Source organism: Megalopta genalis, chromosome 5, assembly GCF_051020955.1.
Source record: "Megalopta genalis isolate 19385.01 chromosome 5, iyMegGena1_principal, whole genome shotgun sequence".
Taxonomy (NCBI): Eukaryota; Metazoa; Arthropoda; class Insecta; order Hymenoptera; family Halictidae; genus Megalopta; species Megalopta genalis.
The window spans coordinates 227,008-354,194 of record NC_135017.1 but is presented as its reverse complement, the minus strand read 5'-3'; the positions used below and the strand labels follow the sequence as shown (position 1 = coordinate 354,194).

Below are 127,187 nucleotides of genomic sequence, written 5' to 3'. Positions count from 1 at the left end.
CGCGTTTGCAGATAATCGTTTATACGACACGTTCGCGGATAATCGTTTATTCGACGCGTTCGTTCGGCAGTCGACGTTTCACTGCCAAAAAATCGAGGCCTCGACCGTGGGCCCTTGTCGTTCGTCTTTCGGCCGTCCGAGGAAATAACACCCGATACCATTTTCTTCGAAGCGCAGGGTACCGTCAAATGAAATAAACAAGATATGCCGAGACGTAAACTGTGTCCGACCCGCTGTCACCGACAGTACCCGGCGCTCTTAGAACGTAATTAATGGCCGTGCGAAGAAAATGGTATCGAGTGTCATTTCCTCGGACGGCCGAACGACGAACAACAAGGGCCCACAGTCAAGGCCTGAATTTTTCGGCAGTGAAACGTCGACTTCCGAACGAACGTGTCGAATAAACGATTATTCGCGAACAAGTCTCAGTGATCTTTCGTAATATCCACAAGTGATTCGGATTATCAGTGATTAATTAACTGATCAGTGTTTGGTGACAGTGCAGTGTAAGTGAACTTCGCAAATAACCATATCAGAGGTTCCACCGACAGTATCCCTCGAATGTTGCGGTCATCGACCTGGGATCAGCTGTTCGTTGTACGAGGTCAGTACGTACGAGTCAGCAAATGCATCCTCAACTAAATGGGTGAGTTTCTTATCGATAATATTTTTCATATTTCTCTAAAAAACAAATCCTTTACGTACCTTAACGCGATTATTTATTATTAAAGCAGCTTTGCGAATCATTCGTTGAATTCTGTTCGTACACGGAATTATTTAAATTAAAATATCATTTACGAACTTTGTTAATCTTCACTGTACACCTTGCATAAAAATTTCATATGGTACACATAAGGTGCCATGCACACCAGAAAATTAAAACGGCTGTCACGGTTAAACTACATATTATTTCGAGTCCGAAAAATTAGTGAATATTCTTCAGACGTTCTAAAGTAAAGGTGAACAGCGTTTTTCTTAAAAAAATCACTGTTATGTAGTAAAAAAAATCCGTAAAGTTCTCGCTTCGTGACTTGTTCAATACTTCGAACGCGGCTCGAGTCCGTCCCGACCTTCTGTCAAAGCCTCGTGCTGCGGACTCTCTCGCGGACCCTCTCTCTCGCACCGTCACCTCTCATTGGCCAGTGTTTTTCGTTTATAACTCGTAAACAAAGCCGCGGATTGCATTTTCGCAAAGGAAAAAGTTACTTCAAATGACCTCAGCTACCCCTCATTTTCGGCTGTTAAAATAATTGTGGAACACCCTGTATATATACGTATTTATTTCACAGGTATATAATTCGTCATAAAATTTAATTAATTAATTTGAGATACAATCTTAAATTTAATGTATCTTATAGAAAAAAATATTTAATAACATTATGTATAAATATAATGATTAAATTAGTAAATTAATTATAAATAAAATATAATAATAAATAAATAATATGAAGTAATTCGGCAAAATAATTATATTCACCTGGTTAACAAAAACATGTGCTTTAGTTTAAAATTTAATGTGAGTCCTACTCAATGATGAGTAAATAGCTTCCAGTATTTTAACTATACGAAGATAGGATAATCATTTGTCTTTTAATTAAAGGCGGGAATAAAGGGGTTTATGAAATATAAACTGCCTTACATGAAAAAAATAAATTAAATTTTAAGTTAAAATACTTAAGTAGAATTTTACGAGAAGACTATGTAGAATTTTTTAATTTAATTAAAATTTATGACAGTAACATCTGTTGATAACAGTAATCAATGTTTGTAACTAAGGAAATATTTTTTTTTTAATAATATGGATAAATAGATAAATTAGCTGATGGATAACAGCATCATATCTTGAGAGGTCATATTAATAATGATGTTTGTGACCTCGATTATGAATTAAGAATTATTTTAAATGCAGAATTTTAAATATTAAGTCTGTCCGACTTTTAATATCTTACATGATTTGAGTACAGATTTGTGTAAGTCAAATCGGTCTCTATCTTTAATCTGATTTCTATATTTTTGTACGAAAGGTCTAATTATATATATTAAACTATTATTATTATATGTAATAATTTATCTTGGCAGAAAAAGTGCATTAAATTTAGAATTTGATTACATATAATAATATTTAGACAATAATTTTAAAAAAGATAGTATTTTATAATTGTTTGCTTTTTTTATTATTGTTAATAATAATAATAATAAGACTAGCATTTTTAACTTTATTTTAACGGAAAGTTTTAGGATATATCCAAAATCGTTAGGGACGTAATAAGGATATGGGGATTTTAGGAATTTTACAACCTTTTAGTTATGTAATTGAATGATTAAATAAGGAGATTTTTTTACTTGAAAATATTAATTTTAATTATTATTTATTAATTCCTATTTAATATCAATTTTATCTTTAAGAATATTTTTATTATAATGCAAGAAATATGTAGATATATGTATATGTATGTACTTCTTACAGTTTAATACAATTAACTTTGAAATCAATTGAAAAAATTATAACAACTTTCTATCGATTTCTCAAATTTATTTAATTTTCTATGAGTGTCCTAATACTTTTGGAGGGGAGTACATATCGCTTATAACCACATCACATACTGCGAAAGCAGTAAAACAGTACTTTCATTGAAAATTGTTGTGGAAACCTTTAACCTAGCTGTAGGTTCATGCAAGGATATAGGACAATTTCAAATCATTACCGAATAAAATAAAATCTATTCAACATGAGTAGGAGAAATTAGAACAAAATACTGCTAAAAAACTGTATAAGGAGGAGCCACAAAATATGAAGCATTAATATCATTTGTTGACTTATTGCTACACATAATTTTTAATTAAATGTGCTATTATGTTGATTCACTGTACTTACATAAAAATTATTTTCCTTCAAGTAAAATTGTTTAGACTGGCGAAATTCAATTCTATTTCATTTGTGTATGTCTATAGTGGTATTTTTCCTGTATAGAAACAAAACCTTGATCCTTGGTCGTAGTGTAAAATAAATAAAAAATTACGTTAACTTTACATTAATTTTGTCCCGTATAGTAAGTGCACGAACAATTTTTCAGTATCTAAACGATAATTTTGAAATTCTTTGTACTTAATATTTATTTCACAGGAAATCACTGTTAAAATCACTGTTATGGATTTTCAACTTTTTCAACTATGAAAAAAGTTTAGTATAGTTACTTTACCAAACATTCCCATTTTCAGTGACGAGTAAAAGCGTAAGCACACGCCGTTACATTATTGATTAATTAGGCAATACTATTATATTTCACAGGAAATAATTGGATAAAGGCAATCAAAATTATTAGTTGATTATTTTAAATGAAAAATGATCAACCTCTTTTATGAATAACAATATTTTTTTTTATATAGGAGTACTAAAATAATATTGTGTCCTTTTTTCTTTATCAAATCATGGATAATTTCTGGCTCAATATTGTACCACACTTGTTATATACTTGTTCGGTTATATCTAACTGAGGTTCTTCGTACTGTGTCAGTTTCATTTTCACGATCGATCATAAATTCTCATTCGTAATTGATATTGAGATTGTGAGTAGGTCATTCCAATGCAGAATATTTTGGTTTGCGATCCAATTTTGTTTCTAATTTCGTCGTGTGTTTTGGATCTCTGCCATGATGGTATACAATTTGTTTCTGATTAGATTTTATAAATATAGGTAGATGACTTTCTAGAAAGCTTATGTATTGTTGCTCTTTACGCATCATACACCCTATTTTAACTAAACACCTCTAACACATGATCGAAACACCTCCGTGCTTTTAATCTAATTTTTTTTAAAGCACGACAAACTATTCACTTTGTGCCAATTATATCGAGTTTTCGAGTAACGATTTCTGAAAATCTAAGTGAATAATGTATGCAATTTCACGAGCACCTCAATCAGGAACAAGTTGCGGATTTCTATGTTTACTTGTTGACGGAGCACACATTTAACTTTTTCTTATTTTCTCAACAACTGCATGAGATACTTGACATGCTTGAGTGATTTGTCGTAAAGAATATCTTTTATTACATAACGAAATAATAGAATTTTTTTTATTTTCACTTAACGGTTTCATATTGCCTTATTATTTCAAAACAAATTACTGAACCGAATTAACGTTTCCTGGATGTCACAGTTTATAGCAACATTCAGGTATAAGTATGTTTGTTTACAATTCGGATCGACCTCTGTTATTATAACTTCCTTTAGATCTTAGGCAGCGTGCAAAACTATAAACATGGCATCGCATATCTATTTACCTTAAATTTATTGTATATTATTGTTACTAATTATTGTTACTTAATTTTTCATTTGAAATGAAAATTTTGATTCCATTTATCGAATTATTTAATGTAAAATATATTAGTATTATTCGATTAATCAGTAATGTAACGTTGTGTGCTTACGTTTTTGCTCGCCACTGTATACAATAAAGAGATTCAGCAATTTTACCGTTGCAAATGAGAACCTTACTAGAAAAATTAACAATAACTAAATCATTGGTATTTATAGTATCGTATATTTTTCAAATACATAAGAAATAGTTTACTCAAATAAAATTAATAAAAGTACAATAATTGGTTATGTATACCATACTAGCATATGTTATTTTTTCTGCAAACATGCGCAAGATACTCGAATAAGGAATTTCAAACACACGGGGCAGCGTTGATTTGAAAGATCAAATGTTTCATAGCTATATGATCGAAAGGAAAAGTTTGCACAAAATGATATTAAAAATTATTTCGCTGCCTGTTGAATGCAACAGTAGTAAATTGTATAATTATATATAGAAGAAATAGTCAAATTACAAAAGTTATATCATTTACGATTCCGTAGAATATGTTGATCGAAAGTTTACTAGTGACATATAGCAGCAAAAAAAAAGAAATAAATCAAGTACAACACCGGATAGTACAGTTTCAAGACTTGCGGGCAGACACTTCATTTCGAAAGTTCCTCCCTCGGATAATAAAGCAAGACCACAAAGAAGATGTGTGATATGCTCAAAACACGGAAGAAAAAAGATACTGTACATTTTTACTTTGTTTGTCACGTAGGACTTTGTTTAGAAAAGTGTTTCAAAATTTATAACACGATATTAAATTATTATGGTGAAAAACTATTATTTTTTAAAATTAGGATTTACGTAATTTCATTAATTAAATGTAGCTATGACAGATATGTAAAAAGTTACAATAATCAATAAATGGTATGGAAACATTCAGAATAGCTCACGCAAGTATTCGAACACCTTTTAAAACGCAATAACTTTTTTAAAACTGGACTAAGGGATTTGAATTTTTTCAGATGATAGCGGGATTAGTTTACCAGATGATGACCAAAATGCTTTTTTTAAATTTTGTTATTAGTATCTGAGCCTATAACGAAAATTTAAAAAATGCCTCTCGTGGATCTCGGTAACTTACACATATGCGTGCTGAAAATTTTTATCGAAATCGGTTCACGATTTTGACCAAAAACTGGAAAAAATCTGCAGTTTCTTAGATCTTTCAACGCTTGTAGCTCGACTCTGGATTAACCGATTTCGATAAAATTTTCAACACGTATATAAGTTATCGAGATCTACAAAGGCATTTTATAAATTTTTGTTACAGGCTCAGATAATGAAGGTAAAATTTTTTTGTCATTCCAAGTAATAGCAAAATTAAAAAGAGGCAGTTTAGTCGTCGTCTAGTCTTCCATCTATCATCTACAAAAATTCAAGACACTTAGTCCAGTTTTAAATAAGTTATTGCGTTTTAAAAGGTGTACTTTCAATTTTGTGAGTAACTGTACATGTATACTGTTATGGTTCACGATAGGTATATTTACGAGCTCTTCGAGGTGTTCAGTTTTTCTCCAACTGCTCGCTTCTCTATTCCAGCAATGCCGTTTCTTTCGATTATTCGAATCCGTCCGAACAACTTGGTTTCATTTGAGTTTTATTCGAATCAGTTCGAAAACCGATAGGTATCTTTCAAACTGTTTCGTTAACTTTTCGATGGATGTCGCAGTTGGATAACCCATTGACAGAATGATGGTATATTAACGAACAATCATGACCAGAATCTAATATAAACGATACCGTCTTATCCGACTTGAAGTTGACATGGCTCGTATATCAATCCACTGCATTTCTTAGACATTAAGTTGTAATATGTTCACTTTCGTTACAAGCGCAGCGTTTGATGTTAGTCAGTTTATCAAATCGGCTCCTTGACATCAGTAGTCGACCAGTAGTTTGATTTGTTGCATTTTGGATCCTGCATTTCTCTCGACGGTCTTTTCGATTTTTAATTTTACCCCGTGCCTCCGTGACGAGTGACCATTGCAACAATGGCCTCCATAAGCGAAACACTCATTATCTGGTCAATATACTCCATGGAGTGTTGCAAAGTTTCGTTCATAAATGGTTCAATTGCTTTGTAGTCGTCAATGTTGGTGATATATTAATTTTGAACACAGCGATACAATAGGGTGATTGCCAAAAGTGTCAGTACCAAAGTACTCTACCCAAGCAGCCTGTAAAGCTGGCTATTTGTTTACTATTACTCGCAGGCGTCAAATTTTAATATACTACACCGCAAGCTTTCCTGTAAATAAGCGATCATACATATAAAAAAGCTCTCGGTTCGCAATAAAATTAAATTTTATCCATCGATCTCTATTGTATGCACCAAATATTTAGAGGCAAGTTTTTTGTGTCTTTTTGGTTGAATGATTTTGGCAACATCTTCAGACGATTTTCGAAATAGCACTTTCGTGGCGATATTGGTGTTACATTAGAAGTTCTATTATAACAACCCAAACAGTTTCGAAAATGAAACATTTTGATTGCTCAAGTTACCGCATTCCTTCCATGTTTATTCCTACGTTTCTATGTTTTTGAAAAAATATCGCGTAGATCAAGATGATAATAATATTTATTCATGCCCACAGGTGCCGACGAGCAGGATACTACATCATATTATATGCCGATAAAGTTGCAAGAGTGGTAACTAGAAGCTCGGAAATACACATTCCTTGTGAAATAATCCAGTAAATCCTTAATGAGAAAATCAGGAACAACAATAAGAAGATTTAGCACAACATATACTACTATATAAAAATATCGAGATTCTTAAAATGTATCCCGATAGTATAAGTAGTAACGATGAAGATGAACAGAGGTTGAGGAATTATGAGTTATTTTCTATTATACGCAAAAAACTGCCACAAGAACGAATTATGAAAGACATTGGAAACTGTCTAAAGAATGGTGCAGAAATAAATGCTCTAAATGCACGAGGAAAAACAGTTTTAGATGTTGCATGTGATAAAAATTATGAGAATTTAGTTGAATTTCTTTCTGCACTAGGTGGTAAAACAGCATTGGATTTAGCAGATGGTAGCGATACTGATTCATATAAAACTCAACAGCATAGTGATATAAATAGAACTAAGTCACAGCAGCAAATTTGGCAACCAATAAATATGGATGCTGCTGACAATCAGAAAGTAAATTTACCATTACCGGTTGCCGCGGCATATGGAAATGTAAAAGATATAGCATCTGTAATTAATCTCCAATTACCTTCAAGAGAAACTACTCTTACAGAAGAACAACTCAAATTGTTAAAACAAATTAACGAAGAAGGTAATACACTATTATCAATAGTGATTGATATCAATTGTCATAATAAATTAAAAAAGAGTGCTGTAGATTTAGCTTGGGAAAATTATTAAAAGCTGATTCAGATTTTCTTAATCACTTTGATCTAACTGTGTTAAATGAAGGAAATGTTCAGAAGGAATTTAAAGAATTTATTGGAAAGAGAAATTCTTTACATGAATAAATTAAAGAAAACCATTTAGAGGATATTAAAGTTTATACGGATACTATTAGCGAATCGAAGCTTTGCTTAAATAGTGAAAGTCAATCGGCAATGTTTACAGCTATTGAAAAAAAAAGATTCGAAATTTTTGCGTTTCTTAAGTCCGCTGGATCCATGTTTAAAAATGGAGATGAAAAAGAATGCATAAATAAACTCTCTCAAGGAGAAAAAGATACTCTAAACACAGAAATGATTTCTAAATTTCCTCAAATTGATCAAGGACATATTCTTTACCTAAGATCAAAATCAAGATCAGAGAAACCCGTCGACAAAGAGCTAATCGAGAAACTTTATAGGTCTTTGGATGCTATTCCTGAAGTTTCAATAATTCTAAAAGTGATACAATATATAGATTGTCTTGACATAATTTTTGATTTTGATAATACTGCTTCAGAAAGTACAAAAGGAACTACTGATTATAAAGACGGTAGAATTTACTTAGCAGCTAAGATAGAAGAAAATAATATTAACGCATCTTGCAATCTATATCCTATATAAAAATGATTGTAATCCATGTGACAATAATTTAGAAAATTGTGAAAAGCGAGCTTTTGAAACAATAACGGCGAATATTAAAGATTATTCAAAAGATTTAGTTAAGGAGATACACAGTAATACTGAAGATAGCTCGCTCATAACTCTAGCAAGAGCATTTACATATCCGGAGGATGAGCAGCAATCTGAACTAATTGTAAGTATTCCGCATATACTTGCACAATATCATGATGAAGGAAGAAGATGGTTGCTTAATGCAAATAAAGAAATCAAGTCGCTTTTTGAGTACTACACCGATCAAGCAAAAGGAGGAATAGAGCATATCGATGTAAGGAATTCATTGAAAACAGTTTTTTAATTAAGCCAAGGAATAGTGTACAAGTTCTTAATGAATATTTAGGAGAAATGAACAATATAATAAAATATGAGATACATTTTGAAAATCCTATTGATCTTGACAACTTTCTAAGGTCAAACGAACAAGTTTTTCTTCTAAAAACAGAGAACACGTTGTTAAGCATTTTAAGTATTTATGAAAGCTTAACAATTGAGAATAGAAATTATCCCATACGAGATTGTCTTTTTTTAAAATGACAACCACCTATACTATTCTGCAGCAGGAAAAATGCTATGCATAAGATATCCCTACGATTCAGATAAGTCCATTAGGCACAATTGGCTTAGAAGGAGCATATTCTAACTTAGTTGACGAAGTCAATATGAAAACTTTGGTTGATAAATTATTATCAGAAGAATCAAATGATATTTACATTATTAGTGGGATACCTAGCACAGTCAAAGAGAACAAGTTAATTGAATACCTAGTAAATGCAGATATAGATAATAGCAAAATACCAAAAGTGAATGATCTCAAAAGTCGAATAGCAATATTGAATCAAGATATTGACACAGCTATTGACAATAGAATACAAGTAGCTGGTGATCAATTTAAAAAAGAAGATTTTAAACAAATATGTCAGAACAATCGGGAAAGAAAGATTTATTGGATTAATGTAAAACATGAAGGTAGTGCATCTAAATTCATGCTAGAACAAATTTATAACCCTGACTTTTACTTAAAAAGTAACAGATTTAATAATGAAGTAATTATTGAGAAGAATGTAAAAGAACAGTTAGCGAGTCCTACACTTTCTGAAATATTTATTATCGGTGGCCGAAGCAAAAAGGAGGTCACAAGATGGCTTCAATTTAGTGATAATAAAGAACAAATAGAATTTGAAAGAAATTATAAGGATCATAGGATTAAGTTCCTAAATTCTCAACATAATATGCTAACTATTTTTGAAGAACTAGTTGTACAAAATTACGCCAAAACAGTTCATTTGCTTAAGTTTGAACAAGAACAGCTTATTTGGTGTAAACTTATGGTTCATTAAAGAATTTGAGTAAATATAGAGGTAAAGACCATAGAAATTCTAAACCTTTAATAGGTGAAGATGCTTTAATTATTGAAATTAAAGACGATAAGGTGGTAATTATCGCTGGTGATCCAGGAATTGGCAAAACTACTACTTTGGTTAAGTTATACGAGTTACAGTATGTATTACAATCTGGCGCAAGAGAGTCAATAATTAAATCGCATTGGTTGATTACAATCAATCTAAAAGATCACTTAGATGCAATAAGGGATATTGATTTTAATGTTCCAACAGAAATAGTACAAAAAATAACAGATTTTTTATTACAAGTTGATAAAAGTATAAGCAATGATTTTGCCAGAAGATTATTAGGTATGGCGCTGGTAAAGCAGGATTTTGGAATACCTTTATTAATAAAATTTGATGGATTTGATGAAGTTTTAGATGAAGTGAATAGAGATAAAGTTATCACATTATTACAACGTTTGAAAGATAAAGCTAAAGCTAAATTATGGATTACTACTCGTCTCCATTGTGAGCATATTTTAGAGAGTTCAGTTTCAACATTTGCTATAAAGCTTGAACCAACTGGTGATGAAACAACGAGCGAATTCATTAAAAATTACTTAAAGAATCATCTAAATCACATTTTAAGTCATCTTTGGCGATAGCGACGAAAAAATAGAAAATACCCTCCTACAACACGGCATCCTATAACACGGTTTCGCTCTAACACGATAAGAAAATTGCAAAAACCTTTGTACAGCACTGTACTTTTACAGCTGTGGCGAGGCTTGCCGTCTTAAAGATACAGTGTTGCCACTGAGATGTATACATTTCTATCTCAGTGAGTGTTGCGGAAATTATTTATTTTCATCTCCGTGGCCTGAAAACAAAAGTGTCTCACACTGCTCGTCGGCAGTCTGCTTCGAGTCACGATGTGTTAAAGAATAACATTTTCGTCTTTAAGACACTAAGCTTCAGTCCCAAGCCATGTCCGATAAAGATAAAAAAACAACATTCTAGAGGAAATTTATTTCTTTAGTAGTAAAGATACAAATCTTGGATCGTCTTTCGAAAGGAGAAAAAGCATCTCACATTAGAAAAAGCCATAATTTGGATGAAACAACAGTCCGGACTATCAAGAAAAATGAAAAAGAAAAAAGAAGTGCAGTTGCTGCAGGATCTTTCACATACGCAAAACGTGCAGCTCGCTCCCGGGCGCCAATAATTGAGAAAATGGAAAAGGCACTCAGCATTTGGATTGATGATTGCTGTCAAAAAAGAATTCCATTAGATGGCAATATCATCAAACAAAAAGCACTAAAAATTTACAAACATCTTAAAGAACAAAGAAAATCCTCTGTCAACCCAGATTTTGTGGCAAGTAAAGGTTGTTCGAAAAATTCAAAAAGCGTTTTGCAATTCATAGATCATGAAGCCGCTAGGACGTATCCAGAAAAAGTTCAAAACATTATAGAAGAGCAAGGATACACAGCAGATAAAGGGGCTTTGGTGGAATAAAATGCCGAGTAGAACCTTTGTGTCGAAAAAAGAAAACACAGCACCCAAATTTAAGGTGTCTAAAGATCGTCTAACGCTCCTTTCGTGCAGTAATGCATCGGGGGTCTTTATGTCAAAACCCTTGTTAGTTTATAGATCTTTAAATCCTCGTGCACTTCAAGGCGTAAATAGAAACACCTTACCGGTATATTGGAAAGCAAATCCAAGAGCTTGGGTAACTAGAAATTTATTTAAAGATTGGTTCTTAAATTGTTTTGTGCCAAACGTTGAACGTTATTTAAGACAGAAAATTTGAGCTTCAAGGCGCTATTACTATTAGATAATGCTCCATGTCACCCACAACATTTGAATCATCCCAACGTCAAAATACTGTTCCTACCACCTAACACTACTTAGTTGCTCCAACCATTGGTTCAAGGTATTATTTATACCTTTAAAACGTATTACATAAGAAGAGCATTACAGTGGATTTTAGACGTAACAGATTCAAAATCAATTAATGTAATGGAAGCTTGGAAGAAATTTTCAATCAAGCACTGTATCGACATCATATCTTTGTCGCTGAAAGAACTGAAAACATCAGCGTTAAATGCGTGTTGGAAGAAGATATGGCCCTCTTCAGTTGAAATAGACAACGTGCGTGAATCGTCAGAAAATGAAATTGGTGGTATATTAGAACTTTCTAAATCAATCGGAGGCGAAGGTTTTGTGGACACTAGCACTGATGAAGATTGTGCAGTTAATAATTTAACATTAAAAAAATTACAAGAAGGCCTAAGCTTAGCTGAAAATCTCGAGACATTATTCTCGAATGCAGACCCTTCCACTGACAGAAGCCGAAAATTCAAAAGGGAGCTGCAAAACTGTCTAGCTTCATACCGAGAAATTTACAATGACCTGGTAAGAACCAGCAACCAAAGTATAATTACAGACTTTTTTAAGAGGGAAGAAGATGCAAGAACTTTAAATGAAGAAAAAAGTTCTGAAAGTGAAGGCGATATCATTCCACCGAAAAAACATTCTCGATTGATTATACTGAGCAGTGACGACGAAGAAATTTATTAAATTAGAGTTGCGTGAAATTAAAATAATATTTTTTGTTTTTTTGTTTGTTTTGTGTTGTACATACATTTATATTTTTAATAAAAATTAAGTTGTTTATGTAGAATTAAAAAAAATTTGTTTTTAACAAGTTTTCGGAACGTAACCCCCCTTTTTGTACTGGCTCTGGATCTCATACAACACGATTTCACACAACACAGCATTTTCTAGGAACCTATCTACCGTATTATAGGAAGGTTACCTGTATTTAAAGGCGATGTATCTAAACTCATTGGAAGACCATTACAGCTTTATTTAATGTTAGAAGGTGCTACGAGATATTTTAAAGAATGGACGCGAGATATTAATAATGGTCAAGGCCCTGGCTTTAGTTATCTGCGAATTGACATATGGAAATTATATGAAACTTTGTTGATAGAAAGTATAGTATTTATTTTAAAAAAGCAAAAGATAAAGAACAACTAAGACAGGAGCAAGATAAAATAACTTTTGATAATTATCATAAATCTCTAACTAAATCTTTCATCCTTGAATCTGCACCAAAACAATCTTTAAAAACATTTAGAGATACATTACTATTAGCTGGGATTATCAGATCTGATGGTAGCAATATTGAGTTTATACACTCAACTGTTAGAGACTACTTTGCTGCTAAAGTATTCGTACATTAGATAGCAAAATAGAAAGCAGGGAATGAGTATATACTAACAAAATCAAAAAAACACGAGTATTGATTAAAAGAGATTTTAGTAAAGTCAGATTATCAAGTTATATTAATAATATATTTAAACAGTATAAGAATATTTTTAAACAGTAAACTTCTAAAAGAGAAAATGACAAATATACATCTACAAGAGGAATATTGTGATAAGGATATGTTTTATTTTTAGCAATTAAGGAAAGTAATATAGAAATCGCCCGTTTCTTGTTAGATAATTTGGATAATTCACGTCGCATTATTAACGCTATAAACAATGATAGCTTGACTGTTTTTCACATGGCTTTTGTAACTGGTAACTTGGACATCGTTAAATTTCTGATAAATGAAGTGTAACGTATGGAGAATCTTTCCGCGAATTTTTATATTCCTTCCTGAAGGCATATCGCGAGTGAAGTACCTCCAAGGGGGTACGACGACGAACATTTCTGGAATCGGATCACATTAGGAACACCCCCACTACCATTTTTCCAGAGAAAATCTGGCCCAAACGCGACCAGAAATCGGGCTAGTTTCGAGTCATTTGTCGACGTGGAAATTCTAGCGAGATCGAGTCTTAATTCTCCTTCGAGCAAACAATCTAGTAGGTAGTAGATACCAGATTAGAAGCCCCCGCCGATTCAATGCGATAAGCTGTGTGCGCGATAGAGTCCGCGAACACTTAGATACATTTATAGAAAACCAAAACTCGTAATAAACTAGTTTTTACCAGTTTCTTTGGTTACAAATTCAATTATTTCCATTTCCTATTTCGAACCAGTAGTTGGTACAACCTAAAAAGATATGTCTTTATCGCTCGAAGTATATCTTTAATTCTCTTTCCTTGCAAAAAGTCACGATGCAGCCCAATACCAATTTCCCCAAATACTATTCTAACCTTAAAGATAGCCACCCGTGCCGAAATAAGCATCGGCTGGTCTACGAATCTCCTTTAGAAAAATCCCAATCGCATGCAACCACCGGCCACGTAAAATTGCCTGGCCCTCGGCTGTTAGCTCTCGTAATTTGAGCATGGTTAAATTTCTGATAAATGAAATAAAAACCGATGTTAATGCTAAAAACTCTGATCGCAACACAATTTTGCACGTGGCTGTTAGATCTGGTAACTTGGACATGGTTTAATTTCTGATAAATGAAATAAAAGCCAATATTAATGCTAAAGACTATTATGGCAACACATTTTTGCACACTGCTGGTAGCTCTGGTAACTTGGACATGGTTAAATTTCTGATAAATGAAGCAAAGGCCGATGTTATAATGCTAGAAATATTGATGGCAACAGAATGTTGCGAAGCTTATCGATATTGTCACCTGGATGTGGCTCTTTTTTTACATAATAGTCTTTGAGAGAAAGTTTTTAACATTATTAGCTAGTTCAGCAAGTACTTCTATGCTGAGTGATTTTTGAAAAATTTATTTCACGCTTTCGTTAAGGGCGAGCCATATGTTGTTAACTAACTTTATGTATATCATATAAGACATATTAATTTTTATTATTGAAAAATGTACAATGAAAAAAATAAAAGAATTTAATATGTCTTATACGATAAACCTAAAGTTAATTATGCCCGAAAACAAATATCTCTTAGTGCTAAAATAAGAAGTAATCGTTCGATTCTTCCGAGATTAATGCTATGTACAAACTCCTTAGCCAATTTCGAAAGTCTTATAAAATGTATACCTCCCCACGTTTCACGTATCACATCGCTTTGGTATTATCAATTCTTAAGAAAACATTACAATTCCTTCAATGTTCTGCATAATGCTTTATCTCGAAAAATGCTGCGTGTAGGGTAGAATGGTATCACACATACTTGTAACGTATCCTAACATCTCCCCCCCCCCCCCCTCCTGAAGTTGGTGAACTACTGTGAAATACACGTCTATTTTGTTTTCACACGTCGCTTGTGTAATATTTTGTTAGCGCAGCGTAAGATTTATGTTTTAACTAACAGACTGTTCCTGCAGTGTGGCTGTATTGAACTATAGTTCTTTTAATCAATAACGCACATGCGAATATTTAATGAACAAAGAACAAAAAAAATTAAATAAAGAACTAAAAAGAAAGACAAGGCAAGAAAATTAAAACGAACATTAAAAAGAATATAAAACTAGATGAAAGGACCAAAATATCTTCTCGTAATATCAACGATGATGATGTAAAATGTAAGCGAAGCCGATAATATATGCCTCATCTGCAATCAATTTGGACGAGACAATGAAATGTGTTATAGATTCTCCCGAAAAATATGAGTGCGATGAGTGTACAATACGCTGACCACGATTACTAGCAACGTGACTAAAGTTGCTGTAGGCAACGATAATTTTTTATAACTTTAATTTGATTTTTTACTTTTTACTTACAATTTATCGCCTAAAGTTTATGAAACGTTACTTTAAATAAATATATTACCTCATATGTTGATTCTGTTGTAATTTTTGCTTAAATGACTACGATTGCTCCACTCTCCCTTAACTCCAAAACCCATAAGCAGTGTAATTACTGTAAAATGCCCCTCATGTATATATGTATTGGTATATTTTTTGCAGTGTATTTTTTTTATATCTTTCCGAAGTTTAATATTTCATCGTGTTTCCTTGTGGAATAATATTTCATTTTTTATATTCGGAAGCATTTTTTTACGGGGAAAGGGTTAACATTTCTTCGAGGTTTTTTGAACGGTTTATATTAATAACTTTTAAACGCTTCTTTGGTGCAAGCTTGGAGCTAGGACGATGCTAGGATGATCGGCGGGCATTAGGCGCTGGTCGAACGAAACGACCAAATTCGAAAGAAGCGACGAACGTCGACACGCAATTTACGATCACGATTACAGTTTACGATACGGAATTATAATATGACGAATACGGTTTACGACTTTGGCGTGCAATTACTAGGATTATTGTATATTGCTTTACTGTATTTTTGTATTGTCTTTTGCGTGTGTCACCCTATTTAGTAATAAATAGGATAGTTTTCAAAACCTCTAAATTAGTGTAACTCTTGTTGGGACAGACATGTAAGGACTGGATTAAAAATCTTCTTATTTGCAGTCTGTCCACTTGAATTTTCATATGAGATCGCTTGAGTTTTCCGTCTTTTACTATAATTACGTTATTAAGTATCCTCATGATGAAGTGTTCTTCGATCAGGGTTTGTAGATCTTCGTGGAGTTGTTTCACTGTCGTAGTCTGAACTAGAATATTCTATTTCTCCGATTTTTAGCCAAAATTTTCGTTCATCAATGCACAAAAAGATACCATAAGATACTTACTTGACCAAACAGTTACCAAGTTTATCAGACGCAGCGGTACGAAATATGACGATCGAACTTTTTCTTGAATGTCGTATGTCGATACAATATTTTCCGTAGTTTCGCTAATTTTAGAAATATCGCAATTAAATTTTCAGGACATATTCAGAATGGAATTAAAAATCGATTTCTGCAATTTACGCAAGAACTGCTTGACTGCCCTCAGGCCGTTCTTGTATCCGAGGTTTCAATTGCGTAAAGATGTAATGGAAAATTGAGTAAAACAAGTTGGGCTCGTGAAAAAAGTCGGGGCGATCATGTGAATAATATTGTGTACCACGATTGATGTAACGCAATGGGCTTCATATTAAAATAAAGAAATCTGGAATGTCTCGAATAGTTCGCGTTTTATTTCAATTTAAAGATGTAACACTCAATTTGGACAACCCTACAGATCCCCTTCTTATTTATTGATCATAAGGTATGCGTGGATACATATTATGCTTTTGGTATTCCACTAATTGCTGTACTGGCGTTTCTAATATTACGTTTTGTGGTACAATTGTAAGCTCAAAAACCCGAAAAGGACGATCGAGTGTTTCAGATGGAGCGTCAGACAGACGGATCCGCGAACAGAGTGAGAAGTAGGGGTAGTTGAATAGGAGAAATCAATTGACCCCAAAGATTATGCGATTTAACGCCGTTAGATTTTTTTCTACGTGTTCTTTTTTTAAGTTTATGTCAATAAACCACGAGCAATTGATGAAATAAAAAAGAATATCAAAACCGCCACTAATGAAATAGAATCCAATTTATGTAATAATGTAATGAAAAATTAAATAAAACGAGTCGGGCTTGTGAGAAGAAATCGGGGCAGTCATATGAACGATATTGTGTTCCACGATTAATGTTATGCAATATACTTTATATTAAAATAAAGAAACATGAAATATCTCACATAGTTTGCGTTTTATTTCAATATAAAGATGTGACACTTAATTCCAATAATCTTATAGATTCCCATTTTATTTGTTGATCATATTACGATTTTGGTATTCCGTTAATTGTGGTACTGGCGACCCTAATACTACGTTTTGTGGTATAATTGTAAGCTCGAAAACCTGAAAAGGGTGTTCGTTCTATGTAAATGGACGTCTGAGAATATTAACTTTCATAACAAAACAATTCTACTGAATCTTACCTCTGCACCTGGAGGTGATCCTAATGCGTAAATCACTGTGTCAGCAATATTTTTGCCGCTTAATATTGGCACCTCTTTTGAAAGTTCGTCGATACAGGGCAACCAATCTCTGATCATGTTCGTCTTTACAGCTCCAGGATTGATAGTCTATAAACGATATCCAGACTTCAATACAGAAAAGTCGCGCACCTTTTGATGATCATTATGGGAGGATTAAATAAATTATTCTCCTATGTTTTGCGACCTGATAAATCGCGATAGATACAAATTTTAGTTGAGTACAGCATTCACTAGATAACTTCGGATTCCATTACATAAATAAATAAATAAATAACTTAATAAAATAATACCAAAATTTTACCGTCACTCTAATGTCAAGGTTGCATGCCATGATTTCGTGGCGAAGTTCCACCCCCAAAGTATACAGGCCAGACTTGGTAACACAGTATATTCCAATTGGATCGCGAAAAGTCTCCGGATATCGTCCAGCTATGCTATGAGTTATACGCAATGTTAATATGTTAATAAATAAATCAAATCGCCGTAATGTAAAACAGCCCTGCGGTGGACAAACCCTATGAAATGATAGAAGATAGGGATTGTCACGAAATTATTGTGCCGTCGAACAGTCAGCAGTCGATATCTAGCAGTCGAGTGAACAAGATCTAATATCTAATTGTTCATCGCTTATTGTATGCCGTGTCGCGAGGAGTAAAAGGAATTCGCAACAATATTCTTGTTAAAGGTTCGCAAGATCTTGATATTGTTTCGTTGCAGATTTAAAAATTTTTGATATGAATTAAACAACTTTTGCAACATATACAACCCTAAGGTAATACTCACCTGCTGATATTTAATATATGACCGGACACATTCCGTTTCCTAATAGCGTTTATGAATTCCCTCGCAAATATCATGGGCGCCAGTAAGTTAATGTTTATTATCTTTCTGTAGTCTTCGGTAGACGAATCTGTAACAATAATATTATTGGCTAAGTGCTAAAGCAATCTTAATATTATGTAATTTTCTATAAATTTATAATAAAAATTGAATTTGTATATAATTTTATATAAATTGTAATAGGGATTGCAATTTCTCGTAATTTTACATAAATTTATAATAGATATTAAAATTTTATTTGATTTTTAAAAATTTTGCAGAATTTTTGGGATAGATCTGGAAAATTCTGCTACAAATGCAACTTCAGCATCGGAATCCTAAGTCGGGAAGCCGAATTCAGTTATGCAGAACACGTATCAGCGTTAAACCGCCCCTCTCGAAGGTCACGAGTGACAAGGATACGAGTCAACCGCAGTGAGCGCGTTTATGAATAAGCCGCGATTTTTATGCAATTGCTGCAAAAATGAGCATATGAAATTTAAGAGAGTCAAAGAATTAAAAGACATTGATACATGTCAGCTTATTGAAATAGTTAATGGAAAAGAAAATGAATAGTCCAATGAGAAAATAATCCTACCGATCATCATCGATTCACTCCTTATTGCAGCATTGTTCACCAATATGTCAACATCCCCCAGTTTCTCTTCGGCCCATTTGAACGCTTTCAAAATGTCATCCTCCTTTGCAACGTCGCATTGCACAGGGTAGAATTTGTTTCTGCCCAATATTTCGGCCAATTCTTGCAGTTTATCGAGTCGTCTCGCGAGACCAACCACTTGAACACCGTGTTCGACGAGGGATTTCGCGATATCCCAACCGATTCCACCGCTAGAGCCAGTAACAAGTGCCACTTTTCCAGCCCACCTGTCCATTGTACGTGTAAATAATTCGCAAGACTGACCAGGCAATGCTTCCAGCTGTCATTATATACTACGTTGATGTAGATGTAGAAGTAGATGTACATAGGTGTAGAATTACAGGCAGACTTAGAATGTGTATATTAGAACCTTGTTTATCGGAAAGAATTCATGGTCAGCGTCGATTTGCCGAACTCACATTCGTCTGAATTTTCTAATGCTAACTTTAAAAAACGGTCTCGCGATAACTTACATGCATTTTATCGAAGGTTAGACATCGTTGATTAGATTCAATATGTTTGCAATACAATGATACATGTTATATGCAATATACAGGGTGGAGCAATAACTTAGATCACCTTGTATACCTGAGTTATTTTTTGAGATATAAACAAACTTTATTAACAAAAGTTGTATGGTTTGAAGGGGTTGGTAATGTGACAGTAATAATTTTTTTACAGGTGGAGAAATTTTGATGATTTTAGAATTACGTTCATTTTTTTTTTAAATGATAATTAAAAAATAAGATTTTTTCTATATATAATGAAGTAGCGGGTATTTATACAATTCCACCAACCTACAGTACAAAGTCATTCGATAACAGATGACAGGCTTAAGCAGTAAGACTTAAATCATAAAAGATGCTCGAAATGATATCCGTTTGCAATGATATTTTTACTAAAAATATTTAAAAAATAATAGTAATAATAATAATAATAATTCTGCTTATCTGTACCATAGTATAAACATACGAGGTGCCCGTAACCAAAACCTAACCTAAATTGCCTTACGAACTGGATGCCGAGAGGCTCTCGCCCTTCGCAGAATTTCATTCATAGCCGCGTTGCCGTGCACCGAGACTTGAACATCATAGTCCCAGTGACTGGCGAACGGCACATAATGTAAGCAAATGGGGATGGGAATTTTAGGATATAAAATTTTCGAAACTTATTGTGTGATTATTTTGTTCTATTTTGATTCTCTTATCTGCTTTATTTCTACTCCAGTGGTATATTAAAAGAATATTGTTTTCATTTTGTGTATTATACCAATTTGTATAAAAACACTTATGGAGTTAAATAATGTGTTGGCAGGATTTTTTATTATTTTGTTTTCAATGAGAGATAGTTTACTATAGTAATCTCCGGAGGTGTTTTGATGATAAAATTATAAATCCTGTTAATGCACTATTCTATAATGTTCTATTATTATGGTAATGGTTGTATTCAGTATTCGCAATTCGATGAAGGTTTAGCCATGTTCTTAGACCTTTACGCTCTAGTACCCTATACATATAGTAAATTCTCCCTAATTGACGTTCAGATTGTGCACAAAAATGATCAATTTGGGAAGAGGAGGTACGATTATTCGAGCCAAGCAGTTCGTTTTTATAGTTGCTGACAATCCCTCCGTTTTATTGTACAGGGTGTCTAAAAAATGTCTCGCAATCTGTGATTGGTGGATTCCTGAGGTCATTTGAAGTAACCTTTTCCTTAGCGAAAATGCAATCCGCAGCTTCGTTTACGAGTTATTAACGAAAAACACTGATCAATGAGAAGCAAGCTCGGCCGGCGTACGGAGGCACAGGTAACGAGCACACGAAGCCCAGTTCCATTCATTGGCTTGTCCGTCTCGCATTAGCTGATCTCGTCTCTCATTGGTCAATGTTCTTCGTTAATAACTCGTAAACAAAGTCGCGGATTGCATTTGCGCTAAGAAAAAAGTGACTTCAAATGATCCCATTTCCCGATTTTATGTAACTTTTGGGACCTCGAGGTACTTGTTTTAACCTCAAAATACTTGCATCTGAAAGTTGACTACGAAATATTTCGAGGCGAAATATCTCAAGGTTAAATGATCGAAAGTATATGTTCATTATATTTGGAGTTGTCTTTCGATGCTCTTCAAGAATATTAATAACAGTATAAAAATGTGTCGGAAACACAAGTAGTCTACCTTTCAGATACAAATATCGATACGAATAACAATCGTAAAAATAGATCGTGGTATCCAAGGTCATAATTCAAAATAGTAAACAATAAATGCAAATATCACAGTAAACGCTATCAAAATAGATAAAACAGTAAACAGTTGAACGAGAATACGCTTTAAAATATTCGTAATGTACATGCGTAATTTATCTAACATCGTATATTTACTTCCTTCTATCAAAGTTTGTCGAGCGTAACGGTCGAAGCCAAGTCTCCTCAGTTCGATATACATAGTATTTAAAATTCGAAGTATTCCAAAGTATATGCACATACATAATAATTTTGTTAAAGCAGATAGTATTGTCAGTTCAAGAAAAAGGTGAAATAATTAAGAAACTGAAAAATGTTGAGTGTGTTAAAAAGTTTGCAGAAGAGCATGGTGTCGGTAAATTGACGATATTACTGGTATAAAAGACAACAAACGTCAATACAAAATTATTTGTAGAATGTTGCCTCATTAAATGTAACCTAGTACATCACGTAAAAGTCTAAATCGTCAAAAAACAATGGTCTGGTTATTATCCTTTGTCAATGATTTCAACAATACAGAGTCAAAGAAATAGGGTAAATGTCCAAATTATTGTGCTTTTAATCCAATTTTTGCTTTGCGCTGCAGCTGTCATTAAATACATTTCGATTTTTTAGACATTTTTTATTTTAAATATATTAGTAATTTAGTGATGGTTTTAATTAAATAAAGAAAGGTGTTGCCGACCATAATTCTGTGCCCTTCCAGGAGCTCCGCACATAATTCCCTGCCCCGTATTTCTGTGTCTGTCCATACTTCTATGCCCCTTGTTTCAACCTTATAGATATCTCCCGCAGTTATTGTGCTTCTTGTAATAACATTTCTGATCTGTTTCTCTTTTCTCATAATACTGTTTTTACAACGTGATGTTAGGTTTGATTGCGCGGTCTAATACAAGAGAGCACTGAAATATGGACATGTTCTGAAATCTGACCCTATTTCTGGATTTATAATTAGAGTTTTATTATCGTTGTTAGTACCAAGTGAAACCTTCTTATGTCATAATAATTCATTTATACGAAAATCTTCGACAAACATTTCTTACAATTTTTAACAAGATTCAGAACTGCTGTAGCAACAATCGAAAAATGTTTATTATATTTTAACACATGAAAGATGTAATAACCCTTCTTGAATTTTACGTGTAAATAGGTAAGAATAAGAAAAACACTTTTATTTTTCTATACGTTTTTAATCTGGGGACATGGAGATTGGAACAGGCACGGAAACTGGGACATCTACCTTATCTATACGGTATGAGAGAAAGCTCTAGATCTTACTGAGAAAATGCTAGATTTTAATGAGGAAATTCTAATTTTCAAGCTAGCATTGGCTGGTTATGAGATTGTTTTGAATCAAACCGGTTATCAGGCTGGAATACATCATTTGTATTATTTGGAACATGGCACAAAAATGTAGATCAACAACAAAACGTATATCAAATTTAGTACAAAAAGAGCAAAATTCTATTATCGGAACACATTTGTCTCCCTATTACTAATTCCGATAATCAAGGTTCTATTGTAAAAGTAGAGTTCGGGAAGTAGGGAATTCTAGGAAGAGTAACGGGAATTCTAGGATTCTCTATAAAAATCCAAAATAAAAACCCAACCTATATGAGTTGCATTACAACAATTGGATAACGCAAATATTAAAAGTTGAAAATTTCGTCGAGAATGTAAAATATGTATAAAATGTAAAATTTTTTGAAATTTAAGGGATTGTCACAATAAGTAAGTAAATAAATAAATGTAAATTGCAAAAATTAGGAATGTAAAGGAAAGATCTCGACAACCATATATGTCAAGATAGTTTATCGTTATTAATACTCATATCGTTAAGATCTTAAATTTTGTATGTGAATATGTGAACGCCCCGAGTACGAATACGTCTGCGTTAGTACTATTCAATATTTTTCAATTAATCGACCCTTGCCTGGACGATGCAAATAACTTTTAAGCATTCAAGAAAGTATGTATTACATAATTTTAATAAATAATTTCATCCATTCTCACAACATACTATTAATTCTTACGTTGAAACATTTTAGAAATTTTTTGATATATATTCAAAGATTTTTCAATATTATCACATGTATAAGCATGTTGTATAAAGCATTGCTATAGTATAAATGTTACTGTTACAACTATATCTAACTACCTGTTTGATAATATACGTTGTTTATAAAGTTGTAAACTAGCATATTTTTTTCTAAATTGATATTCTCGATAACTATTCGTAAGAATTACAAAGAATTGTGCACATTGGTTCGATAAAAATCGTTTATCCAATGTTTCAAATCGAAATGTGAATTGAATAGTACAATTGGCAATGTTACAACCTAACGCGGGCATGGAATAAAATTGAAAACCATCGAAGTACCAAAAACGTACATTTTATTCACAACATGATAAATATAAAGGCGTTTCCGAAAATCACGCTTAGATTCTTTGTTTTCGAATATTGTATACACATATAAATAATAATAAATTTTATATACGTAATTTACAATATTTTTAGATACAACAGACGTTTATTAAATAATATAAGTAGCGAATATTGCTTTGGATTTAATACTCGGCTACGAGCGTTCTCGTAAAAAAATATATTTTGTATCGTTGTAAAATTACAAAACCCTAAATGTAAACTTTGATCGTTTGTTTTCTGAGTGATTCTAAATTGTGCGTTTTTAATTAACCAAATACTTCCATTATTCGAGACACCGGAGTTTCACAAACGAATCTATTCTCCGTTTGATTTGTTTTCCTTCAAATATAATTGCTTCACGTAATTAACAGTTCGTGTGAAAATAAATCTTTTCAAATGTATAGCCCTTATAAGTCGCAGCATAGGAAACTGTTTCATAATAATTCATGAAATTCTAATTAGTATTTAGATAATAAAAAAACCTACTTCAAAATAATTCAACTTTTAAATATACGTAGGCGTAAAGTTGTAGTTAATCACAAAATATTACTTAATTGAACAATATTTTCTACTTATGCATACTTAAAAGTTGCTGTGACTGACACATTAGTCTATTCCATCGATACAACAATTTTTTCATAAAAATTTGCCGGCGTATCTTATCTTAATATTTCCACTATATTCAACAGGTTCTACAATTCTCTATCAACTAATTACTCTGTTAGTGGCAGCATATAATTGAAAAGTTTGTATGCAATTTCAACGGAAATACATTAAATGCAATAACTTCTCGCGGATAATTGTGTAAGTCACAGTTCAAACATCTTGTAAACATCTGCTTTATAGCCGTAATTCAATGAATGTGTAGTGCTATGTAAATTAAATTTTCGATTTCCAACTCTATTGTCGATTATGGCCAGAGTTGGGCATCATTTAACTAAATGTTCATTGAAATAAAAAAATATTTGTTATTTGAAAGTTTAAATAGAAGACAAAATTAATTACTTATTACTCATATAGATCTAAATAAATTGTTTAAGATAATAAAATGTATTTCTTACTTATAAATATAATCTCAATTGTTAATTATTAATTATCATTTAATTGCTTATTATTTATTACATATTTGGTAGAACGCGCCGAGCACACATCATAGTCAGGAAATACATAATGGTCTTTAATCGCTCTAAGCGATATCATTGAAGAAATTAATATTTATTTCATAATAAACGAAAAATGAACAAGAATTACTTGTTATTTGCTTTTCACCTAAATTCGAATAAAAAAATAACATTTTATTTGCAAAAGCAATGTACGAAATGTCCATTGCATAATATACAACAGACGAGATAGAAGCAAAAATTATTTATTATTTGTCTTTCTCTAAAATCTATAATAAAGAATAACTATTTACTTGCAAATGAAAAATAATAAATGAATTATTCGTGGAATTGTTTAAATGATTTCTTGATTCAATAAAAATTTAATCAATATTTAACAATTGGAATATTAATTTAATTCATGATTTGTCATTTATTATTTAAAATAAAATTATTTGCCAAAAATCTGGTTTATGTGCTTACGTAAGTTCGGATATAAATTCGATGTTGGTAGTCCTTCTGGAGCTGTCCAGCCGATTTCTGGTTTGCTTGGGTCCGCTGGCGGTGCACTGGGAGTTTGATAATTTACCAACGGTATGGTACCCACGAACACCAAAGAATTCTTAGACAAGTTTCTGTGATACCTGAAACCAAACCATGCATGTGAAACCAAACAGTGTAAGAAGCACTGGTTTTGGATGTTTTATGACAATTACATAAATACTTTATCAGTTACAATTAGAAAGTGACGATATTTTCATCTGTGATTTCTAGAGAACTTGTTTGCTGTAAAAAGTTATAAAAAAGTTTGAAAAGTAAAGTGAGCTTAGTATAGTGTAATAAATAAAGAAAATTTTATTTCACGCAATGTTTGTGTTCCTAATAAAACGTTTGTATTCTATGCCAAGATCCCTTTGCTTTTTCATTGTTTCCAACAACAAAAGGTAATATTTAATAACAATGAAACGAACATATTTTCAATCAATTTTATAATTTCATATTTGACCGAGAAGGTTTAACCAGGGGGGTCTTACACAACGAATAATTATTATAAATTATAATATACCAACCATCCTGATACACACGCCATGACCTTCAGATTGTACTCCAGATCAATGATCCCGCAATTTGCGAGGTTCGACGGCGGCAGCGGAGGTATGTCGAGGTTTTGTTCGTACTCAGCTGTTCCACTTCCTTCGACGGGGCCTTTGCCAACTTCTGCTACCACGATCTCTTCCGTTCTCGTATCGGTGCTTGGCATGGTTGCGCGGAAAGTTACGATCTAGACTTCAGGATTCATCGTTATCGTCGAACACCTTGCGTAAAGTATCTGTCTTGGTCTGTTTTTCGAAAGAGTTGCTTTGAGATACACTGATTACCTAGAATGGTTTAGGCCAGGGCACGGAATTGACCAGCACGCAACATAAGAATCGCGAAGGCCTACTAAATTTTGCCCAAATCTGCGTCAAATAAATATCGTAAAAATGACAATGTCTCTCTTGATTGTAACGTAGTGCGATGCTTAGACCAGGGCACGAAATTAACCAACACGCGGCTCCTGATTATCGTCGCGCGTCTTGCCCCCCGGTAATCGTCTAAATGTCGCACATATAAAGCGACAGGCACACGCGCCTGAGGTGCTTCGAGTCGAAAATGGCTACCACGGGGAGTGAGACGCGCGATAGGAGACTGGAGGTGTAGCCCTCGCGATCTGAATGTCGCGTGCTTGTAAATTCCGTACCCTGCTCTAGGCATTGCACTACGTTATAATCAGGAGGCACACTGCCATTTTTATATCTATTTGACGCAGAGTTGGTTTCGAAGAATTTATTCAGGAAATAATCAATTTAGATCAAAATAATAGAGTACCAAATGTTTTTTGTTTATCGTTTCATTTCTTCGATATTAATTTTTACGGTAATTATGTGTAAAAAGTTACACCTCATCAATTTTGATAAAATTTAATAGTTCAAAAAGCAATTCGCAGATGTTAGTTTCTAAAAGTTTTCCTTTGACCGTTATTTTCTTCAAAATTTCTACTTTTACGTACTTGTGAAATAATTTCGAATATTCGTCAACGTATTGCCCGTCGCATTTGCTTGCAGATGGTCATCGTGTGTCGTCACCACACGTCACGCACAGTGTAGCCGAGAAAATAAGTTACGCAAGGAGTGGCATAGGTAACGCATATGCCGAGAGTCCTGTACAGCGGCGTGGTGTGTCTACTGGGTAAACATTATAATTCTAAGCTACGATCGCGACGCGACGTAAGGCCTATCTCTGATCGTAGTTCGGAATTGTAACGTTCACGCGGTGAACGCCCCCACTCCTTGCGTAACTTATTTTCACGTATACACTAGTCACGCGAATACTTGCTTGCATTTTTAGACTGCTTGACCAGATTGTTTGAATTTCTTTTAGACGATAGGTGGGCTAATTTACTAGACAATGTCTAAACAAATTTGTACAAAAAATCAAAACACAAATTATAAAATGACTGATCAACGTAGAGGCTAGCTACAACCATTAAAAAATCTAACAATGTCCAGATTTCTCACAGTTATTGATCAAAAGTTATACAAATTTGTGATTGTCACTAATTGTAGTTCATAAACAGACTGCGGATTTTATGCATTTATAAAAAAAAATGAATAGATAAAATATACAACTGTAAAGGGCATTGGAATAATTCAAGAATGCTACTGCAGTATTTTTAACTTTTTACAATCCTTAACTCTTTGCACTCGAAGCTACATTGAATTGAAAACTAAGATATTTCTTTCAACGTATACTATTTTGATTTTATATCGCATTTTAAGCATTTTCGTATTTTTAAATATAAACCGATTTAATAATATAAAAATTACTTTAAAAAATGATGTCGCAATTTTTAGCCGTGCCTCAGAGACGCTATTCGTGTGCAAAGGGTTGAACTGATGTTTCTTACAATTAATATAGACAATTTTTCTTTTGCAAAAAAATCGGCAGTTCATTCGTAATAACATTCTTCGATTTCGATAAAATTTTCAATACGTATATGCTACCCAGATCTACAAAAATCATTGTTTAGATTCTTGTTCCAGACCCAGATAAAAAATATTAAGGAACATCATTTTTTAATAATTATTATATTTATTTTGCTATTGAAATCAGCTGTAATTTTTGCAAAAAAATGTTTAAATAATGTGTCTGATAAACTAGTCTTCCTAACACTTCAACAAAATTCATGTCATTTGGTCTAATTTTAAAGAAATTATTTAGTTTGAAAAGGTGACCCAATATTTTAATAAATCACTGTACTTCATGTTTTACCTTTCGAAAAACAGTGTTACACGTGGAACGGGGTGATCCTTCGCGTGATTTGAGGTAATTTTTTCCTTAGCGAGGATGTTCTCCGAGGCTTTGTTAACGGGTTATTAACGAAAAACACGGACCAATCAGAGAACGAGTACACCTGACGCCCCGCCCTCGCGATCAATGCCGCGTCGAGCTTGTTACTGCGCCGAAACGCGTCAGCTGTACGCTGTTCTCTAATTGGTCCGCGTTTTTCGTTAATAACTCTTTAAAGAATCTCTTATGTAACGGAAATTCGGAAACACACTGTAGAAACAAAGTACTGCATACCTTACAAAGAATGAGCTTCACAGTGTCCACCGTTACACCCGATGCGTTTTCCACATTGATCTTTACTGGCATCGATTGTCCTGGTGCGTATCCCGCAGCAGAACGTTTTACTCATCTCTTCTTGAATTCTTTCCTGATAATTATCAATTTCCATTTAGATCACGTACATGTGTAATGACATCACAAATATGTGCACCATCCAACCAGTAGTTCAACAATTTTATAATTTAACATAAAATAATAATGAGTGATTTTGAATGAGTTATAATAATAAGGACTAATTTTAGACTCATGCACAGTGAATCAACGCATCAAATAACTTGTAAATTATGCGTTTTATGAACAATGATTAAATAGAAAAGTTTCCTCCTTTGAACTTTTGTATTTAGTCATTTTTCATAAAATGTAATACCTGAAAGTCATTTGATGTGTGCAAGTTGTGTGGTTCACTTGTTATTTTGATTGTGAAATGGTTTAATTACTTGTCGTATATTCAGTTTTATTGTCCCGAAGTAACACGTCCATTGAGGACCTACTACAGTTTGAACAATTTGAGAAGAGAAGATACGATTATTTGAGCCTTACGTCTCGTTTTTATAGTTGTTGATAATCGGTAATTACCAAATTGTCCATTTTTGTGCGCGAATTAAAGAGAAATTACTATATATACGTTTGATTATCTTTAACTTAACTTTTCTCCAAATAGATAAAACATGTTCTGGGATTTCAACGAAAAACTATTCTCTATGAACCGTCCTCGATATTGTTATACAAAATTTTCTTGCAGTGGCCTGCACTTGTAATTGTAATCCTAGTTTTTAGTAGCGAGTCCGAGAACAGATCGGGACATTCTTGAGTGTATTTCGTTTCATTCAGAACACATTCCATTTAAACGATTGCACAGAAGAAATTTACAAAGGTTTAGACAAATTTTGCAACCTTCTATGTGTAGGTATTAACAATATATTAAAGCACATTCGGAAAGTTTCAAAATTGAATACTTATAAATATATATATTTTCGTACATCATTTCTTATTATTTATTAACCTGTTATATTAAAATATTTGTTATTTGTTTATATATTATTTTGGTATATGTATTACATATTTGTATATAATTTATTTATATTATATTATTATTTACTATCCTGCTACATTGAAATATTTGTTACTTGTTTATGTATTATGTTCAAATATATGTACCTGTATATATATGTATTATGTTAGAATGTGTGTTACCCGACACCTAGTAATTCTTAATAAAAAAAAAACGTTTCGAATAAAAATTAGTCTGGTACACAGTTTCTAAAGAATTACGATACTAAATGTTGATAAAAGATTTCTTTATTCAACAAAAAGGCAAAATCGTTACAATTTTTTAACGTAACTGTATATTATTTATGTACAAATCGATTTATCTTTATATTCCCTATAAAATTAATTAGTTTGAAAGTTAAGATTATTATCCTAAACTTCACTTCGCTTCACAGTGCGACGCGTCATGATGCCACAAGCGACGCTATGTGGCCATGGTTGGCATCAAAGAATTCAAATCGGCCGACCGCTCGCCCTACCTCTCCCCTAGATGCCAGCGAACTGTGCTCCACTACTCTTTCAGGAGACAGAGTGTGCGGTCGGTCGGTGGAACCGTTTGAAAAACGGTTCAGAATGTGTTTCTCTTACGATAAACTGTATATATTAAATTGTTGTTTAACCCGTGAATTTTGAAGTTTCACCATATTCAAGTTTAAATTCCGATATGGATGCAGGTAAATATATTTAATACTTTTTCTATTTCTTGTGTTATCGTTATTTTCAATCTGTCGATTAGACTGTACTTGGAAGAGGTAGGATCACAAATATAAGATATTAACTTCGAACATTTAGTCATTTTCAAAATATTCACAAAACTTTGAATGTTATGCACTCAAAGCAGTCGTTAACACATTCAATGACGCAGTTTAGCAATCGATAAAGTAGAAGCGCCACTGATTTTAATATCTATAGGGTGTCATTTTTAAATTTGCTAGTAAGTGCAATCGATCTGGGTTAATTTATTTTTCGAGTGTGCGAAGCGATCGACTCACTCTAACAATTCTCACGTTCAACAACATTAAATATCTCTAAAATGCCTGAAATCAAGTTCTCTATTTTGTATAAAGAAGATACCTTTTTCAGAGGTTCAACTGTTATAAAGGGTGTCCATTTCTGAGTGTTACTTTACAATCTCGCGCCGTTTAAATTTTTCGTATTAGATTGCCATGTATTATTTGACATTTGACAAGTAGAAACATTGCGGCAAAGAAAAATGAGGAGATATTCGATTCAACAACACCTGTCTATTAATCAAAACTATTACAAATCTGGTGAAAATTATGCAGAAGTTGGAAGAAAATTTCGTACAGAATATGGAATAGAAAACTGTCCATCAAACATGCAAATCGAAAGAATAATTCAAAAATTTGAAGAATGTGGTTTATTTGCAGATAAAGTTAGTAAAAGAACTACTGAAGAACAAGAACTTCACCAAACTAGTAATCATTTTTAATAATAAACAGGCACACATTGAATCGAATATCTGTCCATTTTTGTTGTTGCAATGTTTTCACTTGTCAAATATTAAATAATATATGTCAATCTAGTATAAAATATTTTTACATTTGAAATTAAATAATTTTAAATTTTAATTGAAATAAATTTTTTATTTTTTAATATAAAAGCAACACTCAGTGGTCGTTGGAAACGTGGCAGACCCCTGCTAAACTACAATAGATGCCATTGAAGTGTTTAGAAGTGGAGGGGACAGCTTCCCTACACAAGTTCTTCTTTTTTACTTCCACTCCCCTCTCTACTGCTTCTCCATCGCTTCTGAGCACTTCTATGCAGAAATTGAAAACGTTCTGAAAATAATCGTTTCCAACTGTTATGTATATCGATTTTGACTTATATTGTTTTCGATTTTGCTTCTTCAAAATTGATTTCATATCGATTCTATTACTGCTATCTTTCGGTTTTGGGTTTCAGTCATGCATTTCGGTTACAGCTCGCGACTGTTGAACGAATTTCGAATTCTCTAGTTAGGAAGATATCGGGAATTCTTGCAATGTTGACGAGTGTGTATCGACCTTCCCTCGACTGTTACCATGCTCTTGTGTGTTTTGCAATACCGCGTGCGAGCACACCGTATTATGTTTCGTACCGCTAACGAATTTGACCGTTAAATTGTAATCCTGTCGTACCATTACCGTAAAAAAATCACAACACTTCGCCTTCGGATAGGTCATCGACTGCGTTCTAGGATTTGCGAAATAGGGGCGACGTCAAATAACCAAAACAAATGAAGTAGAATTGAATTTTACCGGTCTAAACAATTTTACTTAAAAAAAAACTTTTTATGGAAATATAATGGGACAAAATGATATTTAATGCTTCATATTCTGTGGCTTCTCCTTTACGTCGAACACCTAGCGTTAATCGGTAGAATCTTCCCCGGCGCCACAAAGCAAAAAAAGACTTACCCCAATTATGTTTAAAATGTTTTAACGAATTCCATCGCAACTAATAAAATGTTATAATATTCTAAAAATAAATTTAAACATAAGTATAATGTTATGTTAAATTATAATTATCTAAAAAAAGCAAGTGTAGGTTTTATTTTTCTATTTACCATGGGAGGTTTAACAGGAATCACATCAAATTCTTCTATTTATATCATTCTTCATGACACATATTATGTTATTGGTCACTTTCATTATGTACTTTCAATAGATGCCTTCCCATGCAGAGGTGCGTCAATGTTCCCCCAACTAAAGCCCACCCCGAGGCCCGCGATTCTCTAAAGGAAAAACAAACTGATCTGTGGAAAACCACGCGACAGTTTTCGGCCACTTACCCGGCAATATATATATTTTGTCTGCGATCCAGGAAACCAAACACTATTGGGGCCTCGAGTGCCTGGTCGCGTGGATATCGTCAGTCGAAGGCGCGACACAATCGCCGCTCGCACTCAACATAATTTACGACAAACGCACAACTGTTTCTTTCTCTTAGTACGACATTGACAGTATACATCGATAGCCCGTCGACCGGATTTATGGCCATAGAAAACGAATTACGGTTTTTCCCCAATTCATGCGACTAGCCACCGTGGGTCCTATCGGCAGACCAGACCACCCGCGGGCCACGTGAAAATAATGGAAATTCGGTCTAATTATTATAAAACAAAATATTTAATTTTATTGATTAAAACTACTGAAAATTTAAGGTTTTAAATATTCTAATTTTTAAAGTCCAATTTTAAATTAGTTTTAAAATAAATTTATCCAGTAAAGTTAAATTATATTACAACAAAGTAATAAAATTGTTATGAAATACAAATCATTTAATTTTACTGATTAATATTAATAAAAATTTAAATCTTCAATTATCATAAATCTAAACTTAATTCTTTACACGACTTTAATACTTTATATAACAATGAACCATTAAAATAAATCCATTTATTTCAATTATTATTGAATACCCTAAACTCACCAATTCAATTTGATTTAGGATAAATCAATAAATATATTTAAAAATTTGAAATAATAATGTCCGTAATTCCAATAAAAAATGTAATAACTAACAATGCCAAAGTTAAGATTTTCATTCAACATAAACTCATCAATTCAATATTAATAATTATTATGATACATAACAAAAATATTAAATTAACTCTTTTACTTTCGAGGTAATTAAAAACACTAACTTTATTTTAATTAACCCTGATACAAAAAGTACAAAAATCACTTTTACTTATATTAATAATACTTTCTTCTTCTAAAACACACACACACACATTTTAAAATCATTAAATTTATTCTTAAATAAATACTATAACTTATAATCAGGTAATTCCTTTTTTCAAATATATTAAATTAAGAAATCAATAATATTTATAATTTGTATAAATAATAAAATTTTCCTTATTCAGAATCCTTTCAATGTAAATGAAACACTTATTGTTAAACTAAAATTTTAATAAAATCATTTTCCCATACCTTTACGTTACGACTTATTCCATTTATAATGAAAGTGACGGGCAATTTGTACACTTTACATAAATTTATTCAACTTAAATAATTATTTAAATTTACTATCCAGATAATTACAGCCCACAAAAATTACTTAATACCTAATCATTCTTTAAAAATTTTAAAATTCTTAAAATTAACGAATAACAGTAATTTAACCGTTGGTGCTGGCACTAAATTTACCATTACTTAATTTAAATTTCTTATTCAAACTTTCATTTAATATTAAAAATTAATCTCTACTTTTCACTCGTATAAAAACTATTTAAATTTTTAGATGAATTCATAAATTGTATGTATAAAAAAAATTTTGTAGCCAATTTTTTATCCGTAATTAAAATTATATATACATATATATATTCTCACTCTAACAAATTAAATTAATTCATAATTAACAGTTTAATATAATTTAATCAAATAAACCTAAATAAAATAAATTATATTATTATAATCATAGTACTAATTAACTATAACTCAATTATTTATTTCTAAGAAAATTACCCCATAACTTTATATTAGAAATCAAATTCAATTATTTAATTAGATAATTTCATATCTCTCGAACCGAAATCAAAATAAAAATTAAATTTTACTCTATTATAAATTAATCCCACATTATTAATCACCATAAAATTCATCTTAAATAAGTCTAAACTCTAATATATAATATTATATTTTTTAAATAATAGATACGTACAATAAATTTTGATTGAGCTTAGATTTGTGCTATATCATTACTGAACTCCAATGGCGCATTAATATTATTTTACTTCGTGATAGTCAGAGATAACCACAGCTTGCAACCGGGTTGAAATTTTGCGCAGATGGGTTTTTGATGGCCGGTGGGCCGTATTGCGATGCAACAAATCGTTGCTACTTTTATTGTCATCGTTATCATTTGCAAGTGTTTAATTAAAATGGAAAGATTGAACGTCTTACTCCAGGTTACGATTCGAAATGGTTGCAACGGCACAGTGACTGGCTCACATTATTTAATTAATAATATTAATTTATTTAGATCGAACGGTATAGTACTCATTGAAAAACCTTTATTTTTTATTAAACACGTTTGTATATTTTGCATTTATAGAAGTCAACAAGCTGCAGCGGCAAGGAAGATGCGCACCGAGAAGATCGAAGCAGCGGAAGTCAGTCAAGAAATGCGCCATTTCATCATTGAGGCAGGAACGCAAGAGCAATCACGTGCACAGCCAAGCATCGAGGAAGGATTAACCATTACGGACTTCCGGTTCGTGGTAGAGCAGGTACTACTGATAGGGTACCACTCGGCAACGTTCGAATGCACCACGCAACATTTGCAAGTGATCGGGACGAAGCGCTCGGGATTCATAGCAACGATAACTCTGAAGTGCAACATGTGCCAATATGAAGCGGAAGTGCACAGTCAAACGGCAGACAACAAAACAATGGACTTGCATTATACTGCGGCCCTCGCTACAATCACTTCTGGAGGTGGTTACGCAAAGATGGAAGAAATGTTTGCAACAATGAACACTCCATACATATCAAGGATGGAATATCGAAGACGTCATGACGACATTGTTGAAGATTTGTTAAGTCTTACTGAAGCAGAGATGCTAGCAGCGGCAGAAGAGGAGAAACAATTAGCCGTCCGAAGAGGCGACGTTTCAGTTTCCGGTATCCCTTTCATCCCCGTCGTGGCTGACGGCAGCTGGATGAAGAGATCGTACCATACTGGAAGGTATGACTCCTTGTCCGGTATTGGTGCAATAGCGGGATACCACACAAAAAAAGTGTTATTTGCAGGTGTGAAAAATAAAGTGTGTTTGATTTGCCACAACGCTTCGAAGAGAAAGGTGTGGCGGCTACCTCCAGACCTGCCAGCAGAGGGCTCCTCTTCCCGCTAGTAGCCGATCCGCCTCGATCCGTATATATACACCGAGACTTCATCCTACCCTTACGTCTAAGGCAAGGGCCCGCTAGGATAGCCTTACCGATGAGTCCTCTAGCGGGCCCCGGACGAAACGTCTCCCCTTTCGCAAGATGTGCCAATATGAAGCGGAAGTGCAGAATCAATCGGCAGACAACAAAACAATGGATTTGCATTCTACTACGGCCCTCGCCACAATCACTTGTGGTGGTGGTTACTCACAGATGGAAGATATACTAAATATTCTTAGCCACGTTTTCGGAGAGCACAAGGAGTGTCGAAGACTAGGATATTTCTGCGACCGCCCAGCAAACACGGGAGAAGACAACTTGGTACCGCATCTCAGGAAAATCGGCATATATAACCGGATGCATGAGATCTTCCGTCCATTGATGGCTCATGCTGAAAGTTTACTAGAAACAATTCAGTTGAGAACCTCAATGCAATCATTGCAAAATATACCGGTGGGGAAAGGATAAATTGGGGCCAGAGAGGGTCATATTCTGCGAGATGTGCAGCTGCTGTTGTACAGCACAACACGCAAAAACTAATATCAAAGGTAATAGAGGGCAAGGGTGCGAAGCCGCCGAAATTGATAGAAGAATTAGAAGAAAGAAGGAAAGGCAGTAATGAAAAAGGAAAGGAAAGGGAAAGAAAGTCTCCGAAGAAGGTGAGAAACCCGTTTTGTTCAACAACGGACCCGGATTATGGAGCTAGCGCAGAGAAACCGGATATGGAGCAACATCTATTTAACTTTGAAAAAGAAAGGCACATGGAGATGCTGCAGGATTGGCAGACGAATCGAAAGAAAATAGAGAGGGATACGGCAGAACAAAATAAAAGCCACGAGTGGCATACATACCGATCCAAATTACTGACAGCGTCGAACTTTGGCAAAGTGTGTCGGCGAAGGAAAACAACCAAGTGTGGAAATTTGGTAAAGTCACTGCTGTATCCAAACATATTGCAGCTGCCTGCCATTGAATATGGTCGGCAGTGTGAGAATATTGCCCGCGAACAACTTGCGAAGGAGGAAGACGTGGAAATCCGCAAATGCGGTCTCTTCATTGATGCAGAGATACCATTTTTGGGGGCAACTCCGGATGGCATAATTGACGACGACGGTATCGTGGAAATTAAATGCCCGAAAACGGCAGAAAAATTCTCGCCAGAAGAAGCGATAAAAAATATTCAACCACTACGAAGAATATTTGAAGATGATGCAGGTACTGCATTACGCAGAACCCATCACTATTTTTAACAAGTGCAGGGACAACTGCACATAACAGGTCGACAATATTGTCTGTTTTGTTTGTGGACACCAAAGGGTATGAAAACTATAAAAGTAACCAAAGACGACACATTTTGGCAGAATGAAATGAAATCGAAATTGTCGCGTTTCTACGTCCATTGCATATTGCCCGAAATATTGGACAGCCGCTACATTAGGAACATGAGTATCCGAGAGGCCACAGAAACGGAGTACAAAAAACCAATTGTGATTAGCACAAAACTAATTAAAAAACCTGAAGCGAACCCACGCACTGTCGGGTCGCACACTTAGTGTGCGCCTTCGCTGATTATTTCAGCGAAGGAAATTTCACAAAGATCTTAGCTCGCGAGTCATTCGATTCGCTCGAGCGTACCCACGCAATGTCGGGTCGCACACTTAGTGTGCGCCTTCGCTGATTATTTCAGCGAAGGAAAATTTAAAAAGATCTTAGCTCGCGAGTCATTAGATTCGCAGTGGCGAAATATATTAGGCCAGCTGGCTCGAGGGACAGCTAGGCCTAACCTGGCTAACTTGGTGGCTGCCAATGTAAGTAAATGAAAAATACTTTTATATATAATATAATATAGTAATATGTATAATAACAAATTATAATAATAATATATACTTATACGTTGCAGAGAGAGCTGAAAAAATTACTAAAGAAAAACATCTATGGCCCCCAGAAAAGGGGCAAGGAACGGAGAGGAGGAAGAGGAGGGAGAGGGGGAAGATCAAAATATATTTTAAATTTTTATTAATTTTAATTAATTTTTATTAATAAAACATCATTTTTATCATTCCTGTTATTTATTTTATTTCCGAATTGCTCCATCACCTTCAGTTTTTTAAATAAACGAACTATATTTAAATTATTTGTTTACTTCGCATTATCTACATACCACATCCTATCCCACTTGCACTGTCCGACAAAATCAAACTTTTTTTCTGATGTCCTATAATTATTCATTCTTACGTTTTTATTATTCTTAGTTTATTATACTATAATGAATCATTCTAATATGATAATTTAATTGTAAAACTAAAAATTATAAATACATGTCTTATTAAATTATTATTATTACAAAAAAATCTATTAAACCGAATAAATAAATATACCCCAGCTGTAACTAATGTTGATGAATGAACTAAAGATGAAATAGGAGTAGGTGCAGTTATTGCTGCAGGTAACCAAAAAGAAAATGGTAGTTGAGCTCTTTGAGTAATAATTACTAATAATAAAATAAATAAACATAAAAATCTTAACCTATACAATAATAAATGTCAAGAACCATAAATAGAAATAATACCAATCAATATTAAAATTCTTACATCACCTACCCGATTACTTAAAATTGTTAGAGTCCCAGAATTTAATCTATTTTTATTTTGATAATAAATTAATAAACAAGATGAAATAAACCCTAATCCACCCTAACTTCGTAACAACTGTTCATGTCAACTAAGATGGACGTGCCAATATTCGAGTGAGCAGTTCGGGAGTTGGATATTTCGATTCAGAAAAGTCTAAGCTGGGGGGCTTCGGTTGTAGAAATGACCATTTCTTTATTATTGTTGAGATATTTACAATATTCGACGAGCGTTCTTGCTGCAACTGCCGCGCCGCTCACGAATGCCCCGCACGCCACCTTCCCCTGGTCCAGAAACCTAGCGCGCGGCAGAACGGGCTCATGAAGCAGGAATCAGTTTCATGAAACTCAATTTGTGAAACGGTTTTGACGACATGGCAACATTGCGGCGAGGAATGAAATGTGGCAACCATGTTTAGTCGCTATCCTTCTCTTTCAGCTTTCTTTCTCTCTTCCGTCACATTTTTACCGATACCCGTGATCACAGAAACATATGCGTGTGCCACCTGACGGTCGAAAATATTTCTAATTTGGTTTGTCTAATGTCCGTTCGCACAACTGCAGCGCGACGATCAACTCCGGGTCCCGATACCGGGACCTTAATATATCCGTGTATTAACCCGTGAACTTTTTAATACACGGATACACGCACAACGAATATATCCGTGTTTTATATTATCTGTATATATATTATATAATATATTATCTGTTTTATAAAAACAGATTATTAATTCATTAAAAATATTTCCAAATATTTCCTCATCCATGTTTACTTTTTTATTTCAGCAATCAACAGCATTTATTTTTGTCATGTGTCTGTGCGAAATTAAGAAACTCTTATTGACATATTTTCTGAACGAATTAAAACGGATACATTCATTACACGTGTACCCGTGTATTAATAAGTACACAGGTTAATACATGGATATATTAACTACACATGTACACATGTTGTTGCAATACCCGTTCAAAAACGACATGCCTACGCGGAACGGTTCGACTCCGACCGAATGAGGAAGCGTACACACGGTGTGAATCGGTGCACGGCTCGAGTATCATCGGTCGGAGCCGAACCGTTCCCAGCATCGCGAGCGAAAGGGTACCATGCCAGACACAACTAGAAATATGTATTAGGGAGTGGGGAAAGATGGGCGGTTCAAATCCGGGCTGCCCCGCGGAACACCCCCCACTTCTTGTAGCACGGTGCCTCGCTGTGTAATCCAGTGCATCTTTATGACATTTTAATAACTTTAATATTAATTATTTCAGAAAGTATAAGCCGTCTGCCCCCAAAACCGAGCGCAGCTTTACAAGCTCTATCACTGCATTAAATCTCATCAAAAAGTGAACGTCAACCCTGGAAACCTTCCCATGTTAGTTACCCGAATGTTTAGATCACGATATGATATAATTTCTTTTTCATTTTTATTAATTAACGCGGCTATACGATGTTAAAGATGCCCATCCTAAAATTCATGAAATATAAAATTGTTATTTACTGTGCTGTTATTTCCTTAATTTAATTAAATCAGTGTGTTACTATCAGTCTGTTACTAGGTATTATTAGGGTAGTTAGGATGATTTTTATAATTATTTGACTCAAGCAATTTTCGATTCTTTTAGATCGATTTTGTCAAGCGATTGTCGATTCTTTTGAATTAATTTTTATAAATTTATTGCCTTTAAAATGATGATTAATGATGATTAACATACACTTAATTTATTGGTAATTCTTCGATTTTTAATTTCAAAGTTTATATCCAGTATTTTACCATCAGATACTAATCGTATCTCGATACTGTTCTAAATGTTATACGCCTAATATTGTGATACTTTTTTTATTGAAGAACTTGATTTTGTAAATCGGTTCTAAAGTTCCATTGGAATTAAAACATTACATTTTAGGTGCGATTTACAAAATCGGGTTCTGCGATAAAGAAATAAGCCAAATAGTATGAATATGATTTTTCAAGATTCGATTTTCTAGTGTATCGATCTTTCTCGCTGCAATTTAGAATCGTTTTTCTACGTCACCCCTTTCTCATCCCTAGTTTGAGCAGTTTTGACCTGTGTTTATTGTTTAGGCTCCTCAAAGTTCTGCGTAGCCGAAAAATAGAGCGTAAGTGATTGACACACACAGTAGAGAAGAGGGAGATGGAGATAGCAAAAGAATGAGTAAGAATGAGACAGCGAATGAGATAGAGTGCGACAATGAACTCGTACGTTCTTATTGCCGTTGTGATTGTTGTCATCGTTGCTGTTACCGTTGTCGAAGTCATTGTTATTATTGTTGACGTAGTTGTTGTCGTCGTCGAAATCGTTGTTGTTGTTATTCGTGAGAAACTGTTGCTTTGTGTAAACTGGTTGTTATTCTTGTGAATAAACTGTTGCTGTTATTGTCATTGTTATTTAAGTTGCAGGTGTGTGTGTGTATGTTGTTTATTTTACCACGGAGCCTCGTAGGATTTCCTAAAATAATCCCTGCACTCCCCTATTTTAAGTTAATTAGTTTTAGCTCAATGTTTCCTGTTAAATTAATTGTTTTTTTATTCGAGTCAAGTATTTGAAAAGAAAAATTATTTTCGGTTAATTCATTTAAACAGAGTAAAATATAAAGTTAATTTTTATAGGTTCTCTTTGTAAAATAAAAATAATGAAATGTTTAAAAAATGTTATGAAAAACTAGGGTCATCGCCATCTTTAATTTATTGTTTATCTCTCAGAACAACGTTAACCAATTTCAATGAAAATTTCAGCATTCATATAACATACTGAAATTCACAAGATTTATAAAATAGGTTTTACAATACGTAAAAAACCTGAAACGCGTGATTTATTTATTTATTTTTGTAATTCCAAAATTGCAATTTTTACAAACTTTGATTTACATATCATCTAGTAAACTAATGTTTCAAAGGAAATTAAAGTTTTTCAGTACGATTTGAAAATATTATTTCGTTTTAAAGGACGTTCAAAAACTTTTGTAAGTTAATAATAGCACTAATAAGAATTATAATTAGATAGTTTTAATAAACGTGTAGCATATCCAAGTATCCAATTCATGGTTAAAGTCACTAATGACGCGTAGACACGTCTTTGAATGAAATTATAAAATTTCGGGTAGCATACAGGGTTTTTCATAACTTTCGCACACATATTTTCGAACACTTCCATTAATCTAACAAAAAAGAATTCTCACGAAGAATTGTTATTTTTTCATTACAAAATCGAGATCGCCTTACATTTTTTTTTAAATGGCACTGTATTTTCTTTACTTACTATTATTGTAGCTCGTGTCAAGACGAATTCAATGAATTAATTAAGTTAATTATTTCATTCATTTATCTATTTTATAAACAATCTAACAATGGTGAATTTTATGAAAAAAAACTTACAGAAATTTTGTGTTGAAAAAAAAGTGAAGGAGCATTGAATTTTCTATAATATTTTTGTCTGCGTTAAATTATAATAATAAATAAAGTAAACGTTATGTTAATTACAAATTTGTTTAAAGGTTTATAATGTTTAAAAAACTATATCTTGCTGTTCGGTAGACCATGTAGAATCGTTCACTATGAACGTAAAAAATATTTTCATCGTTTTTACAGTGAACCCAAAACAAATACTTTTTAGAAATCTAAATTTTATAAGGCCTACGATAGTTGTAAAGATTATCATACTATATGTATAGTGATCAATTAGAATGTATATTTTGCTGCCATTAAAAACTTGATCAATAAAAAATTTGTTAAATTATAATAGCTAATCACTTGAATCATGACAGAAAAAGTGAATTAAAACCTTGAATTATTATAAACTGAATTTTCTTATAATAATCCCTATCTTAATTTATTTAATAATCTCTATTTAATCAAACTGCTGTAACAAATTACAAATATTTACAACAAATATTTACAAACACCAAGCCATCCTCGATTTCAATATTATTTGTTTAATGTTTTGTGAATGTTGGTTGAAAGATCTGCAAGTTCGCGTGCCTTGTAGTACAACGAGAAGTGAAATTGCTATGTCAAGATCAGACGCGCTACTTGATTCCTGTTCAATAGTATTATTTTTCCAACTTAATTTGTCTCGAAAACGGAGTCTTAAATCATTTTGATAATTTTGAATTTGTTTAAAAAATATAGAGCTCTCATATTTACGGGTTTCGACCATTTTTGCAAAAATGGGTTGTACTCAGGAATTTTTATCTCGGGAACTATTAGTCGTAACGAGATGTACTTTCTTTAATTTTACTTAGAAAGAATCCATCTTAAATTTTTATCTGATTGAAAAATTGTTTGTAGAACGTTGAAAATTATAAACAAATTCTTATTTTTTAAATAGGAGCTCGAAGTCGCGTTTTGAAAATTTGAAAAAAATTATCATGTTTCTTGGACTTTTTTCTACAAAAATGTGTTTTCCGTAGGATGGTGCGAGATATATTAAAAGTCACAATGAATTGTCGAATGTGGCAGTGCGTCCGAACCGCACGCTTCGCTATGACGGTCAGCGAATCGAACCACTATTAACCCATTCTATTACAATGAAGACTAAACACACAATTGGCAAGTTTCATAGCTATCAAGATAGTACCATTTATATCCGCAGAAGAATTTTACTAAAAACTTTTACAATAATCATATTCGTCAGTATTAACGTATTCGTTCATTTAGTATCCATGAAAAAGTGTCGTGAATTTCCACAATAATTCTAAAATTTCAAATATGATATCAGAAAATAAGGTCATGAGAAATAGACTAAACAATTCCACATTATCAATTCCACATTAATTAAAAATGCATAGCAAAATAGTTTAGTCAATAACGAGATAAAATATCTTTAGAATATGTGGTGTGTATGAAAACAATAAACACAGAAGTGAAAAAATTCCATGAAGCTAGAAATAAATAAGCGATAAACGAAGTATTTGTTTTGTCTGTTGATCGATTGAGATGTCTCTGACTCCGACTTCATCGATGCAATATCTCACCCATGGTTGCCATGGCAGCCAGAAGAATAAGCTAAATTTCAAATCGATGGAGTGGGGTACGTTACTTAAGGCGCCGGAACTCTCGTAAGCAGAATAGCGCACATTCAGCATAGGCTTCGCGTCCATAATTCAGAATAACAATGTCCACCCGGTAGACGCATAACGCCACTGTACGGGACTACCGGCGCATGCGTTACCTACCCCACTCCTTTGAAATGAAATCTGAAATCTGTCTTATTTGGCTGCGAACCTTGTATTATAACCTACCAATGTTTGGGCGATGTGGCCACGTGGCAAATACAGTTTAGAGTCGCTTATAGAGTACATTTTGTGAGTTTCATACTTGTTGGCATCTTATGTTATGTTGTTAACATATAATGTAGAATTACAGGTAAGGCATATTTCTAATACTAATACATTCAGATCAAGTGATTAATTTACAAGTTATATAAAAAATCGTTATACAAACAGGTGATATAATGACCGATGAACATGAACCAGCTTCCAATGCAATTAGTATTGTTTTTATTACAACTACTGGGAGTGAAGTAGGTAAATATATAAATATATTAGGTCCTTAACTACGAAATGAATTTAGCTTTGTGACCTAATATATAATATTAAAGATAATAAATACCTATACATCTACATATTTTGGTATGAGTTTGTGTTTAGAAAAGCAAAATGTTTCTTAGACTAATGTTAATTTCTTACAATATGGAACTATTATGTAAATATGTATAATAATCAAAATTTTATGAATAGACAATAGCAATATCAGTAGCAACATGACACATCAACCATCCAAGAAGATATACCCACAAAAATTCAGAGAAGCATGGATGAAAGAACCTATTTTTGCGCCATGGTTGGCCAGGTCACCATTAAACAAATTTGAAGCCAAGTGCCATGTATGCAATAGGGTGCTGCGTGCAAAACGAAGTGATCTTCTACAACATGAAAAAACTGTGACCCACCAAGAACAGATGGTTATTTCAGGAAGGGGAATAAATGCCAAAATCCAGCAATTATTACATCACAAAGGAAGCATTAAAAGAGCAGAGCTCAGGTATGTGTTAGACATAGTGGAGCATGGTAGGAGTTTCAACTCTTGCGATCACTATGTTGACACAATTCGAAATGGTCATGTGGAATGCAATTGCCCCACTATCCAAAATTTAAAGGTGAAACCCACAAAAATCAGAGCTATAATTAAAAATGTAATCAACAAAGCAATTATTGAAAGAGTAGCCAACATTTTGAGGCATACATTTTTTTCTGTATTCATTGATGAAAATACAGACTCAGGAAATAGCAAAAATTTTGCTATTTTAGCACGCTATATTCATGAGAATAAAATTCATAATTATGTTTTAGAGTACATTAGTATTAAAAGTGGAACAGCCGACATTTTATTTAAATGTTTTGAATATGCTCTAGCAAAACACAACATTCCAATAAAAAATGTTGTTGGAATTTCTAGCAGTAATGCTGATGTCATGGTGGGAAAGCATCAATCCTTCGTAACATTATTTAAGAAAAGAAATCCAGAGGTAGTTACAATTCCTTGCATTTGTCAGAAGCTAAATCTCATTGCAATTCAGGCGTGTCAATTCATTCCAGACAATGTAAATAAATTAATGCATCGTATTTTTAATTATACTGAACAAAGCGGGAAGAGAAAACTTGAATTGGTAGAATTACAAATGTTTGCGTCAACACATACAAGGCTTGAAGCATCAGAAACGCAGTGGTTGTCAATACGCGAATGTGTCGCGAAACTACTAGAACAATGGCCCATTTTGTTAATATATTTTGAAGGTCAAAATAATGCATACGCCACAGAAATTTTTGTGGATTTAAATTCACCATATACTAAAGCATACTTAGAATTTTTAAATTACAGTTTGAAAATAATAACACGGTACAATACAATTTTCCAAAGTAAGCAAGCCAATATAAGTACCATGGTAGAACAATGTCATGACCTACTAAAAGATTTAGGATGCAACTATTTGAAATTAAATATTGTACATAATGTAAATTTACATGAAGTAGATCCTTACAATGAAGGAAATTTGCTACCTCTGAATGAAATGAATATTGGTTGCAAGAGTAAATCCACTATTAGTGAGTGCGTGAAATCCGAGAAAGTTAAACAATTTTACACAAATTGTCAGAATTTTTATCAAGCAGCTTTTAAAAGCGCAGTTGATATGCTGCCATTTGATGATATGTTTTTAAGATCATTAAAATTTTTGCATCCGTCAGTTGCTCTAGATCTTCAAAAACATGAAAATCACATAGAAAATATATTGCAAAAGTTCAAATCAAAATTTGACGACGAAGTCGTATTGCAGGAGTGGTATTTTCTTGGATTTCTGGAAGAAGAGACGAAAAGTGCATTATTGTCATTAAGTGTATATGATTTTTGGATTAAGATGATTGAAATTTCAAATAATAGAGCACAGAAATTTAAAAATATTTGTAAGTTGGCGTTACTGTGTCTGACTTTACCGAACTCGAACACAGAAATTGAAAAATTATTTTCATTAGTAAATAATATTAAAAGTAGAAACCGCAATAGATTAGGACATCGTATGGTTGGAGCATTATGTCGTATTAGCATGGATTTAAATAGTATAGGCTCAAAATGCTGTAACTATCCAATTACGGAAGAAATTTTAAAGAATTTTAATAGTAGAATGTATGAAGAAGATATTGTGCCACATGAATTAAATGATATAATTGTACAAGATCAAATGTCAAGTGACGATGATATCGATGATGACATCGACGATGATGACGTGTAACAATATAATTTTGTAAATTATATAATTATAGTATATGTAAAATGCTATTAGAATTTGTAATACTAAATTGTAAATTGTAAACTAAAATTTGTAAAATACTGTAATAAATTAATACTAAATTTGTAACTTCCATTTGTAATGAAATATATTACAAGTTTCTTCACCTCATTTTATGATAAATTTCATAAGCCGAAAATAATTTATTTCATTTTAAAAAAAGCAAAGTCATCTGTGTCACGTCACTTTCGCAATTTAGAATTACAATGTACATCCGTTATGTCCCTAATCCCTCAATTTGAAATCTAACTCTAACTTAGACTTTTGGATGATATGAAACTCGTCTAATGATCACCCTTGCTATTATCAAGCGTCTTTATTTGTTGCATTATCGAAATCCGCCCATTATTTACGATAATATCATGCGTGGCAAGAGTGGCGTCTGTTCATCTTGCCACAATATGCGAAAACGTGGCTTTTCTGAATAAGCATGCTCGGAGGTATCACATCTTCGCCAGTGCACGACATGAATGTATAGAGCGGTTCACAAATGGCTGTTACCGCCCTAAAACAGTCATTCAACATATTAAGTGTCGAATAACGATTTTATCGAATCCTACCCTAAAAATTCTTTCAAAGTAATTTCATTAATGCAACCGAAACTAGGAAGTCAAAATGTATCATAGTGAATTATTTTATATTTAAAATTTATTATAACGAAGTATTTTATAAAATACATACATATATTAAATATCCAAGTGTTAAATCAATTAACATCTTATGAACAACAAATTAGCAACTAATTCATTGCAAATTATTAAAAAATTTTTAATTTAATAGTTTTTATAGAAACATTTTTTTCGTAGTTTCAAACTATTTCGAGATATTTCACTGCACTTGGACGAAACACCTTATATATTAAGCCGAAACAAATCGTTTGGTGCTATTAAAATGCTATACACTTTACGGTAGTCAGGAATTAAATGATACATGCGATTATCTCAAGAACTATTCGTAATTTGAAAAAGTATATGATATTACCTTACGAAGATTACCTTTATTATTTTTTACTGGAATCATATAATGCTTTGTGTACAATTCGATGCACTTCAAAATTCTGAATAAAAATCTATTAACCTATCTATGTCGAAAAACTATTACTTTGGGAGATATTTCAATTTTAATATTGCGAGATTTTTATGTGGTTATATGAAGGAAAAATTTTTTTTAACTGTCAGTCGACGAGTATTAAAAATATGAAGTGTGATCTGTTTTTTTAAATTATAGGCACGTTTTTTTAAATTATAGGTCTACCAATTTCGTATATATTAAGTGATCATAAGAAAAGTAGTAATTTAAGACCAAAAATAAGTTTAAATTTAAAATAAACATAGATAATATCAGACAGGCGGGCGACTAGGAATAGCTACAAGGTCGACGCTTTGGCCACCCCTGCTCTACGCTGTACATTCTAAAACCAAAATTCCACGCGCGCGCGCGCGCGTGTCATTGAATACTACAGTAGTGTACACTTGAAATTAAAATATCTCTAAATAATATATTTTTAGTCGATGAAGATCCCGAATCGGTCATTTATACTATGGCCGATGATAAACGATGAGGTGATAGAAATGCGACCTACTTATGTCGATGTGCGTGTATTAGGGATGGTACATAATTGTACTTAATATTTGGATGTCGAACTGTTTCCTGGTTATAAAAATCTAACTTACTAAAAATGCCGAAAAATTTAAATTATAATAATTTTAGAACGTAAAAGACTAAATTTCAGTTTTTTCGTATTTCACATTTTGGTATACATACCCGCACAACAAATGTTCAAAAAAATACATCAACATATACGTAGAAAAACAAACAAAAAATAATATTTTTTAATATATTATTTAAACAAATGTTGACATTTGAAATTTGTCTTCGCAAGTGTACTCCCCATAAAAAGACACACAACTTTGCCATTTATACCAATAGTTTCCACGATATTCGTAGAAATGGTTTTCTAGTTTCTCGAACAGTTGCCCGAAATTTCCATATAGCCATCTGAGGTTTTAGTGAAATCTTATAATTATTCCATAACAACGAAAAGGTAGTAATCGATAACATTTTAGGATTAATGAAAGAAGCCACATACACGATTAAATTCATAGATATAACGTTTATTTATAAAAAAACAAATTTATCTATTTTACCAAAAAGCAAGCAAAAAATTCCCATGTAGCCATGCGTGTTTTAAGTAAGTAACATCAAGATTAACAAAAATTTCTTCTCTACTTCGTAATGAATATTTAGTATAATTACCATTTATTCGAATAACGTTGAAAATTTGATTAGGCATCGATGAAATCAAATTATGAAAAGTTTCTGCTTCGATAGATGACCACACTCTGATCACAGCAGTCTATAACTCAGAAATAGAGTTATAATGTTTGCAATTGCCATAGACTTTTCTTGAAATTATTCCCCAAACGTTTTCAATTGAGTTTAACCCTTTGCATTCAACACACAGTACTTCCATTTGGTGTGATTGTTTTTGTTTGAAATTAAACGTGTATGCTTATAGAAGACTTCTATTATCTGACAATTTATCGAATACAGACAAATTTAATAACATAAGAATTCTTTTAAAAATAGCGTAGCAACTTTTTGCGTCACCTCAGAGTCATCACTCGAGTGCAAAGGGTTAAATCTGGTGAATAAGCTGGCCATGTAAAAATCCTGTTATCTTTGTCGCCTAACCACTGCTTTGGTTGTCTTGATGCATGAACTGCAGCGTTATCATGGTGAAAAATGAAGCCGCCACTCGCAATTTCTTCGCAAAATGATATCAAAACCATTTCTAACAATTTCGTATATTCTGTCGAATTTATTTTATGATTGATGCAACAAATTGATGTTTTTTATTGGCTCTGGATTTAGTTCAAATCATTTAGTTAGTTTCTTTTTACCAACCATTTTAAACGGAAAATATTTTTAAATTTCTGCGTGTCAAAAGAGAAACGTTATTGGCACATGTCAAATCTGTTTATCCAATACTACGAAAGAAATAAAAAGACAATTGACATTTTCGTCAAATTTCTGCTCACGCTTAAAACGAAAACATCCAAGAGAATTTGAAGAATATAGTACAGAATTACGAAGTAGAAGACAAAGTATAAAGATTCTACTACACATGTCCCAGAAGATGAGAGAAGTACCAACCGAAGTCAATTCGAAGTGGAGGTGACAAAATATATTATAATCCCGCAGAATATAAAATATGATGCATTAAATTATAAATGCATTCATTAATATATTATGAAATCGGAGAGAGATATTTACTTTCGCCGCATATTTGAAAACTTGGGAGTTCCTGAAAAACTAATGTATAACTATAATAACTAATATATAAAACTAATATAAGTCGGCGCACACAGTAGGGAAAGTGACGAACAAAATGTGTGACCAGTATGTGCACAATTAAAGAAGTATTGAAGACAGTGCCATTTGTTTGTACCACAGCAGATATCTGATCTGTACGGAGAAGTTTATTCGTTGTTACGGTGCACCAGGATATCCACAAATTATGAAAGGAAATCAGCAGCGCTTGGCTGTCTTCGTTTTGCGAGTATACATTCATTTGATGGGATTACGTAGAAGAAGAAGAAAGAGAAGAGAATGAAGTGGTCAACACACACACACACACACACACAGAGAGAGAGAGAGAGAGAGAGAGAGCATATCACGTTAGATGTGCTGCGCACACATTAAACTTGTGCGTAGCAACAGATATGATAATTGTAATCCTGGTTTTTAAGTAGCGCGTCCGAGAACAAATCGGGACGATCTTGAGAAATGGGTTTGTTCGTTACACAATGACAAGAAAATAGGTGTATTTCGTTTAATTCGGAACACATTCCATTTAAATGATCGCACAGAAAAAATTTACAAAGGTTAAGAAAAATTTTGCAACCTTCTATGTGTGGATATTAACAATAGATTAAAGCACATTCGAATACTTGTAAATATCTTACTTGAATACTTGTAAAGATCTTAGGAAAAATATGTTATTGATGTCTGATTTTTGTAAATATTTTCGTACATAATTTCTTATTATTTATTAATCTGTTACAATAAAATATTTGTTGCTTGTTTATGTATTATGTTCAAATATGTGTCAGTTATACAAATATGCATTATGTTAGAATGTGCGCTACCTGACACCTAGTAATTCTTAATAAAAAATGTTTTGAATAAAAATTAGTCAATACACAGTTTCTAAAAGATTACAATACAAAATGTTGATAAATGATCTTTCTATTCAACAAAAAACAAAATCGTTGCAATTTTTTTAACATAACTGTATATCCTTTATGTACAAATCGTTTCATCTTTGTGTTCCCTTTAAAAAATTCTTAACATACTTGGGTCGAAAATTAATTAGTTTAAAAGTTATAATTATTGTCTCGAACGCCCATAAGATCGCATCACTATACGACGGAATACTTACTCGGCAACGGCAACACGTTTATTCGTGCTGACAAAAGTTACTCGAAGAATGATTCGAACTCTTCAAATAAAAGATACAGATAAAAGATGAAAATTTTATTCGATGCCACGAATAAGTGCACTTCGAATAAAATAGGTATTTTTATCCGTTGGATAAATTTTCGTCGAATAAGAAAAGTATCTTTATTCGTCGAATAAACTATTGTCGAATAAAATTATTTATTCGATACTCGTCGCATAAAAATATTTTGTTTGATCGAACGTTCGAATATCGAATAAAGATAAAATATCTTTTATTAAATAAGCTTTTATGTAAATAGTACCAAACTCTGCCTTTCGGCTGTTTTTGCCCATTGTGCGCGTGGCCCACTTTGCGTAGGGAGCGTTCAAGAGCAATCCAGATGCAGAATGGCGTCATGGTATGACGTCGCGACAGATGCACTCTTACCGGATGCAGATAGGCAGCCATATTGAATTTTAGTTTGTACAAATTTGTCATTGACATAGGTGGCGGTTAAAACACTGCTTCGTAAGTTATCAATCTGAGAGCAATAAGTTACACACACAAAGAATGTGGACAGGCGCAATGTAGGCATGAAATTTAACTACGCAGGACGACGCATGCGCAGAGAGTCTACTGGGTGAACATTGTAAAATCATCTGTAGCTCTGCGTCACGTCGCCATCGTAGTTCAGAATTATAATGTTCACCTGGTAGACGCCCAGTGCCTGCGTCGTCGTACGTAGTTACATTGCATGCCTATAATAGGCAGGCGTTGCCAGTATTTTTATAAAAGTAAGTTACTACCGCGAGAAAATTAGAATTCTGAACTACAATCGCGACATGACATACAGCTTTTGTCTGATCGTAGTTCAGAATTGTAATGTTCATCCGATAGACGCTCCACGCCATTGTACGGGACATCCGGCGCATGCGTTACTTACCCCACTCCTTGCGTAACTTATTTCTCTGTTCATGCTGACTACGCTCGTCCGATGCAGTTTAGAGACGCTTAAAGCAAGCTTCAGTGTTTGGTTAGTTGCGTTTGGATCTTATATTGTGCTATTGTAGAATCACAGGTAAGCATATTTCTAATATTAATGTATCCCGTTGAAGTGAATATATTATAAGATATTTCAAATATCATTATATTAAAAATTATGATACAAATAGATGATACAATGACCGACGAAGCAAGTAGAGCTAGTATTGGCGTCAGAAAACCTTCTAACAGTGACCAAGGTAAATATAGTAAATATAACAACAACCTATATATACATGTATAACATATACATAATTTCTTGTTGTATATTGTATTATATAACTCAAGTAATAATCAAAATTTTACCAACAGGCAGTAGCAGTATCCACATCAAAACGATAGGTCCATCACCCAAAAAGGGAAGGATCCAAAAATTCAGAGAAGCATGGATGCAAGAACAAATTTTTGCACCATGGTTGGCCAAGTCACCATTAAACAACTTAGAAGCAATGTGCAGTGTCTGCAAAAAAGTGATTCGTGCAAGACGAGCTGATCTTCTGAAACATGAAAGTAGCGTGAAACACCAAGAACAAATGGTTATTTCAGGAAGAGGAATAAACACCAAAATCCTACAATTATTGCATCACAAAGGAACCATTAACAGGGCAGAACTCAGGTGTGTGTTACATATAGTGGAGCACGGTAGAAGTTTCAGCTCTTGCAAACACTATGTTGACACAATTCAAGAGAGTCATTCGGAATGCAATTGCCCCACTATACAAGACTTAAAATTGAAAATCACAAAAATCAGAGCTATAATTCAAAATGTAATCAACAAAGCAATTATTGAAAGGGTAGCCAACATTTTGAGGCATACATTCTTTTCTATATTAATTGATAAAGGTACAGATGCAGGGAATAGCAAAAATTTTGCTATTTTAGCACGCTATATTCATGAGAACAAAATTCACAGTTATGTTTTAGAGTATATTAGTATTAAAAGTGGTACTGCCGATATTTTATTTAAATGTTTTGAATATGCTCTCGCAAAACACAACATTCCAATAAAAAATGTTGTTGGAATTTCTAGCAATAATGCTAATGTCATGGTGGGAAAGCATCAATCCTTCGTAACATTATTTAAGAAAAGAAATTCAGAGGTAGTTATAATTCCCTGTATTTGTCAGAAGCTAAACCTCATTGCTTTTCATGCATGTAAATTCATCCCATATAATGTAAATAAATTAATGCGGCGTATTTTTAACTACACTGAACAAAGCGGAAAGAGGAAATTTGAATTGGAGGAATTACAAATGTTTGCGTCGAGACATAGACTGCTTGAACCATCAAAAACCAAATGGTTGTCAATGCGCGAATGTATTGCAAAACTATTAGAAGAATGGACTGTTCTGTTAATATATTTTGAAGGCCAAAATAATGAAGGCACCACAGAAATTCTTGAGGATTTAAATTGTACATGCACTAAAGCATATTTAGAATTTCTAAATTACAGTTTGAAAATAATAACACGATATAATACAATTTTCCAAAGTAAGCAAGCCGAGATAAGCACGATGGTAGAACAATGTTATGACCTACTAAAAGATTTAGGATGCCATTTTTTGAAATTAAATGTTGTACATAATGTAAATTTACATGAAGTAGATCCTTACAATGAAGGAAATTTGCTACCCTGGGATGAAATAAATATTGGTTCAAAGAGTAAATCCACTATTAGCAAATGCGTAGAATCCGAAGAAATTAAACAATTTTATACAAATTGTCAGAATTTTTACCAAGCTGCATTTAGAAGTGCAGTCGATACACTGCCGTTAAATGATATATTTTTAAGATCATTAAAATTTTTACAGCCGTCAGTTGCTCTAGATCTTCAAAAACATGAAAACCACATAGAAAATATATTACAAAAGTTCAAATCAAAATTTGACGACGAAGATGTATTACAGGAGTGGTTTTTTCTTGGATTTCTGGAAGAAGAGACGAAAAGTGCATTATTGTCATTAAATGTATATGACTTTTGGATTAAGATGATTGAAATTTCGGAAAGTAGAGCACAAAAATTTAAAAATATTTGTAAGTTGGCATTACTGTGTCTGACTTTACCGAACTCGAACATAGAAATTGACAGATTATTTTCATTAGTAAATAACATTAAAACTAAAAACCGGAAAGGATTAGGACATCGTATGGTTGGAGCATTATGCCGCATTAATGTGGATTTAAATAGTATGGGCTCAAAATGTTGCGACTATCCGATTACGGAGGAAATTTTAAAGAACTTTAATAGTAGAATGTATAAAGAAGACATTATGCCACATGAATTAAATGATAGAATTGTACAAGATCAAATGTCAAGTGACGATGATATCGACGAAAATGAAGTATAACAATATAATTTTGTAAATAATTAATATAATTATAGTAATTGTAAAAAATAATATTTTCCATTTGTAATAAAACATATTATTAAGTTTCTTCACCTTTTATGTTTCATTTCATAAGTAGAGAATAATGCATTTCATTACAAAAAGAGCAAAGCCATTTGCAGCTTTACGTCACATCGCGTCGACAGTTTAGAAAATATCAAAACTGGGAAGTTAAAATGTATCATACTGAAGTATTTTATATTTAATATCTTTTTCATAACGAAATATTTTATATTTTCAAGTTATAGTGAGTTGTATTTTAACTCTTGTATTCTAAGAATTCTAGTCAGATTCAGTTTGCATGAATATGTCACAATAATGTTCGAAACGTTAATGCTTAGTATAATTTAGAGCATCATTATTAAAATTTAACGTAATGTATGCAAAGTAATATAATTTGATGAAATATGATTCAAATTTAAGATGTTTGATAGTTTATCAAGTATTTAATTTCATCTTCGTCTTAAGTTTTAGATTTTTATAAATTTTTGAAAAATTTCACATTTAATTCAACAGAGTTAATATCCGGAATATTGGTTGATGTTTATATTTTATATTAAGATTTTATGTTTATATTTCATATTTGTTATTATATGGATTATTACATTATATTATTCATTTGTGTTATTATATGGAAATATTTGTGAATATATCCTATGTATTATACGGTAAACATATTTTTACAATTCCTACTACATGATGAGCTCCATTGTCTAGCTGAGAATGTAAACGATGTAATAATATGATATTTGTAACTAACCATGGAAACGCCATGCAAAAAAAATGAGACATATTTTTAGTAGTTATTTTAGAGTTTATTTTTCTTCAGACATAAAACGTACATCCAAACTTAAATATGTTGAATTCGCTTGTGTCGAAAATGACATTATTATAGCTGAACGTAAAGCTTAGCATAACCTACTTTGTTTAACAGATGTAATTTTTTCAGATTCTATCATGAAAATCATAAACTACTGCAAAAATTCAGAATGATCCTTATTAGCGTAATTTTTATTGATAAATATTCGTTCGAGGTTTGTAACCTAAGTATCTGCATGATTTTTTATTTCGTGGACAATAATTTCTTGACCAATTGATACTTTGATAGTCCTTTTTTAAATAATTAAGATGCACGGTAGCGTATTGACGCCAAGTATGTATGTACATGAAACATCGAACCCTTCCGTGTACATTTTTACCAGAGTTGGAGACCACTTTAATCTAATTTGAAGTATTCATCATAAACAAATCATCATAGAACACTATACCATATGCAGTAATGTGTACAAATTGTTGAAAATTATTATATACATTCTATATGGACGTCTGACTTTTCATGAAGAAATCATCAATTGGCTCCCAAGATTCATAGTGATGTAACTCTAGTAACACTAGATTGTTTTCTATGAAGTTTTTCAGAAAATAAAGTTTATATCAATACACCACAAACGATTGACAAGCTAATAATAATAATAATAATAATGTAATGGAAAGTTGAATAAAACGAGTCGGGCTTATAAAAAAAAACCGGGATGGTCATTTGAACAACAGTGTTCCACGATTAATGTTATGCAATGGACTTTATATTAAAATAAAGAAACTTGAAATATCTCTACATAAACCGCATATGAACTTTCGAATGATATCCAACTTTAATAACATTAGTTGTTGTGTGATAATATATTGTAATGATATATTATCGAGGGGTTCAAAATTTTAGATTCATCTCCTTTTTCTAATTCATATATAATATAATAATCCCTACGCACAAGAACCTTTTCCTCATCAATCTTCGTGCAGTTGCTTTAGAAAAAGAACGGGAGATGAACGAGAGGCATAGAATGAAACCAGTGGGCTCTATGCGCGAGTGTTCACATGAACGAGTAACCTAACCTGCTTTAGCATGCTTGGGATCTCAGTCTTTTCGCGCATCCGTTCGCCTGGTGCCCCATCTGAAATACGCGCCGCGATATTTGACTTGTATTTACATATATCGCCTCGTAAAATTCTCGACCACATTTGCCAGCGAATTTGCGAACAAATGTTATGTTTCGAATGTATGTATTTATAGGAAATGTTTCAAAAAGTTGAGCAAGATCAGGCCCAGCTAATTATTACATTGCCCTGAATATTAGTGCAAGAGAACGAAAGAATGTTGCAACTGAATAGTATAAACTTCATGCCTTCTTTTGAAAGATGTTTATTTGCTCGAAATATGACCCGCTTGCTTCGATACACTTTTCCCAACGAGCTTTTAATATATAAATGCCATTTTTAAGGAAGTTCTGGTCTTTTGCATGAATAAATTCGGCAACGTGAAAAGAGTCATATAGGTGCTTAAAAAAATTAAAATCTATTGGCGATAGATCGAGCGAATAGGGTGAATGTTGCAAAATTTCATACTTTTTGATTCATTTAATTCTGAAACTGTTTCTTGCGACGTAATACAGGATTCGAGAAGAATACTTTTTGGCAAAACGTAACGCTGGCAATACACATTAAGACTGTAAAGGAGATTACGCAATAAACAACAAGGAGACAAACATTTGCAGATTATGAAAATTCGACATTTCATATGCAGCAATCTTAAAATAGTCGCGTCGGTATTTATGTCAAAGTTTACACTTTTCGGGAAATTTGTAATACATGTAAATGCTATTTGAAATAGAACCATTTTTCTTATGAAAATAAGTTACTACCGCGTGAATATTATAATTCTGAACTACAATTGTGACGTGACCTAGTTCACTTCTGTCTGATCGTAGTTCAGAATTGCAATGTTCACCCGGAAGACGCTCCACGCCGCTGTACGGGACTCTCGGCGCATGCGTCACCTCTCCCACCCCTTGCGTAACTTATTTTCGTAAGAACACTGGGCTTTGTATGCACGAGAGTCCCGACGCATGCGTCACCACTCCAATCCTTGCGTAACTTATTTCTCTGTCTAGGTTGACAACGCTCGTCAGAAGCAGTTTAGAAACGCATGAAACATGTTTCGTGATTTGGTCAGTTTTGTTTAACCTTATATTGTTCTACTGGGAAATCACAGGTGAGCACATTTCTAATATTAATGCATACCGTTAAAGTGAATAAATTATAAGCTATTTCAAATATCATTATATTAAAAAGTATGATACAAATAGATGATACAATGACCGACGAGTCAAGTAGAGCCAGTATTGGCGCCAGAAACCTTCCTAACAGTGGCCCAGGTAAATATAGTAAATATAAGAACAACCTATATATACATGTACATATACATATATATGTATATAACCTATATCTTCTGTTAAAACTTATACTTGTTTAATTTTTTGTTGTATATGGTATTATATAATTGAAGTAATAACCAAAATTTTATCAACAGACAATAGCAGTACCCATGTCAAAAAGATTGGTCCACCAACCAAAAAGACAAGGATCCAAAAATTCAGAGAAGCATGGATGCAAGAACCTATTTTTGCACCATGGTTGGCCAAGTCACCATTAAACAACTTGGAAGCCATGTGCAGTGTCTGCAAGAAGATGATTCGTGCAAGACGATGTGATCTTCTGCAGCATGGAAAAACCGTGGCACACCAAGAACAGATGGTTATTTCAGGAAGACTCGAAAACACCAAAATCCAGCAATTATTACATCACAAAGGAAGCATTAAAAGGGCAGAACTCAGATATGTGTTAGACATAGTGGAGCACGGTAAGAGTTTCAACTCTTGCCGTCACTATGTTGACACAATTCCAGATGTTCATGCGGAATGCAATTGCAGTTACCCCAACATAGAAAATTTTAGGTTGAAAACCTCAAAAGTTAGAGCTATAATTCAAAATGTAATCAACAAAGCAATTATTGAAAGGGTAGCTAACATTTTGAGACATACCTTTTTTTCTATATTAGTTGATGAAGGTACAGATACAAAAAATAGCAAAAATTTTGCTATTTTGGCACGCTATATTCACGAGAATAAAATTCATAGTTATGTGTTAGAGTATATTAGTATTAAAAGTGTAACTGCCGAAATTTTATTTAAATGTTTTGAATATGCTCTAGCAAAACCCAACATTCCAATAAAAAATGTTGTTGGAGTATCTAGCAGTAATGCTGATGTCATGGTGGGAAAGCATCACTCCTTTGTAACATTATTTAAGAAAAGAAATCCAGAGGTAATTACAATTCCCTGTATTTGTCAGAAGCTAAATCTTATTACTATTAATGCGTGTAAATTCATCCCAAATAGTGTAAATATAATAATGCATCGCATTTTTAACTATACTGACCAGAGCGGGAAGAGCAACCATAAATTGGTGGAATTACAAATGTTTGCATCGAGACATAGAATGCAGGAACCATCAAAAACTAAATGGTTATCAATGCGCGAATGTGTCGTGAAACTATTAGAACAATGGGACATTTTATTAATATATTTTGAAGACCAAAATAATACATGTGCCACAGAAATTCTTGAGGATTTAAATTCAACGTGCACTAAAGCATATTTAGAATTTTTAAATTACAGTTTGAAAATAATAACACAATACAATACAATTTTCCAAAGTAAGCAAGCCGATATAAGCACCATGGTAGAACAATGTCATGACCTACTAAAAGATTTAGGATGCAATTTTTTGAAATTAAATATTGTAAATAATGTAAATTTACATGAAGTAGATCCTTACAACGAAAGAAATTTGCTACCTCAGAATGATATAAATATTGGTTGCAAGAGTAAATCCACCATTAGTGAGTGCGTGGAATCCGAGAAAATTAAACAATTTTATACAAATTGTCAGAATTTTTATCAAGCAGCTTTTAAAAGCGCAGTTGATATGCTGCCATTTGATGATATATTTTTAAGTTCATTAAAATTTTTGCAGCCATCAGTTGCTCTAGATCTTCAAAAACATGGAAACTATATAGAAAATATATTGCAAAAGTTCAAATCAAAATTTGACGACGAAGTCGTATTGCAGGAGTGGTATTTTCTTGGATTTCTGGAAGAAGAGACGAAAAGTGCATTATTGTCATTAAATGTATATGACTTTTGGATTAAGATGATTGAAATTTCGGAAAGTAGAGCACAAAAATTTAAAAATATTTGTAAGTTGGCATTACTGTGTCTGACTCTACCGAACTCAAACACAGAAATTGAAAGATTATTTTCATTAGTAAATGACATTAAAACTAAAAACCGGAATAGATTAGGACATCGTATGGTTAGTGCATTATGTCGCATCAATGTGGATTTAAATAGTATGGGCTCAAAATGTTGTGACTATCCGATTACAGATGACATTTTAAAGAATTTTAATAGTAGGATGTATGAAGAAGATATTATGCCACATGAATTAAATGATATAATTGTACAAGATCAAATGTCAAGTGACGATGATATGGATAATAATGACGTGTAACAATATAATTTATACTATTTGTAAAAAATAATATTTTCCATTTATAATGAAACATATTAAGTTTCTTCACCTTATTTTTTTATTTCATGTCATAAGCAGAGAATACATAAAAAATTTATATCTCTGCGTTGCGTCACGTTCGCAGTTTTGAAAATATCGAAATTAGGAAGTTAAAAGTTTTATATTTAAAATTTGCCATAGTGAAGTATTTTATTTTTAATATTTATCATAACGTTTTCAAGTCATCATAACAAATGTTAATTCTTTTGTATTCTAAGATTTCTAATAATATTCAGTTTACATGAATATATCACAATAAGTAATGAATTTTTGAAATTTAGTTAAAATTTCAACAGTGCGCTATCAATTTGTGTTGAAAGCTTACGTTCTAGAGATGGGCGATTATGAATCGATTTTCAATATTTTTTGAACAATTCTTGAATATTTGATATTTAAACGGATCGATGTTTTTAATTACAAATCGATTTTCGATTGGAAGTCGCCATAATGCCAATAACTATTGCCATTTACAAAATTTCGTCTTCCTAAATTCATTGCCAATAATAACAATTTTCAAAAAATGAAAACCAAGTTGTTCAATAAAAAAGTAACTCAATATTAAGTGTATAACATTTATAACCACATAGAAATACCAATTAGAGTATTTTATGAACAGACACACTACATATAAATCTTTAAGTTAGATTGGTATATTTATTTATTCATTTAGGGCTTGAACACTAACATACACTAACCTTGTAAATCGATTTTAAAGTGCCATAAGAATTAAAGCATTGCATTTTAGGTCCAATTATTTTTAAATCGATTTTCATAGAATTGATTTTTCACGGTTCGATTTTCTAGTGAATTGATCTTAAAGGTTGCAATTCAGAATCGATCATTTTGAGATAGTCGCCCATCCCTAATATACATAGATACAGTAATCCCTACGCACAAGAACCTTTTTATCCACACCATTCTACTGCGCAGTTGCTTTAGAAAGAGAACGAGATATGACTGAGAGAAACAGAACAAGAAACCTAGCTCGGCTTATATTTGCCATGCTTGTGACCTTATACTTTCCGCGCATTCGTTCGGTTGAGTCGCCACTTGAGGCATGCGTTATGAAAATTCTATTTCTAAAAGAGGTTCAAATTTCAAATAATGAAATCTGTTGAATCTTAGGATGCTCGGATACATCGTCCAGTGAGATACATATATTTTCAAGAAATGTTTTGACAAATTGCATAGTATATCATTGTATCAACGTGAATCCTAGCATGAGAAAATGTAAAATGTTAAAAATTGAACGAATGTTGGTTTGATCTAAAAAATATCTAAATATACAAAAATTAGCTGTTATACTTATTCCTGGAATACTTAAGACAACTTTGTAGCTCTTGATTGGCTGTTTGTGTTAAGAACAATGGGTTCTGTGGATGCGTATGTTTACATACGTAATTATTACATATGTAATTACAATGGTATTTAACATTGGCTGAAAGAAGGCAAAAATTCTTCATTGTTGTATCTGAGCAAAAACTTTAACGTATTTGTTACTAAAACGTATTTGTCTTGAATTGGTATTGTACGAATTTTCAATGGCATGTTTTCAGCTAAGCAAGTAGTGTACTAGAAGTCTAGGTGGTAGAGCTAAGTGTCAAGAAGCATTACCGCGCAGCATGCAAAAGTTAGCTCAGAATGCACAAAACTGACAGGAGAATCCTAATGTAGAAGTGGGAGTACTCTCTCTCTCTCTCATTTAGTCGAAGACCATCGCTGTGAGCAGATCAAGCGGTGTGCGAGCATGATAGTCACGAAAAGGCGTGATCTTTCCCCCTCTATCAAAGGAATGGAAAGGATGCAGTTAGTGGAGGATTCCGAGAGGCATGAAGTGCGGTAGCCGAGACCTTGCTATCCTGCTTGCACGCCGCTTGATTAGCTCATGACGATGATCCACGACTGAATGATCAGTCTTTTACTTCCACTCCTGTATTAGGAATCTTCTGTTATTTTTGTGCAATTTGGGCCAACTTCTGCACGCTGCGCGGCAATGCCCTTTGACACTTGACACTTATCTCCACCATCTACACTGCGAATTTCAAGTCGCTTCCCCTGGATGTTAGTATTGCTAGCACACCACTTGCTCAGTTCGAAAAATAATTATTAATATTAAATTAGGTATCTAATAGCTGCCACTTTATATGTATTTGATAAAATATTTTATTATTTCTCAACATATTCCAATATGCATTGAATATTCTTCGCAAATACGCTGGACAGAGTGGTCGAGAATTCTGTGAAGCAATTGATTTTATTATTTGAAGCTCATTGACGAATAGAATTTTGCATCGCATGTCTCAAATTGCTCGCCAACCGAACGAATGCGCGGGGAAGGTGAGATCGCAAGCACGGTCTTTGACTGCGAGGGCAGCACTGTTTCACCAGTCAATTGTCAACTAATCAGAGCAAAGAAAATTTCTATATCCACCCTCGCTAACGACTGCAGGAGTAGGACCCATTACTGTACGCTGGTATAAGCCGCGGGCAGCTAGAAGAATAAGCTACAATAAGCTATACATAGATTTCAAATCGATGGAATAGTGTACGTCACATGCTGCGCCGAGACTCCCATAAGCAGAATGGCGCGCATAACGGGTGTACATATTACAATTATGAATGTGACGCAACATAGCATTCAGCAAAGGCTCTGCGTTCATAGTTCAGAACTATAATGTACATGAATAATGCGCGTCACTCTGCTGTACGGGATTTTGGACGCATCACATCACTTATCCCACTCATTAGAAATAAAATATATGACTTATTCGGCTGCGAATGTTATATTATAATTAGTATTCGCAGGAAAAGTGGCTACACAAAGAGTGAGGGCAGGCGACCCATGCACGGGAATCCCGCATAGCCGCGTGACGCGTCTGCCACATGAACATTATAATTCTGAACTACGATCAAACAGAGGCTTTACGTCCCGTCGTGATCGTAGTTCAGAATTATAATGTTCACCCGGTAGACGCGCTACACCGTTCTGCGGGACTGCACATGCGTCACCATACCATTCCTTGCATAGCCTGTTTTCGTGCGAACACAGGTTATGTATAAACTACCAAAGTTTGGACATCGCGGCCACGTGACAGATACAGTTTAGAATCGCTTGCCGAGTACATTTTGTGAGTTTTATATTCTTTTGCATTTTATATTATGTTGTTAACATATATTGTGAAATCACAGGTAAGACATATTTCTAATATTAATACATTCAGTTCAAGCGAATAAATGATAAGTTATTTACAAAATCATTATATTAAAAATTATTTTACAAATAGATGATATAATGACTGATAAACATCAACTAGGTCCTAGTGGATTTAGTATTGTTTTTGTTCCAACAACTACTGACAGTGAATTAGGTAAATATATAAATATATTAGGTCATTAACTATGAAATAGCTTAACTTAGTAACCAAATATACAGGGTGGGTTGGAATTCGTAGTACAACCGAGCAGGGAGTGTTCCTACGCGAAAAAATAAGACAAAAATTTGGTATAACATATTTTATCCAGGGCTTCGCTTTCGAGAAAATTGACTTTAAAGTTCATTTTTGTAAACAATTTAGTTGTCGTTTATTCTTCTACTACAGTTGCCTTCGTCTGAGATAGTGTTTACAGTTTTTGACAATGATGGAAATAATTTGCAACAATTAATGTTTGCATACATTATCTCGGACGAAGACAACTATGGAACCCTGGATAAAAAATGTACCAAATTGTTTCTTTATTTTCTCACTTATATTATGAATTCCAGCTCATTCTACATATTAAATATAATAAATACCTATATATATATATCTATATATTTCTGTATGAGTTTGTGTTTACAAAAGCAAAATGTTTCTTAGATCAATGCAAATTTCTTACAATATGGAATTATTATCTAAATATGTATAATTTCTTTCCTTAAACACTATATTTTTTAAATTTCTTTGACATGCATTTCACATGTTGTAAATTATGAAATGTATTATATATAATTCAAGTAATAATCAAAATTTTATTGATAGACACTGGTGGTACCAGCAGCAGCATTGTTGGTCCACCATCCAAAAAGGGAAGGATCCAAAAATTCAGAGAAGCATGGATGCAAGAATCTATTTTTGCGCCATGGTTAGTCAAGTCACCATTAAACAACTTTGAAGCCATATGCAGAGTCTGCAACAAGGTGTTTCGTGCAAAACGAGCTGATCTTCTGAAGCATGAAAAAACTGTGACCCACCAAGCACAGATGGCTATTTCAGGAAGAGAAATAAACATTAAAACTCAGCAATTATTACATCACAAAGGAAGAATTAAAAGGGCAGAACTCAGGTATGTGTTAGATATAGTGGAGCATGGTAGGAGTTTCAGTTCTTGCAAACATTATGTTGACATAATTCAAGACAGTCATATGGAATGCAATTGCCCTACTACACAGAAGTTAAATTTGAAAACCACAAAAATCAGAGCTATAATTAAAAATGTAATCAACAAAGCAATTATTGAAAGGGTAGCCAACATTTTGAAACATACATTTTTTTCTATATTGATTAATAAAGGTACAGATGCAGGGAATAGCAAAAATTTTGCTATTTTAGCACGCTATATTCATGAGAACAAAATTCATAGTTATGTTTTAGAGTATATTAGTATTAAAAGTGCAACAGCCGATATTTTATTTAAATGTTTTGAATATGCTCTAGCAAAGCACAACATTCCCATAAAAAATGTTGTTGGAATTTCTAGCGACAATGCTAATGTTATGGTGGGAAAGGATCAATCCTTCGTAACATCATTTAAGGAACGAAATCCAGAGGTAGTAATAATTTCGTGTATTTGTCAGAAGCTAAACCTCATTGCTATTCATGCATGTAAATTCATGCCAGATGATGTAAATAAATTAGTGCATCGTATTTTTAATTACATTGGACAAAGCGGAAAGAAGAAACAAGAATTAGAGGAATTACAAATGTTTGTGTCAAGACATAGAATGCTTGAACCATCAGAAACGCGATGGTTGTCAGTGCACGAATGTATCGTAAAATTATTAGAACAATGGGCCATTTTATTAAAATATTTTGAAGATCAAAATAATGCATATACCACAGAAATTCTTGAGGATTTAAATTCATCATGTATTAAAGCATATTTAGAATTTTTAAATTACACTTTGAAAATAATAACACGGTACAATACAATTTTCCAAAGTAAGCAAACCCAGATAAGCACCATGGTAGAACAATGTTATGACCTACTAAAAGATTTAGGATGCAATTTTTTGAAATTAAATATTGTACATAATGTAAATTTACATGAAGTAGATCCTTACAATGAAGGAAATTTGCTACCTTTGAATGAAATGAATATTGGTTGCAAGAGTAAATCCACTATTAGTGAGTGCGTGAAATCCGAGAAAGTTAAACAATTTTACACAAATTGTCAGAATTTTTATCAAGCAGCATTTCAAAGTGCAGTCGATACACTGCCATTTAATGATATATTTTTAAGATCATTAAAATTTTTGCAGCCATCAGTTGCTCTAGATCTTCAAAAACATGAAAACCACATAGAAAATATATTGCAGAAGTTCAAATCAAAATTTGACGACGAAGTCGTATTACAGGAGTGGTATTTTCTTGGTTTTCTGGAAGAAGAGACGAAAAGTGCATTATTGTCATTAAATGTATATGACTTTTGGATTAAGATGATTGAAATTTCGGATAATAAAGCACAAAAATTTAAAAATATTTGTAAGTTGGCATTACTGTGTCTGACTCTACCGAACTCAAACACAGAAATTGAAAAATTATTTTCATTAGTAAATAACATTAAAACTAAAAAACGGAATAGATTAGGACATCGTATGGTCGAAGCATTATGTCGCATTAATGTGGAATTAAATAGTATGGACTCAAAATGTTGCAACTATCCAATTACGGAGGAAATTTTAAAGAATTTTAATAGTAGAATGTATGAAGAAGATATTGTGCCACATGAATTAAATGATATAATTGTACAAGATCAAATGTCAAGTGACGATGATGATATCGAAAATGTCGTGTAATAATACAATTTTGTAAATAATTAATATAATTATAGTATTTGTAAAAAATAATATTTTCCATTTGTAATAAAACATATTATTAAGTCTCTTCATCGTATTTTATGTCTCATTTCATAAGCAGGGAATAATTCATTTTATTAAAAAGAAAACAAAGCCATCTGCAGCTCTCCGTCGCGTCGCCTTCGTAGTTTAGGATTGTAATGTACATCCATTATGTCTGCCATTCCATCGATTTGAAATGTAGCTTATTCTTCTGGCTTGAGTCTCACGTGTCACTCATACTTGCTATTATCAGGTGTCTTCGTCGATTGCATCATCGGAATCTGTCCGTTATTCGCGATGACGTCATGCTTGGCAAAAGTGGCGCTTGCGCGTGTTGCCACGATATGTAAAAACATGGCTTTCTTGAGCGCATGTTTACATGAGCTTGCTTGAAGCTATTACGTCTCGTCAGCGCACGACATAAATGTACAGAGCGAACTTCTGTCAAAGTAATTTAATTAATCTCATCGAAACTAGAAGGTTAAAATGTATTATTGTGAATTATTTTATATTTAAAATTTATCAGTGATGTATTTTATATTTAATATTCATCATAAGAAAGTATTTTATATTCAAACTGTATCATTGTGCAGTATTTTATATTTACAATTCATCATAGTGAATGGTACTTTTTTGTATTCTAAGATTTCTAGTAATATTTAATTTGTATGAATTTATCACAATAAGTAATGAACTTTTAAAACCTAGTCAGAATTTCAACAAGCTACACAAGTTCAAAGTATTTTTATGTTATTTTCACTTTAAGCAATATGAGTAAAACTTTCAGTCACGGTTTTAGTTGGATGTTATATTATATTGTTCATATTAATATTTAATTATTGTTCATTAGTAATATTAGCAATATTACTATTTTTATTTAGAGTATAGTAAATAGAATAAATATAAAAACATTCCAATTTTCGTTTTCTAGAATAATATTTTTGGTTTCTATGATCTTCGCTTTAACATTTGCGTTGCTGGTACTACACAGAAATGTCCAAAGCGTTAATGCTTGGTATAATTTAAAGCAATATTATTAAAATTTAACGTAATTCAATTATCCATTTAAGATTAAATTAAATTTTTAAATTACTTTTAAATTATTTGTTGAGCTACTCTTTAATTTCAGTTGTCCTGGGTTAAGTTTACATAAACGTACATACCAAAAGTGTTCATGTTATCTTCCAGTAAACAATTTGTCCTGAATTTATTATGAATTTGACAGTACGCATTTATGCTAAATATCGAGTCATCTGTTTCTGCAAATTGCACCTATTTGGCACCAACGCGTTGCCAAATACAGGCCAAACCTTAAAGCGCTGCCACATGAATGCGACCGATCTGACCTCTTCAAACAATATGTTTTGTTACAAGGTTCCGCGTAGGTTTGTCATTGATTTGGTAACGCCAAAGTGTCTGGTGCCACGTGCTGGCTCCAAATTCAAATAAATTTCCTCGCAAAGTACACTACACCAACCATTTTACATGTATTTGGTCGAAGCAGACTTGGCTAACTGGGCATCAACTTCACTTCGCATAGTTTTAAACTGAAAGCAAATTGAACAACTGAGATAGCATTTGGAGGAAAATAAGTAGTGTCAAACAGCAGATAAAATGTAACACCGTAAAATCTCGATGAAGACATAAAGGCAATCCCATATAATATTGATTAGGTGACATAAAAAGAAACAATCTTCAAGACACCAGAACTTTTTTGAAATATAATTTTATTTAATAACGTATTTGTCACTTATTTTATTGCTCCTTTGCAACTGTTCATAAAGTTTAGATATTTACTTGATATAAAAATCTTTGACTTTATTTTTAAGAAGATGAGGAACAGAAAAAAATAAGTGATAGTCCCAAGAGACATGTCTCAAGTGATAGTCCCATATGTTATATGCTTCACCATAATATATACTTTTAATTTAGTAAGACGTATATTTGTTAAAATATCAAATTTTATTAAAATGTTAACAATATATAAAGTTTCTTAACTCTTATTGGTAAGTGTATATCGTAATAAAAACCGCTAAAAATCTGAATAAATACATATAGGGTGTTTCAAAATTATGTTACTTCCGGGAAATGAGGGGTCATTTGAAATAACATTTTTCATAGCGGAAATGCAATCCGCGGCTTTGTTTACGAGTTATTAACGAAAAATGCTGACCAGTGAGAGGCGAGCTCGACTGGCGCAAGGCGACATCTATAGACATCGGTAAACATATTGCTCACAAAATATTGTGTCTGAATCTGAGTAAAAATATTTCTCCAAAATATTCTTATTATGTAAAAGAGTTCTATGCAAAATTTAGGTTAAACTGAAGCGTGAATGTTTTCAACATTACAGGCAGCGTCAATAAAATAGTAAAACATTTTTTTTTTGCAAAATTTCGAACATTAACTTTGGAGAGTTGCCAAAAATCTTTCTCGCAAACATTGTTTTTATGTAAAGTTAAGCTGTTGGACAAATTTTAGCAGAATCGAGTTTGGCCGATTTTCAGAAGTTTAACCACATTCGTAATTCTGATGAAACCCCTACTGGAGTTAGATTGTATCCTCAATAAGACGTTTCCGTTTCAACAATATAGTGAGTTATCATTCGCGGCCTCGACATAAGAAGGTAAAAATCTGACGAAGGTTTCGCACATTAGCGTAACTAGGATTTTTGTTGGGGAAGGGCGGGGGACAGGTTCCTTGACTTTATTCATGTGTCTACTTTATACAATTATAGATCATGTACAGTAGCAGTCATCAATTTAAGACGATCAATTTTAATTCAAGTTACATGCATATTGTACAACTGTTGCGTTACGCAATATGTTTATTAAAATGTTACGTATATACATATATACCTATGCAGAATGATCCGTTTAATTGGACTCTGTGGAATATTCGTTATCAAAAATATGTTCCTACATAAGTTGTTTAATATAGAGGGAGACGTTAGATGATATAAACAATATTCCTACAGGTGTAGTGGTCAGATATTGAAGTCAAATTAATATTTTCAAATGGGACGCTGTACTTTTTTAACCATAACATAACAGCATTTGTTGAGACGAATACAATGAATACAGTGGCATAAATGAAATGCATATAAGACAGATGAACGCAAATCGCTAGTTGAATTCTACGTAACTGTATCAGTTAATCGTATCAAATGGCACAATAAAAATGATCGAGCATCTTACCTTTTAGTTTTTACGCAACTACACTATCCATTTGCACTAAATCGATTCTTTTGTTTTTTGTCAGGTATATGCTTGCGAAGGCAGCCGTATACCTACGAACACTGGTAAAAAGGAATAACTTTTTTAAAACTAGACTAAATGACTTGAATTTTTTTTAGATGCTAAAGAGACCAGTCTGCTAGACAATGACTATAATAATTTTTTAAAATTTTGATATCAGTTGGAATGACAAGAAAAAAATAAAAAACTCATGTTTTTTAACTTTTTTATCTGAACTTATAACAAAAATTTTAAAAATGCGTTTTGTAGAACTAGGTCATTTATATGTGTACTGAAAATTTCATCGAAATAGGTTAACGCAAAGTCAAGCTACAAGCGCGTTAAAAGATTTTAAAAACTGAAGATTTCTCACACTTATTGGTCGAAAGTGTCAAAACTCGGGACAAAACTGTGATTTTTCAGATATTTAATTGTTTACAGCTCATACCAAGATCAACCGATCTCGAGATCGGTGATAATCGGCAATTATAAAAATGAGCTGCGAGGCTCGAATATTCGTATAAGTTGTCTATTCCTAAGATGTCCATTTTTCGTTTCCAAGTTGGGGGACAATGTGAGGGAAATTCTTACACGAGAACTATTATAAAGATGGACTGTGTGTATATAAGTGACATCAAAATATTTTTAAATCAAGTGCTATCCTTCCTTTCTCCGTCCTAAATCATTGACATATTACAACAATAACGGCAGAAAAAATATAGTAGTACCTAATCGAAAAATTTTGCCCGTTCTCGCCTATTTTTAAGATATTCAAGTTTAGAGTATCAAGTACTTCAACGCTCTCGCCGTGAACAATGCTGAAGATATTGAAATTAAGATCGTCGTATTAACACTTTGACTGTTACGTCAACAACTTCAAAAAAGTTGAGTTAACATCCTTGCGTGTTGTAGATCCTAATAAAATTAGGATGTTGTAGATAGAGTAGAGTAAAGATTAATTCTCAAATCTGAACAAATTATTCCACACGTTATTTGAAACAATATATAATAATTTTTAATTTAAAGTAACCCATACATATCTTAAATAAACTACATATTAATCTGAATTACTATACATATATTATTTATTATATTTTAAAAATTAATTTATTATAATGCTTAAAAACGAAAATACATTTTAATTTAAGTTGATCTTAATGTGGATTATCAATTAATTATAAGTTTCTTTAATAATGATTTACATTTAATTATTAACTTATAACAGTCAAAGTGTTAAACCGCACATTCTAATTATGAAGGTTGTATCATAATATGTGCGATCCACCTCGGCAGCTGATAGTATGACTAAAAACAATGAAAAAAGCCATATAATTACATGTTTTATCTACTTTCGTTTATGAAATATAACGAATTTTCTGTTTTAACTATGTTTACAGAAGTTGCTCAAAATGAGTACCTTGACTTTGAATACAAACCTGCACGCATCTTGTTATCGATCTGGTTACTCTCTCTTTCTCTCTCTATTATACCCGAATTTCGTAATATTTCAACATTTTCAATAAAAAATGTTTTATGCCGTTCTTTCATTTTCAGAGAGTTTGCTCTGTTTATAAAATTTGTAATATCTCATAAATGAAGACAAATAGAACATGTATTTACGTGATATTTTTTTCATTGTTTTTATAGACGTAACAGTCAGCCCTCGAAGCGGGTGCCACATATTACGAAACACCCTGTATAATCACATCCACATATGGGAAAATAATTAACATTCAGAAAGAGTAAATTCAAAATAATACTCGCGTCGGTAGCGTCTGATTTCGAATTTTACATTCTTAAAATTAATTAATTAATTAAGATAATAAAAAAATTCATAATTAAACGAAGTTCTGACGCGTGACCAACGTTTTGAGAAGAAGCGCGCTGTGCCACCACGGTGGGAGACACTGGTTTGGTAGAATGGCGGGGGCGGCATGGTAATCGCGCTTGTGTACCGCCCTGTAGGGAGCGTTCCCCGTGCACTGCGTCAGCTGGTATCTGCGCAGAAGACAAATATCGAGTAGTATAACGTGGACTTGTAAGCACGACCATCGTGTGCCGGCTTTTACGAGCGGCTCGATATAGCCACACGGCGTTGTGTTTCGCGTGAAACGAAACGGAACGAGACGACGGTCGTCGCCGGCGTCGTCGACGACGGTAGGACGCGACCCGACGATCCGAAACAGTTCGCGTTTGCTAAACGTTCTCCTTCATTCGTCTTGGCGTCGAATTCACCGCGAGTGGAATAATTGATTGGCTGGGGAAAGCCCGGCGGTACACGGCTGCAAAAGGAAGGAACTGACTGAATACCTAGGAGAAACGGTTCTTCGTGCCAGCAGACATGGGGCTCAAGGACTTCCGTATAATCTTTGACAATCCTTGGAACACCTATTACCCGGGACAGACGGTCAGCGGAAATATCGTGGTCGTTCTAGATAGCACGAAGAAGGTCCGCGGTACGTTGAATTGGAATCATTGCGGGCTTAGCTCGATCCGCATAACGGAATGAATCGGCCGGACAAGTTTTGTCGAGCGTCGACAAGTTATTTTCACCTATTCGTAATGCTGTGAGCCGCGTGAGATGAGAGACGAGTGCGCACGCTGCTTGCTGATGTGTAACGTGACAGGTGGCCCTGCCTGGATTTTTCTTAACAACTCGACTAGTCTATACTCGGCGATTTGCGCAATCCTCTTAACAAACACGTACGTTGAATATTGGTATTTTTCTCGCGCGATCCTTGAAACGTTAGATCGATTTACGATTATATTGATGTTTTCAACTTATTCTTAGGGATCGACGATTGGTCGGTGATTTATTATTAATCGCACAGGAGTTTTAACGCTGCCGTTTTTTATACGCAAAATTTATCTGCGCCGGATTTGCAATGAAATTAAAGTTGTTTTCATTTTTACGAGAAGGTAATGAGCATGGATTTTTTTACACAATATTAGTAATTAGTTTGGTTGATCGGACTGGGATCTTTAAATAGTCTGGTAATATATTTTTTTAGTGTAATTGCGATAGTTATCTAGTAAATAACTGATCGATCGAATTGAAATTTTTTTAAGTCGTCTTGTTGATATTGTCATTGCAGGCTCGCACTGTTTAATCATTAAACTGACAAAAGTCAAAATTATTTTCATCATCATGGGTTTCTTATATTAGCAACTAATTATTCGACCACACTGGTATATTTTAAATAGTCTTAATGATATTGATATTTAAAATTGTCTTATTTAGTGCAATTACAAAAGTTATTTAATAATTAATTCATTTTTCCAGTTGAAATTTTGAAGTAACATTGTAAACTCTCGCGTTTTACTCGTTAAATCGATAAGATTGAAATTTATCGAAACAAAATGATTTTCATAATTATTAGAAGGTAATAAGCATGCACTTTCTATATTAGTAATTAATTAATCGATCACACTTTTCCATAGTTTCCATGATATTGATATCGGAGATTGTTTTTTTAGGGTAATTGTACAAGTTATTTAATACCTAATTAATCGGCCGTTGCAATTTTAAAGTCGTCTTGTTAATACGAAGATTGCAAGCCTTCAATTTCTCATCGCTAAATTGACAAAAACTGAATTTGTAGAATCGAAATTATTTTCACTTTGCAGTAAGGTAATAGCATGGACCTTTTACAGTAGTAATTAGTAATTATTTCGAATTTTTTTCATTTATGGAACAAATGAATAGATCAAATACAGAACTGTAAAGAGATTAGAAGAATTTAAGGATATTATCAAATTATTTTCAAATTATTACAATTACTAAAAAATCGAATACATTTTCATCTATTTTATGTTTCACATTGAAATTGTATTACATAAAAATCTTATAATTAGTCGGTTACACTGGGATTTTTAATGTAGTTTCGCTGTTATCGATATTTGAGATCGTCTTTTTTTAATGTAATTGCAAATGATAGTTAATCATTAATTAATCGCTTCTATTGAATTTTTTTTATTTTTTATACACTCTACACTGTAGGGTGTCATTTTTGAATCGCAAAATTCACAGGAGCTTTTACAAAATCAAAATAATTTTTATTATTACAAGAAGGTAATAAGTAGACCGCGATTCTTTATGCAAAATAAAAATTGCCTAAACCAATTCTAAGAATCAAAACTGAATGTTTTTATTTTTTAATTATTTTAATAAATCGAAAATCGTGTAATTAATATATTATCGTTGTGTTTAATATATTAATTTTTAATTGTATCAATGTTAATAGTAAAGTAATTAATTTATTGGTCACTCACAATTAATAATTATTTAATCAGTTCTACCAAAATTGTCAATCTTGCATTGTAGACTGTTAACTTTTGATCGTTAAATCGATAAGAACTAAATTTATAATATCAACATTATTTTCATCATTGCAGAAATATGATTGCTATGGAAATTTTTGTTCAATCAGGGATTTTAAAATTATGTTAGTTGCATGGAAAGGCTGGCGTTCTTAGCATAGTTATACAATTCGTATCAACTACTTTTGCAATCGAATCAAGGCTATTTTCATCTTTAACGAAGGATGGTAATGGACATTTTAAATTAACTATTAATTAATCACTTGCACAGGGACTGTAAGATCGTATTGATCATATCGACATTGAGAGCTGTGAACTTTTTAGCGCAATTATAAAATTTTTAAGACCACCATTCATATTGAATTTACAATGAAATTGATATTAATTTTTGTTACGAAATGAACTTCTCTTATTAACAGTTAATTACTCAATGATATAATGAGTTTAACATTAGAACTAACGAGACCTAAACGCGACTAATATATATTATTTTATAACAATGACAAGATTGAATTTATTTAAACAAAAAAATGTTCATAGTAACAGTTTTATAATATCGGAAAGTATAAAACAAAATATTAGAAATCAGTCATTTTCGTGATTTAGCACGTACGTAGTTCTATTAGTGAAGTCGTTTTGCTGAGTTTATTGTGACATAAAAGATGTTTTGGTTTTTCGAAATAGTTGACAACTATATATATATGAACTTCTGTAATTAATATTTACATAGAATATATTCAATTAATCATTCACAATTAAAAACTTAAAAATCGTGTTAATAATATATCGATATTGAAAAAACAATATTCTTTAGTGCTATTGTAAAATTTACAATAGAATTAGAATAACAAATTCTAATAAAATTTAAAATGCAAGAAAAATTATTAAATTAGAATGAGTTTCGGTTGATGAAGGAAACTTTTTTTTAATTTGAATTTTAGTAAAAAATAATAATAATGAGAATTGTATAAAGAACGTCAGTCTAGCAATTACCATATCCTTTCTACAGAAATGTAAAAATTGTGTTAATAACATGATTTATATTCATTGTCGTCTTTTAACGTAAAATTTACATGTGAATTAATTTCCACAGAATGTTCGAAATCGTGTTCATGAAACCAAAATTCACTGTCGCTTTTCTATGTAAAAACAAGTAGATCGAAGTTATTTCTTTTTTTGAGCAACTATAAACCGTTTTCCCTATTTTACACTCGTTGACGTGATTAATAAGGCGAATGCAATGATTAATCGCGTTTGTTTTTTGATTTGAAGATGTCGGATTGCACGGATTGACGAGCAGAGCGGGGATTTATGAATGTTCTATTTTGAGTTTCGTTCTAATTTGTAAGTGACACACGATGCATATCTCGGAACTGCTGTCACCGCAACGCCGCCGCGCTGATTTTTTTCTCCCGCAAGGTATAGTTTAATTATAGCACGACCATGCACGCCCGCATAGTGGAAATGGACAATGACGGTCAGCCGTGGAATATTTGTTTGTGTCACGCCACATTGTTTTTACAATGCCTTGTGTATTTCTATATTGTTATCGTTTCTTTCGTAGTGTCCGCCATTATACTTTCATAATGAAGTTTTTGTATTTTCCCAATGCCAGGTATTATACCACTGTATACCAAGCACATATACATATAATATCATAACACAGAACTCTAGCAGAAATCTCTGAAAGATATTTTACAATAAGGTGTGCCATTAAATAATAATAATGATGATGATTCATACCCAGTCTAGACATTTTAATCGTGTTTCATTGTTATATTTCTTTTTACATTTATATTGTACCTCTAATAAACAAACAAATGTAACAAAATAATGACACACGTATATTTACAATGACAAATAGCAAATAATATTTTAAATACATATTTGATAAATATTATGAGTGCAACATAATTTGTATGATAAATGCAACATAATTTGTGCGATAAATGCGACATAATTTATACGATAAATTCAACATAATTTTCATTGTAAATACTCAGCCGTTTTTCTGTTAATAATAACTATCTTAAAATAATTTTACAAAACCTGAACAGTATTTAAAATGGTACCATGAAAATCTTGATTATATCTTTATATTCTATTATATAAGTTATAAAATACTCCATTGTTTTTGAAGATGTCCATTTTCTCCTAATAATAAATAAGCATAAATCTTAAATATTGAAAAATTCTCGAAGTGCAAGTTCCATCACAACATTCACATTATAAGATACTCTATCAATTTTAAAAAAACATCGTTCTTTTATAATTAATATTTTAAGTAGAAATTTCGTTACACTTCAAACTTAACGTACAAGTGGTGTCATAAACTTTGACAACGTTGGTGATAAATAAAATAAACTGATAAAAATTGCTAATATATTGTTCATATTTCAAACATTGACAGGTTATTCTATGATCTTTTAAAACGGGCATTACACTTGTTTGTAAAAGTTGAGATTATTAAATGCGAAATACAATAAAAGAAAATAGCGGTTATTGTGTTGCTGTGATTACAAAGCTGATATTTACTGTGTCACTATAATTACAAAACTGAAATTCATTGTGTTACTGTAATTACAAAGTTGATATTTACTCAGTTACTGATGCTGTAAATAACAAACCTCTTATTTAATTCAATTTAGTCTCCGTCTTTTTGCAACGTGATATGCGTTCGCAAACCCTGTTTTTGACTTCTCGGTGGTACGCTACCACAACTATGACTAATAATTCGGAAAGCATTACACCCAGCTGCATTATTTAAGGCATCTCCTTCGCGTTGGAATGCAGCATGTAGTGCGTGCGATACTAACAATAAGAATGAAGTGTTAAACACTAAAATTAGAAGTACTTAGTTTAAGACCGAGAGTACGTGTTCCATGTAACATTGAAACAGAATTGAGTATCTAACTAATATTATAATAAATGTTAGTTATAGTACAATATTTACAATAAAATCATTCTCGTGAATCAACGATTTTGGCTTCAATAGAAACGCATTATAATGCGTAGATGTGTTAATGCGAATGATTAATTCGTTAGAGTATTTTATTAATATTAGCATTAAACCATTGTAAAACTAAATAAAAGATATGCAGGAATCAATTAGACGTTTCTGTTTATTAAATATTCAGTTGTTTCTCCTTTATTGCTCAGAATTGTTCGATCAGACGTCCAACGCAACGGAAATTGATTTTCATTTATTAAAAGAATGTACACTGCCGGACAAAGGTGCAATCGTACGCGATGAATTTTCACCTGTATAGAAGCTCATATATAATTAGAACCGATTATTGACATCCTGACTTGTTTACTCTATGAACAAATATTTATATAAACGTTTTTACTCGCTGAATGAATTTCTTTCTTTGCAATCACATTTCAAACGATAACGATTTATGGTAAATTTAACATTCACTGTTATTTAATAAAAATTGTACGTAAAATCGTCGAATTTTGTTGACTGAAAATGTGAATGGACTTAGGTGGAGCTATTAAAAAATAACGTTATACATATAATATATACTCAATAATATAATTTCTAAACTGAGCGAATGGGAATAAATTTATAAATTGAGAATAAAAATAGGAATTTCAACCGTGCATACATGGCTTCGTTTTTGAGAAAATTAAATTTCATAATTCACTAACATTTCATACTAACAATAAGTATGAAAGGAAATAACTATCGTTTTTCATAAATAAAATAATAACCTAATTATAATTTTAGTTTGCGGTATGATTTCCTTTTTATCGTGTGAAAGCATGTACGAAGTCATATGCAACAATGTACATACATATCTAAGAACAACACAATGACGTCCAGGATAATAAATCTACAAGAATAATAAAAATATTATGTAGAACACAAAAACATTTCATTTCACATTTTCGACTTATCCTCCCATATAAAAGTTCTTATCTTGATTGTGCCTATTGTTAATGTACGTACAACATTTATATTTAAATGTGCGATACTTATTCTGTAATTAATAAGTGTTATTTACTTCGTAAAATTTATTCAATTTATAAACTTATTCCCAGTTACTCAATTTCGAAATTTATTCGTATTTACTGAATTTAAAAACTTATTCATATTTACTCAACTTGGAAATGTATTTCTATTTAGTCAATTTAGAAACTTGTTCCTCTATACCCAATTTAAAAACTTATTCCTATTTACTCAAATTCGAAACGTATCCCTATTTAGTTAATTTAGAAATTTATTGATATCTACTTCATTTATGAAGCTGACCCGAGTCCATGTAAAGAACGGATGGGCAGCTTTTCTTTCAAAGAACTGATTCGAGCACGACTCGACAATGTAAAGGAATAGATATAACGAAGCGAAGTGAGACAGGTGTAGTACGTCGAGCATCAACGGTCGAGGAGGGACACCATGATTAGCAATGAATGAACGTGCGATGAAGAAAATCTGATTTTCAATAACTGTCGCATTTCTCTATAATAGTAACACAAATGGATAGCTGTAATTCTGCTGATTAAAATGAGTCCAAGGAATCTACAAGGTGACTCGCGTAACATGCACGTCTCAAATAACTTTGAAATTATGCTTTTTACAAAAAATGATTAAATACATGGTTTCAGAAGTGAGTACTTCTTCTTGTATATACATAGAGAGGTTTCTCAGTTTGCAAGATCAATTAATTTGAAGTTGTTTAAGATGTGTAGGTTATGTGACTCACCCTGTATAATAATACACTTATTGACAAACGTACTAAGATTTATATCGTGTTTGGACTCATTTTAATCGGAAGAATCTCAGCTATTCATTGATGCTACAATTATAAAAGTAAGACGAAAATTTACTTCATTCAGTCGCGGCTGAATGGCTTTTCACTATAGTCATTCTTTTTCCTTTTTCACTAAGATAAGGCCTCGCTGAGTTCGAGGCAGAGTGGTGATGGTAACCACGAAAAAGCGAGGTTCTCCCACCGCACCCCATGCTCCCCGAAATCCTCTAAGAACTGAATCCCTTCCATTCCTTCGGTAAGCTAGTACGGTAGTATGTAGTGAGGTGAAGGAGATGCGTGTCGATGCGAACGCGAACGCCACCGGCCACCCCGACGCCATGGTCAGTCATGGTCATGGACGTTACGGGTTATTGTGTAAAAATCAGTGAAAACATCGACGTTAAGTGGCGTTGACACACCGATGTTGTGATTTGTTGAATATTGCGAGCTTTATTGTATTTTAAATATATATTTGTTGTAAGTAAATCATTTTATAAGAATGGACTCAGGTAAGCCAAGTTTTTAATACATTTATTTAAACAGAATGAAAACATTTATAATTTTTTAAGAGTAGAAGTTATTGTAATAAGTTGTGTATGTTTTAAATTAGTTTTCCGAATTAAATACATAATAAATTTATGAACTATTAATTAATTTTATATTGATAGGCAGCGACAACATGAGTGCCCCTCCTGCAAAGAAGGTCTGTAAGAAGAGCAAATTTTATGACATTTGGCTGCATAATCCAGAATTTGTGTCGTGGCTTGAAAAGTGTGACAATCTGGAGAAAGCCAGGTGCAAGATTTGTGAAAAAATTATTATTGCCAACAAGACCAACTTGCATAGGCACAAAGATAGTTCCATTCATCAGCAGAATGTGCAGATCTTGCAAGAGGTAGCAGGAGAGGGTATGTCAAGAGCAGGTCTGTTCAATGATTCATTAAATGTAAAGAAAGCAGAATTACGATTTTGTTTGGACGTCGTTGAACATGACCGCAGCTTTTCTTCGTATGGACACTTTGTTACAATGCTACAAAAGGTATTGCCCGACAGTGAGATTGCAAAAAGTGTAACCCTCAAGAAAAGTAAAATGTCTGCATTAATTACAAATGTTATCAATTCGTACATACAGTCAGACACTGCTAAAAAGCTACGGAGCAACTTTTTTTCCATAATGCTGGAAGAAAGCATTGATAATGCTGACACAAAAAATTTAGTGTTTTTAGCTAGATTCGTTGAAGCAGATAAAATTTATACATCTTTGATTGATTGTATTAGGGTCAAGGAACGTGCGGCAGAACATTTATTCAAATGTTTGCAGCTCGTTTTAGAGAAACATGCGCTACCTATAAGCAACATAGTTGGTATATCCATTGATAATGCTAATATGATGGTAGGCAAACATAATTCCTTAGTTTCTCGTTTATTGAATATTAATAAGGAAATAGCAGTCTTTCCATCTGTGTGTCATTCAATACATCTGGTTGCGCATCATGCTTGTAACCATCTGCCACCATATATTGAGACATTTTTAAATAAAATGTATACATATTTCTCAAGAAGTCTACTTAGGCGAACTATGTCAAGAAAAACCCAACAGTTAATGAATATTATGCAACATAAAATAATAGAGCCATGCCCTACTAGGTGGTTAGCACTGTCAGAGTGCATTAAGGTCATTCTCCAACAGTGGACTGGCTTATTTTCAGTATTTGCAGAAGCAAATACACATAGTGATTCCAGTGCAATTGTAGTAGATATATATAACATTTTCGAAAATCGTCCACTTATTAAAGCGTATTTACAGTTTTTAAGATCAGTGTTAGGCGAAATGGCAAAATTTAATCTCATTTTTCAATCAAATAAAATGCTACTTCATGATCTATTGCCATCAAGCAATAGGTTGTTAAGATTTATGGGTGATTCTTTTATAAAACCGCATATTATAAGTACGGCGGAATTACATACAATTAATATTTATGATGAGGGTAATCTACTTGCAACAAATGAAATTATTCTTGATGATCGAACTTTGACCATTGTAAATGATATAAAAAATTCGAACAGACTTGAACAAAGTGAAATAGAAGAATTTTATATTAATATTAAACAATTTTATAAAGAAGCCTATAAAGGTATGGTAGAAAAATTACCTTTTAAGGAAAAACTTTTACAGGCATTAGATTTTTTAGATCCAAATGTAGCATTAAATCTTTCGAGTCACAGGGATCAAATGTACCGCATTTTAGATAAATTTCCTTCGAAATTTAATTCCGATGACATATTTGATGAATGGCGTAGATTAGGCTCTTATTTTGAACCTGCTAAAAAAACAGAATTATGTCAATTACAAATTCCGACATTTTGGCACAGCTTAAGAACAATAAAAGATCACGGTGGGCAATACGAGTTCCATAATATTGTTAAATTAGCAGAACTGTGCATGTCGCTACCACATTCAAGCGCTGATGTTGAAAGATTTTTTTCTTCACTTAGACACATAAGAAAAAGAAATAGAAATAAGTTAGAAACTCAGATGATCAGTGCACTCACGAGGATCAAATTGCATTTAATGAGTAGTGGTGTAAATTGTGCAAATTATGAACTGCCTCCTGACATGTTAGCATTATTTAATTATAAGATGTATGCCAAAGAACATATCCCACAAGAAGTAAATGGTGTTTTATTACCAGACGAGACTGAAAGTAGCGATAGTGACTACAGCGATGTAGTAGATATTTGTAGTTTGTAAGCATAATAATAATAATAATAGTAATAATAATAACAATAACGTGTACATTATCTCTGTATATATAATCTTTGTTTTATTAATGTATAATTATATATATATATCTTTGTATACATATATGTTGTATATGTATTATACATATTTTAATGTATATATGTTTATATTAGTTACTTTGTAAATAACTTTTGTATCTATACGGCTTACATAAGCATTATTGTAAGCAATAATTATCAAAATTTATTTCAAATAAATGAATTATATTTGTACTTTTCAAGCCCAAAACTATTAAAACCAGTTGCTTGGAAGAATTATTTTGTATTGTCTCACAAATATCCAAAAATATGTTAATTTTATATATTTATTTATATATATATTTAATATTATATATATAAATTTTTGCATAATTGAAATTATTGGTGTGCAATGCTATGATATTTTCTTCTCTTAACAATTTTTATATATATATAAATTTTGATATATAAAAATTGTTAAGAGAAGAAAATATCATAGCATTACACACCAATAATTTCAATTATGCAAAAATTTATACAGACGCATTGAATACAGGTTGGGGGACTACAAATGGTTTTGAGAAAGTGTATGGTTGTTTGGGATGACAAATAAGGATAGTATCACAGTAATTATGAAGAATTAAATTAGCGTTAGAGTTATTAGCAGATAATTTACACGAGTGTCAAATTCTTTTAAAAGGGTGGTGTACAACGTTCAGCTTACAATAAGTTAGGAAAAAATATTTGGTAATGGACAAAAGAAAGAAAAATTTGTACGATTGCATTTTATATTGCGTCATCAGACAATGAGCAAGCGGATCTGCTGTCAAGAATAAAACATGACAGTGAAGGGAGTTAAATTGTCATTCTTTGAAAATAATTTTGTGACCTTTTGGTATTCCGAAAATCGATCTATTCGCTTCACAAAAACGCACCAAGTATAAAAGATTTGTTTCTTGGAAGCCATTTTTGGGTATTCTACAAGTAGATGCATTTTTTATGCGTTTACATCTTTGACACTAATTTTGAAAACGTTTGTGAAAATTAAACGAGGCAGAGCACATGTATGTACATGTATTAAATCACAGGCAAATGCATGGATGGACAAAACATTATCTTTAAATTAGTTTGAAAATCATTTCAAACCATCTGTAAAACAATATCAGGAGGAAAAACAAAGATCAGGGAAAGTAATCTTATTGTTAGATAACTGTGAAGCCCATAAAGTTATGCTACAAGAAGATGAAGATTTTAAAATTATATGTATATTTATCACCGAATATAGCATCTATTCTTCAACCCATGCATCAAGGAATCGTAAAGAAAACAAAAAAAGTTTTTCGCCAGAAACTGCTGCAACGTGTTTCAACGTATAAGGGAGGAATAAATGAATTTTATGCCGACTGCACAATAAAAAAACTGCATTGACATTTTATCCGAATCCTGGTCAAATATTACGCAGAGATATTAATCCTGCTAGTACAGTTCCATTCAGTCGAAAACAGGAGAGGTTGAACCTGGTAGGCAAGGTATGATAAGTGAGATCACAGGAGAACAATGCACCCCGGCATATGTTGGACAATTTTTATTCAATTGTGAGGAAGCAGAAAGAGAGGATGAAGATATAGAAATAAAAGAAGAAACGGCAGAATTTCAAGAAGAGCCACAATAAATTTATGAATCTAGCAATAACGAAATTGGAAACAATGAATTACGTGTAACATTTGAGAGACTGATATTTTACAATGAAAAAGCACCAGCTTGCATACAATGCATGATGCAGAGAATAAAAATATTTTTCTTGGACAACAAAAATTAAATAAGTAAATACATATACATGCAATGGTGAAAATTTACAACCAATTTGAATATAAATTATTTACAAATTAATTTTTTTTTTACGTTATTTGTTATTAGGAAATAGAAGAAAACCATTAAAAAACCATTAGAAAACCGTAGACCACGATACTACATGATTCTAAAGATGATACGCCACAAAAGTTTAATATAGAATATAACTTTTCACTTATCTACTTAGTACATATATGCAGAATTATGTATAGTATTAATGCAGCTTTTTAATATACAGTCATTATTAATATATATGACAATATATATATGACTTATATAATCACAGTGATAATAGAATAAGATGAATTACATATTAAGTATTAAAGAAATAAATGTAATCGAAATTAAATCAATTAAAAGTGTTTGATTTTATTGTAATTAGAAATATCTGTCCAAACTACATCATGTTTAGTCTCATTTTAATCAGAAAACTATCAGCATTATGTTAAAAAAATATCAGTTTGTAAATATTAAAATTGAAAATAGTTGTGTCATTGTATTATGAGATGTCTTCCAAGAATTCGAGTCAAAGGAACCACGTTGTGTGCCGCAACTCACGTGTTGCGCCATAGCACCACGTCATTTAGGGAGACATTACTGTATATGGTGCTCCTCTACAACATCACTGGAGGGATGGAAGGGATGCAATTCGTAGAGAATTTCGGGGCATAAGGTGCGGTGGGAGAACCTAGCTTTTTCGTAGCCACTCTGATGGTGGATGAGGGGGTCGTGGAAAGGTCGTGTAAATTTAACAGTACGAATTTCATGTAAATTTAACCGTGCACCACTGTATAGTTTTATGTCGAGTCTTCTCTTTGGTGCATACTTTCCTATCGGGTTTTTATTAAGAGGCGTAATTATAATAATAATATAAATTTTATTATAAGACTTTGTCACGCACATACATAAAAACGAACATACATGAAATCGTTAATGTCAAACACGAGATTCATAGCGATCGAACCATAGTTATGAATGATGCATTAGCGTTTGTATTGTCAACAAGTCTCCTTACGTAAACAAACTATTTTTAGAAAAATGTGGATGCGCTTAATACTAACAAGTAAAACAGAGTTATATAATCCCAATGGTAACAAAAAATGGTAACCCAAAAAAATGGAAGTTCGATTTAGTCGAAAAGAGACCACTTTCCCCAAATAAAAGTCTGTCTGAATTTGATATAATTGTTCTACTTTACTCTTTGCATATGTTCTATCTTCGTAATTTCTTTGTTCGTCTAAAGCCATTTAATAAATAATATTTCCACAGGTATTAGCGTGAAGGTGAAAGGTTTCGCAGACACCTGTTGGACAACGGACAAACAAGAAATGGACGAGAGAGGACAGTACAGAGAGGGAACGCAGACGGTGACGGCCCACGAAGAGTATTTCGAAACCAAGTATTATCTGGTCGGATCAGCTTCGGGTAAGATTTTCTCTAATTTTATTTTGATATTTTTGAAAGGTGAAATACGCGAACATAATCAAAAAGTTATATAGTGTTTTATACAGGGTGTGGCACATAACAGTCTTCACGATTTCTTAAGCACTTTCGACAGTTTGAGAAAAAAATGTTTCGAATGAAAGTTAATCAGCATTTAGTCGGCTACATATTGAAAAATAACAAATTTCAAAAATTATTATTTTTTTTTACTAAAAGTCAAAGTCACCTTGACTTTTTAAAAATGGCACCCTGTATTTTTGCCTTCATAAGGTTATTGGTGATGAACAAATGAAGTCAACGACTTGCTGTAATATAATCTTCAGATGATCTTGACTTCAACAATTTAGGATTGAACAACAGAGATTGTTTATTATAAATTTTTCTTGAAAATTATGTTCTCTAAACCAATGGAGATTATATCTAGACTAAATATAACAATTGTAATGGATATAATATAACAATTATTTCGAAACTTTTATTGGTTCAACGATCTCATGTTAAGTTATGTTGACATTTAAAGCTAGTCATAATTTGCTTGCATGACTGGAATTGTACTCACAACTTTTCGATAAGCTTTCGATATTAACGCTTTTGTTGTTCAATCCTAAATGGCTGAAGTAAAGGTCATCTGAAGGCCATAGTACAGCAGGTCGTTGAATCCATATTTTCATCAGGGATAACCTTAGGAAGTCAAAAATACAGGGTGCCGTTTAAAAAAGTAAAGGTGTCCATGACTTTTAGTATAAAAACAATAGTTTTTGAAATTTGTAATTTTTCAGTATGTAGCCTATGGGAAATGGTTGTCTTATTAAATGCACACTTTAATATTCTTGTAAGAAGAAACTGTATTTTACGGCATGTCTGGAAATTCTTTACTGTATGAATCTTTTGCAGCAATTGACTTCGGAACCCCGAAAATAAAACTCGAGTAACCTCGTAACTTGAGACTGTTTATGCTTTGGTCCCATAAGTCCGAGCATTGATACAATGTATACTTTCTTGTCTCTCTTTCAAACGGTTCTGAGAATATTGATTTGTTTTTGCTCGCGGACAATAATGCCATTGTAGGCGATACGCAACGACATTCCAATATAGCCGACTAAATACTGTTTACCTTTTAATCGAAATATTATTCTGTCAAATTGTCGAAAGTACTTGGAAAGTCGTGACGACAGTTATGTGCCATCCCGTGTATAATACATATAGTGGTACCAAAAAATAATTTACATTTTCCCGAGTTTTTAAAATATTATTAACGTTTAAAATATCATAATTTTTAAAGTGGAAATCGTACAATAATAAACTTGGTTTCATTTACGTCTTATTATTTAAATTATTTATTGACATAACAAGATGCCAACCGAAAGAGAGAGTTTGAATTCAATAACGGAAACAACCATCTCCAACCGACACAACTCCACGAAAGAATCGCGAATCTGTACAGGGTATCCCATAACTATGTTAACACCCGGAAAGGGATGATGCCTGAGGTCATTTGAAGTAATTTTTCTCTTAGCAAAAATGCAATCCATGAATTTGCCTACGAGTTATTAACGAAAAATATTGACCAATGAGAGGCGAGATCAGCTGGTCCAAGGCAGCATAACCAACGAGTGCACGAAGTCCAGTTCCGCTCATTGGTTCAGCCGCCACGAGTCAGCTGATCTCGCCTCTCATTGGTCACTGTTTTTCGTTAATAACTCGTAAACAAAGTCGTGGATTGCATTTTTACTAAGGAAAAGTTACTTTAAATGACCTCAGGAATCACCCCTTTCCGGGTGTTAACGTAATTATGGGACATCCTGTGTAATAAAATAAAATGATAAAAGAAACTCCGATGTTATCAAAAAAAATTACATTACTAACCGTTATTTTTTAACAATCTTGAAGCCAATATGCGCCATCTTTATCATAATTGCTCATTTTATTTTGAGATATTTTTTAATATCATTATAAGAATGTAAACGAAATATATATGCTTCCATTTAAATAGAAATCATTGACCTTGAAATATTGTAAAAATAGTGATCTTGAGAAAAAAATATCTTTCGTCAATAAATTATAGTCACTTGAGATAGCATAACTTTATCGTTTAAAATTTGTTTATACGACTAACACTAACAGAGATATGTATCCAGGTGTTCTCGCTTAAATGTCTCACCCTGTATTTGTCGGATAACGAAAATGTGGTTTTAACGATCTATTTTGTTATTGGTTTAGGCAGTGAAATCGAAGTGCAAAGTGGAGAACACAAATTCCCGTTTCAGTGCGTCTTACCCGCGAACATACCGAGCAGCTTTGAATCTGATTTCGGATACGTTCGATACATCGCCAAAGCGACTTTGGACCGTCCTTGGAAGTTTGATCAAGAAGTGAAGAGCCCCTTCACGGTGATACAGCCATTCGACCTTAACCAAGAACAGAGGGCTTCGGTATGTACAATCATCGTTATACAAGGTGTCCCAGAAATGTCATGCAATTCGGAACTGGGGAGTTTCCAGCAGTCATTCGAAGTAACTTTTTCTTTAACGAAAATGCAATCCGCGGCTTTATTTACGAGTTGTTAACAAAAAACCCTGACCAATGAGAGGCGAGCTCGGCTGGCGCAAGGTGGCATAGCCAACGAGCGCACGAAGTCCAGTTCCGCTCACTGGCTCAGCCGCCACGAGTCAGCTGATCTCGCGTTCCATTGGTCACTATTTTTCGTTAATAACTCATAAACAAAGCCGCGGATTGCATTTTCGCTAAGGAAAAAGTTACGTTAAATGACCTCGGGAATCACCCCTTTCCGGCTGTTAACATAATTATAATATTTTTTAATTATAGGAAAATCATTCTTTTAAAATTTCTTCTTTCTACTGATTTAAATAGCATGTATATATACACGTACAGTATATAAAAGAAATTGTTTGCACTTTTATAGATTATTTAAATGAATATCTATTAATATTTATTATTGTGAAATCGGGATGAAGAATTAAGTTTACTTCTTAAAAGGTTGGAATGGTATAGGATAATAAGAGAGCAAAATTTTTTGTTACCTTTCATTTTTAGTTTAAAAGTATTTTATTGCGTGCAGATTTTCACTATATATTTTCACTACAAGCATTTTATTACAAATATTTTATCCATCAAGTTTTAAGATCGAATGAACCGTATGATGTAATCACGTGTCGTAAATTCAGTAAAAACAAAAGATCACAATCACAGTTGTAAATGAACTTGAATCGGAACAACCGTGTACGATTGTGATCGTGATTATGTGATCACAGCGATAAATCACGGTTAGTCACGTTATCTCTAATCGGTGCCACTGTGCGACGTCGCACAGTGATGCGAGCAATTGAAAAAATCAAAAAATTAATATTTCTTTTTTCGTAATCTAGAGCCTTTAATTACATTACATTAATTGCATTAATTAGTCTGAAACTTGCAAATGTTTTCATTATACTATCATTAAGTTACACATTTTTTTTTACTTAGGTCTGTTAAAAAATAATTTTCTTCACTTGGGTTAACCATATACGGAAAACTAGTTTCCAGAAAAAAAACCGTTTATAGTGTGAGCTACAGTTGTTAAACAAATATAAAGTATGAATGCCAGAATCCAAAATCACAAATGACTGTTTATGAAATGGCAAAAATTGTGGTTTTTTTGTCACAAGTATTCGAAACTAGTCAGAATTTTTATGGCTGGCTCTATTGCAAACGTAGCATGGCATAATATACAACGTGATCCTGTAATGTACAGTATGATCCAAATTTTAGTGGTCAGATGTTATCAGTATGTGTATTGTATGTGTTGAAAGAAGAAGAAAGCATTATATTACGTTATATTGATATAGTATATGGGTCTTTTAAATCTTTAAAAAAAAGCTATGGTAATAAGATAACAATATTTGTTTATTCTGTTTATACGAGCTATCTTTACTGCGTAACAGTGTGTCATACTTGTGAGGTTGACTCGAACAATTCTCATGAGGAAATATAGCTGATCTATTTTTATACTACATCGCAGTAACCGTAACTCTGTTACTGTTCTTTTAATTATGTTATATGTTAACTGCTACACTGGTGTCCATAAAAGAATACTTTGGTATTCTTAGTGTAGATCTGGTGTCCATCGGAATAACTACTTTTTGTATTTATTTCATTTCATCAAGGTAATTAGAAGAGATGAAATTTGATTTACATAACATTTTTAATAATGTGTATAAGTTTCATACAGTGAGCTTGAATCAATTTATACTTTGTGTCAATTTATGAAACTTGGAGAAACCAGATTTACTATAGCAATTTTTTTTGCTATCTTGTTATAGTTTATATACGTATTCCAGGAAAGTTTAGATTACGTGATAGCTTGCAATAAGAATTAATTTTTAAGCTTGATAAAAAGATTGTGTCAGTCGCATGTAGCTGACATGGCACTCAAGGTATTAATAAAGCTTTGGAAGAACTCTGTTTATTTAACAACCAGTGAAGTATTTAATACCCAATAACATACGACCATTAAAATTTTGAACACCCGGTATGTTTATTATCTGCTGTATGGAAATACAGAGATCAGAGTTAGAAAAAGTTCCGGAACTTTTTGTAAGTTACAATGCAATTTATTACGTGTATGTAGTACTTTTTGCAAAAAGTTTTCATACTTCCAAGTTCCAATAAAAATAGATGACATGAAAAATCAAAGTTCTTCTATATACAGGGTCTATCAAAAGTTACTCAAAATCGTGAAATGAGGGGTTTCCGAGGGGTTTACGAGTTATTAATGAAGAACAGTGACACGTTTACGATAAAAATGAGTAGATACTACATAAAACAAGAAACAAATTTATGGGGATTTACATGTAAATAAACTAAATTATTTTAATATTTAAACTGATACTTATAATTTAATTTATTTTAAACAATTTTGAATTCATATATATTGACATGAAATTATTAAATTAATAAATAAATTATTTCTTATCGACTTAACGACAGAGTTTTCACTGACACTGTTTGATGTGACACGGAGTCGTCGTAATCACGTTTGGCGAAGCGACGACAATATTGATCAACATTAATTTTCGAAGCCATACAGTGTGACACTAGATTTCTTAACACTAGATTTACGGGACACAAAAAAAAGCTGTTTTATATTAGTTTATAAAAGTAACAATAAGACATTTATCCTCTTTTTTTATACAGTGTTATTGTAACATTTGCCGTAAGTAACATATAAATTGAATAAATAACACATAAATATATCTTTACGATATGAATAATCGTAAATTAAAAAATTAGTAACCTGTCATTTTGATGGGCTCCGTGAATCTAGTGTTAACAAAAATATTTGCGATTGTAGAAGAACTAAACGTAACAGAATAGGCTGTATAATGCGTTTATGATTAAAATGAGAAGATGAAATACGAAATGATAAATCATGAAACGAATTTGAGAATACAGTAAATTGTCCCTAATTGACGCCTAGATTGTGCATAAAAATGGACAATTTGGGAAGAGAAGATACGATTATTTGATTATTGCGTCTCGTTTTTATATCGGCAACTATAAAAAATTGTCCATTTTTGTGTACAATCGGAGCGTCAATTAAGGAGAATTTACTTTCAGATTATTTTCAGTTTTTTAATATTAATTATTTGCATAAAATAATAGGTAATAAACATATAAGTTATTAAAAATAGCCTGTACACATTGTGCTAAGAGAAGAAATGCATTTAATGCAACAAATTTTTATTTTGTGTAAGAATACTTTTCCAATTCTTATTGATATATGTATAGACAGATATATTGATAAAATAATTGATCTTTTAATTAATATAAATTTGTTATTGACAATTCAGTGCGTCACGAACTCCAATTCATACAATATATTACTAATTTATATTTCGTAGATTTATATTAACATTTACAAAATCTTTTAACTATTTAAAGTATAGTTTAACTACATATTTGAATTGTTTTAATTTATTATTTTCTTATGAATTATTTCCTTTTAACTAAATTATTCAATTTCGATTGTATTTAATAAGACTGCAAACATTTCTAAAATACTTATTTTAGTAATATTTTAGTCAATTACCTACACTTATTTAATTGATCAGCAAAATCATTTTTTAAAGTGTGATAAAGAATATCTACATTTTTAAAATAATGTATTGTGTTTGGAAACAATTTGTCTTCTGAGTTTTAAACAATTTGTAGTATTTATAGTAAAAATCAATTTTAATGTGTTCTTTTTTCCAAAATGTTCCTCCAGGGCTTCGTTGCTTTAATTACAATTGTTTAATGTAAGTCAAGGCAAAAATCTAATAATTAGAGGATTACTTTATTAAAACAAAAGGTATAATCACTTTAGCTAATATCTTAAAATAATATATTTTACCAAACATTTTCAAATCCATAGTCTGAATGCAGTAACTTAATAAAAATAGATAATAATCTATCATTTAATCCAATAATACAAACTAAGCATAATATTATTTATATTAAACACGTATAAATAAGTACAAAACTAATTGTTTACTTCATTATGTTTCATAGGAGATCAATATTACGTTAAACATTTTAGTAAAATGTTTAATAAAATGATTTTACCAAAATGGGTTTTGAGTTCTGAGAAACCAAATCTATAAAATTGGAATCACATTTGCATTTTCAATTTTAATTTTACAATGGGTAATTGTTGTATGTCGTGCCGAGGATATTAAAATCTTCTTCGATTCAACAATAACAAATTTATTGTTGAATGTTTATCCTGCACTTGTCGCCGGCCGATTTAACCTTGGGCGACTGTTTCAAGGATCCGTGGTTGGCAGTGTTGGTCGGTTTAACAAATCGAATGGTTGTGAATCGTGTCTTAAATTAGTGTCCCTCTCGTGTCTCTATCGTCTCTATCGTCTCTATCGTCTCTGCGTCTCTGCGTCTCAGTTGTCTGTACCGTCTGGTGGTTTTCTACCGTCTCGTCGTTTTCTACCGTCTCGTGGTTTTCTACCGTCTCGTCATGCTGCGTCGGAGTATCGTCCCTTTATCGCCTCGCGGAATGTCTCGATAAGGCCCCGTTTGGGGGAAACGTCATCCCCATTCGCCGATTGACTTGAGGGAGGAGAATTTTCTCGTCCGATCCCCTCTTCGGCGGAGGACGCGAGCCCACCCTCAAGTCAATGGTGGGAAACCCCCAAAACGTGCCGAAAACGGCTGAGAATTCCGGAGCGAGATGTTACCCCGAAACAGCATGACGACGTGGGCCCGAACGGCCCGATATGGCTTTATGGCCCTTGGCCTGGCGACGGTCCCGAAGGCTTTATGGCCCTTGGCCTGGCGACGGTCCCGAAGGCTTATGGCCCTTGGCCTGGCGACGGTCCCGAAGGCTTTATGGCCCTTGGCCTGGCGACGGTCCCGAAGGCTCAAGGGGGCGACCGCTTTCTCGAAACCCGAGGTCGAGAGCATTTCGAGTGGTCGCACGTGCGGCGCAAGGGATGCGGACCCTTGGCCGCTGGTCGTTTGTGGGGGCAGCAGCATGTGTCCTTTCGGGACCGTACAGTAATTTTCTTCATTGACTAAAAGATTCTTTATGATGGAAATAAAATTAAAGTTTGCATACAGCTCAAATGTGTAAAGATCCGTAGTCTAACTATAACAGTTCCTCTGAAAAAATATAATGTAAGTATAATTTAAGTGGATCTGATTACTTTTGCGACTCACTTTACACTGTATAGTCTGCATACGACAAAAAAACAAGATCATTTGATCATCTAGTTTTTCAATAGTCTCTATTAAGTTCGTAGAAAGTTCATGTAAACATTAAATAAATGATATTTTAAAAAAGTGTAAAAAGTTTCAAATGAAAATAGTTGACTCGAGAAAATTTCAAAAAATTGTTTTCAAGATTATGTTCATTGAAATTTTGAGATCATCCTAGTTATTTTACATAGGAGCACTGTACATATTTTTAATAGTTAATAGTTAAAACGACCTTCAACGCGAAAAGATTAATAATAATTAATAAGGTTTAACAAAATACATTTAACACCAATCGATTTATAATTTTTTTAATTTAATATTTTTAATGTTGTTTTTGTGTCTTGAGTAACAATCATAGAATGTACAACGATCACGGAGAATATTATTTAAAAAATTCATAGATCAACTATTACAAACTGAATAATCGGTGTAGTAATTGAGAAAGATGAATGAAGGACATATTTCAATTACAATAAATACTAAAAACAACGTGCATTGACAACAAGACTTTTTTGTAAACAATTTATGAATGATTCTCTAGCCCTCAGTATAACTTTCATGTTTCGTGTCGTCATTGGAATGTTGTCAAGAACTTCTGATTTAATTATATAATATAAATATTTATTATTTTTAATTAATCATTAAAATATAATTTCTTTATATGCAACACATTCATCTGACGTATTATAAAAGAAAAGTAAGGAAACATCTCCTGAAATAGAAAAATGTAAATCGAACTTTAAAGAAAAAATTGTAAGCTTTGAAATGTTGTATGATATGTTACCAAATATAAAAATTTGTATTTTTGAATGAATACGCAGCAACCTAATAAAATAAAAATTTTAATATAATCTGTTATATATCAACCCTTTAAAATTTTAATAGCTTTTATGGCTCTGGCAAATAAATATTAATGACAATACCATTAGTATATTGTAATAAGTATCTGAAAGAATACAAATGCTATTTGAACAGTGTTTCATAAATATATCAACCGTTACAAATATTATTTGAAATTATGTACTTCTAATCAGAATGACCTTGACAAAATTGTGAAGGTCATATCGATTGTAGATCGATGCTCTAAAGAGCTCTTCTACCAAATAATTTCATTTTAATTGTTATGTATGAAAGCAACAATATTAATCATTTAGCGCAGAGGAGAATTACAAATGTAACTACGGTCGCGTTGTGAGGGCCTATTGATATCGTTGTGGGCTATCGGGTAGGGAAGTAAAAGGAGTGAGATTTTTATATATTGGAAGGACTAACAAGGGGAGGTCCCCAGGGTTGATGTTCACTTTTTTATGAGATTTGGTGCAGTGATAGAACTTTGTACAGTGGCCGGCGGCCACTAGCATGGCACCGATCATTGGTCGGTTTCCATACAAAAAGCGGAGAAAAGTGTGTTTTAAAAAATATCCCTATAATGTATAATTTATTCACTAGTAGTCAATTAGTCATGTGGCTTATTATTTATTATGATCTTTTTTACTATTTGTTCATTTTGAACACAGCTATATGGCTTCAAAGTGGCCCATCTTCGAATTTTTAATTATTTTGTTCTTTACAAATTAAACTTGCAAAGTAGATCTAATAAATTACATGTTTTAAAAATATATTATCATTAACATTTTTGTCTTATATCAAACATTTGCTTGTTTCTGTATCCTCTGCATTGGGTAAAATTATATTAACCAGTTGTTCTGGTATTTTCTCTGTTTTATATATGTCAGAGTTAAACAAATTTATCGCTCTTTGCGACACTTCCCACGTAATGCAATTTTCATTTTGTGCTTTTAAATGTAACTGTATTCGTGCCAGTGCACTTACTGCCTGGCTTTTCAGTCTATTTCTGTCTTTCGTTTTAACGTTTGTTATAAAAGAAAGACATTTTTCTACATCTGCATTTGAATGTGGTAGTGCTAAACAAAGTTCAGCTAAGTTTGCAAGGTTGTGGAATTTATATTCATCAGTGAAATCTTTGATATTGCCAAGTGTATGCCAAAATTCTGGAATTTTCATTTTTATTAAATTATCCTTCTCTGACGGTGAGAAATGTGAAGGTAATTCACGCCATTCTATGTCGATTGTATCTTTATCGAATTTAGATTCAAATTTTCCTACGATACTATGTATTTGGCTATTGTGATGTTCAATGTATAATGCAATCTTAGGATCCAGAAATTGTAAATCATTTAAAAATTGTTCGTTGAATGGTAACCTTGTTATTGCGCCTTTGTATGCAGTTTTATAAAATGTTTGTACATTACTATAAAATTGAACAATTTCTTCAGAGGTTGCTTCCTTTTTGTTTTCAATTTCACTGATTGTTGCTTTTGCTTTTTCAGAAATATCTATCGCTTGTAAAGGGAGTAAATTGTCCTCATCGTCTATATCGATAAATAATATATTGTCCGTTCGCATACAATTTGGCTTGATGAATGTGTCACCTAAGAACCTTAGGAATCTATAACTCTCGGGTAAGATGCAGTGTATTAAAATATTGGATCCTTGAAATAAAAGATTAAATTTCGCAAATTTCTTTAATATATAATCCAAAAATTGTAAATATACTTTTGTAAATGTAGACTTTAATGGAATAAAAATTTCACGACCGTTTTCTAATCCACAAATAGTAGTCTCTGCGAAAAGTCGAAATAACGTGTCCCATTGCTCCAAAATAACAGTGGTAGACTGTGATAAATGTAACCACCGAGTTGGACATGGCTCGATTATTTTTCTTTTAGTAACATTCAAAACTTGTTGTGGCTCTTCCAGCAGAGTTTGTCCCATTAGAGATTGTGCGAAATAGTAATATATTTTGTGTAGAAAATCTATTATATATTTAGGAATGTGTTCTGTAGCATCGTATGCAATTAAATGCACTGAGTGACATGTGCACGGAAACACAGCCACTTCTTTGTTAATTGCTAATACTCTCGATACAAGGGATTCGTGCTTAATTATGACACTTGTGTTATCCATACAAATGCCAACTACATTATTTATATTTAAGCTATTCTTTTCTAGCACATACTGTAGGCATTTAAATAAATTCTCCGTGGTACCGTCCTTAATTCTTAAGTACTCTAACAAATCTATTCTAATTGCACCATTATTGACATATCGTACTAAAATACATAAATTTTTTGTGTCAGATATATCCGTACTCTCGTCTACAATAATAGAGAAGTACTTATTTTTTAATATTTCAATATTAATTGAAGCAACTTCCTTGTTAATGACATTTTGAACAAGTGCATTTGCTTTGCATCTTTTAAGTGAAAGGCTTTTTAATATTAGTGAGTCTGATATTGCCCCTTTTAACATTCCCACAAAATGATTGTAAAAATTGAAGCTACGGTTGTGCTCCACGATGTCCATACAAAACCTTAGTTCTGCCTTTTTCACTCGGACAGTATTGTTGTCTGAGGGTGATGCAGCTTTGCCCATTTCCTCTGTTGCGAAGATCCTTAGAGCTTCTTCGTTTATCTGATGAGCACCCCCTGCTCTATGTTTTTTTAGATGTGTTAAGCCTACTCTTAAAGTCTTGTCGCAGAGCTTACATCTGGCTTTATACACGTCCTCGCATTTTTCCAGCCATAAGACAAATTCAGCCTTTTGCAGCCATTCGTCTCTAAATTTCTGGCGATACATTCTCTTTGTACGAAGTGGAGTTAAGTCAATGCTGCTACTGCCTGTTAATATAAAATTCATTATTATTTTATAATTTTATTCTCACACACAACATTTTAATATTTAATAATTACAGATTACAAGGTATCCATCAATACGTACCGTTTGAAATAACATATAATTGGTGATGTTATGAAAGAGAGTCAAATGTATTTCTTATGTTTGTTTTTTTACGTAGAATGCGTTAACGTTAGAAGGTCATTTAAAGGTTATTTTAATTCTTTTAAACATAAGAAATACATTTGACGCTCTTTTCGTGAAGTAACCCGTTTACCAATTATTTTAATTGGTACTTATTGATAGGCATCCTGTATATTACATGCCATACGATAAAATAAACAAATAGATAAATTCAACATCCTGATACAGGGCTAGCAATTAACTGTGCTGTCGAGTGGTGTCATCCAATTCCATTTGTGAGATCTTTCCCGTAGTACATTTGAGAGCAGTCTAGCAAAATGCTCTGTCTCTGTATGTGCAGTTAATTCCAAGCCATGTCCTAATAATGAACGGATATAATGAATTTCCGAAAGGGACCTGTCCCCGGTGCGAAAAACCCAAATATAAAATATTAGCTTCAGGCATTTAGTCGTTTTCAAAATTAATGAAATACCTAAGCTATTACTACCATGGTATACGTATAATGGTATACCTAGGTATACCTACGCGGTTATAGCGGCGTGTATTTAGGGATGCCATAGAAGCAGGGGTTGAAAACAGTTATGGTATCAGTTTCTGTTCTTGAAACAATTACAAAGAAGCGAGAAAGTCCCATAACTGTTATAAGAAATATTGTTTTCGATTTCGATGCTTCAGAATATTATATTGATTCCATAACCGTTACACTTTTCGATTTTCGGTTTCCAATCTCAACAAAAATAGCCAACATCCCTAGCTGCAGCTACATAGTCAGTAATACAAAGTGTATTGCAAAGATGTGATCATATCACATGCATTTTCGATATAAATATAGAATCCATACTTTTAATACCTCTACAAAATAATAATAATAATAATAATAATAATAATAATAATATGCTGGCAAAAGGTGTTAAAAAATGATTGAAATTATTCTGTTGATTAAAATGTAGGATTTCTTTAATAAATCAATTCAAAAACAAAAGAAGATTTTGATTACTTTACGGTTTACCTAATATTTATTACGAGAAATAGAGCTGTAACCGAAATGCATGACTGAAACCCAAAACCGAAAGATAGCAGTAATAGAATCGATATGAAATCAGTTTTGAAGAAGCAAAACCGAAACCAATATAAGTCAAAATCGATATACATAACAGTTTGAAACGATTATTTTCAGAACGTTTTCAATTTCTGCGTAGAAGTGCTCAGAAGCGATGGGGAAGCAGTAGAGAGGGGAGTGGAAGTAAAAAAGAACTTGTGTGGGGAAGCTGCCCCCTCCACTTCTAAACACTTCTATGGCATCTATTGTAGTGTAGCAGAGGTCTGCCACTTTTCTAACGACCACTGAGTGTTGCTTTTAGATTAAAAAATAAAAAATTTATTTCAATTAAAATTTAAAATTATTTAATTTTAAATGTAAAAATATTTTATACTAGATTGACATATATTATTTAATATTTGACAAGTAAAAACATTGCAACAACAAAAATGGACAGATATTCGATTCAATGCCTGTTTATTATTAAAAATGATTACAAGTTTGGTGAAGTTCTTGTTCTTCAGAGCGAACACTACGATAATGTTGTTTACTAACTTTATCTGCAAATAAACCACATTCTTCAAATTTTTGAATTATTCTTCCGATTTGCATGTTTGATAGACAGTTTTCTATTCCATATTCTGTACGATATTTTCTTCCATCTCCTGCATAACTTTCACCAAATTTGTAATAGTTTTGATTAATAGACAGGTGTTGTTGAATCGAATATCTCCCCATTTTTCTTTGTCGCAATGTTTCTACTTGTCAAATGTCAAATAATACATGGCAATCTAATACGGAAAATTTAAACGGCGCGAGATTTAAAAGTAACACTCAGAAATGGACACCCTTTATAACGGTTGAACCTCTAAAAAAGATATCTTCTTTATACAAAATAAAGAACTTGATTTCAGGCATTTTAGAGATATTTAATGTTGTTGAACGTGAGAATTGTTAGAGTGAGTCGATCGCTTCGCACACTCGAAAAATAAATTAACCCAGATCGATTGCACTTACTAGCAAATTTAAAAATGACATCCTATAGATATTAAAATCAGTGGCGCTTCTACTTTATCGACTGCTAAACTGCGTCATTGAATGTGTTAACGACTGCTTTGAGTGCATAACATTCAAAGTTTTGTGAATATTTTGAAAATGACTAAATATTCGAAGTTAATATTTTATATTTGTGATCCTTCCTCTTCCAAGTACAGTCTAATCGACAGATTGAAAATAATGATAACACAAGAAATAGGAAAAGTATTAAATATATTTACCTGCATCCATATCGGAATTTAAACTTGAATATGGTGAAACTTCAAAATTCACGGGTTAAACAACAATTTAATATATACAGTTTATCGTAAGAGAAACACACTCTGAACCGTTTTTCAAACGGTTCAAGCTCAGAAACCAAATGAATGATACCGCCACGCCGCCGCCACATGCAGGATTGCCACGAAAGTATTCAAATCCACCGACCGACCGCACACTCTGTATCCCGAAAGAGTAGTGGAGCACAGTTCGTCGGCATCTACGGGAGAGGTAGGGCGAGCGGTCGGTCGATTTGAATTCTTTGATGACAACCATGGCCACATAGCGTCGCTTGTGGCATCATGACGCGTCGCACTGTGAAGCGAAGTGAAGTTTAGGACAATAATCGTAACTTTTAAACTAATTAATTTTCGACCTAAGTACGTTAATAATTTTTTATAGGGAATATAAAGATAAATCGATTTGTACATAAATAATACACAGTTGCGTTAAAAAGATTGCAACGATTTTGCTTTTTTGTTGAATAAAGAAATCTTTTATCAACATTTAGTATCGTAATTCTTTAGAAACTGTGTACCAGACTAATTTTTATTCGAAACGTTTTTTTTTTTATTAAGAATTACTAGGTGTCGGGTAACACACATTCTAACATAATACATATATATATATACACATAACTGGTACATATTTAAACATAATACATAAACAAGTAACAAATATTTCAATGTAGCAGGATAGTAAATAATAATATAATATAAATAAATTATATACAAATATGTAATACATATACCAAAATAATATATAAACAATTAACAAATATTTTAATATAACAGGTTAATAAACAATAAGAAATGATGTACAAAACAATATATATATATTTATAAGTATTCAATTTTGAAGCTTCCCGAATGTGCTTTAATCTATTGTTAATACCTACACATAGAAGGTTGCAAAATTTGTCTAAACCTTTGTAAATTTCTTCTGTGCAATCGTTTAAATGGAATGTGTTCTGAATGAAACGAAATACACTCAAGAATGTCCCGATTTGTTCTCGGACTCGTTACTAAAAACTATGATTACAATTACAAGTGCAGGCCCCTGCAAGAAAATTTTGTATAACAATATCGAGGACGATTCATAGAATAGTTTTTCGTTGAAATCCCAGAACATGTTTTATCTATTTGGAGAAAAGTTAAGTTAAAGATAATCAAACGTATATATAGTAATTTTTCTTTAATTCGCGCACAAAAATGGACAATTTGGTAGTTACCGATTATCAACAACTATAAAAACGAGACGTAAGGCTCAAATAATCGTATCTTCTCTTCTCAAATTGTTCAAACTGTAGTAGGTCCTCAATGGACGTGTTACTTCGGGACAATAAAACTGAATATACGACAAGTAATTAAACCATTTCACAATCAAAATAACAAGTGAACCACACAACTTGCACACATCAAATGACTTTCAGGTATTACATTTTATGAAAAATGACTAAATACAAAAGTTCAAAGGAGGCAACTTTTCTATTTAATCATTGTTCATAAAACGCATAATTTACAAGTTATTTGATGCGTTGATTCACTGTGCATGAGTCTAAAATTAGTCCTTATTATTATAACTCATTCAAAATCACTCATTATTATTTTATGTTAAATTAAAAAATTGTTGAACTACTGGTTGGATGGTACACATATTTGTGATGTCATTACACATGTACGTGATCTAAATGGAAATTGATAATTTTCAGGAAAGGATTCAAGAAGAGATGAATAAAACGTTCTGCTGCCTATGTTGCGCGAGTGCGCCCTTAACCGTTAATTATTCTTTACCGGTTAGGGGATACGTATCAGGACAATCGATGCCAGTAAAGATCAATGTGGAAAACGCATCGGGTGTAACGGTGGACACTGTGAAGCTCATTCTTTGTAAGGTATGCAGTACTTTGTTTCTACAGTGTGTTTCCGAATTTCCGTTACATAAGAGATTCTTTAAAGAGTTATTAACGAAAAACGCGGACCAATTAGAGAACAGCGTACAGCTGACGCGTTTCGGCGCAGTAACAAGCTCGACGCGGCATTGATCGCGAGGGCGGGGCATCAGGTATACTCGTTCTCTGATTGGTCCGTGTTTTTCGTTAATAACTCGTAAACAAAGCCTCGGAGAACATCCTCGCTAAGGAAAAAGTTACCTCAAATCACGCGAAGGATCACCCCGTTCCACGTGTAACACTGTTTTTCGAAAGGTAAAACATGAAGTACAGTGATTTATTGAAATATTGGGTCACCTTTTCAAACTAAATAATTTCTTTAAAATTAGACCAAATGACATGAATTTTGTTGAAGTGTTAGGAAGACTAGTTTATCAGACACATTATTTAAACATTTTTTTGCAAAAATTACAGCTGATTTCAATAGCAAAATAAATATAATAATTATTAAAAAATGATGTTCCTTAATTTTTTTATCTGGGTCTGGAACAAGAATCTAAACAATGATTTTTGTAGATCTGGGTAGCATATACGTATTGAAAATTTTATCGAAATCGAAGAATGTTATTACGAATGAACTGCCGATCTTTTTGCAAAAGAAAAATTGTCTATATTAATTGTAAGAAACATCAGTTCAACCCTTTGCACACGAATAGCGTCTCTGAGGCACGGCTAAAAATTGCGACATCATTTTTTAAAGTAATTTTTATATTATTAAATCGGTTTATATTTAAAAATACGAAAATGCAATACGAAAATAATATAAAATCAAAATAGTATACGTTGAAAGAAATATCTTAGTTTTCAATTCAATGTAGCTTCGAGTGCAAAGAGTTATGGATTGTAAAAAGTTAAAAATACTGCAGTAGCATTCTTGAATTATTCCAATGCCCTTTACAGTTGTATATTTTATCTATTCATTTTTTTTTATAAATGCATAAAATCCGCAGTCTGTTTATGAACTACAATTAGTGACAATCACAAATTTGTATAACTTTTGATCAATAACTGTGAGAAATCTGGACATTGTTAGATTTTTTAATGGTTGTAGCTAGCCTCTACGTTGATCAGTCATTTTATAATTTGTGTTTTGATTTTTTGTACAAATTTGTTTAGACATTGTCTAGTAAATTAGCCCACCTAACGTCTAAAAGAAATTCAAACAATCTGGTCATGCAGTCTAAAAATGCAAGCAAGTATTCGCGTGACTAGTGTACACGTGAAAATAAGTTACGCAAGGAGTGGGGGCGTTCACCGCGTGAACGTTACAATTCCCAGTAGACACGCCACGCCGCTGTACAGGACTCTCGGCACATGCGTTACCTATGCCACTCCTTGCGTAACTTATTTTCTCGACTACACTGGGTGTGACGTGTGGTGACGACACACGATGACCATCTGTAAGCAAACGCGACGGGCAATACGTTGACGAATATTCGAAATTATTTCACAAGTGCGTAAAAGTAGAAATTTTGAAGAAAATAACGGTCAAAAGAAAACTTTTAGAAACTAACATCTTCAAATTGCTTTTTAAACTATTAAATTTTATCAAAATTGATGATGTGTAACTTTTTACACATAATTACCGTAAAAATTACTATCGAAGAAATGAAACGATAAACAAAAAACATTTCGTACTCTATTATTTTGATCTAAATTGATTATTTCCTGAATAAATTCTTCGAAACCAACTCTGCGTCAAATAAATATTATAAAAATGGCAGTGTGCCTCCTGATTATAACGTAGTTTAATGCCTAGAGCAGGGTACGGAATTAACCAGCATGCGACATTCAGATCGCGAGGGCTACACCTAAGCACCTCAGGCGCGTGTGCCTGTCGCTTTATAGGCGCGACATTTAGACGATTACCGGGGGGCAAGACGCGCGACGATAATCAGGAGCCGCGTATTGGTTAATTTCGTGACCTGGTCTAAGCATCACACTACGTTACAATCAAGAGGGACATTGTCATTTTTACGATATTTATTTGACGCAGATTTGGGCAAAATTTAGTAGGCCTTCGCGATTCTTATGTTGCGTGCTGGACAATTCCGTGCCCTGGCCTAAACCATTCTAGGTAATCAGTGTATCTCAAAGCAACTCTTTCGAAAAACAGACCAAGACAGATACTTTACGCAAGGTGTTCGACGATAACGATGAATCCTGAAGTCTAGATCGTAACTTTCCGCGCAACCATGCCAAGCACCGATACGAGAACGGAAGAGATCGTGGTAGCAGAAGTTGGCAAAGGCCCCGTCGAAGGAAGTGGAACAGCTGAGTACGAACAAAACCTCGACATACCTCCGCTGCCGCCGTCGAACCTCGCAAATTGCGGGATCATTGATCTGGAGTACAATCTGAAGGTCATGGCGTGTGTATCAGGATGGTTGGTATATTATAATTTATAATAATTATTCGTTGTGTAAGACCCCCCTGGTAAAACCTTCTCGGTCAAATATGAAATTATAAAATTGATTGAAAATATGTTCGTTTCATTGTTATTAAATATTACCTTTTGTTGTTGGAAACAATGAAAAAGCAAAGGGATCTTGGCATAGAATACAAACGTTTTATTAGGAACACAAACATTGCGTGAAATAAAATTTTCTTATTTATTACACTATACTAAGCTCACTTTACTTTTCAAACCTTTTTATAACTTTTTACAGCAAACAAGTTCTCTAGAAATCACAGATGAAAATATCGTCACTTTCTAATTTTAACTGATAAAGTATTTATGTAATTGTCATAAAACATCCAAAACCAGTGCTCCTTACACTGTTTGGTTTCACATACATGGTTTGGTTTCAGGTATCACAGAAACTTGTCTAAGAACTCTTTGGTGTTCGTGGGTACCATACCGTTGGTAAATTATCAAACTCCCAGTGCACCGCCAGCGGACCCAAGCAAACCAGAAATCGGCTGGACAGCTCCAGAAGGACTACCAACATCGAATTTATATCCGAACTTACGTAAGCACATAAACCAGATTTTTGACAAATAATTTTATTTTAAATAATAAATGTCAAATCATGAATTAAATTAATATTCCAATTGTTGTATATTATGCAATGGACATTTCGTACATTGCTTTTGCAAATAAGATGTTATTTTTTTATTCGAATTTAGGTGAAAAGCAAATAACAAGTAATTCTTGTTCATTTTTCGTTTATTATGAAATAAATATTAATTTCTTTAATGATATCGTTTAGAGCTATTAAAGACCATTATGTATTTCCTGACTATGATGTGTGCTCGGCGCGTTCTACCAAATACGTAATAAATAATAAGCAATTAAATGATAATTAATAATTAACAATTGAGATTATATTTATAAGTAAGAAATACATTTTATTATCTTAAATATTTTATTTAGATCTATATGAGTAATAAGTAATTAATTTTGTCTTTTATTTAAACTTCCAAATAACAAATATTTTTTTATTTAAATGAACATTTAGTTAAACGATGCCCAACTCTGGCCATAATCGACAATAGAGTTGAAAATCGAAAATTTAATTTACATAGCACTACATTGCTACGTATTTAATGTATCCTGCACATTATGATTAACTTTTAATTGATTTGTTTAGCTCCACCGTCCTACGAGGAGTCGGCAAATGGCGCTAGGAGTCTCTGGGAACGCGGTGAATCCGAGCACGTGTTCGGCATTTCGAATCACTTCGCTCCGAGATATCCGGTCTATAATTTCGCACCAGTCCAATGAACAACGAAACGATTTACAGGAAACGATTGCATACTTCACAACGCTGCCTAGAAAGCACATTCTGGAAGCTTTATAATGGAATTAGAAATTCACGATTGTCACGAGCATTTTGAAGCTGATTGTTGCAGTTGTCGTAACTTTTCGTGCGAATATTTGGGTGTTTGAAAATTGTGAATTTCATTGAATTACGGCTATAATGCAGATGTTTACAAGATGTTTGAACTGTGACTTACACAATTATCCGCGAGAAGTTATTGCATTTAATGTATTTCCGTTGAAATTGCATACAAACTTTTCAATTATATGCTGCCACTAACAGAGGAATTAGTTGATAGAGAATTGTAGAACCTGTTGAATATAGTGGAAATATTAAGATAAGATACGCCGGCAAATTTTTATGAAAAAATTGTTGTATCGATGGAATAGACTAATGTGTCAGTCACAGCAACTTTTAAGTATGCATAAGTAGAAAATATTGTTCAATTAAGTAATATTTTGTGATTAACTACAACTTTACGCTTACGTATATTTAAAAGTTGAATTATTTTGAAGTAGATTTTTTTATTATCTAAATACTAATTAGAATTTCATGAATTATTATGAAACAGTTTCCTATGCTGCGACTTATAAGGGCTATACATTTAAAAAGATTTATTTTCACACGAACTGATGATTATGTGAAGCAATTATATTTGAAGGAAAACGAATCAAACGGAGAATAGATTCGTTTGTGAAACTCCGGTGTCTCGAATAATGGAAGTATTTGGTTAATTAAAAACGCACAATTTAGAATCACTCAGAAAACAAACGATCAAAGTTTACATTTAGGGTTTTGTAATTTTACGACGATACAAAATATATTTTTCTACGAGAACGCTCGTAGCCGAGTATTAAATCCAAAGCAATATTAGCTATTTATATTATTTAATAAACGTTTGTTGTATCTAAAAATATTGTAAATTACGTATATAAAATTTATTATTATTTATATGTGTATACAATATTCGAAAACAAAGAATCTAAGCGTGATTTTCGGAAACGCCTTTATATTTATCATGTTGTGAATAAAATGTACGTTTTTGGTACTTCGATGGTTTTCAATTCTATTCCATGCCCGCGTTAGGTTGTAACATTGCCAATTGTACTATTCAATACACATTTCGATTTGAAACATTGGATAAACGATTTTTATCGAACCAATGTGCACAATTCTTTGTAATTCTTACGAATAGTTATCGAGAATATCAATTCAGAAAAAAATATGCTAGTTTACAACTTTATAAACAACGTATATTATTAAACAGGTAGTTAGATATAGTTGTAACAGTAACATTTATACCATAGTAATGCTTTATACAACATGCGTTTATTGTATATTTTATGTTATAATCGTTAAATTTTATGATTAATTGTATAAATTACAGTAATATTATATGTGATAATATTGAAAATTCTTTGAATATATCAAAAAATTCCTAAAATGTTATGTCAACGTAAGAATTAATAGTATGTTGCGAGAATGGATGAAATTATTTATTAAAATTATGTAATACATACTTTCTTGAACGTTTAAAAGTTATTTGCATCGTCCAGGCAAGGGTCGATTAATTGAAAAATATTGAATAGTACTAACGCAGACGTATTCATACTCGGGGCGTTCACATATTCGCATACAAAATTTAAGATCTTAACGATATGAGTATTAATAACGATAAACTATCTTGACATATATGGTTGCCGAGATCTTTCCTTTACATTCCTAATTTTTGCAGTTTACATTTATTTATTTACTTACTTATTGTGACAATTCCTTAAATTTCAAAAAATTTGACATTTTATACATATTTTACATTCTCGACGAAATTTTCAACGTTTAATATTTGCGTTATCCAATTGTTGTAATGCAACTCATATAGGCTGGGTTTTTATTTTGGATTTTTATAGAGAATCCTAGAATTCCCGTTACTCTTCCTAGAATTCCCTACTTCCCGAACTCTACTTTTACAATAGAACCTCTTGATTATCGGAATTAGTAATAGGGAGACAAATGTGTTCCGATAATAGAATTTTGCTCTTTTTGTACTAAATTTGATATACGTTTTGTTGTTGATCTACATTTTTGTGCCATGTTTCAAATAATACAAATGATGTATTCCAGCCTGATAACCGGTTTGATTCAAAACAATCTCATAACCAGCCAATGCTAGCTTGAAAATTAGAATTTCCTCATTAAAATCTAGCATTTTCTCAGTAAGATCTAGAGCTTTCTCTCATACCGTATAGATAAGGTAGATGTCCCAGTTTCCGTGCCTGTTCCAATCTCCATGTACCCAGATTAACCCTTTCGCTACTACGGACCACTATAGTGGCTTTCCATATGGTGCCACTGAGGTACTACGGACCACTACAGTGGCTTTCCATATGATGCCATTGAGGTACTACGGGCCACTATAGTGGCCCTCCAAAAGATGCATTATATTGCATAATGTTACTTCCTCTCATACTGTAAATTAATGAGTGCAAAATTTTTTCGTTCGAAAAATTCATTCAATGCAAGCAGCTTGGGTTCTTCGCCGACCGCCGCGGAGTACCGACTCCCGCTGACGATCGCCGTCGCGTAGCGTGCAGTGATGTCGCAGCGCTCCGTTCAGCGGAAGTACCGCGGCGGAGGACCCGCCCGTAGCGAAAGGGTTAAAAACGTATAGAAAAATAAAAGTGTTTTTCTTATTCTTACCTATTTACACGTAAAATTCAAGAAGGGTTATTACATTTTTCATGTGTTAAAATATAATAAACATTTTTCGATTGTTGCTGTTTTGAATCTTGTTAAAAATTGTAAGAAATGTTTGTCGAAGATTTTCGTATAAATGAATTATTATGACATAAGAAGGTTTCACTTGGTACTAACAACGATAATAAAACTCTAATTATAAATCCAGAAATGGGGTCAGATTTCAGAACATGTCCATATTTCAGTGCTCTCTTGTATTAGACCGCGCAATCAAACCTAACATCACGTTGTAAAGACAGTATTATGAGAAAAGAAAAACACATCAGAAATGTTATTACAAGAAGCACAATAACTGCGGGAGATATCTATAAGGTGGAAACAAGGGGCATAAAAGTATGGACAGACACAGAAATACGGGGCAGGGAATTATGTGCGGAGCTCCTGGAAGGGCACAGAATTATGGTCGGCAACACCTTTCTTTATTTAATTAAAACCATCACTAAATTACTAATATATTTAAAATAAAAAATGTCTAAAAAATCGAAATGTATTTTTAGTGCGTTAAATGAAAATAATAGTATTTAATGACAGCTGCAGCGCAAAGCAAAAATTGGATTAAAAGCACAATAATTTGGACATTTACCCTATTTCTTTGACTCTGCATTGTTGAAATCATTGACAAAGGATAATAACCAGACCATTATTTTTTGACGATTTAGACTTTTACGTGATGTACTAGGTTACATTTAATGAGGCAACATTCTACAAATAATTTTGTATTGACGTTTGTTGTCTTTTATACCAGTAATATCGTCAATTTACCGACACCATGCTCTTCTGCAAACTTTTTAACACACTCTACATTTTTCAGTTTCTTAATTATTTCACCTTTTTCTTGAACTGACAATACTATCTGCTTTAACAAAATTATTATGTATGTGCATATACTTTGGAATACTTTGAATTTTAAATACTATGTATATCGAACTGAGGAGACTTGGTTTCGACCGTTACGCTCGACAAACTTTGATAGAAGGAAGTAAAAATACGATGCTAGATAAATTATGCATGCACAGTACATATATTTTAAAGCGTATTCTCGTTCAACTGTTATCTATTTTGATAGCGTTTACTGTGATATTTGCATTTATTATTTACTATTTTGAATTATGACCTTGGATCCACGATCCATTTTTACGATTGTTATTCGTATCGATATTTGTATCTGAAAGGTAGACTACTTGTGTTTCCGACACATTTTTATACTGTTATTAATATTCTTGAAGAGCATCGGAAGACAACTCCAAATATAATGAACATATACTTTCGATCATTTAACCTTGAGATATTTCGCCTCGAAATATTTCGTAGTCAACTTTCAGATGCAAGTATTTTGAGGTTAAAACAAGTACCTCGAGGTCCCAAAAGTTACATAAAATCGGGAAATGGGATCATTTGAAGTCACTTTTTTCTTAGCGCAAATGCAATCCGCGACTTTGTTTACGAGTTATTAACGAAGAACATTGACCAATGAGAGACGAGATCAACTAATGCGAGACGGACAAGCCAATGAATGGAACTGGGCTTCGTGTGCTCATTACCTGTGCCTCCGTACGCCAGCCGAGCTTGCTTCTCATTGATCAGTGTTTTTCGTTAATAACTCGTAAACGAAGCTGCGGATTGCATTTTCGCTAAGGAAAAGGTTACTTCAAATGACCTCAGGAATCCACCAATCACAGATTGCGAGACATTTTTTAGACACCCTGTACAATAAAACGGAGGGAAATTATGTCTTACAAGCCCAGTATCGGTTCAGGTTACCGATTGTCAGCAACTATAAAAACGAACTGCTTGGCTCGAATAATCGTACCTCCTCTTCCCAAATTGATCATTTTTGTGCACAATCTGAACGTCAATTAGGGAGAATTTACTATATGTATAGGGTACTAGAGCATAAAGGTCTAAGAACATGGCTAAACCTTCATCGAATTGCGAATACTGAATACAACCATTACCATAATAATAGAACATTATAGAATAGTGCATTAACAGGATTTATAATTTTATCATCAAAACACCTCCGGAGATTACTATAGTAAACTATCTCTCATTGAAAACAAAATAATAAAAAATCCTGCCAACACATTATTTAACTCCATAAGTGTTTTTATACAAATTGGTATAATACACAAAATGAAAACAATATTCTTTTAATATACCACTGGAGTAGAAATAAAGCAGATAAGAGAATCAAAATAGAACAAAATAATCACACAATAAGTTTCGAAAATTTTATATACTAAAATTCCCATCCCCATTTGCTTACATTATGTGCCGTTCGCCAGTCACTGGGACTATGATGTTCAAGTCTCGGTGCACGGCAACGCGGCTATGAATGAAATTCTGCGAAGGGCGAGAGCCTCTCGGCATCCAGTTCGTAAGGCAATTTAGGTTACGTTTTGGTTACGGGCACCTCGTATGTTTATACTATGGTACAGATAAGCAGAATTATTATTATTATTATTATTACTATTATTTTTTAAATATTTTTAGTAAAAATATCATTGCAAACGGATATCATTTCGAGCATCTTTTATGATTTAAGTCTTACTGCTTAAGCCTGTCATCTGTTATCGAATGACTTTGTACTGTAAGTCGGTGGAATTGTATAAATACCCGCTACTTCATTATATATAGAAAAAATCTTATTTTTTAATTATCATTTAAAAAAAAATGAACGTAATTCTAAAATCATCAAAATTTCTCCACCTGTAAAAAAATTATTACTGTCACATTACCAACCCCTTCAAACCATACAACTTTTGTTAATAAAGTTTGTTTATATCTCAAAAAATAACTCAGGTATACAAGGTGATCTAAGTTATTGCTCCACCCTGTATATTGCATATAACATGTATCATTGTATTGCAAACATATTGAATCTAATCAACGATGTCTAACCTTCGATAAAATGCATGTAAGTTATCGCGAGACCGTTTTTTAAAGTTAGCATTAGAAAATTCAGACGAATGTGAGTTCGGCAAATCGACGCTGACCATGAATTCTTTCCGATAAACAAGGTTCTAATATACACATTCTAAGTCTACCTGTAATTCTACATCTCTATGTACATCTACTTCTACATCTACATCAACGTAGTATATAATGACAGCTAGAAGCATTGCCTGGTCAGTCTTGCGAATTATTTACACCTACAATGGACAGGTGGGCTGGAAAAGTGGCACTTGTTACTGGCTCTAGCGGTGGAATCGGTTGGGATATCGCGAAATCCCTCGTCGAACACGGTGTCCAAGTGGTTGGTCTCGCGAGACGACTCGATAAACTGCAAGAATTGGCCGAAATATTGGGCAGAAACAATTTCTACCCTGTGCAATGCGACGTTGCAAAGGAGGATGACATTTTGAAAGCGTTCAAATGGGCCGAAGAGAAACTGGGAGGTGTTGACATATTAGTGAACAATGCTGCAATAAGCATTGTATCGATGATGATCGGTAGGGTTGATTTCTCATTGGACTATTCATTTTTTTCTATTAACAATTTCAATAAGCTAACATGTATCGATGTTGATTAATTCTTTTACTCTCTTAAATTTCATATGCTCATTTTTGCAGCAAATGTATAAAAATCGCGGCTTATTTATAAACGCGCTCGCTGCAGTTGACTCGCGGTTTAACGCTGATACGTGTTCTGTATAACTGAATTCGGCTCCCCGACTTAGGATTCCGATGCTGAAGTTGCATTTGTAGCAGAATTTTCCAGATCTATCACAAAAATTCTGCAAAATTTTTAAAAATAAAATAAAATTTTAATATCTATTATAAATTTATATAAAATTACGAGAAATTGCAATCCCCATTATAATTTATATAAAATTATATAAAATTATATAAAAATTCAATTTTTATTATAAATTTATAGAAAATCACATAACATTAAGATTGCCTTAGTACTTAGCCAATAATTTTATTATTACAGATTTGTCTACTGAAGACTACAGAAAGGTGATAAACATTAACTTACTGGCGCCCACAATATTTGCGAGGGAATTCATAAACGCTATTAGGAAACGGAATGCGTCCGGTCATATATTAAATATCAGCAGGTGAGTATTTCCTTAGGGTTGTGTATATGTTGCAAAAGTTGTTTAATTCATATCAAAAGTTTTTAAATCTACAACGAAACAATATCAAGATCTTGCGTATCTGTAACAAGAATATTGTTGCGAATTCCTTTTACTCCTCGCGACACGGCATACAATAAGCGATGAACAATCAGATCTTGTCCACTCGACTGCTAGATATCGTATGATGACTGTTCGACGGCACAATAATTTTGTGACAATCCCCATCTTGTATCATTTCTTAGAGTTTGTCCACCGCAGTACTGTTTTACATTACGACGATTTGATTTAGACGTACCCACGTAACAATATTAACATATTAACATTGCGTATAACTCATAGCATAGCTGGACGATATCCGGAGACTTTTCGCGATCCAATTGGAATATACAGTGTTACCAAGTCTGGCCTGTATACTTTGGGGGTGGAACTTCGCCACGAAATCATGGCATGCAACCTTGACATTAGAGTGACGGTAAAATTTTGGTATTATTTTATTAAGTTATTTATTTATTTATTTATGTAATGGAATCCGAAGTTATCTAGTGAATGCTGTACTCAACTAAAATTTGTATCTATCGCGATTTATCAGGTCGCAAAACATAGGAGAATAATTTATTTAATCCTCCCATAATGATCATCAAAAGGTGCGCGACTTTTTTGTATTGAAGTCTGGATATCGTTTATAGACTATCAATCCTGGAGCTGTAAAGACGAACATGATCAGAGATTGGTTGCCCTGTATCGACGAATTTTCAAAAGAGGTGCCAATATTAAGTGGCAAAAATATTGCTGACACAGTGATTTACGCATTAGGATCACCTCCAGGTGCAGAGGTAAGATTCAATAGAATTGTTTTGTTATGAAAGTTAATATTCTCAGACGTCCATTTACATAGAACGAACACCCTTTTCAGGTTTTCGAGCTTACAATTATACCACAAAACGTAGTATTAGGGACGCCAGTACCACAATTAACGGAATACCAAAATCGTAATATGATCAACAAATAAAATGGGAATCTATAGGATTATTGGAATTAAGTGTCACATCTTTATATTGAAATAAAACGCAAACTATGTGAGATATTTCATGTTTCTTTATTTTAATATAAAGTATATTGCATAACATTAATCGTGAAACACAATATCGTTCATATGACTGCCCCGATTTCTTCTCACAAGCCCGACTCGTTTTATTTAATTTTTCATTACATTATTACATAAATTGGATTCTATTTCATTAGTGGCGGTTTTGATATTCTTTTTTATTTCATCAATTGCTCGTGGTTTATTGACATAAACTTAAAAAAAGAACACGTAGGAAAAAATCTAACGGCGTTAAATCGCATAATCTTTGGGGTCAATTGATTTCTCCTATTCAACTACCCCTACTTCTCACTCTGTTCGCGGATCCGTCTGTCTGACGCTCCATCTGAAACACTCGATCGTCCTTTTCGGGTTTTTGAGCTTACAATTGTACCACAAAACGTAATATTACAAACGCCAGTACAGCAATTAGTGGAATACCAAAAGCATAATATGTATCCACGCATACCTTATGATCAATAAATAAGAAGGGGATCTGTAGGGTTGTCCAAATTGAGTGTTACATTTTTAAATTGAAATAAAACGCGAACTATTCGAGACATTCCAGATTTCTTTATTTTAATATGAAGCCCATTGCGTTACATCAATCGTGGTACACAATATTATTCACATGATCGCCCCGACTTTTTTCACGAGCCCAACTTGTTTTACCCAATTTTCCATTACATCTTCACGCAATTGAAACCTCGGATACAAGAACGGCCTGAGGGCAATCAAGCAGTTCTTGCGTAAAATGCAGAAATCGATTTTTAATTCCATTCTGAATATGTCCTGAAAATTTAATTGCGATATTTCTAAAATTAGCGAAACTACGGAAAATATTGTATCGACATACGACATTCAAGAAAAAGTTCGATCGTCATATTTCGTACCGCTGCGTCTGACAAACTTGGTAACTGTTTGGTCAAGTAAGTATCTTATGGTATCTTTTTGTGCATTGATGAACGAAAATTTTGGCTAAAAATCGGAGAAATAGAATCTTCTAGTTCAGACTACGACAGTGAACCAACTCCACGAAGATCTACAAACCCTGATCGAAGAACACTTCATCATGAGGATACTTAATAACGTAATTATAGTAAAAGACGGAAAACTCAAGCGATCTCATATGAAAATTCAATTGGACAGATTGCAAATAAGAAGATTTTTAATCCAGTCCTTACATGTCTGTCCCAACAAGAGTTACACTAATTTATAGGTTTTGAAAACTATTCTATTTATTACTAAATAGGGTGACACACGCAAAATACAATACAAAAATACAGTAAAGCAATATACAATAATCCTAGTAATTGCACGCCAAAGTCGTAAACCGTATTCGTCATATTATAATTCCGTATCGTAAACTGTAATCGTGATTGTAAATTGCGTGTCGACGTTCGTCGCTTCTTTCGAATTTGGTCGTTTCGTTCGACCAGCGCCTAATGCCCGCCGATCATCCTAGCATCGTCCTAGCTCCAAGCTTGCACCAAAGAAGCGTTTAAAAGTTATTAATATAAACCGTTCAAAAAACCTCGAAGAAATGTTAACCCTTTCCCCCTAAAAAAATGCTTCCGAATATAAAAAATAAAATATTATTCCACAAGGAAACACGATGAAATATTAAACTTCGGAAAGATATAAAAAAGATACACTGCAAAAAATATACCAATACATATATACATGAGGGGCATTTTACAGTAATTACACTGCTTATTGGTTTTGGAGTTAAGGGAGAGTGGAGCAATGGTAGTCATTTAAGCAAAAATTACAACAGAATCAACATATGAGGTAATATATTTATTTAAAGTAACGTTTCATAAACTTTAGGCGATAAATTGTAAGTAAAAAGTAAAAAATCAAATTAAAGTTATAAAAAATAATCGTTGCATACAGCAACTTTATTCACGTTGCTAGTAATCGTGGTCAGCGTATTGTACACTCATCGCACTCATATTTTTCGGGCGAATCTATAACACATTTCATTGTCTCGTCCAAATTGATTGCAGATGATGCATATATTATCGGCTTCGCTTACATTTTACATCATCATCGTTGATATTACGAGAAGATATTTTGGTCCTTTCATCTAGTTTTATATTCTTTTTAATGTTCGTTTTAATTTTCTTGCCTTGTCTTTCTTTTTAGTTCTTTATTTAATCTTTTTTGTTCTTTGTTCATTAAATATTCGCATGTGCGTTATTTATTAAAAGAACTATAGTTCAATACAGCCACACTGCAGGAAAAGTCTGTTAGTTAAAACATAAATCTTACGCTGCGCTAACAAAATATCACACAAGCGACGTGTGAAAACAAAGTAGGCGTGTATTTCACAGTAGTTCACCAACTTCAGGTGGGCGGGGGGGGGGGGGGTGATGTTAGGATACGTTACAAGAATGTGTGATACCATTCTACCCTACACACAGCATTTTTCGAGATAAAGCATTATGCAGAACATTGATGGAATTGTAATGTTTTCTTAAGAATTGATAATAGCAGAGCGATGTGATACGTGAACCGTGGGGAGGTATAAGTTTTAAAAGACTTTCGAAATTGGCTAAGGAGTTTGTACATAGCATTAATCTCGGAAGAATCGAACGATTACTTCTTATTTTAGCACGATGAGAGATTTGTTTTCGGGCATAATTAACTTTAGGTTTATCGTATAAGACATATTAAATTTTTTTATTTTTTTCATTGTATTTTTTCAATAATAAAAATTAATATGTCTCATATGATATACATAAAGTTAGTTAACAACATATGGCTCGCACCTAACGAAAGCGTGAAATAAATTTGCAAAAATCACTCAGCACAGAAGTACTTGCTGAACTAGCTAATAATGTTAAAAACTTTTTCTCAAAGACTATTATGTAAAAAAGAGCCATATTCGAGTGACAATATTGATAAGCTTCGCAACATTGTGTTGCCATCAATATTTCTAGCATTAACATCGGCCTTTGCTTCATTTATCAGAAATTTAACCATGTCCAAGTTACCAGAGCTACCAGCAGTGTGCAAAAATGTGTTGCCATAATAGTCTTTAGCATTAATATTGGCTTTTATTTCATTTATCAGAAATTAAACCATGTCCAAGTTACCAGATCTAACAGCCACGTGCAAAATTGTGTTGCGATCAGAGTTTTTAGCATTAACATCGGTTTTTATTTCATTTACCAGAAATTAAACCATGCTCAAATTACGAGAGCTAACAGTCATGTGCAAAATTGTGTCGCCATCGTAGTTTTTAACATTAACATCGACCTTTGCTTTTGTTACGAGCCGAGGGCCAGGCAGTTTTACGTGGCCGGAGGTTACATGCAAGTGGGATTTTTCTAAGGGACATTCGTAGACCAGCCAATGCTTATTTCGGCACGGGTGGTTACCTTTAAGGTTAGGATAGTATTTAGGGAAATTGGTATTAGGTTGTCTCGTGACTTTTTGCAAGAAAAGAGAATTAAAGATATACCTCGAGCGATAAAGATATATCTTTTTTGGTTGTACCAACTACTGGTTCGAAATAGGAAATGGAAATAATTGAATTTGTAACCAAAGAAACTGGTAAAAGCTAGTTTATTACGAGTTTTGGTTTTCTATAAATGTATCTAAGTGTTCGCGGACTCCATCGCGCACTCAGCTTATCGCATTGAATCGGCGGGGGCTTCTAATCTGGTATCTACTACCTACTAGATTGTTTGCTCGACGAGTTTCCACGTCGACAAATGACTCGAAACTAGCCCGATTTCTGTTCGCGTTTGGGCCCTTTATATAACCAGATTTTCTCTGGAGAAAATGGTAGTGGGGGTGTTCCTAATGTGGTCCAATTCCAGAAACGTTCGTCATCGTACTCCCTTGGAGGTACTTCACTCGCGATATACAAATGAACCCACGGCTGGCTGGCGCCAGCCTGGCGTATGCCTTCAGGAAGGAATATAAAAATTCGCGGGAAGATTCTCCATACGTTACACTTCATTTATCAGAAATTTAACCATGTCCAAGTTACCAGTTACAAAAGCCATGTGAAAAACAGTCAAGCTATCATTGTTTATAGCATTAATAATGCGACGTGAATTATCCAAATCATCTAACAAAAAACGGGCGATTTCTATATTACTTTCCTTAATTGCTACAAATGAAACATCCTTATCATAATATTCCTCTTGTAGATGTATATTTGTCATTTTCTCTTTTAGAAGTTTACTGTTTAAAAATATTCTTATACTGTTTAAATATATTATTAATATAACTTGATAATCTGACTTTATTAAAATCTCTTTTAATCAATACTCGTGTTTTTTTGATTTTGTTAGTATATACTCATTCCCTGCTTTCTATTTTGCTATCTAATGTACGAATACTTTAGCAGCAAAGTAGTCTCTAACAGTTGAGTGTATAAACTCAATATTGCTACCATCAGATCTGATAATCCCAGCTAATAGTAATGTATCTCTAAATGTTTTTAAAGATTGTTTTGGTGCAGATTCAAGGATGAAAGATTTAGTTAGAGATTTATGATAATTATCAAAAGTTATTTTATCTTGCTCCTGTCTTAGTTGTTCTTTATCTTTTGCTTTTTTAAAATAAATACTATACTTTCTATCAACAAAGTTTCATATAATTTCCATATGTCAATTCGCAGATAACTAAAGCCAGGGCCTTGACCATTATTAATATCTCGCGTCCATTCTTTAAAATATCTCGTAGCACCTTCTAACATTAAATAAAGCTGTAATGGTCTTCCAATGAGTTTAGATACATCGCCTTTAAATACAGGTAACCTTCCTATAATACGGTAGATAGGTTCCTAGAAAATGCCATGTTGTGTGAAATCGTGTTGTATGAGATCCAGAGCCAGTACAAAAAGGGGGGTTACGTTCCGAAAACTTGTTAAAAACAAATTTTTTTTTAATTCTACATAAACAACTTAATTCTTATTAAAAATATAAATGTATGTACAACACAAAACAAAAAAAAAACAAAAAATATTATTTTAATTTCACGCAATTCTAATTTAATAAATTTCTTCGTCGTCACTGCTCAGTATAATCAATCGAGAATGTTTTTTCGGTGGAATGATATCGCCTTCACTTTCAGAACTTTTTTCTTCATTTAAAGTTCTTGCATCTTCTTCCCTCTTAAAAAAGTCTGTAATTGTACTTTGGTTGCTGGTTCTTACCAGGTCATTGTAAATTTCTCGGTATGGAGCTAGACAGTTTTGCAGCTCCCTTTTGAATTTTCGGCTTCTGTCAGTGGAAGGGTCTGCATTCAAGAAAAATGTCTCGAGATTTTCAGCTAAGCTTAGGCCTTCTTGTAATTTTTTTAATGTTAAATTATTAACTGCACAATCTTCATCAGTGCTAGTGTCCTCAGAATCGATTTGATTTACAGCTTCGGATGCCATTTCTATCAAATCCGCTTCGTCAATTTCTTCTTCCACTAATAAATCTTAAACGTCTTCAATAGCTATATCCACAAAACCTTCGCCTCCGATTGATTTAGAAAGTTCTAATATGCCACCAATTTCATTTTCTGACGATTCACGCACGTTGTCTATTTCAACTGAAGAGGGCCATATCTTCTTCCAACACGCATTTAACGTTGATGTTTTCAGTTCTTTCAGCGACAAAGATATGATGTCGATATAGTGCTTGATTGAAAATTTCTTCCAAGCTTCCATTACATTAATTGATTTTGAATCGGTTACGTCTAAAATCCACTGTAATGCTCTTCTTATGTAATACGTTTTAAAGGTATAAATAATACCTTGAACCAATGGTTGGAGCAACTAAGTAGTGTTAGGTGGTAGGAACAGTATTTTGACGTTGGGATGATTCAAATGTTGTGGGTGACATGGAGCATTATCTAATAGTAATAGTGCCTTGAAGCTCAAATTTTTCTGTCTTAAATAACGTTTAACGTTTGGCACAAAACAATTTAAGAACTAATCTTTAAATAAATTTCCAGTTACCCAAGCTCTTGGATTTGCTTTCCAATATACTGGTAAGGTGTTTCTATTTACGCCTTTAAGTGCACGAGAATTTAAAGATCTATAAACTAACAAGGGTTTTGTCATAAAGACCCCCGATGCATTACTGCACAAAAGGAGCGTTGGACGATCTTTAGACACCTTAAATCCGGGTGCTGTGTTTTCTTTTTTCGATATAAAGGTTCTACTGGGCGTATTTTTCCACCAAAGCCCCTTTATCTGCTGTGTATCCTTGCTCAAAACGATTTTTGAATTTTTCGAATAACCTTTACTTGCCACAAAATCTGGGTTGACAGAGGATTCTCCTTGTTCTTTAAGATGTTTGTAAATATTTAGTGCTTTTTGTTTGATGATATTGCCATCTAATGGAATTCTTTTTTGACAGTAATCATCAGTCCAAATGGTGAGTGCTTTTTCCATTTTCTCAATTATTGGCGCCCGGGAGCGAGCTGCACGTTTTGCGGATGTCAAAGATCCTGCAGCAACTGCACTTCTTTTTTCTTTTTCATTTTTCTTGATAGTCCGGACTGTTGTTTCATCCAAATTAAGGCTTTTTCTAATGTGAGATGCTTTTTCTCCTTTCAAAAGACGCTCCAAGATTTGTATCTTTACTTCTAAAGAAATAAATTTCCTCTAGAACGTTGTTTTTTATCTTTAACGGACATGGCTTGGGACTGAAGCTTAATGTCTTAAAGACGAAAAAGTTATTCTTTAACACACCGTGGCTTGACGCAGACTGCCAACCAGCAGCGTGAGACACTTTTGTTTTCAGGCCACGGTAAGCCTCGTCGCAGCTGTAGAAGTACAGTGCTGTACAAAGGTTTTTGCAATTTTCTTATCGTGTTAGAGCGAAACCGTGTTATAGGATACCGTGTTGTAGGAGGGTTTCCGCAATTTACGAAATCGTGTTATATCGAAACCGTGTTATAAGATGCCGTGTTGTAGGAGGGCTACCTGTACTTCGTGCATTTTACTTAAGAATGCCATGGTGTATGTTTGCACCCTCGTATTTTCTATTATTTCATCGCTATCTTCAAAGATACTTTGAAAATTGTCATGACTTAAAATGAGACTTCGATGATTATTTAAGTGATCTTTAATGAATTCGCTCGTTGTTTCATCACCAATTGGTTCAAGCTTTATAGCAAATGTTGAAACTGCACTCTCTAAAATATGCTCATAATGGAGACGAGTAGTAATCCATAATTTAGCTTTAGTTTTATCTTTTAAACGTTGTAATAATGTGATAACTTTATCTCTATTCCCTTCATCTAAAACTTCATCAAATCCATCAAATGTTATTAATAAAGGCATTCCAAAATCCTGCCTTACCAGCGCCATACCTAATAATCTTCTGGCAAAATCATTGCTTATATTTTTATCAACTTGTAATAAAAAATCTGTTATTGGTATATTAATATGTATTGGTATATTAAAATCAATATCCCTTATTGCATCTAAGTAATCTTTTAGATTGACAGTAATCAACCAATGCGATTTAATAATCGACTCTCTTGCGCCAGATTGTAATACATACTGTAACTCGTATAACTTAACCAAAGTAGTAGTTTTTCCAATTCTTGGATCACCAGCGATGATTACTACTTTAACGTCTTTAATTTCAATAATTAACGCATCTTCTCTTATTAAACGTTTAGAATTTGTATGGTCTTTACCTCTATATTTACTCAAATTCTTTAATGAACCATAAGTTTTACACCAAATAAGCTGTTCTTGTTCAAACTTAAGCAAATGAACTGTTTTGGCGTAATTTTGTACAACTAGTTCTTCAAAAATAATTAGCATATTATGTTGAGAATTTAGGAACTTAATCCTATGATCCTTATAATTTCTTTCAAATTCTATTTGTTCTTTATTATCACTAAATTGAAGCCATCTTGTGACCTCCTTTTTGCTTCGGCCACCGATAATAAATATTTCAGAAAGTGTAGGACTCGCTAACTGTTCTTTTACATTCTTTTCAATAATTACTTCATTATTAAATCTGTTACTTTTTAAGTAAAAGTCAGGGTTATAAATTTGTTCTAGCATGAATTTAGATGCACTACCTTCATGTTTTACATTAATCCAATAAATCTTTCTTTCCCGATTGTTCTGACATATTTGTTTAAAATCTTCTTTTTTAAATTGATCACCAGCTACTTGTATTCTATTGTCAATAGCTGTGTCAATATCTTGATTCAATATTGCTATTCGACTTTTGAGATCATTCACTTTTGGTATTTTGCTATTATCTATATCTGCATTTACTAGGTATTCAATTAACTTGTTCTCTTTGACTGTGCTAGGTATCCCACTAATAATGTAAATATCATTTGATTCTTCTGATAATAATTTATCAACCAAAGTTTTCATATTGACTTCGTCAACTAAGTCAGAATATGCTCCTTCTAAATCAGTTGTGCCTAATGGACTACTACCTATCTTGATTACTTTATTGACAATAAGTCCCTCTAACGTTTCGGCATCAATTACTTGTTTTGCATTTTTATCCCACTTACCAATTAATTTCTTCAAATTAATTTTTGCTCCTTGCAGTACTACTTCTCGTTCCAAGAGTTTCTGCTGTGATTCTTCAGTTAGGTCATTTAATGTGAATTTGCGGTCTGTTGCTTCTTTATAACATTTGTTGGTGAACACCCTTTTCATTTCATGAAATTCCTCTATTTTACTTTCTGGTATTATGAATACGACTTTTCTATCTGATTTTTCTTTTAAAAGTGTATTTAAAATTTTTAAAACATCTGATAATCTTTCCTTATCTGAATCGTAAGGATATCTTATGCATAGCATTTTTCCTGCTGCAGAATAGTATAGGTGGTTGATTTTGTCTCCCTTCTCCATATAAGAATTAAATTTTAAAAAAAGACAATCTCGTATTGGATAATTTCTATTCTCAATTGTTAAGCTTTCATAAATACTTAAAATGCTTAACAACGTGTTCTCTGTTTTTAGAAGAAAAACTTGTTCGTTTGACCTTAGAAAGTTATCAAGATCAATAGGATTTTCAAAATGCATCTCATATTTTATTATATTGTTCATTTCTCCTAAATATTCATTAAGAACTTGTACACTATTCCTTGGCTTAATTAAAAAACTGTTTTCAATGAATTCCTTACATCGATATGCTATTCCTCCTTTTGCTTGATCGGTGTAGTACTCAAAAAGCGACTTGATTTCTTTATTTGTATTAAGCAACCATCTTCTTCCTTCATCATGATATCGTGCAAGTATATGTGGAATACTTACAATTAGTTCAGATTGCTGCTCATCCTCCGGATATGTAAATGCTCTTGCTAGTGTTATGAGCGGACTATCTTCAGTATTACTGTGTATCTCCTTAACTATATCTTTTGTATTCTATTTTGTATCTTTAATATTCGCCGTTATTGTTTCAAAAGCTCGCTTTTCACAATTTTCTAAATTATTGTCATATGGATTACAACCATTTTTATATAGGATATAGATTGCAAGATGCGTTAACTCTTGAGCTAAAGTACCCAATAGCTTATTTTCTTCTATCTTAGCTGCTAAGTAAATTCTACCGTCTTTATAATCAGTAGTTCCTTTTGTACTTTCTGAAGCAGTAGGATTAATATCGCTAATATTGTCATTATCAAAATCAAAAATTATGTCAAGACAATCTATATATTGTATCACTTTTAGAATTATTGAAACTTCAGGAATAGCATCCAAAGACCTATAAAGTTTCTCGATTAGCTCTTTGTCGACGAGTTTCTCTGATCTTGATTTTGATGTTAGGTAAAGAATATGTCCTTGATCAATTTGAGGAAATTTAGAAATTATTTCTGTTTTTAGAGTATCTTTTTCTCCTTGAGAGAGTTTATTTATGCATTCTTTTTCATCTTCATTTTTAAACATGAATCCAGCGGACTTAAGAAACGCAAAAATTTCGAATCTTTTTTTTTCAATAGCTGTAAACATTGCCGATTGACTTTCACTATTTAAGCAAAGCTTCGATTCGCTAATAGTATCCGTATAAACTTTAATATCCTCTAAATGGTTTTCTTTAATTTGTTCATGTAAAGAATTTCTCTTTCCAACAAATTCTTTAAATTCCTTCTGAACATTTCCTTCATTTAACACAGTTAGATCAAAGTGATTAGGAAAATCTGAATCAGCTTTTAATAATGCAAGTACAATATCAAATTGGTGATTTTCCCAAGCTAAATCTACAGAATCTCTTCGGAATCTTTCGCAAAAACATCTGCAAATTCCGTCAATAACTCGGCAAAAGTTTTCTTTTGCTCTGCGAACAGGTTTATAGAACATCTCTGATGAAGATCCTGAAGATGATCCGGTACTAATGTATTCCTGTTTTTCTTTATCTCCTTCGTAGCCGAATCTTCTCCATACTTCAGCAACGGCACTTGCATTCCTTTCAAATGAAGAACCTCGTTTGTAAAGTCCAGTTGACAGGCATGCTTTTTAAGAAATTCGATTCCCAAAATGCATTCTTCCATCATACTGACGAAGAAGAACTCTTCTTCGGTCTCGACTTCTCCAATAGAAACAGGTAGATGCTTTTTACCAAAAATCGGTAATCTCTGACCGGAGACTGAAAAAATCTTCACTCCTGTCATGCTCGCCGAACTATTCTGCCTTGTAGCATAAGTCTCCCGTAGAAGGTTAACCGATGAGCCCGTGTCTAAGATGATTTTCCTTTTCTTCGCTCCAACGATGCCTTCGACGAAGAAAATCCCTCGCTGGATAGGTTCCAAACGCAGCACGATAGGGGGAAAAACGGAAGATGAAGTCGGACTATCCCCCATTATACCGACTTCTTGAAGTTTCCCTGCGAAGACTCCTTCCTTATTTTCTTTAAACAATCCCGTTGGAGGTGGCCCTTCTTTCCACAGCTCCAGCAATGCGGCAACTCCCGTTGATGTCCAACCACTCGTTCAGAATGCCGTTCAGTCGCCCGTTCCAGCATTCCCTCGGAAGTAAAGGGACGTTTTAAATTCCGTTCACACGTTTGTGTTTTTTGAGAGCTTAATTTATTGAGAGTCGGAGGTTTGCAAACAGGATCTCCAATGCCGGCGTGACATTTCCGATCGATTCTTCGATCCCGGACGAGCCCCCAAAGTTACGAATTACTACACTTCTCCCGCGTCGCGGCATTTTATTTACAATACAGAACACGAACTATAATACAATTAAATTAAATTATGTTAGAGATCTTTGAATTAGATGGTGTTGATCGCTCGACGGTCCGATCCCGACTCTTCGATTGTCCGTTGATAAAACACCTCCGTGGCAACCCCTCTCTTCTATTTTTCTTTAAGGAGTTGCTCACAACAGGGCAGTTTCACATTACAGCGACTTGATTTGGACAAGTCGCCGTAACAATATTATCAATAACCTTCTTTTTTATTTTACGTGGAGGAAATCTGCTCGCCAGACACCCCCGCCCCGCCCGGGGGAGCGGGACGAGGGTAGTGTGGGGTTTGACCCACTAAAACCTCCGCGGCGACCTGAGGACGCTGATCAAATCGCTGGCGATTCAACAGGACACTACCGCGGCTCCCCCTCGCCTGGCCGGCCATCAAGATGATATGGTATGGCCGGCCGCGTCCCAGGGGGAGATAAATCCTCCCCCCATTAATTCCATATGATTCAGCGGCGCGAGGGGTCGCACCTCGCACCGCCCCGACCCGGCGACCGTGCGAAAGGTGACCAGAGCCCCCGCCCTGATCACAGCGGCCGCCGGGGGGATGACGAGTATAGCGGATGATCACATATAACCCTCGCCTCCTTGAGGCGACTCGTCATCACCCACTCCCAACAGGGGAGGTCCTCCTCTGTTGGCGGGCGGCGAGCAATGAAACCAGCATGTTCTGGTACACCCGCCGCCCGCCTACTCTCAGCTGCCCGGGGTTTCTCGGCGTGGGCGCGCACGCCGTCCCCGGGCACGTCGGGCGGGATCGGTTCGTTCCCGATCCTGCTCGGCAGCCTCCTTCCGCGACATTATCTCTTCGCAGAAAGAGATTGCTGCCGCCCACTTCCCCGAGCTCTCCAGCATGGCCCCAACTAGGCTAGAGAGTACGAGGTCGTGACCGACATCCCGTTTTAGGACTCGGCGCAACGCTGAAAAGGCGGGACATTCCTCCAGCGTGTGCTGCGCCGAGTCTTCCTCCGCGCCACAATGGTGGCACACCGTCGTCGCTTCCCGCCCGATGCGACACAGGTAGACACCGAAGCAGCCTTGCCCGGTGAACATCTGCGTCGCTCGGTAGTAGAGCCTGCCGAACCGTCTCTCCCGCCACGTGGTGAAGTGTGGCAGGAGAGCCCCGGGGACGCGCTCGCCGGCGTGGGAGCAAAGCTCGGCACGGCATCTGGCGAGCGCTAGTCGCCGGGCCCGGAGCTCGAAGCCCTCGACCGTCTCTCGCTCCGGCGGGGCCCCTCGAGCACGGCTGGCGATGCTGGTGCGCCTATAAACATAGGCGCGCACCGCCGCCTGAAGCTCGAAGGGAAGTTCTCCCGTCAGAGCCAGCGCCGCCACGGTAGACGTGGTGCGGTAACCTCTTATGAGGCGGATGGCCATCCGCCTCTGCAGCCGACGCAACAACCGCGTGTTGCGCCGGCTGGCCATCACGTACGGCGCCCAAATTGGGGCACCGTATAAGGCCATAGACCGCACCACGCCCAGGTATAGGCGGCGCACCAGATCTCCCGGTCCCCCGAGGTTGGGCAGCAGACGGCCAAAAGAGGCCGCCGCCTTTTCGACTCGGGGGACGAGACGGTTGAGATGAGCATCGAAGCTCCAGCGGCTGTCGAGGATCAGTCCGAGATATTTCAACTCGGACTTCACCTCGACGCAGGCTTCTCCAACCCGGATCCACGATCTGGCCGGTGGCCGAGACCGAGACGCACTGACAGGACACATCCGGCTGCCGAGGCGGTGACCAGACGGCTTGCCCTCGCCCGCACAAAGCGGGCAATTAGGCGTGGCCGCACAGTCTGCCACCTTATGGTTCCGACTGCCGCATCTATAACAGCAGTCGGACCTATCCTCGGCAGCAGTGCATCGCTGCCTGGGGTGGCCAACACCAAGGCAGCGGTAACACTGCAGAGGCCGGGCGCTCAGGGCCTCCACGGCTGCCTGGGTCCAGCCGACAGTAATCCGGCCCGCGACCGCAACCTTGCGCGCGGCCGCGGCAGGACATCGGACCCAGAGAGTGCCCAATCCCGAGGGGGAAGACCGGATTTCACTGGTATTAATGTTCCCTTCGCTGCACCCGCCCACACGGGCAATAGCCGCAGCGACCTCTGCCGGCGTGGTCGTATCGACCAGGCCACGCACCTTTAGGTCGACTTTTTTGACAGGACGCGCGACCCTTACGCCAGTTCCCGCCAGCGCTTCCGCCACGTTTGTGGCGAGAACGGTGGCCTTGGCGGCTCCATCGGTGCCAGGGACCTCCAGAATTATCCCCCCGGTCACCGCCCTTCGCGGCCTCAGCGAGGCGATGCCAATTTCTGCCAGGTCCACTTTGGACCTGGCAGTGGCCATCGCCTGCGCGTACGTCATCTCCACGCCAGCCGGAACCGTTATGGTAACCGCGGCTGTGCGTGGCGGACGTGGAGGCAGGGGTGACTTCTTGGGGGCCGCCGGGACCACCCGTCCTTTTTTATTCACGGCCGCAGTTGGCCTTGGCAGCCGCCTTTTTGGCTTTCCGGCCAACCACCTGAGACCACGTCTCCCGGGTTGGAGGCGCGGCGGAGGGTGGCGCCAATTCTCCTCTCATTGGTCAGTGTTTTTCGTTAATAACTCGTAAACAAAGCCGCAGATTGCATTTTCGCAAAGGAAAAAGTTACTTCAAATGACCTCAGCTACCCCTCATTTTCGGCTGTTAAAGTAATTGTGGAACACCCTGTATATTTCGTTCTTGATTACGAAAAAACTTTTACGGACTATCCTACGACTACAACTTATTACAACTTAGAACAGCTTTTAAATTAAAAGAAATCATGAGATATGGAATGTTTTCCACGTGCTGATTTGCATGGCACAAATATTATGGCACAATATTAATTAATCGACATGGTGAAATCATCGACAATTTCATCGACGTTTATTTCACTACCGACATTGGCTTACGTTTACCTGTCAACCGTACCGCATGACTATCATTGTGAAATAAACATAAAGTCAATGCGGTCAAACGAGTATCGATGTAAACACTGTCGGTGATTTCACCATGTCGCACAGTAATCTGGAGCGAGGTAATTTTTGGCAAAATATCAATATCTCAACTTTAATTTATAGAAGAAATGTTTCTTCCTGTGAACAGGCAACCCTTTGAAAGTTCGATAACCGGAATATTACTTTTGTCGGATAACTTTGTAATTAAATATACGTGGAATGATGTAATATTTTCGGATGAAAGCAAATTTAATCTTTACGGATCCGACAGTCAAAAAATGGTGTGACGTAAAGTAAATACAGAATTAAACATTTCAAATTTAAGACCGACAGTGAAATACGGTGGTAGGAGTGTAATAGTGTGGGATTATATCTCGTCTGTAGGTGTAGGTGAACTAGTTTTTATCGATAGTATTATGGACAAAATTAAATATTTGGACATTTAAAAAAAATTTTAATTACAAGTGCTATAAATATGGATATACGTACAGTTTTAAGTTTTATCAGGACAATGATCCTAAACACAAGGTCAGAATTGTACAGGAATATTTATTATACAATTGTCCAAAAGTACTGCATCCTCCTCCTCAATCGCTTGATTTAAATCCGATTGTTAGACGAATAGAAACGGATTTCACCGCAGTATTTAAATAAAATCATCTGTAATAAGCTCAAACGATTACATGAAGTAATAAAACAAAAGGGTCAACCGACAAAATATTAATATTATGATAACATGATTAAAAAGTTTTTCATTTTATATCAAATTAATGTAATTCATTCACTGTCCGAATATTTTTGCGACGTAAAATTTTGTCACGATCTTGTTTATCGCTTATTATACAAAAGAACATGTACAATAAATAAACAAAATTTATGATTCTACTTACTTTAAGAAGTGCTTTATTTATATGAGAAAACAATTGATTCAATAATACTATCATAAACAATAAAAGGGAGCAATAATTCTTCTAATAATATCGTGTCAGAATATTAATGCGAGTCACTGTATTTTCAACGTTGCGTCAATTTGACTCGTAATTGTATCCATTTGCTCGACTTCGTCAAAGGCGACGAACAAAGTGGACAGTGGTCCTTATTTACTATTTACAATTTCAATAAACACTGGCTTTTGGCTTTTGATCTTGAAATATCGGCCCTGTTGGTTCGTTTTTTCAGAAGATTTATAATTAATTCTGGTATGTTCACATTACTTATTTAATATTGGAGGAGTACGATTTTCTTTAACATATTTCGGTAATAGAAACTATTTAATTTTGGCCAAAAATTACGCGATCCAGAGCACTGCACGCTCGCATCCAATTTCGAAACAAACCACAATATTTAAAATATTTCCAATGATCTGGCAGAACAATATTTCCAATAAAAGTTGACCACTATTTACTTTACCATATATTAGAATGTTATTGTTACTATTTGCAAATATATATATTTATATTATTTATTAAATATTACGCACTGTTGGATACTAAACTATTCACATTCGCCCTTACCCCTACAGAACCCCTAAACAAATTCGTGTTTATAAATAATGTTGGTTATCCCGATTTTTTAAATGTTAATATATATTTTTGATTTGATAATATCCTAGCTGGTGTCAAGACAAATTCAATGATCTATTGTAGCACAAGCTTAAACTTTGAAACAAGGCTAAAAAAGATTAA

The 127,187-nt window shown here is 33.5% G+C and overlaps 9 protein-coding genes and 2 long non-coding RNA genes across 29 annotated transcripts; 6 read left to right on the top strand and 5 right to left on the bottom strand.

The window, feature by feature from the left end:
* Positions 1-17,282: 17,282 nt before the first annotated feature.
* On the bottom strand, positions 17,283-19,348 carry LOC117227712 (farnesol dehydrogenase). The gene is made up of 5 exons (XM_076521665.1): positions 19,011-19,348; positions 18,377-18,503; positions 17,895-18,027; positions 17,534-17,680; positions 17,283-17,453 (listed from the first exon to the last, which is right to left on the bottom strand). Exons 1-5 carry the CDS (start codon positions 19,303-19,305, stop codon positions 17,358-17,360), a joined length of 798 nt encoding a protein of 265 aa, XP_076377780.1. The 5' UTR covers positions 19,306-19,348; the 3' UTR covers positions 17,283-17,357.
* Positions 19,349-25,272: 5,924 nt separating this feature from the next.
* LOC143259416 (uncharacterized) lies at positions 25,273-28,595 on the bottom strand. Of its 3 annotated transcripts, none has more exons than XM_076521480.1 (3): positions 28,461-28,595; positions 25,907-26,118; positions 25,273-25,480 (listed from the first exon to the last, which is right to left on the bottom strand). In XM_076521480.1, exons 1-3 carry the CDS (start codon positions 28,530-28,532, stop codon positions 25,288-25,290), a joined length of 477 nt encoding a protein of 158 aa, XP_076377595.1. In that variant the 5' UTR covers positions 28,533-28,595; the 3' UTR covers positions 25,273-25,287. The 3 variants fall into 3 exon arrangements, with proteins under 3 accessions (XP_076377595.1, XP_076377597.1, XP_076377596.1); XM_076521482.1 differs by having other exon boundaries at positions 25,907-26,123; positions 28,461-28,591; XM_076521481.1 differs by having other exon boundaries at positions 25,907-26,176; positions 28,461-28,554.
* Positions 28,596-30,040: 1,445 nt separating this feature from the next.
* Positions 30,041-38,142, top strand: LOC117227708 (uncharacterized). Of its 2 annotated transcripts, XM_076521664.1 has the most exons (4): positions 30,041-30,229; positions 34,623-35,255; positions 35,321-37,263; positions 37,356-38,142. In XM_076521664.1, exons 2-3 carry the CDS (start codon positions 34,651-34,653, stop codon positions 35,331-35,333), a joined length of 618 nt encoding a protein of 205 aa, XP_076377779.1. In that variant the 5' UTR covers positions 30,041-30,229; positions 34,623-34,650; the 3' UTR covers positions 35,334-37,263; positions 37,356-38,142. The 2 variants fall into 2 exon arrangements, with proteins under 2 accessions (XP_076377779.1, XP_076377778.1); XM_076521663.1 differs by having other exon boundaries at positions 30,043-30,229; positions 34,623-37,263.
* A 4,909-nt stretch (positions 38,143-43,051) lies between these two features.
* On the top strand, positions 43,052-46,016 carry LOC117227709 (zinc finger protein 862). Of its 2 annotated transcripts, XM_033483185.2 has the most exons (3): positions 43,052-43,468; positions 43,549-43,629; positions 43,843-46,016. In XM_033483185.2, exons 2-3 carry the CDS (start codon positions 43,557-43,559, stop codon positions 45,888-45,890), a joined length of 2,121 nt encoding a protein of 706 aa, XP_033339076.2. In that variant the 5' UTR covers positions 43,052-43,468; positions 43,549-43,556; the 3' UTR covers positions 45,891-46,016. The 2 variants fall into 2 exon arrangements, with proteins under 2 accessions (XP_033339076.2, XP_033339077.2); XM_033483186.2 differs by lacking the exon at positions 43,052-43,468 and having other exon boundaries at positions 43,549-43,625.
* A 4,635-nt stretch (positions 46,017-50,651) lies between these two features.
* Positions 50,652-59,280, top strand: LOC117227710 (zinc finger protein 862). 5 transcript variants are annotated; one of them, XM_033483191.2, is made up of 7 exons: positions 50,652-51,185; positions 51,392-51,469; positions 51,564-51,632; positions 51,745-52,048; positions 56,768-56,868; positions 56,963-57,031; positions 57,187-59,280. In XM_033483191.2, the coding sequence occupies exons 3-7, from the start codon at positions 51,572-51,574 to the stop codon at positions 59,226-59,228; spliced, it is 2,577 nt and encodes an 858-aa protein (XP_033339082.2). In that variant the 5' UTR covers positions 50,652-51,185; positions 51,392-51,469; positions 51,564-51,571; the 3' UTR covers positions 59,229-59,280. The 5 variants fall into 5 exon arrangements, with proteins under 5 accessions (XP_033339082.2, XP_033339081.2, XP_033339080.2 ...); XM_033483190.2 differs by having other exon boundaries at positions 51,289-51,469; XM_033483189.2 differs by having other exon boundaries at positions 51,262-51,469.
* On the bottom strand, positions 58,224-60,365 carry LOC117227711 (uncharacterized). The gene is made up of 2 exons (XR_004492132.2): positions 59,984-60,365; positions 58,224-58,808 (listed from the first exon to the last, which is right to left on the bottom strand). It is a non-coding gene; the product is annotated as an uncharacterized LOC117227711 (long non-coding RNA).
* A 1,567-nt stretch (positions 60,366-61,932) lies between these two features.
* On the top strand, positions 61,933-104,457 carry LOC117227705 (arrestin domain-containing protein 17). 10 transcript variants are annotated; one of them, XM_076522397.1, is made up of 8 exons: positions 63,474-63,611; positions 74,214-74,360; positions 83,579-83,734; positions 85,973-86,184; positions 99,406-99,588; positions 101,820-102,031; positions 102,457-102,617; positions 103,239-104,457. In XM_076522397.1, the coding sequence occupies exons 2-8, from the start codon at positions 74,300-74,302 to the stop codon at positions 103,370-103,372; spliced, it is 1,119 nt and encodes a 372-aa protein (XP_076378512.1). In that variant the 5' UTR covers positions 63,474-63,611; positions 74,214-74,299; the 3' UTR covers positions 103,373-104,457. The 10 variants fall into 10 exon arrangements, with proteins under 10 accessions (XP_076378507.1, XP_033339073.2, XP_033339072.2 ...); XM_076522396.1 differs by lacking the exon at positions 63,474-63,611 and adding an exon at positions 71,084-71,324; XM_076522398.1 differs by lacking the exons at positions 63,474-63,611; positions 74,214-74,360 and adding exons at positions 71,084-71,324; positions 71,413-71,540.
* On the bottom strand, positions 68,143-75,656 carry LOC117227707 (uncharacterized). The gene is made up of 2 exons (XR_004492131.2): positions 75,569-75,656; positions 68,143-70,619 (listed from the first exon to the last, which is right to left on the bottom strand). It is a non-coding gene; the product is annotated as an uncharacterized LOC117227707 (long non-coding RNA).
* LOC117227702 (uncharacterized) lies at positions 77,614-80,713 on the top strand. Its single transcript, XM_033483178.2, has 2 exons — positions 77,614-78,207; positions 78,367-80,713. Exons 1-2 carry the CDS (start codon positions 78,198-78,200, stop codon positions 80,448-80,450), a joined length of 2,094 nt encoding a protein of 697 aa, XP_033339069.2. The 5' UTR covers positions 77,614-78,197; the 3' UTR covers positions 80,451-80,713.
* On the bottom strand, positions 79,886-97,871 carry LOC117227703 (zinc finger BED domain-containing protein 5-like). 2 transcript variants are annotated; one of them, XR_013033543.1, is made up of 2 exons: positions 97,658-97,871; positions 79,886-80,022 (listed from the first exon to the last, which is right to left on the bottom strand). XR_013033543.1 is itself a non-coding variant. In XM_033483180.2 (2 exons), exons 1-2 carry the CDS (start codon positions 97,665-97,667, stop codon positions 93,143-93,145), a joined length of 2,070 nt encoding a protein of 689 aa, XP_033339071.2. In that variant the 5' UTR covers positions 97,668-97,871; the 3' UTR covers positions 91,794-93,142. The 2 variants fall into 2 exon arrangements, 1 of the variants encoding a protein (XP_033339071.2); XM_033483180.2 differs by lacking the exon at positions 79,886-80,022 and adding an exon at positions 91,794-95,202.
* Positions 104,458-109,282: 4,825 nt separating the features above from the next.
* LOC117227951 (farnesol dehydrogenase) lies at positions 109,283-111,331 on the top strand. Its single transcript, XM_076522401.1, has 5 exons — positions 109,283-109,615; positions 110,100-110,226; positions 110,587-110,719; positions 110,934-111,080; positions 111,161-111,331. Exons 1-5 carry the CDS (start codon positions 109,321-109,323, stop codon positions 111,254-111,256), a joined length of 798 nt encoding a protein of 265 aa, XP_076378516.1. The 5' UTR covers positions 109,283-109,320; the 3' UTR covers positions 111,257-111,331.
* The last annotated feature ends 15,856 nt before the right edge of the window (positions 111,332-127,187 follow it).

Coding starts and splice junctions, on each gene's coding strand:
- LOC117227712 (XM_076521665.1), bottom strand. CDS start 19,305: ATGGACAGGTGGGCTGGAAAAGTGGCACTTGTTACTGGCTCTAGCGGT. Junction 18,028..18,376: donor CATATATTAAATATCAGCAG/GTGAGTATTACC, acceptor TATAACTCATAG/CATAGCTGGACGATATCCGG. Junction 17,681..17,894: donor ACCTTGACATTAGAGTGACG/GTAAAATTTTGG, acceptor TATCGTTTATAG/ACTATCAATCCTGGAGCTGT.
- LOC143259416 (XM_076521480.1), bottom strand. CDS start 28,532: ATGCCAGTAAAGATCAATGTGGAAAACGCATCGGGTGTAACGGTGGAC. Junction 26,119..28,460: donor TGAAGCTCATTCTTTGTAAG/GTATGCAGTACT, acceptor CCTGAAGTCTAG/ATCGTAACTTTCCGCGCAAC. Junction 25,481..25,906: donor ATGGCGTGTGTATCAGGATG/GTTGGTATATTA, acceptor GTTTGGTTTCAG/GTATCACAGAAACTTGTCTA.
- LOC117227705 (XM_033483182.2), top strand. CDS start 62,581: ATGACTGATAAACATCAACTAGGTCCTAGTGGATTTAGTATTGTTTTT. Junction 62,657..63,307: donor AACTACTGACAGTGAATTAG/GTAAATATATAA, acceptor TTTTATTGATAG/ACACTGGTGGTACCAGCAGC. Junction 63,612..64,025: donor ATTAAAAGGGCAGAACTCAG/GTATGTGTTAGA, acceptor TGGAATTTCTAG/CGACAATGCTAATGTTATGG.
- LOC117227951 (XM_076522401.1), top strand. CDS start 109,321: ATGGACAGGTGGGCTGGAAAAGTGGCACTTGTTACTGGCTCTAGCGGT. Junction 110,720..110,933: donor ACCTTGACATTAGAGTGACG/GTAAAATTTTGG, acceptor TATCGTTTATAG/ACTATCAATCCTGGAGCTGT. Junction 111,081..111,160: donor GATCACCTCCAGGTGCAGAG/GTAAGATTCAAT, acceptor CACCCTTTTCAG/GTTTTCGAGCTTACAATTAT.
- LOC117227708 (XM_076521663.1), top strand. CDS start 34,651: ATGCGCACCGAGAAGATCGAAGCAGCGGAAGTCAGTCAAGAAATGCGC.
- LOC117227710 (XM_033483191.2), top strand. CDS start 51,572: ATGACCGACGAAGCAAGTAGAGCTAGTATTGGCGTCAGAAAACCTTCT. Junction 52,049..56,767: donor ATTAACAGGGCAGAACTCAG/GTGTGTGTTACA, acceptor TTCTCTGTCTAG/GTTGACAACGCTCGTCAGAA. Junction 57,032..57,186: donor CCTTCCTAACAGTGGCCCAG/GTAAATATAGTA, acceptor TTTTATCAACAG/ACAATAGCAGTACCCATGTC.
- LOC117227709 (XM_033483185.2), top strand. CDS start 43,557: ATGACCGATGAACATGAACCAGCTTCCAATGCAATTAGTATTGTTTTT. Junction 43,630..43,842: donor AACTACTGGGAGTGAAGTAG/GTAAATATATAA, acceptor TTTTATGAATAG/ACAATAGCAATATCAGTAGC.